This window comes from Schistosoma haematobium, chromosome 2 (assembly GCF_000699445.3).
Source record: "Schistosoma haematobium chromosome 2, whole genome shotgun sequence".
Taxonomy (NCBI): domain Eukaryota; kingdom Metazoa; phylum Platyhelminthes; class Trematoda; order Strigeidida; family Schistosomatidae; genus Schistosoma; species Schistosoma haematobium.
In genome coordinates, this window is record NC_067197.1 from 17668503 (window position 1) to 17786858 (window position 118356).

General features: G+C 33.6%; 2 protein-coding genes across 2 annotated transcripts; one reads left to right on the forward strand and one right to left on the reverse strand.

The window, feature by feature from the left end:
• Positions 1-3693: 3693 nt before the first annotated feature.
• Positions 3694-92500, forward strand: MS3_00006362 (uncharacterized protein). Its single transcript, XM_051214490.1, has 22 exons — positions 3694-5021; positions 7100-7203; positions 8837-8957; positions 17527-17736; positions 31586-31681; positions 33753-34136; positions 36575-36718; positions 41962-42080; positions 48958-49303; positions 51574-59173; positions 65454-65545; positions 66426-66628; positions 67263-67551; positions 68953-69790; positions 70726-70963; positions 72566-72613; positions 74072-74290; positions 77307-77756; positions 78916-84410; positions 85226-85283; positions 87987-88117; positions 89897-92500. The coding sequence occupies exons 12-19, from the start codon at positions 66467-66469 to the stop codon at positions 79165-79167; spliced, it is 2496 nt and encodes an 831-aa protein (XP_051067672.1). The 5' UTR covers positions 3694-5021; positions 7100-7203; positions 8837-8957; positions 17527-17736; positions 31586-31681; positions 33753-34136; positions 36575-36718; positions 41962-42080; positions 48958-49303; positions 51574-59173; positions 65454-65545; positions 66426-66466; the 3' UTR covers positions 79168-84410; positions 85226-85283; positions 87987-88117; positions 89897-92500.
• Positions 92501-93583: 1083 nt separating this feature from the next.
• MS3_00006363 (uncharacterized protein) lies at positions 93584-113316 on the reverse strand. Its single transcript, XM_051214491.1, has 10 exons — positions 113106-113316; positions 113013-113067; positions 112887-112975; positions 112598-112837; positions 110872-111147; positions 104679-104870; positions 104426-104562; positions 99205-99408; positions 98190-98403; positions 93584-96263 (listed from the first exon to the last, which is right to left on the reverse strand). Exons 1-10 carry the CDS (start codon positions 113121-113123, stop codon positions 96195-96197), a joined length of 1494 nt encoding a protein of 497 aa, XP_051067673.1. The 5' UTR covers positions 113124-113316; the 3' UTR covers positions 93584-96194.
• Positions 113317-118356: the final 5040 nt, after the last annotated feature.

Here is a 118356-nt window from a genome sequence, read left to right on the forward strand (position 1 = left end):
TTACCAAGTCCGATAGAGAAGAACCTCGGTTTGCACCTAAACGTGTTGGTTAGGATACATGATGTACTAATGAATGCCCCATTATTGTTATCAGGAACCTACTGCCAAAGGAGTTTATAGATCCTTCCGTTGTCATCTCAGTTCAACCAATATCAGGTTCATTAAAGTCTTCTAATATTAAGCATTTGTTATTTGCACTCCATAGCCAAGTCATCAGCTAAGCAGATTGAGCTACGATAGATGACACCGAGTATAAATGTACCACGTCCGATAGTGAGATCGCAGCTAATGGCTTCACAAGTTCCACCTTCATGGGATTCTCAAATGGAGGAGCGGATCTTTATATTATCGATATGTATAAAAGGACGCCACCTCCTTCCCGATATTTGAGTCTATCACTTCTTAGGTAGTGGCATCTGGATAATTCTGAAGCAATGACAAAGTCATAGACTAACCAAGTTTCTGTCACAGACACGATGAGCGGGCCTAGTTTGTACACTAATACTTTGTAGTGTGGCGTCGAGTCGCGTTTGGCTGTGATCACCACTACAGGAAGACTACGTGCCAGTCACAAGGTCACAATCAACGGAAACTAGAATATCTTTTGTGCAGTCAAACAAACAAGTACAGTAAAACAATCCCTGGTACAACTGGCTATAATAATTATTTTTTAAACCAATCGCGTTCTCTTGATAAAAGTAGGTCACCACAACTTTCAGTTCATAGAATTTATTTCTTAGACTACAAGCATTAGCATATAAATCACCTAGGGAGAACAGTCTACCCGCGCAGGCCTTGATAGCATTCGATTCAAAATCCTGACTATCCGAAAAGCCACTAATCGGTGATTTTCTCACCGTTTTGTCGACGGGTTCCTGGGTCAGCTAGTGCCGTCTTTCTTTTTATTCTGCCTTCAAGGCATATCAGGTTTTACTCGGATGTAGGTATTGTCGTGACTACAAGCGTCACACAACAGAAGATCACGTTGCTCCTCCGACCTCCGGATTTCCTTAAGGTGCCTCTTTATGGTCGGTGATTAACACATTCGTCGGTCCTCTTCTCTATTCTAACATAGTTTTTGTCCTGAACTCGTTTAGAGTTATCTGGCATTAATATATATAAATTTGTTAGTGGCACTGGGCCCTAATACGAGACATTGTGGGAAATAGACATTCAGTATTTAACGCGGAGAAATACCTAACTATGGATAGGGCGGGAAGAATGAATCGAATTATTTCGAGTTGATCGGATGGTATGGCTCGGTCATGCAGGCGTGGTCCCTGCTGAATGTTATCTTATATCTTTTATCTATATTAAATATATTGTTCTATCTCTAGCCTAAGTTTGTTATCCAACATGTATTGGTAATTGTTATAATATAGTGAGTTGATGTAGACGATGATGTGACATCCACGTAAGATTTTGTATATTAGGCAGTTATATCATGGCAAATCTACAATTATAAGATTAGATCTATTATTAGATCAGTACTAATATCGAAGTAGACCGTAATAGTACAGACCGAATAACAGTCCACTATTTATAACTAAACAAGTCAAGAAACTTCTTAAACTCAGGGAAAAGCATTGAAATACGCCTATATCCACTGAGATAGAACAATACAGATCCAGTTATCATAAGATTGGGAGGGCTTGTACAGTTATTACAAGTAAGACTAGACGGTCATATGAAAAACAATTTGTTATGGATTGTAATTATCCTCCGAAACGGTTATTCTCGTTTATAAAACGGCGAACTCGGAGAAGCGATGGAATTCTATCACTTCCGATACAAGAAAATCCGTTAATACCGGCAGGAAATGATACCAAAAAAGCCTCAGGTTGGGTTGCTGCAAAAGATAGAAATATTCCTGTAGATGTGATTTTCATAGATCTAAGTAAAGCCTTAGATAATGCTGGTCTGAAATCCAAACGAGAATGTCTTGGAATCCATTAAACAGTCATAGATTTGATATGTGATTTTCTCCATGACAGGAGGCAAATGGCAAGGGAGAATGGAGCTCCCTCCTCGTGGGAACCTATAAAATGTTGAGTTCATCAAGGCCTAATCCTCGGTCCTCTTCTTTTTTCACTTTATGTAAATAAATTACCAACTGTAGCAAAATCATCCGTTCTACCCTTCGCTGATGATATAAAAATTTGGAGACCCATACACAGTATGTCGGATAGGATAGTATTATAGAATGATCTTAGCTCGATGGTGGTATGGTTGGACAGGTGGTCACTAGAAGTAAATCCTAATAAGAGTGTGGTGATGCAATTAAATAACTATGATGAATCGTATCACTATACAATATGTGGATTCGTGCTACCCAAATTAAGAAACTATAAAGATTTAGGAGTCATATTAAAGTGATCACAAAACCACTTGTCAGCGTAAGGTTGCTGCTGTGAAAGGCTATAGGGTATTATGGTCTATTCGTAGGTCTTTCCAGTGTTTAGATGATGAAATGCTTAGATTATTATACCCGATTTATATGCTACTAAAGTTAGAATATGGGATTCAAGAAGTTAGTCGTTGTTTCACGTATGAGGTGGATATGCTGGAACCAGTCAAACGACAATGGACTAAGATGGTAAAAGGTCTATCAGGCCTATCTCATGAAGACAGACTGACACCTTAACTTATTTCCGTTGTCTTACCGTAGAATACGGGATGATCTAGTATTGACTTATCGTATGCTGAACAAAGAACATACGGAACTCCAAACAACTTTCGATCAATATCAAAGTCGGAATTTTCAATACCAACGTCAAGGCAAATCTACTGTACGGAGCTGAAACTTGGAGAACTACAACAACCACTATCAAGAAGGTACAAGTATTTATAAACAATTGTCTACGCAAGATACTCGACATCCATTGACTGGAAACTATCAGCAACAGCCTTCTCTGAGAGAGAACAAACCAGCTTCCAGCTGAAGAAGAAATTACTAAAAGACGATGGAAATGCATAGGACATACATCACGCAAATCATCAAACTGCACCGCGAGGCAAGCCCTACCTGGAATCCTGAAGGGAAGCGTAAAGGAGGAATGCCAAAGAACACATTATATCGGGAACTAGAAACATTTATGGAAAGGACGAATAACAACTGGAAGGAGCTGGGAAGGATTGCCCGGGACAGGGTTGGATGGAGAATGCTGGTGAGCGACCTATGCTCCTCCACGAGGAGTAACAGGAGTGAGTAAGTAAGTATACTGAACATTGACCTTGGTATTAATACCCCTTATCTTTCAATTTCGTCTAGGACTAATCGTTTGAGAGGACATTCGAAGAAAGTTCAAAAACCGAGATCAAATCATCTAAATCTGGATTTTCGTTTCTCACACTGAGTAATGAATTACTGAAACTCTCGGAACACATAATATCAACACATTCTGCCGATATATTGCAAACGAGATTGAACCTCCACAGTGTTACAAACTGCAAGGAATAATATAGGTTAATAGACCTCCTATTCTAATTACCGAAGACTGATAGATCACGGTTATTTATAGGATCAATCGTGTTTACCAGCAACTCATTCTGATGACTGTCATCTATTAATCTGTTTCTAAGTTGATTATTCTTCTCAAAAAAAGGCTTTGTATGTGTTCTGAATGTAGTTAGATTTTGGTCAGATTGGACACCATGAGAAAAGGTATTGCAGACCTAACCAAATCGCCGCTTGCACTAAACTACCACGTTACTTTTGAGTAGACACTTTACTGTAGGACATTGTTTTTATGGTATAGATTACCATAATCATAATCAACCTCTTATTTTTACGTGCTTCAACATATTAGTTTTCGTTTTTCTGGTATATAGGGATTTAAGTTCCATGTCCTCTCGAAATATCATTTTAGGTTATCAATTGGTGACTTCGTAGTATACTTCTATAGTAGCATATTGTTCAACCGTCGAATTAAATAAGGTCTCTGTGAGAAATTTAGGAGTTTTATTTTTAATGTTTGTACAAGTAGTCAATGGGGCATGTGACAGCGTTCTATTTGCTAGTGCTCGAACATCTTAAGTTCAGTCCTACCTCTCTTTCCAAATTTATTTCACTGGATTGTACTCCTTGAACAACATCTTCAAACCCTAATTTTTCTGATTACAGCTTATAATTTTACTACATCTAGCACCACGGGATTTGAATCGACCACTGCATCTCTGTGCTAATGTGGTGTGGCGACTCGAACTGGTGTACGTACGTACGAAGTTCTACGTTGTTAATGACTGATTGACTGACCTATTTCGATTTGCGATTATGTGCATTATCAGTAGTCTTTATAAAACGATTTCCTCAAATTTAGTTAGCGCTTTTGAATTTTAAGGGATTATATATAGTAATAGAGCGGTTTAACTTTTGCATTTGATCGGCTGGAAGCGGGTCGTTTTTCTCGAGTGATCACCGTATACGTCGCTCATTCTTTCGATTATTTTTGATATTTTAGACTCAAGATCTACAGTAGTATTTTCCTTCGGACTTTTTATGTACAAAAATCAGCGATACTATTTTAACTTCCTGTTGGTAACTAAGTACAACAATAGAGACCATGCATTTCTGTCAAGTTTTTACTATCTATCTTAGCCCTTACCAGTTCTCCATCTGCACCGTACTTTTTAAGACGCCATATGAAATGTACAAAAATCAATCGCAACCAAGGATCTGTCAATTTTTCTTCAAGTATTTATTTTTATAATGGTGTTTTATTTATTCGTTCTCTGCATTGTTTTCTAGACGGATTTTTCGGCCTAATCAGTGTTTTGCTTTGAACTTTAAAAAACTAATAACTCAATGCAACAAGTCTCTTAAAATTCTTGGTCACAAACCACTATTATTTAACTATATTTCTTTAAGTTTTTGTCATCCCTTGATATCTAGACCATGTCATGTTTTTGTTTTCTGATTGCAGAATGCCAAGAGGTTTAGTAGAATGTTTGGTTAAAATAACTGAGATATGTCTAAACGCCCAGTGCGCTCACATACGATTTCTAAATCATGCAAGATACAAGTAAGTTTTTTAAAGGGTAATAGTGAAGTCTGCACATTTATCTAGTTTCTAATTTTCTTGTCTTATCTCGTTCTTAAAGTTAATGTATTTTGATGTGAAGATTCTTCGATTCCGAGTGATTGGTAGCTAGTTTATTGATCTGATTAGTCTTAATTTTTCGAAACTAAAGACAGATTCATTCTTCAATCAAAAGTATTAAAAACTTTACTAATTGTCAGAAAGGAGTAAATATGTAGCTCAGCAGATCAGTAATATTTGTCAGCCAAAGCAGTTTAACTTATTAATATTTTAAATTGAAAACATGTTAAGCCAAGTACTACCAAGTTCAGTGTACTGAAACCCAACAATTGATCAGATAAGTAAACATGTGCATCTCAGTATATTTGATACATTTTTTTATTTTTCTCATAACAAATGTTCATGTGCACTCTTTTTCATCCTTCTCATCAAGCCGTATCAATCCTACTTGGTTGTCACAAGTAGCAAGTAACAGTTTTTCCGCCGTCATGACAAGTATTCATATCAGTGTTTTGTTCAGATGTAACACTATTTCTCCAAAAGTTCTATCTTTTCGTGTTAAGTCTAATCAAAATTGATTTAAAAAACTACCAGTCGCTTCCTACCAGTTGTATGAATTATTACCTACGTATACCGGAGAATAAACTAGGGACTTAGAGACTTGTTTATGCTAGCCTTTGGCGCTCTCAGACCAATCCCGTTCATTCAGATTTTTTATCTCAATCGTCTTATGATCTACATGTGTAATTGGTAGAAATAATACCGCAGAGTATCTGATCTTAACGAGCTAGTGAGTAATAATACCACTAAACTACCCTTCACTATATTGGTCCATCCCATTAAATGACCGCCTCTTATTCCTTTCTATAAACCTCAGTGTTAGCTTGGTATAAATGTCATCCCGCTTAAAATGTACACAAACCAAAAGATTTTTGTAAATAACCTCTATGATCCCTGACCACGTGTTTTTAAATCAGAATTGTTTGTGCAAAATTCTGTCAAATATTTTAAGATCGGTAAGTGTGTCTTAGAAAATATCATGTCGAAACATTCTGCATTCGCTCTCAAATCTGTGGAGCCACTGTTTACGATCGAATACCTAACTCGTGTATCTCGAAATGAAGAACTATAGGATTTGGGGTGGTTCACTGTTGTCACATCGTTTTCAGACATTTATTTGTTAACAACTTCAGGACTCACTTTTTCATATAACGGGGATTTCTCATAAGAATTAGAGGACAAAGAAATCCCTGATATTTACAGATCGTTTTATGCCATGAACTACTTCAGGCTAGTGATTTTCAGTACAGAAAAGTAGACAGATCAGACCAAAAGTAATGTAGTATTATCATTTTATCCAAATTTAGCAAGTATCAACTATTAGTTAAAAAATGAATTCTGGATCGGACATTTACCTCTTAGTTTATTACTTTGAAGGTGGTGTGTTATAAGCTTATAGTGCTTGTTAAGTTTTTTTATCAAATAAATAGATTCAAAAAATATGTGTTCGGGCTTTTCGTGTCCAAGTAATCACTAAAAGTAACATTCCCAAAAAGAGAAAGTTTATTAGGAAATATTGTCTTTTTGTTTTAAAGTTGGTAAACACCCATCATTTCTGAAGTAAATAATTTTTTGTTTCGTGATTACCACTTTGCGTTGAGGTTTTTACTCGATCAATATAATAGGTAAAATCTCAGCTTGTCAAACTATTTCCACCACAAAATAGTATACCTGGTAGAGTAAAGAATTCATGTTGGTTTTACCTATTTTTTATACGCTTTCAGTATACTATGTTTTTTGCTTAAGAATTTAAAGCGCGTATTCTTATGGGAATCAGTTAGTGTACTCTTAGATTTCTGTTTATAGATGTAACCAAGTGTCACCATGTGCTTAGATATGTTATGTGATGGTCGTTAGTATTGCGGATCTTTGTACTTAACTTTTCTCCAATCATATCTGTTGTATTATCGAGATGTTTCGTGTCAGATCGTGACTGTTAACGATATTTTAAAATTCATTTCAACGGAACTCTTATTTCATTACTTCTTCATCTTAATTAGCCTAATACTCAGGTTACACTTGAACGGGTAATAGGTTTTACGTTGAACAATAACTGCGCAGTTGCATTCTCTGATAAAACTGGTCTTATTGCTCATGCTGCTGGGTGAGTTGCATTTTAGTACGTATATCGTTTATATGATATGTTTTCTGTAGATGTTATTCTGTAGCACAAATTTCATAAAGTTTGCAACATATTTTACTTTTTGTAGTTAATAGATTTCATAGTTTGTCTAACTAGGGAGTGCGATATTCAAATCAGCTTTATTTTTATCAGATATAGTAAAAGCCATAATATATCATTCTCTTTTGCTAAAAATTGTTTTTAATCATTTGTTTTAATTTCCATTGCCAATATGCACTCGTGTTTTTTGATGACATTTTCAGGGAAAGTATGTAAAGATAAAGCTTCTATTCTGCTTCAAGTTGTTCGAGTTTTGGGGATCAATTAGAAAACGCTTCAAATTTCAACCATCGATTACTGCTATCCTGTGAAAAGAAGCTTGGATTATCTCATAACTTTCAGATTTAGGATGTTACTTTGTAGACTAATGCTACATCGTATTGATAGTGTTTAGTACAATATCACGTCTAAAACGACCAATTAAATTATTCTTCTTGCATCATTATCCACAAATTTGTCAGTTATCCGTTTGCAACCCTGGCCTTGAACATATTTTGTCTGTGGCTTACTCCATTCATCACATCTTTTTAGCTTATTTTTCTGACCATAAATAGTGAGTCACCTTCCATAAAGTGGAGTTGGTACGCTTTCCTCCCCCACTCCGCTTCGCTTCTCATCTTAATGTCTGAGTAAACAAGTACATGAAATAAATGGATCAAACCTAATTCGTATTTAGATTTTAATCACCGCCGTCGCCTAAAAAGTGTTAGTCTAAGTGGAATATACGGAATTTAATATAAGACTTATGTTCATGGCTCATTTATCGTTCATTCGTTTTGGAGTCAGATTTCGCACCGCTAAAGGTATAACCATGCGTAGTTCTTTTTTCAATTCACTCCCACTTTAACCGATCGTGTTAAGCAGAAATGAAGGACCTTTGAGTACTTTATTTTTTTTAATTCGTATACTTAATTAATCATGATCTGATAAGTAATTCAGGTATAGTATTATAGCCTAACATTTTCCAAACATGTAATTCTGTTGCACATAATCAAATACTCATTAAGTCGATCGATGGCTTTGTTTTGGTAAGTTTATTTGTCCAGGATTCTTGAAACCGTCGTGCAAGTGGAATTTCAGTCCAGTGAACTCAGTCATCTTAATATTTTATCGAATCAACCTATAACCATCTCAGGACACCAATATAACATCAGCTGATCGTGAGTAAGCTCAACTGTCTTGTTCGAGATTGGTTTACAGTCCTATCAACACTAAGAAATTCATCACACAGAAAACTAACACTGTTCTTCCATCACACACTGTCAGGACTTTAAAAATGCTTATAATCAATGACATGCAGCTTAAAACCATCTTCTACTTTTGGTGGTCATGTTTTGTATGTATTATGCAACAATGAGTGAAATGTTTTCTATGTAATCACCCTTTAAACGTCTGTAGTTGGATAATAGCATCAATTAGTATGAAAATTTATGTAGACTAATACTAAGTGACAGAATAAAACATTAAATTATTATGTTGTTCAGATGAATAATTTTTAAAATTATGTTTTTCAAGCTATTGATTTAATAATAATAATGTATACATTTGTAAATAGGTGTGTGACAGTTCTTCATTCATTTGAAAATGAACGACAACAATTTATACAAAGTCAAAGTCGTAAAGCCATTACAGCAGTGGATTTTAGTTCAGATGGAAAATATTTAGCCACAGGAGAAGTTAGTTAATTTATTTTGAATCAAAATAAATTTATAGAATTTCTGCATAATTGTACTTTACATTTTACAGTTCAATCAACCCTGTTTTTTTTGTTTTACTTCATAAATTTGTAATGTGTTTCTCTATCATGTTTACATTTATAAAGTTAGGTGGAGAATTTCATTGATATAATAACTATTGGTTAAAAAATTGTAAGAGTTAAATAGTTTGTAAGTAATTTGCATTACAAACCAACGTCATCTGAAAAATCATTGATTCTTAGAAAACACTATCCTAGTTTGATAAGAAATTGCTTTTAAACTCGACATAATTTTTCAGTTAGTTAGTCAGTCAGTCATACGCAACGTAGAATCTGGCACATGTATACATCTGCTCCACTTGCTACACCCCATTACCGAACCTCAATAAAATTTACGAGGCAAGTAGAGATAGCAACAGTATTGATGGTAATACAAAAACTAAACTTGAAAGATTTTATTCAAGAAGAAAATATAGACCAGTGAAATAGTAGTAAAGCTAATAAGTTAGTTTAAAAACTAAGGTTTTAAAGAAAGATAAACATTAAATGCACTTGTACCAACAGTATATACGATATTTAAATCAATTAATAAATCTGGTTAGCCCTAAACTCAATAATAACTGTACTTTTATTGTTATATATCCTATCATTGTCCTTTTTGACGTCTGTATGAGTTGTTTTAGTCTGTGGTGATTGAACTAGTTATATCAATCATATAATTTGAACTAGTTATAAGTACAGTGCAGTCACTATTATTTTATCCTTTGATTGTTATTATTATGTCACCCAAACTGGTAACAACCAAAGATTCATCGCTAAAAGGGGAACAAAAACTTGTGCTAATGCGATCAAATATAGTGACTGTAATGCTATATATGTAGTTGAAACATCACAGCAGCTGAATGTTAGGGTGGAGGAACACAGACTTTGCTTGAAGCACATTTCTAAGTCATCAGAAAACCTGACAAAAAGCCAGGGAACAGGTCAGCGATAGCACTGTACTCAGAAGAGTTGGGCCGCATAATTGGTTTCAATGGCACAAGAATCCTCCAAAATGTTCTAGTTCAGACAAAGAGAGGCTAACAGCCGAAACGCTACACATATGGACAAATCCAAACAGCAGTAATTGGAGAAATTGAATACAATTAATTGTCCTATGGCGATTAATAATAAGTGAACCTGAACTCCTTATTGCATTTTACTCCATTTAATTATGATTATTATTAATAATTAATGGCTTTACTCAATATTATATTTTGGTACAATATAGAGTTATCAGCACAGGGTATTTCAACAAGTTTCTTACACAAAAAAAACAAAGACAAAAAAGGGTTTAAAATTTTTTTTAAAAAATTTGGAAAACTGTACAACTTTTCAAATTAGAGACATGTTAAGAATGCAAGTTATTGACTAGGTTAACTCTAACAACCTGTTCGTCACAGAGTATATTTGCTAAGTAAGGTATTATAGAACTTTTATACTGTTGCTTGTGTGCATGGATTTTAATGTAATTACGTCTCGTTCTACCAGAAGATATACAAAGAGAAAGATAAGAGTGAAGGGGATGGTTAGTATCTGATAAAATAACACCAGCCAGGAGTTTGCAAGATTTTAGATGTCTATTCACAACCATATTAATAATAACATCAAAAGATTTCCCACACACCCTCTTAACTGCCTTCAGCACTCTCCGCAATACAACAGTGTTTTTATGTACGATGAAAATTACTAAGATAATCCCAAACTTATCAGCAATATCATACATATATACTTAGATACGATGAATGGATATGTGTTGATTGTATATATATTTGAATTGTGAAAAGTACACAGTCATAATCGTTTTACAATCCGGGTTTTTTTCCCTGCTTAGTTGACTCTAGCGGTTGTACATTTCAGTACTGAATGTCTGATAATTGTTTTGTGATTTTTGTTTTATTATCAATGAACTTTATTTCATATTTTTAATGTTCCTTTTGTAGCCTTAAATCTGTACTTTGCATTTCCTCGCACTAGTTTAGATTTTAATGGATAAATGACCTTGAACTAAAATTATTCCTTCAATACTATTGACCATAGTAATGATCTTTCTAATGCTTACAACAGTTATAATAAATAAACGTATATATATCACTTTTCAATAATTTCTAGTCTTCAGAAATCGTTTTGTTCTGTATAATACGTCTCTTAAGATATTTTCTTTAATATTGAATGGAGCTTTTTGCATAATTTCAAGATAATTTTTATCATGAAAAATTTGCACCATTATATCTTGACACATGGTACTGTGTTAACTGTAAGAGTTGATGGTCTTGAGTAAACATTGTTAAGATGTTCCAAAGTTGGATGACACCAATGCATAATGAAAATTACCCGTACATTTGCTATTGTTTATTACTGTTTTCTTGATAATTAGGAGCACCCGTTACTGATGACCATGCTGGTGCATAACTTTCTAGCAATGCCTTCCAAATCTTACGTTTTGATGGGTTGATGTGTTGACCAATGTTTATATCAGACTTTAAGTGTCTTGAAAATAATGTTCAATCAGTTAATAAAGTATTTGTAATCCGTGTTGTATACGTTTGATAACGACTAGTTTTGTTATTCAAGCATGTGACCATCGCCTTCATGAAGTATTATAAGTTTGCTGGATCCAATTTATAAGACCGATGAAGTTATTTCTTGATGAATTTGGTTAACAACGCGAAAACAATACTTTTTGAATATTGCTACTACATAGTATTTTTTAATTTCTGTTTTATATTTGTTTCCATTTTATTAAACATTTATTTTCTAAATATTGTTATATGAGTCGTTTTAAAGATTTTTTTATAGGTTTTAAAATTATTGTTTTATATTCTTGAAGTCACAGATGAACTCGAATGAAGCATTTACTGCACTAAGTCTAGTATTTCTTCATGGTTCGTATATTATTAGGATTTCAGAAGAACACATTATACAAAATGGATTTATACTGAACCTAATTATGTATTCCTTATAACCTTTGGATTATATTTCAGATAGTTTTCCACTGCTCTCTGTACGCTTTATTATATAATCATAAAATAGTGGTTTGTTAGTTCCAAATAGACCCCGTTATGTCAAAGAGTCAAATATTTCTTGTCACGTATAAAAGTAAATAATATTTGAACGTTTACAAAAGTGGTTAACTTTGTTCAAATGAATTTCTTCATTTTATAACTTAATTATTATGTGACATTATTCAAATATTGGTTTACTGTTGTCTGTAAGCAAACTTTATTTGAGTTTTTTTTTCACAGAAGTGATTTATTTCATTTTTAGTTTAGTTCACAAATATGTGTTTTCATTCATATATATCTTTTTTTTACTACTTTTGTCGTTGTATGACAGTTTATCAAAAAGTTATCACTCAGTCAGTATAAAAGTTAACGAACTTTTGCCTTTCGGGATTCAGTTGTTGGATTGAGTGATTAAAAAAGTGAGAAACATGTATAGTCAGAGTGATGTATGATTGGTAGTGAGATCAGATAACCTTAAACTGAATTATCATGATCAGTAGCCTTTTTTCTTCTATATTCTTAACTAATTTAAATGAAAGGAATGAAATCTTGACTAAAAGGTTTATTGGACTCGTGATAAGAAAAATTCAGTTACTAATACGCCTGTGTATAAGTATATATTCTTGAGAATTGAACATAAAAAATAACATAATAAGAGATCAACATAGAGAGATTTAAGAAAAAGAAAATATTTCTAGATGATGATCCGACTATCGCCAACACAGCAAAATCTGGATTTGTAGTGTGTAAAGTTTAATTATTAATCATTAAAACCTTATGATATCAAAATATGACTGTTATAATAACGCCTGTATAGTATTGTGTAGACTATTCTATTTTATAAATTTTCACCATAAATCATTATGTAGATAAGTGAGCTTATGTTTACAGTCGTTCTACCATTTTCATCTTATGCTGGGTACTATAGAAATACGTGTTTGTATTTATTTCATTAATTTCAATGTATCGTCAAATAAGTTTATGTTTAATGATTGGTGGTTTTGATGATGTATAATGCATTGGTTTGAACGTAACCAGTCGTCAAATATAGTCATATGTAGTAATGATAAGTGATACTAATCATCATTCTAACTCACTATTTTAGTGAATCATACTTATTTATTCATTTGTTTGTTTCTATGTTATCGTCAGTCCATTTAATGAAATGATTAACTATGGTTTGATTTTTACTTTTAATGTAAACATGCATTATATTTATCTATCATATTTAAATAATTAATTTTTATTGTTTGAATATAATGACATAAATTAACCCGGTGATTTACAAGTTAAATCTTAGACTATAAATTGCTGTCTGATATAGACTACTGTTTTATTCTTATTCTCCATTGTCTTAATGTTTTGCAAATTTTATGCGGGTAACATATACAAATATTAGTGAGTTAATTTCAGTGAAATTAAACATCAGACCTAACAACTCAACAATCTCCATAACCCCCTATACTGATGAAAAAAAAAGAAAACTAGATCACAGGTTTAAATTCATTGCATAAATAGTCATTAGTAAAATTGCTAATCTTTTTAAAAAAAACATATTGATTATCTAGTTTTTAGGTTGTTGCACAGAGCTCTTACTTTGCTTTGTTTTGTTTATTTTAATGCTTTTCTTCTCCCTTTCATAATCTTGTCTTATTAAATAAGTCCTTTCTCCCTCTCGAAATGCTCTCACATGGCTACGCGTATATAGCCTCTGCCAGGGAAGTCCTACTCACTGTCTTCTCGTGGCGGGGGTGTTGTTTACGAAAATGAGAGGACGAAAAGCGAATGTCCGGTGCTTTAACCGGATTCCAAACCAATGGTGCACATGGGCTCCAGTTTCCTGAGGGAACAAATGGCGTATGAACCAATTGTTGATCACCGGCTACCATAGGACTGCATCTCCATACGATGCTCCACTGCCTTGTGGATCAGACCTTCAGGTCGAAGGCCTGGGGTGTGGCCCTCTAAGAAAACCACCTGCTTCGGTTTGGGCACCCGGGCAGTATCACAGACTTCACACAAATCAAATGAGATTTGTGTGGCGCATATGTATTTGGTGCCTTCTTGTACCAATATCTATGTGTTAAAATAAATAAATAAATAAATAATACTGTCATTAATAGCTTACAGTTACAATCTTACCATAGCTGACTGGAATTTCTGGATTCAATATCACACTTCTTTGTTAATGTACACTACTTAAGAGTTGAAAACTGGAATAGGAAAAGTATCTTATTATAAGCAAAGATGGATAGTAGCTAGCAGTGGAATCCAGGACGCGCGTCCTGTTTGGGACTCGTCAGTTGGATGTACCTGCATCTCAGAGTTGATGTTCACTCTGGGACTCGAACTCAGTACCGTTCGCTTCAAACGCCATCGCGTTATCCACTTAGCTACTGAGTCCTGATAGCCACTTGCTTGTGCAATGGGGTGAGAGACTGATCAATTTCAGTCCTAAAACATCAATGGGAATATTCAAGTAAAACAATATCAAGTGAATTAAAGTATCTTATTGTTCATCGGTTTCCAGTGATTCTTTCTGCTGGTATCAGTCCCTGTTGAAATTCATCGGTGTTTTTTCCTACTGGATTTCAAGATTAATCCTTTTTCTTCATAAAAAGCAGGACATTTCTTAAATATCAATACAATTATTTCATTGATATGCAAACATTAATCTAATTTACCCTAATATATAACAGCAAATGGATAGCTGTTTTTTTCTCTTCCTTGAAAACTATTTGAGATAAGAAAGTCTTCTGGAAAATCCTTTTCCCCTAATTTTTAAATATACAAAGTTAAAACTTATACTGATCCGTTTCAAAATTAACAGTCATGATTATTTGATTAGTGTTATTTCTTTTTAATAGACTGTTTTTCTTTGTCATAACTCTTTTTTCTTTATATTTAAGGCAACATTTCCAGGTCGAAAATTTCTTTACTTGTTTTTTTCAGTGTTGTATTGGCTAAAATGATATTTTTCTTTCACATAGTTATTGTTAGTGTTATCGACTCCCACTGTAATATTATATCATGGATTTTGATTGATTAAAATGTTAATTTTCATGGTTTAATTCTGTAGTAGATAATATGACAGTGTCCTACTGGACTGTAATCAAAATCAGTAAAATTCCATTATGATGTCTTTTACAAAATGATAGTATATTATGAATGTCTTATATGTTTTAGCCACCTAGTAATCCTTTAAATGTTTCCGTTATTGATATTCTAGACAGAGTTCTGATCAGTCTTTGTTGGTAAACGTTCATATTGTGCGAATTTCCTAGATACACCTGTTTTGTTACAAGTTCTTTCCATAGAATAGATGTACTATGAGTTGTAGTGGAATTCAGGTTGGAAATTTCGTCCCATTTGAAACTCGTCAGCTAAATGTGCCTGGATCCTGATGTTGACGTTTACACTGTGAAAATCCTCGTTAGATTTTTATATGCTAACAAAGATAGATCGGAATTCAGTTTTGAGCATATTCAACAAGATAATTTAAACATCCTATCCACTGAACAAGTTTACTGGTTATCTGGTATCGGTAAGTCAGTGGATAACGTTAGCGTTTAAAGAGAAATATACTATTCTGAGAAAGTAACGAACAGTCATATTTTTTCAGTTATAAATTAAAAATCTTCAACGTTTTGAAATATTTTCTATTTGGGTGGCAAACAACCTAAATCTATACAACTTATTTTCTTCATGAATTTGAGTAAGGGGAGAATGGCATTACAAACTCTTATTATATTAGGTGTTTTTTTTCAACTACTTGCAAATCTTATTCGGACTTATGGTTAACGTGACTCGTAGCTCATGTATCACTATGTTAGCGTTTAATCTGCATGAAGTTTGTAACTAACTGGCGAGAATCTTGCACATATAATGTAGCTATATGTTTTTACTGTTAGTTTCTGAACAGATTATTTTTACTTTAGGAATGCGTATTATTTATTTGAAATAATCTTTTACCAAAGTATTGTCTTATAGCTGTGTGACGAGAAATTCCATACTTCCCCTATTTCAAATTGATGAGAAGCTATAACGAGTGGGTAGGCTTATGGGCGAACGGGGTAGGGGGTAGAATAGAAACAAAACAAATTCTGTCGTTTAAAGGTACACATGTTGCCATAGGAACACTTTCCTTTTTGTGTATCGATTTTTTCAGTTTTGTCCATTTAAATTTATAATGATAAAATATTACTACCTACGTTGAAGTTTTTACTTTAGATCATTGAAGTCATACAGGAATATTTTTAATAGTATTTCTTAACTTCAACTTTTGAAAAGATTGTAATCGTCACAACCAAGTCATCTGTTTCACCAATAAATATCCTGTGATTGATAAAATACTACAAAAATAGCTGTTTTCTTCACTAAATAGTTGTTTTGAGAATAATAAAACTGCACAAATAACTTATAAATTAGACTATTTTAAAGTAGTTTTGATTGACAGAGACTGAATTTTTTTTTACAAAGAAAGGTTTATTTTTTGTCAGTAATTTCTAATTCTAATCTTCCCATGACTGAGAATCTTGTTTTTCTTCGGCCATTAATATCTTCACTCACATATAGGAAATCATACACTTTCAAGCATCTTGGTTACTCTACTCAACAAAAGTACCAAGTTATTTATTTTCATATGATTTACTGTTTACGAAAATCAATTATTCAAACCTACTTTCTGAGTCGATTTATAGTTTCTTGTGTCATTCAATTGACATATTCTATTTGAATAGGATTTATTGTCCTATCATTGCATCAATTCTCTTAAACATCATTACCGTATAATATTGAGCAATATAACTCCTTCATCTATTCGACTCGTAGTTAATTTGATTGTATTAGGGATAGTGATACTACTCAAATGCCCAAACCGAAGTAGGTATGCAATTGTTTCAACTGCTTACTTATTGATTGAGAGCTGGGTACGTTAATCACTAAGCTATCCCTCCGTAGAGGGACATAAACTTCCTCAGGATTGCTAATAACATTTTTAACGACAATTACTAATTAGTCCCAAACCTAGATTTGAAGTTCCCCACCGATTACTTACACCTGCGTAACACCAAACATATACCACAGCTATATCAATTAGTCACATTGCGATTCGACTGACTAGATTCGATCAGCGTTACAGTCTAGGCAATATGATATTTCGTCTCTATTAAATAGTTAATTAAGATGCCTCCAAGTTACTTTTAACTTACAGCATAAGGTTCATTATAGTGGACAAGGGATTTTTACTAGAGCGTTTTTTCCATACAGGGTGTTTTCTAAGTTATTTTTTCTGTATTTAAACTTTGTTCAAAGATGAAAGCAAAGTAATTTAACCACTTCTGTAATGAACTAAATATAACACAGTCTACTAGTTCAAATGTTTTTTTTAATCAGAATAGCTGACTAATAAGACGATGTATTCATTGGTTATTCCATTATTTTGATCACTACCCGTTTAATCATAGTTTTAATAGTATTTTTTCCCTAAATTATCATAATTTCTAGTCAGGTCATCAACCAATGGTTCGACTATGGAGTGTGTCAGATCATTGTCAGTTAGCTGAATTCGGTGGTCATCATTTTCGTGTCGTAGCTGTACGTTTCAGCCCGAACGATCAATATTTAGTTAGCGTTGGTAGTCAAGAAGATCATACTCTGTATGTATGGGATAGACAGAGTGGACAACGAGTAGCCAGTGCAAAAGTTACAAGTCGGGTAAATAACGATTTTTGTTTTTGACATATATGTTTTTTTACCATCGATTGTTATTTCATAGCCTTTTGAAACTTTGTGCAAGACAAAGGTGGTGTATAATTTTTTTTAAAAAGTTTTTTTTTTCATATCAGAATCTCAATAGTAGGTGTTCAAATAAGCCAGCGTGTATTTTTAAATGTTTTTGCTAGTTGGACAGTAAATAAATCGGTTGCTGATAAGTCTGCTAAGTGAACACTCGATGCGATTCCGTAGCCTTCTCTAATTACCTGTTAGGACCCGAGTTTATACCCAGTAGATTAATTATTGCTTGATATGATGGGATGAAAAGTCAATTTTCGATTGAATTACTCGTTATGAGTTTTATTCAAGATTAATTCCGTTTTGATTCAATATGAGGATCATTCAATGTAGTATTTGATTGTTTTTCCAGTATGATATTTTCTTCTGTATAATAAACGATATTCTTGTATTCACTTGACATGAACTATGCTCATTAAGTGATTTGTTATAACTGAGTATGTGATTTCGTCCTAATTATTAATCAAAATGGGTGTACAACCAATATATAAACCAGTGTATTTTATACTATATTTGATTCGTCATTGTCATAGTGTTTGGGCTAATAAATCTTTACTTATACCAGTCTTGTGTTCTTACTTTCACATCGTGGGAATTGCCGAGGTCCCTCGTTCCGAGTATAAGTGATCAGCGCTTACCTCAGGCTAAATCTACACGGTAAATTGAACACAAGAGAAAAAACGCAAAGTACAAAAAATACACTTTATTCCAAGGTTAGTTTATATACAGAAAAACGAGAGTATTTATAGAGTTACGCACAACCTTCGGCTTCTGGAGATTTCTGTAACCACACTAAATATAGTAACGGTATGGGCAAATATCCTGTTAGAAACGTGGCACATGGCTCTTCAGTTTCTAGGTGTTTATGAGTAGCTTCTGTTCAACCCTTACTGGGTAAAGTGTTTCCAAGCGTTTTCTGAATCCCCCTGAACTTTCCCAAGAAATACTATGGGACTCCCCAGCAGTTATTAATAGTGAGATTCCTTAAGAATTAATTAAATAGCTTTGTAATTTCTAAAACTTCTGTACTGATTAGGACTGTTGTCATATTTGAATTAATTAATCTCAGATATGTGTTTAAACAGTTTAAGTCTAACCAGTTGTGGTTTGCATACATATAAGTTTTATTAATTTTAATTTGTTAGATAATTTATTTATCTTTCATTTAGTTTGTTTGTCAAGATTTATTAGATTTAAACAGTCCACTAGCTATTCGTAGCAAACCAAGGAGCTCAGAACAACTGTTTCTAGCTAATTTCTAGTTCATTATGAATCCATTTTCAAGACACTGGACAATATTCAAACCTAGGATAATCAGCTTTGGCAGCGACTTGGTTGTAATTTAGTCGACCATTTTGTCAACTTCGGTCATTTTTTAATATGATGTGTTTTTCATCTAGTTTTACTGTATGGATAACTGTTTCAGCCGCGAATGTGGTTAGTGTCACAACATTACACTAGTATTTTGACAATATTCAATTTCTAATTTGATATGTAGCAACTCACAAAAGACAGATTCATAAACGCAGCTTTAAGGTACATTGCGTGTTTGAGGGTTAGTGATGTTACTCGACTGCCCAATCCGAAATAAGTGAATCAAGATTCGAAACCACAATTTAGTGAGTAAAATTTAAACATTCCAACCATTAGGCCATCGCTTCACGCATTTGAAAACCAGTCGTTAGTAAGTCGACCTAGGTGCTTTATTTATAAGCAAGTGATAAGTAACTTAGAAATCCCCTAAAAATGAATTAGTCAGAATTCGAATAATTCATTCAGTTGCTTTGTGTCAGCACGATTACTCCTTTTATTTAACTCGGTGCTCATTGATGAAGTTTTAATAAAATCATAAATGAGTGACTACGGGGTTTCGTAAAGATTATCGAATTTCATAGTTTGAATCAGAAACTGATCTCAGATAGATCACCACTGAAAAAAGACAGAGAACAGTAGGCAGCAGTTTCGTTTTAGCATGTAATTCCTTGTCAGCGTTCATCCTCAACCCTACCACTAGGGATCGGACCCAGGACCTTCGATATTGTAAAGGAGTATATTGTTTCCCTTTGCCAAGACTCGGAGTGTAGGCAAAATAAATTTAGTACACGGTATGTATTAGTAGTTTTCGAAATTTTTTCTCAGCCTTTTTATTACTACACCCCTCCATAATTATTACTGCTTACTGTCTCCTTCCTTTTTATATTTCCCCACCAGAAAAAAAATACTATCATTTTGTTTAATGCAGTTAATTTTTTAACGTTTCAGTTGGCATCAAGTTTTTTCTTGTGCTACGTTGGAATTATACATAAAGAGCTTTTTTTGCCTTTTTCTATGATGTAGGTATTTCTTAAGTTTGAGAAATATTTTCGTTAGGGCAAATAGTAAAAAAAATGGAGTCACATTAGTTTCCTGCACACATCCATTCCTCATATTGTCAACATTGTATATGACCAATTTTATGTAGGTTTCTGTTATTATCTAAAATCGTTGTGTTTCTTACCAATCACATCTTTTAGATCGTAAATCAGTCCTGTTAATTGTTTCAGTTCAAACTGTTTTGGATTAGGTGTTCATCACTAATGCGAAACACTCAAATTGGTGGTTATTGGATGAGAAAATGATACTTCTCGTCATCTAGTTGTCATAATAATGACCTTAGATGGACAAATCAATCAATGTATATGTGTTTGCATAAATAAGGGAACTCCGAATATAAAAATCCATTTAGACTAGTTCTGTTTCGGAATAAATAGAGCCGATGTGTAGAGTTACAAACTATTTGGAGATATTAGTTCAGACATTCTAATTTTAAATGAACAGATCACCAGTTCAGAACCCACGTTCTGTTTACCAATGTTTTGTCAGATAATATGGCTAGCTTCAAAATAAAACTTTTCAGGTAAATTGGATTAAGTAACACGTCCTACGTGATAAATTTCATAATAAAAGGTAGTGGATGTAGGTGTAGTGTGGCGTCGTGTCGCGGTTGACTATGATCACCACTATAGGAGGACTACATGCCAGTTAACCGATAAGATCCCCCGTAAGCCAAATATCAGAAGTCAGTTGATGGCTGTAGTCGAGATGTATTTGTTGGTATCGAAAGAATACTGAGATCGTGCCAAAGAATTACAAGTGTGGTTACTGAGCGTAACCGAATTCGTGCAAGGTCACAATCAAAGGAAGGAAGAATGTCTTTAGTACAGATAAACAAGCAAGTACAGTAAAACAATCACTGGTACAATTGGTTATAATAATAATTGTTTCCGTTAAACCAATCGCGTTCTCTTGATAAAAGTAGGTCACTACATAGGCTCTGGGTAATGTGATCTGCTTCATGAAGAATTCAACTTTAAGTTATTGGGTTAAGTATTGAAATCCCACTCCACGTAATTCGTCCAGTGTATTTCGTTTGTTTGTTTTTGTTTTTTCTTAATTCGGCAGAGCTGTAATTATCTCTTTTTTACCTTGAGAAGTAAATTAAATACTGATTAGGTTTACTTGTTATTTGAAATGGTATTCACTTATTTTATAGTATGTTATTATGCTAATTGTTTGTCATTATTTTACGTGATAGTTTTATTTCGTATATGCGCTAGCCACAGATCTCACTACTGGTTTTATAGTTTTGTCTGTTGTAACGAGGAATTATTCCATTCGAAAATATATGCTCCTGTATTTACCAATAACTTATTTCTGGAGTCAATCCCCGGATTTCTAGCGAGAAGCTGTGACTAGTGCAGTTTCATTGTGCTTAAAGTGAAGCAGTTACCCACGAATAAGATCAGAAAATGGTTGCGCAGTATCATTGGTTGATTCAAGTTGGGGATGTACACTACCGGATGCCAATTCAGTGGTTTAAATGTTAGGCTCTCGCCTCTATATCTAAATGTTCAGGGTTAACTCCCCTGAGGTGGAATCATGGATGGATACCTTTGAGCAATTCTATACTAGGACGAAACGGCTGTCCGGTGCTTTCTGGTTTCGGAAGGTCAATTTGAATTCAGTCCATGATATGAACATTGAAGTCCGAAAATAGCATCAGGTGATTCTCAATTGTCCTGTCACTTGTTATAAATCCACGATAAAATCCTCATGTCGGTGTGAAAACTGAATTATGTGTGATTGGTATTTGACATCAAAAGAAACTTCCATGTTGTCAAACATAGACCAGAGGCTGTTTGCGTTACAGATGCGATAGCATTTTTTATATCTCAAGATGTTACACCCACTTATTCATGAAGTTTACGGTTAATCTAATTCATAAAACAGTACCTATTCGTCATTTTAAGCAAACCTAATAGGTTCTAATCGCTAATAACACTAAAATCGAACAGTTGGACATATAAATATTAATAGCGACATGGAGTGGAAATTGAACGATGAAAATACAAGGTAAACAAATAGGAGTGACGAATCAAAATCATTAATTAGTACATTATGTTCAAAACTTGGCAAAAGGTAACAAATAAATGCGTCTTCAAAACGTCGGCTACTTTTAAGCTACATCACTTGAAGTTACCAACTTTTAATTGTAGGAATATATGACCAACCGTTTTTATGACTTAAAATAACTATACATTCATGGTTTTTTGATAGATTTCTAGTTTTTATCTAATAATAATTTCTCCATTCTTTCCAGCTCTATGATATCCGGCAATTAATTGCTTAGACATTATCTAGATTATTGAGATGATGGGGGAGTAATTGTAGCTGAGGACGAGGATGTTAGCATTGTCTTACCTGAGTTGGATGGTTTATTCGTGAATTTCTCTTTATCCTTCTAAATGACAACACCATAAGACCTATCTCTATACGACAAAATGCATGAATAGAGATGGGTGTTACGTTATATGACCACAGTGTGAAATGTAGAAATATAGGGTTGTGGAGATTGTCGAATTTTGCTTAAATCATGAACCAACCCAAAAGACTTAAAGAGCCGTCTCGTTTTAGTATGTGATATCCCAACCGACGAATCGGACCCACGACTTTCTGTCTCACGTGTGAACCCTTTACCTTTAAACCACCAAATCAGGACCCAACAGTTTTAATCTATAACTTCAATTAATCCACGATATTGTGCAGCCATCTTCCATTATCTTTGGTGGATAAATACTTCATACCCAACAAGATTGAGCCCCATTGGTTACGACTTCTCACTAGAACTTTGAGACGTTTCTTTCTCGTCCGTTTCGTCCTAGTATAAGCCATCATACTACTCAACTCTTTGAAATTGCATCAAAATTATCATTCTTTTCATGAATATATGATATATACGATGTTTTTCTATGAATACCTTTGTGATACAATTTTTAAGAATACATAGTTGATAGGCTTTTTTGTATTTTTTTTCAAAGATCAGTTTGTACATGTATAACACACCAGACATAAAACCTAGAAAAAATGCTATTGCTTTTTTTAAACTAATGGTTTTATATTTCACATTGTGGTTGTACAATACAACATACTTTTCTGTTGGTTTGTATGTTTGTATAGATCTGTCTCTTTTTTATTTCATTAGTTCAACTGAAATATCTCACCACTAATCAATAATATTATTACTGATTGATGATAAAATCATTGGCGTACTGATCCTATTTTCATAAGCCTGAGAATGTGCATCTACAATTAAGTTTGAATTCTCTGTGTTCAACCAAATGTATGTGTCTTTTGAGTTTGTTCCGAAACCAACTTAAACAAATCATGTAACACCTGCCATCTTAGCAACTTCTTAACAGGTATCGATTTATACTGGAACTAGTCTCTACGCTCTCAAGAAATCAATCATTTCAATTAAAATTATTACATACATCTGATTTATTTTGACAACACTCATTGATAAGTGTTTCGTCGTTGTTCTCACTCTTTATTTATGCATTGATGCATACTCATTCGCGGATGTGTTTCTGAGTAGTTTTACTTTCGTATCAAGTTAGCATTGGGGATATATCGTATTTTTTTGCGAAGTAAAAAATCATTTAGATTGGGAGAAAAACTACTTTTAACAAATAGATGTTTTTGTTATTTTAAATCTTGATTTTTCTATTCGCTACAATATATAGTTAGTTTCTTACTGTTATGGTTATGATTGTCTTGTATCTTGGCTGAATTATTTTTTCGAAAAATACAATCCGAATAGATCACATCTCTTGAAATTAATCGTAATTAACTTCCATGAGATTTCTTGAATTGACATAATTACTGTTTCCTTTAATGTATATCATAACAGTAAAGTCCTCATCGTTTTACACTGCTGCAATCATGAGAAAGGATAAACTAGCAAAAGTTCTATGCATGCTAAATGCTTAATTTTTTTCATAAAATTCTAGTCTGTCCAAATGTTAATAATTTCTTTTACAATCTGATAAATGTTTTTCAGACTGAGTATTAAAATGATGAAAAAATAGTGTTATTAGTATATTTTCTAATGATTATCAGTACAAAAGTGTATGATAATACCATGGATGTATAAAAAAACTAGTTCAAATTGACAATTTGTTTTAATTTGATGTATATCGGAAATAGTTTAGAGTAGTGTAAAACTCTCGTAAGAAAAGACCGTTGCACCATTTCGTGATGTATGCTACTTATGTAGACATAATTGGTGTATAACACCAGTCAGAAGTGTAAGGCCTGGCAGCAGAAGGTTGCGAAGGTCGAATCGAAGAGAACGGGAACAGAGAGGATTGCAATAACAAAGAAGGAACGATGAAGCTTGAGATAATTGATGAAGGATTTGCAAACGAAGTATTGATTGTATGATTTTCACAGTTTACCAATGAACTCTAATCTTGTATTAAAAAGTAGATTGATTGTCCCCTACCTGAGTTTTCGTTCACAACATTCCGTGTGTATATACTCCGGGTTCCTGAACAAATATATGTCATATGAACCCACATTCGGTTTTCAACTACTCTATTATAATGAGAAAGTATGGTTTATGGTCCACGTTTTCCAACCTCGGTCACGATTAGTTAGTTAATTATTTACCATGTGTCGTATTTTGTACAATTTGTTAATGATGTATCTTCTAGACTATGAAACGATTGATTATTTTACGTCAAATGATGACTAACATATGTATACTATTTTTCTTATCATATGATGATATCTGTTTACTGCTTTGTGTAATCTTGTATATGTTCAATATTTGCTTTTTCAACATTAAAATGTGAATGTGTGACTTTCTTTTTAAAGAAAACTAGTGATATACATTACTAGCAGCACAGTTTCCCATCTACTATGTTTAATAGCATTGTTCATAAATAAATTGATTGCTGATATGCAAACCTGTAACACCACTTTTCTTTCTGTCTATAAATTGAGCTTCGTGATGTTACATTGTTTTTATTTTTTCATAAATCAAGTATTCTACATTGAAATTATAAATTTGGATCTTGTTCTGTGTGTTTGATCTTGCTTAAATTCACAATGGATCCAATCTGGAAACTGATTATATCAATGAATGTATTTAGTTCGTTGAATTAATGTGATATTTTTTTGGATTCAATCTTTTACTCCTCTTATAATTACACTCTCTTTTGTAATGTTAATTCATTTTTTCTTCGCGAAACATATTTTGCATGGTTGATCTTTTGTACTACCATCAATACTACTTCTACTTCTACTACCCTAAAATGTATCTGAATAATCTTGTCTTATTTTGCTGATAAGATGTAACAAGTTGAACTGATACACACGTTTAACAGGTTTTACGTTATTTATGCCTGACTGATATATTCTTTAAAAAAAAAGGAATCTTACACAAAATTTATGGGGATAGTATTTCCTATCTAGTCAGCTTGGTGTATACGATCATAAAGTAATAAAAGGAAATATTTGTAGACCGAAGATCCTGGGTTCGAGTTCAGCGTGTAGGATCGTGGCTGCGTACTGCTGACAAGTCCCAAACTAGGGAAAGACGGTCGTTCGGTGCTTCCAGGTTTTTAATGGTAGTCTTACATTGATCGGTTCATAATCAATAAAAAAATTCATTTTCTGTTTCTAATCATTGTTTAATAAGAGCTAATGAAATATAATAATTCAGTTGTATTTAACTAGTAAACACTTACATTCTTTTTCTCTACAGATAATAGAAAAACTAGGATAGTCAACTTTAAAAATGTTTGTGAAATTGCATAACAATTAATCAATTTATATAATATTGTCTTTAAATATATGCCTAAATAATTGTAGTGAATATAGCCTCTTTATTAATTGATTGATTTAGAAATTATCATCGTGAGTTTTATGCTTATCATTCTATTTTTCCTCTCTATAAGATTATAGAAACATCTTAGTAATAAGATGTTTTTATTTACAGATTATAGAATAATTTACTGGATAATTGATAAGCTTTATTAATAATACTATTTATACCAGTCATATAGTTACATTTGTACACATAGAGATGTTTATTTGCATAGTATTCGATTTATTCGTTTAATAAATAGAATTCCGATTAGGCTAACATCAGATTGTAATTTTTAGTACTTTAAATAACATCTTCAAACCCTAATCTTTCCGATTACTGCTTATACTCTTACTACCTCTAATACTACGGGATTTGAATCGACAACTGCATCTGTGTGCTAATGTGGAATGGCAACTCGAACTGATGTACGTACGTACGAAGTTCTACGTTGTTACTGACTGACTGAATTTGTAGTATACAATTAGTTGTAGTTATAGTAACCAGTGATATTGAAAAAATGTATAAAGAAAAGACAGTTAGAATATGTTATTTACATGGAGTTGTCAGTTTACTTGATAACAAGGGGCTAGCTTTGTATTTAATTTGATTTGGAATGGATTGAATCATCCCGTCGTTTTTCCGTTGATTGAAATTCAATTAGTTTTAGTTGGTATATGTGAATCCTATGCAGATTGTCTCGATCTAGCCATTGTAACATGAGTTGGTATAGAATAGCAATGGAATCCAGGATACTCATCCTAAATAGGATGAAGCACGCCGACTGGATTTCACTGCTAACCGCATTCCATTTATTCTATACCAACTAGTTATGTATCTATTGAATTCTAATAAGTTGGACTGTTCACACTTATTTTACATAGAGTTCTTATATAAACTATCACTCAAACATCCGGTTATTTATTTGCTCCGAAGAAGTGGCTCGCATTAAGTCACAAAGCGCCAGAGATACAATTTCCTACTTATTGGGAAATAACAAAAAATATATTTATTTTTGTTAACATAATTAGTTTTCCTGTATCCTTGTGTAATAAAACTGAATACGTTTTGTCCGTTTGGTTTAACTTAATTTACGTACACTAAATTGTTTATTTCAGCTGTTAGTTGAAAAAAAGCACTTACAATGCAGATTGACATATCTATTGATAACTATCAATTGTGAAAACTTTTTCAGGTTACGATAATATATTAGATTAACATATTATATTCTTACTAATTTACCTACTCTTAATATCATTGAATCGGATTTACACAAGTTAAATACTATTTGGGAAGTTAAGCTAATTAATTAGAATGGAAATCTTCAGTAATGAAAATAACTAAGATTCGAAGCATCTTCAATTAATGAATCCCTTGTGAAACATATTAAAGATCATGATTTGAATAATTCAAATGTCAATTTCAAATCGACCAAAATAATATGAGTCCAATCTTAAGCATCTTGTTAGTATATTTTATTAGTTTCTATTCATTTATATTTTCCCTATTTATTTGACAATTTTCTGTCTCTTGTCACATGGTATAGATATTTGAGCCGATATTTTATTGTTCAAAATACAGCGTTCTTATGTTTGCCTGTATGTGTGTTAGTTTTAAGAACTTCTGTAACATGATGACAAACTCTACACCTTATTAATAAAGTCATTTTTGTGAATGAATGTTAGAATGACTTATTCTACTTCAACCGAGTATGTCTGAGTTCATTGTCGGTTTATTGCTGTTATTATTATTACTATTAGTAGTAGTGTTAGTATTACTATTATTAAACACATAAGAAGTAACATACTTATTTTTTATTCAAGTTATGTTGAAATTTCAGTATCCCTTTTTTCTTGTTTTCCATTTTAGTTTGTTAATACATATACATATTATGTGAAATACGTTGACAAAATGGTCTTCACATTTTTTTTTTACTTATATACGTATGTATATCTGCGAAAATAGATTGTATTAGGAAAATATTAATTTTCATATCTTTGTTTCATAAAGATTTCATCGCTTTTGTTTCTATTGTATTTATCTATTCAATTCATTTATGAAGTACGAATTCGTGTACTTAACTTCGAGTCACACTCTAAATGTAACAGGGTTACGTAAACCAATGTAGATGGGATAGAGTTCGAATCTGTGACTTATTACCCAGAATTCATACACCTTAATCACCGAGCTATCAATTCGTTTGGTTTTTTTATTTGTTACATGAAAAAAGTAGTCAGTGTTTTTTCAAGATATCAGTTACTTTACCTAAAAATATTATACAAAAATATATGTAGTTAAACTTTATACACATATGCATCCATCAATTAATTATAGGTTTTAATGATTTTAATTAATGTAACGTTCTATAGTTTTGCATCTGACCTAAAGACGTAATGTTGTAGAGTTTAACCAATAACGTTGATGTGGATGAGTAAATCTTGAAGGTAGAGAGGAATAAAGAAAACATGAGTCGACAGCTCAATAGACATAAAATGTACTTATATCTAGTACCGTACTACAATTGACTAAATGCGGTGATTGACAAGCATAAATTCAAGATTATCTGTCTTGTTATAGAAACTTGAAATGGATAGAATAACGTTTCTAATTCATTAAAAATATTAATGTGATATAAACAGTTAGTTCTTTCGTTTCAGAATATTCTCACGAAAAAATTGTATTAAATACAAGTTTAACCTTGAAAATGATGTTTTACGGTCAAATCACGTGAATTTACTCGACTGAATTATAATTGAACTTATATTCTGAAAATTGGTTGGATAATTTTCAAACCCAGTGGTTTTATGTCATCATATTTTCTTTTCGAATAGAGTTTTCTTCAGAAATCAACTTTCTATTCTATCTATGTGTTTGCCTTCATCTATCTTTGTTTGGCATAGAAATGTCCTAAAAATTTGATAAGCAGGAATGGTTAAAAAGAAACAATATGAGTTGCAAACTACTTATATAAATTTTTTTTGTATGCACTTCTTCATGAAATCAATGTCATCAAACTACTTAGACAATAAGTATGTACTCTTTTATTTTTCAGAATAAAGCCAAAATAACAACTGAGGCTGAATAATATGAATTCATTATATTTCGTGATTTCTCATTTTACCTGTTTACAACCATATATATGTATTGAAATGTAACATTTAAGGTGAGATATAATGTGGAGGAACAGATGTGAGACCATTTGGAGATCGAGTTCCAAAAAACATAGAAAGAAGGCAGATGAGGCAGTATTATCAATTGCTTCACATTACATCTTACCTCAATGTTACATTTCATTACATATATGGTTGTAAGCAGCTGATGAGGAACCACGAAATATAATAAATTCATATTATTCAGCCTCAGTTATTGTTTTGGATTTATTCGAACTCATAAAATAAAAGCAATTGCACGAAATTTCTGAAGAGATTAAGGGGGCGAGAAAAGGATAGTATAGTATGGTATAATTTTGGCTCCGATTACAGATACTAATAAAAAAACTCGATTTTCATTCCTTCGCAAAGTGTTATTGTTTTCGAAGCACTACTCAATTTCGGTGTAATCATCAACAAATGAGTAATGTTGTTGTCAGACGTAGTAATTTAATAAATCGATTGTCCTTGTTTTCATTCTGTATCATCCTTTTAAATCTTGGATTATGTTACTGCATATTTCTGACTTATTAATTTTATTCATATCTCTGATCTATATTTCCTATGATTGCTTTTTTCTACTATCCGTCTTATTCTTTCGATTTCTTTGCTCCTATTTGTGGTGAGTGAAGTTTTGCAACTTGAAGTGAAACCTATTTTTATCTGGTCATATGTTTTGTACATAACTTTGATTTTTAACGTAATTTAGGACTTCATAGCTGTTACTGATAAAACTCATACATTTTAGCTCATTAATACTTAGTTTTTCAGTGTTATTTCAGCTATTTATGCACAAACTGTTATGGAGAGGTGTTTGGTGATATGATGCGATGAGATTTTTGTTTGTTAAAATCAATCTATAGAATGTCAACCGACAAATGAACACAGTGATATGATATTCCCGAGTAATGGTTACTCGAAAGACCATATTATTGTCTATGAATGATTAGAACTCAATGGCAAGACCATTAGGCTGGTGGATAGTTCTTCATGTAATAAAATGACATACATCGTGAATACGAACATAATAAACTTGATAAAATACCATAATCTATTAAAGGAATTCAGTTTGTAGGTCAATCAATTAAGAGTTGACTGTCAGACCTCATTTTTGTGCATCGTTTCATAAATTGACAATTAATTTTTCAGCTTTTATTCAAATTACGTCAAACTGTTTAACAATGAATTCCTCTACTGAAATCTAGTTCAATGGAACTCTGTAAATCATTTTTTTCGGTTATGCATTTCCGTACATCAACAAATGTTTGAAACTGGTAAAAAAGCGTTAAACTTTGATTATTTACTTATTCCATTAATATAAATGTAGTAATTTAAACAATTTCTGTAGCTTTTCAAAGTGTTTTTTTCTTGAAAAATAAATGTGAAGTATAAATTTGTAGGATCTCATTTTTTGAGAAAAACGTTTTGTGTGATCTTATTTAAATTAATGCTAGTGTAGTTGGTAAAACTGTATTTTACTGTCTGGGCATTGAGGTTTAAGATGCTGAACCTTGGAATTTTGTTTGAGATTCAGAACACAGTGATAGACAGCGTGTATTTTATTAAAGTCTGAGTGAATACAACCAATATTTAGGCAATAAAATGGTTAAAACGGATATACACGAGAAATATTAAAGATAGCGTTGCATGATCCATACATTTTTAAGATAATCTATACGGTTTCAAATACTTAAAATCAAAGAACTAACTTGATAAATATTCATGCATACTTGGAATTTACTTACTCGATTTTTTATCATTACTCCTATCCTTTAACACTTTCTACTAACTGTAATTTTTAAACCATACTCTAACTCCTAATCCGAACCAAAACTCATAGACTTTCTGTTTTTTGCATTAAGATGTTGATTTATATCACCAGGATTTTTATTGTTTAAAAGTCGGCATTTCTCTCCCAAGGTTACTTTACTAGTCTTTACAGACTACTTCAATGCTGTAATTTAATTGTGTAATGGTAACGTTCAAACTTTCAGCTTAGCTTTGTGAATCGTTAAGTGTACGCTCATCATTAAACTATCCATCCATTGTATTGCACATTTAAGAACACGAATTATATTGTTTTTTCTCTGTGGATTCTTTAGGATTAGTAACTCTTAAATAAAAACTGAAAGATTTTGTGTAGTACCGATTCTTAATTGTTCACAAGGATATATTACAAAAAACTAATCTAAGCAGTAAAAGTGAAAAGTTAGTTCTAAATTTAAATTCATGAAATCTACAACCCTTCATATACATTGAGTATATATATTAGTTAATGCACTATTCACCATTCGTTTGTATACACTGAGTTCAATATTTTGTGAAGTTATCTTTTTTAAACTTGAATGAAAGTTTGTATAGCAATTAATATATTTTTTATTCTACAAATATTTTATTTTATAAATTTTTTCCATTTTTTCCCTATTAATAGATCTATGGAATTGCTTTCAGTCCAATGGGACAATTTTTTGTTACAGTTGGTGTACGTTATGTTCGTTTTTGGTATTTAGAAAATAAACGCAGTAAAGTAAGTGTTTTTGTCATTTTGTCCACTATATATACTTTCATATAAATTGCTTAACAGTGGCAATATTCAAAAAAATAATTGTCAGTTGAACGTAAATAATCAGAAGTAAAATGGCATTTTTCGAAGAACTTTATTTTAAGAATCGTTATTACGATGTTACCTTTTAATGAATCTCAATGGTTTAATTGATTAACTAATGTACCAAGCATAGATTTATGTATTGAGTGTTCAGCTACTTTTTAATTAGAGATTGCCGGTTATCTAAGCCCCGAACTAGGTAGTTGTAGATTCGTACGTGTAACCTACCTGATGGAAAGCTATAAATTTTTGTCATTAAACTACCGTTTCACTTAAACATTTCGGTGATCTTTCATGATGATTCATTTCTTAAAAAAGTTAATATTTTAAATCAACTTAGCTTATTAACTTGTATTTAAGTGGTGAGAAAGCAACAATATTTAATTAATTCATTGTAGTCTACAAATATCGCGGACCTCGTTTTATTTCACATTCGTAAAGGGAACTAATCACACGAAAAATATTGATTTACTAATTACATAATTATGGATTTTTTTCTGAATTATTGAAAACACTCCTCATTCACTGACATTACATGAATACTGATCTCTCTGAAGAGTCCAAATTACTATTAATTGGAAGTAGGAACGTTCTTAGAAATTCATGCTTTTTATGCTTGAATAGATCGATTCCTGAGTGCAGAGCTGTGGACGTGCAGTACTAAGGAGTCCCATAGTAGGACGAGATGGCTGTTCAGTTCTTTCGGAATTTCAACTCATGATCTAGCTAAGAATCAGTTCGTAATTTGAACGGTGAAAATTCTACGTGCGCCACAAATCCCATGCATTGACATAATAATTGTGTCTCTAAGTGTTTTGACGAGTTCTTCAGCTTTCTGTCATTCTGATAATGTCTCATCGACATCATTACGACTAAAATAGTTGATTTTTCCCGGTTTATTTCATTAAAATGAATTTATTACAATTGAAGGTATCATCACCAAGGTTTGATTTGATAATTTCGAATAAATTGAGCATTGGGTTGATTGTTATAAATAAAAATAATATATTTGTAATATCCCAATGAGTAGAAAATTAGATTTTCTGACGTTTTGTGACTTAGTGTAAGTCACTTCTTCAGAGAATAAATAACCAAATTCTTATACATAATATGTTGATGGAAATGGGTTATCCACAAGGTTTCCTGAAGAAATACTTGCATGTAACAAACAAGAAAATGGGGACATCAACAGCTAGTAAGAAACCCCTCTTTCTGAAACTGGAATTCAATGGAGATGTCGCTGGTGATATGCTACATGATAGACTGACTAGAGCAGTTATGAGAACGTTTAATGCAGCTAACATCTGTCTATTGTACTCGACCCAAGTCTTTGCGTTCATAAGAAATTTTTGACACCTTTATTTCCCCTCGACCCTATCAACTGATTTTATTTATTATTATATTCCATACTTTTTCGTTTGTTTTTCTTCACCCTCTTCCACCCTTTTCTTTTCTCAAATATACGCTTCACGGTCCAATAATCTGGACGCTTATTACATAATCTTATGATTTTTTTTGGAATGTGATTTCAGTGTCTATATTTTCTAATCATTGACTTTTTTCCCATTACTAAACATTGATTCAAGTCTTTATTATTCTTATAGCAACTAGTACGCCTGTCATCGCACTACCGATTTGTACCTTTCACTTATTATGTTAATTTATGCAATCTATTCCACTGTTATCATTGACTTCAGATTAGACAAAAACACTAGTCTCCATCACGATGATCATATGGTACTTTAAAATTTTTGGGCTGGAATTCGAACATCTCTATTTGTTATTAATATGCGTATGTCGTAGCAATATATTGTTTAACTAAACATAATGTCTTCATTAAACGGGTATTACACCAAATGAAGTGAAATGTGAGGTGATATGTACGAAGTTAGGGTAAGTCAACACTCATTATAATCGTAGCAACAATACAAACATTAAGTATACGATTGTTCTGCACTTTTCTTTACCTTTATTTTTTCATTCTAACTGATAGATTCGTGAAACTCTACCACTTCATGGGAGAAATGCTATCTTAGGCGATATGTTCAACAGTGTATTTACTGATGTATGCTGTGTTAATTCGTCGTCGTCGTTGTCTTCTTCTTCGCCTACTTTGTCTTCCTCTAATCCCGGTTCTACTCAAATTCATTCTGCTAAATTGAAGTCTACAGCAGGAGGCGAAGGAAAAGATCGTGAAGATGTAACAAATAATAACAGTGGTAAAATTGCATCAGCATCATCATCACCGTCTCCAGGTATCGGCTCTACAACAACATCAACCACAACATCTAATACTTTGACATTAGTCGTAAATACAGCTGGTCGTTTAATACAATTTAATGGTCAAAGAGATCTAGACAAATGGGTTGATTTAAAAGTGAGTTATTGAATTGTTCATCGTTATCTCTCTCTTTCTATGTGTGTTTATCTACCTATCTTTATTTTATACTTGTCTACTGCGTACATTGTTCTTTTTAAATCATTCATCCAATGTATGTTTAGAGATTTAATTAAATTATCAGTTAATACGTATAAAATACACCAATGAATTTATTTTTATGCTTTATTGATGAATATTTGTAGATGACGTCAGTTGATTCCTTTTTTTTTAATAACAAAATTAACACTTCATCCTTTGTTTCTTTTATGTATACTTATAGTTTGTTTTAATTTTATCGACTAGATCTGAATGATAATCATTTTAATCAGTGTAGCATTCATACTATTATTCCCCAGGGTAACCAATGAACACTTTTTCAATTAATTTATAAAACTTTGTCATTCATGTTATATCATTGTTTATCCAATGTACAATTAACAAATGACTGTAACTGTAACTTTTTTTTTATATTTTCACTACATTCAATAGTCAATAATATATGCAACTTATTTCTTTATAACATTCAATGAATGGTACAAACTATTGATTTGTATCTGTTTGTTACTAATGTGTTTTATGTTCTTTTTAAGCTTAATCAATATTAATTGCCAATCATTTAAAATTAATGTATATTTGTTTAGTTTAAGGGTGATTTTTGTTAAGAATTGACGTCAACTAAAAAAAAAACTGTTGATAGTTAGAAACCGTTCAGTAATATCCTATACGTTGTCATGCGAAGTTGAAAATCGATGACCAAATGTCAAACCGCTAGATTAGAATTTAATAGACTAAGTTTTCTAGTTTATTCTCTTTGGAATGTGGTACAATTTGCATCCAATGTATATATATGACTCATTCTATAGCAACCTCCAATTGATTAATACAATACAGACCACTATCCTGTGTGTTGAATGTGTACTACTACTAGGACTGCCGAATTAGGATCAAACATCTTCGTTCATTCTTTAATTGACAACAGGTGGTAATGGAATTTACCTTCAAGGTTTAGTACTAATATTAAAAAGGACGTTCAACCAATAAAAAAATGTATACTTTAAGTAATATGAAGCCGCTACTTCTATTGAATCCCATATCCTATTCAGTTATACAAGGTTTCTTAACTATTTCTGTATATTTCGTCTAATCTTTATTGTATTGAAGTTGGAAGTCAGTCATTTACATCAATGATAAGTGTTACTAATCCCACTGGATTCGTTCTACAAAATAGTCTATTTCCAGAGAAATTTTTTCACATAATAAGCAAAGATGGTTGGTGGCTGGCAGTGAAATCCAGGATGCGCGTTTCGTCCTTTTCAAGACTCGTCAGCTGGATGTACCTGCATCCACCTCGGAGAACGAAACTCCATCAAAATCATTCACCTGAGCTACAAATCTTTACCATTTCAAGACTGGTGAATGTAATTTATATCTTTGTATTATGCAACTTTTAACTTGTATATCTGTTCGTACATGATAAAGACTATCGATTTTTTCCTTTTCAAACTAACACAGATTATGATTATAACATTTAGAAATTGTGTACAATCTCTGATAAATCTGGCTTCTTACTCGACTTTATTTTGTGTGTGTTTCTTAAACTAATCCTTTTATTATAAGCAAATATGGGCGTAAGGTGATATCGAGGCGATCCTCATAGAATGCACATATGCCAATAAAAGGTTGATCGATTGCAGATTCAAACAAACAATACCAAGTGAATCTAACCCTTTTGTTACGTATTCGCATATAAACGTTTAACGTAAAATATTTTGGAGGATGTATAAATTTCACACAAATTGGTTCAGCAGACTACATGTATGAAACAAAGAGATTGTAAGCTGTTTATTATGCGTCGTGGTGTGGATTATTGTAACGACCAATCCTATTGTATGTGCATTTATTTGTCTGTTAATTCAAAATGTGGGTGATGTGGATTAATGGGGACCATCAATCGTTGACTCAGTTTATCTAAAGAGGATACAATTATCATGAAAAATCGATAAACAGACAGACAACTACATTCATACATAAACAAATATGTAAATAGGTAAAAAGATTACCAATTAATTAAATTGAATTATAAGATTAAAACGGGCACATATTTGCTAGTTCAAAAAAGAACAGATTTACGTAAGGCTGTTAAAAAACTGTCATTTTCAATAAAATTAAATCATAACTTCACTGATGTATATCCTAATTAAATTGGATACGGTAATAGAATAGTTATAAACTAGAGAGCCTAAAGAAACAAAAGATTGATGACAATCGTCCTCTCGTATTTCCTGTATTTTTTAAATATTCTATCGGAAGCTTTGAAAAATCTATTGAAACTTAACTTTTTCAGCCATCATTTTGTCACAGGCTGATTTCCATACATTGCAGTCTAGGTTTATGTCATTATTTGATTGTCTTATTTTTTTTATTTTCTTTCTTAGACTTCTAGAGCAAACTGTATTTCAACAAGTGGTTCATGGTTAACTGTTGGTTGTACCACCGGTGTTTGTCTATTATTTGAAGCTGAAAGTTTGCAATTTATAGCTAAACTTCCTTTACCTCATTCGTTGGGTTCCAGTTTACATGTAAGTTGTGCTGTCTTCCTGATGCACAGTAATATTTTCTTTTTTTTTAACAGAAAATATGTATATATTGATTTTGTTGTAAAATGTGATGTCTGTCCGATCGTTTGAGGTTGTGAGAATTATACAATATCAGAAAGGGGGTTGTGGAGATTGTGGTAATTTTGATAGTCGAATTTATGAATCGATGTAATCTAGATCATCGTTGAAAACCTGGAAGCACTGGATGACCGTTCCGCCCTAATATGAGACTTCCTAGCATTGCACATTCACGATCCCGCACATGGGACTCGAACCCAGGACCTTCCGTCTCGCACGCGAATGCTTAACCTCTAGACCACTGAGCGGGCATCCAACGGTGTTAATATCTAACTTGAGTCGACCCATGATCTTGAGCAACCCTTCATCCATTGTTTGAAGTGGATAACTGTCTCCACCTAAGGAGTCCCATACTAAGACGAAACAGCCTTCCAGTGTTTCCGGGTTTTCAATGGTGGTCTAGCTTAGATCAACTCATGAATTCAAATATTAAAATTATATAATGGACTAATAGAAAATAATCGGTATAGCGGTTCTGCATGAACAATACGAAAATATCAATAAAAGCTTCTGGAATTCATCTTCCATGTATTTGTTGCCTTTATTTTAGGTATATGTTCTCACCATTAATTTTGCATTTCATTCTTTACATATTTTCATGATATTCTTCAATATTTACTTACTCGCTTTTGTACATCTTCCTGTTTCCATGCCAATCCTGTATGCGTATTAAACTAAATAATATAATCTGTTTTTATTGGAAAAAAAATGCGATACTATTTTTATTACGGAATGAAATTGGAAAAACTATCAATTTAAACAAATCTTACCTGATTACATGATGGATATATTCTTTTCTTATTATTATAATTTAATTACATAATTTATTCAAAGTTACTAAAATCTTCACAGTTCTTCCTGGTTAGACTGAATGTTTACAAAGTTTCCTGTTTATAAACACTTTGTTGAGGAATTCTTGTGGTATTTTAGCAGTGGAATTAATTTACAAGCAATTTTGATTGTATATTAATCTCACTGTAGTTTGTGAACGCATTTATATTCTTTTCTTACGTTGGCTCTACATGTTCAGTTGAACTTGAATTATTATCGTTATTATTATTATGGTTATTAATGAAGAGAGTTTCCTTCTCTATCTAACTATAGTTCCTTTCTGTCGTTGTCAGTGATCATGCAGCTTCGGCAACCTTTTTCTCAGATCCATCTTTGTAGATATGTGAAATCGCTGTTCCAATTCCATAATTTGACGCATCTACTGCGACCACAATAGGAAGGACTCGATCATAGTGCGTAAGTAGAAGGTTTGACGGTAGGAGCTGTTTTAGTTTTAGAGTCCTTCTTAACATCCTGTTGATCAGATGCATTTGATATTCTTTGTTAGTAAACAATTCAACGGGGCACGCAGACGATGCAGGTCTAGAGGGAAAACATATTAATGGTTAACCATCTCCAAGAAGGAACTTAAGTTTGATATATCTATCGTGGATGCATGATCTTGATAGCCTCGACGTTTTCTGGATCAGGTTTTCTTCCATTTTTGTCGACTATGAATCTCTAATAGCACACTTGCTCCATGTATAAATCACATCATAGGAAAGGTCTCTCAGATTCTTGGGAAGAATGAAGTTGGTGTAGCGTTCATCTTCAACTGTGCATGACCCAGCAAATGAATTGAAATCAAAAGGGGCTTACAGATGATTCATTCAAATCCCACGTCAACTACATTAATTCTATCTACGAATTTGATTTTGGTGGTTTAGTCAGTTTGACATTCGAATCCTGGTTCAACAAATAATAAGCTGTATTCTCGGTCGACTTAGAGAAATTCGATGGTGCTACAAAAGTCAGAGTTCTACTACGCAAACTTGGCACAGATGGAGATGAACGAAATTTTGTTGCAAATCTTTGATGAACAGTGATCTTTGTTTAATATTCATTACCAATATCTCGAGTTAGCAAATGCTGGCGCCGATGACTGAGTGCAATATGCCGGCCTAGTAAATCGCGAGTGTGAGCGTTTTAAATTATCGGCAATGACAGCAGACAAGTTTAAGTGTCTTGTTTTTGTATGTAGCTTGCAGTCGCCTGAAGATGCCAATATCAGAACCAGAATTTTGAGTAAAATTGAACAATGTCCAAAGATAACTCTGTAAGAAGTGACCACTGAATGTCAGAGGTTAGTGAACTTGAAACATAACACTTCTATGGTGCAAAACAGTTGTTGGCCACCATACACGCAAGTAACAAATGTACAAAAAAGATTGTTTTACATGAAAGCAGGACAGCTCAAACAAGTAGTCTCCATCACCGTGCTGGTTATGCAGTGAATGACAAACATCACACGAAGTTTTGTCCATATAAAAACTACTGTTGCACTAAATGTCACCATAAGGGACACAAGGAATTCTGCTATAAAGAGAAGATCTATCGTCGTCCACAGCGATTTTATTCCAGGAGACATAAATTTCACGCATCAACCAGTCAAATAATGGTAGAAAAGCCAAAGCTATATATATATATTTCTATTGAAATAGATGGATTCATCAAATGCTTCATTGCAGTGATTATCTAGTTGAGTTGAGTTTATCATAAATCTACATGTTTGTTTAAATACTCAAGAATTCTTTCTTTACATAAATTGTTTTTTCTTTGTACACATTTTCCTATTACACTAAGTGATTATATTCGTCAGAATATTTAAATTTATGGATTGTTCTAAACAATTGCACTTTCTTCTAGCACCAATCAAAAGTGTTGGTTGACTGTTTAGTCGATTCATTTATTTTCTTAAAAAAGTGAAAACTAATTTTCATGTCTTGTTGTATTTAATAGTATTATTTTAACTCCCCTGAAATGTCTCAAATCGCAGTGATTTCATAAATCTATGTGAACACACACACAAAGCTTTAAAGTTATTTGTCGCATAGATTTAATCATGTATGTGACAAAGTAAACAATTTGGTCGGAAAAATTCCTTACCGTTAACTATTTGTGTCCGTTTATATGTTATGACTGTTGCTATGTGGAAAGGTGGCGGAAACAAAAACTAGAGATATAAAAATTGAATACCTGTTCTTTGTGTGCAAATATTATGTGTAATTTTCTCATGAGTATTTATCTCATGATTTTCTCAGAAAAATGTTTTGCTATATACTTCCAGTTGTAAACTTTTGTTTGGCCTGTGAATTATGTTAGATTTTCTTCTCAAGTCAAAAATGATAATCTTTTAATTATAAGTAGAATTAATTTGTTTCTAATGACGCAAAAATATCTTCGTTTGTTAAACGTACTGTTATTTACAAATTATATGGTACATTGTTGTTTAATATATTACTTGTTATATATAACCAGGAAATTTAATAGTTCTGTCTAATCAAAAATAATAGACAGTTGTAGGAAATCTGCTCTTCTACTGTTTGTAACTGGAAGTTAAGGCATAGTAAGACATAGTTTGCATAGTTCTCGATTGTTTAACTAGTTAATTGTTTTGGAAAGTTTAGTCTCAGAAAATCATTTGAAAAACAAAATATAGGAAGCACTAAACATTTGGTTTCATCTTTTGTCAGTGGGGTTGATTTCCTACCGGGAGGTCCACTTATTGACTTAGAATACGCAGTTGGTGAAGACAATGACAAAAGTCAGAGTCTTTTGGTAGCACTAAGCAACATTTCCAGGATATTTGGGATGCGTTTCTCCCTCTAAATGCAAGTTGTTGCTTCAGGACTGATCTGTGTCAACACTTGAACTAAGAATAGGGAGTGAAGTAGTCAAATGCATCGACAACTTCACTTATGTTGGAAGTCTGATCATCCCTATCGACTTGGTTTCTGACAAGTTTGTGCACAAATTCGAAAAGTCGTTTGGCTTTTGTCAACTTACGTCACCTATGTCGAAGGCAAGATATCCGTATATCAATTAAGAGATGAGTGTACTGCTCAGCAGTTTGTTCTGTTTTACTTTACGGCTGCGAAACGTGGCCATTTAAAGTGGAGGAATCTCGTAAGTTACTAGTATTTGATCACAGATGTATCAGAAATATTTCTCTCATCTGCTAGTGTCCCCGGGTAAGTAATGGTGAGGTTAGATGCAGAGTATTAGGAAATGATGGTAAATCAGTTGATGAGGTTGTAAATCTTGGGCCACGTATCACATGTCTAACTACCGATTACTACGGTGTTTTTGAGACCGATGGGAGGAAGCTAGGGGTGGTCGAATCAAAACGTGGCATCAGTTCTTGAAGTCACTAACTTCTGGTCTGAGCCATGTTGGTAGATTCAGACTACGTGGTTGCGGTCCACGCGACTCTTGTAACCAGTGGTTGGAGACTCTGGGTTCACTATCGATCACAATGGTGTGGGTGTATACACTTTTTGTCTTCTCTTAAGCCTTTAGGTTAAGATTACTTCATATCCTTCTTTCTACGAACTAATTCTATCTCCTTGTATCATATCCTAATATGAAGTGTTTTTTATTACAATTAAGGTAACTACTATGAATTTGGTGTTTATCTTGTTATGCTAATGAGATGTGGCGACTTGGGCCGATGCATATATGTTCCTGGTCTTACGTTGTAGCTGACTGACTGACAGGATAGTTCTTTTTTCAATGCACACACAACTGCTTATTCGAATGATAACGAACTCAGTATTTTTGTTTTAGTTAAGATGGGTTGCAATCATCAGTGGAGTCCAGGATGTGTGTTTCGTCTTCGCTGGGATGTATCAACTAAACATATCTACATCCCAGTTTTGACGTTTACATCGGTATTTGAACATCTTGTACACCTAACTAATATATCTCAACTAGGATTGAACGCGCCTCCTGGATTTCAGTCCTGTTTACTCTCAGTATTAAACAAAACTTATGTCTGGAGATGTTTTTGAAGTACTTCGTTCAGATCGCACTTGTGCCAGAAAAGATTGGGTAAACAGAATCCTTTATCTCAATAATCATATAACTGGGATCATTACATAAATATTGGTATCTGTATGTTTGATAATCAACACTATCATTTTTTAAACAATTAGCTGAATTTCCAGTTTCTAAAGATCTATTTCTAGTGTTTTCTGTATTTCAATCAATTCTTCGACTTATGTTAATTCATATTGAAACTTATCTTCAAGACGTTTTATTACAAGTATCAACATTACTTATAGTATCAATAATGACAATTTGATCTTGTTTTTCAGCTTTTTCCGGATGTTATTTCAAGTGGGCTGAATGTAAATGAACCCATTTACCCTGATATTATTGCAATTAAATTGGATTGCATACGTAATCGTATAATTTGTTTTTATAATGATCATAGGTGAGAACGAATGATGTCTAGGTATTTTATACATGCTTATTTTGTTATTGATAACCGGACAAGACTACAACTCTGCTTGACTGTATTTGTTTTGTCATTTTGATTCATAAGAATTCGCTTTTATTTTTTAAATGTTGAATGTGATATATTAATCGCTAAACAGTATAAATTAGCTCATCCAACTACAATTGACATATTCATGTTGAAATCATCTGATAAACATCATGATTCAGTCATATGAGAATCTTTCAAAGCTAATGACTAACATTTTCAGTTATAACTGATCTAATTACTATTTTGTTCTCTTCTTAATCAATATATATCATCTTGTGCATCGACATGTACGTAGCATGAAAGCGTTTTTCTAACTCAAGGATTAATTCCTCAAGTACTTAAATGATCTACTTACGCCTGTTACCCATCATGGAGGAGCATAGACCACACACCAGCATTCTCTATTCAACTCTGTCCTGGGCAATGCTTTCCAGTTGCTATTGATCCTTCACATGTCTGCTCCCAGTTCCCAACTCAATGTGTCCTTTGGCCTTCTTCTTTTCCGTTTGCCTTCAGGATTCCAGGTCAGGACCCGCCTCGTGGTGAAGTTTGATGGTTTCCACAATGTGTATCGTAACCACCTTTAACCTTTTCTCTTCAACTGGGAGCAGGTTTGTTCTCTCTCTCAGTAGGTTGTTACTGATGGTATGTGACCGACGAAAAATTAGTATATTGTGTAGTCAATTGTTTATAAATACTTGTACTTTGGTGACGATGGTTGTGGTAGTTCTCCACGTTTCATCTCGGTACGGCAGGACTGTTTTTACGTTCGTATTGAAGATTGTGACTTTGATGTTGGTTTATAGACGGTTGTTTTGAGTTCCATGTGTTCTTCAACTTTTGTCATGTGTCCCCTGGTCTGTCGATTCTTGCCTTTATGTCTACATCAGATCCTTTTTGTTCATCGATGATGCTGCCCAGATACGTGAAATTTTCCACCTCTTCCAGAGTTTCTCCATCAATTGTGATTGGGTTGGTTGGTGTTCTGTGTGTTGTATTTGGGGATGTTGGTTTTTCGGTTGTGTATGTTGAGGCCTACTGTTGCATAGGCTGCTGCTACACTAGTTGTGTTGACCTGCATTTTTTGGTGTGTATGGGATGGGATAGAGGAGCTAGTTCATCTGCGAAGTCCAAATCTTCTAATTGATTCTGAGCTGTCCATTGTATTCCATGTTTTCTCTGAGTTATAGAGGTCATCACAATGTAGTCAACCTGTTACTTTCCCACTCTTGATTTGTCTGACTGCAATGCTGATTTCTTCGATCGTTGGTGGAGTGACAACTATAAGACGGTCTGTATGTGCTGCTTCGATGTCCGGTGGGTTCTATGTGACTGGTTTATTCAAAAGTTTTGCGAATTACTCTACCCAACTATTCCTCTGTTCTTGAACCTTAGTGATCAACTTGCCGTATTTATCCTTGACTGGTCTTTCTGGTTCACATTTTTTGGTGTGTATGGGATAGAGGATCTAGTTCATCTGCGAAGTCCGAATTTTCTGATTGATTCTGAGCCGTCCATTGTATTCTGTGATTTCCTTGAGATATGGAGATCTTCATAATCCAGTCGACCTCTATAAGAAAGAGAAAAGTAGAGTAGGCAGCCTTGTTTATCTCCGGTCCTCACTTGGATTGCATCTATTTGCTGTCCTCCATACTCGACTTTGCACTGTATTCCGTCGTATGAATTCTGTATGATATGGACGATTTTCTTGAGTCCTCATTAGTGACGTACATCTTCGAGATAAACAGGCTGGATTCCTTAAGGATCGGTCGTGCATAGACGAAATCTGGACGCTACAGTTCATTGTTGAACAATCAGTTGAGTGGAAGCTCTCTTTCCATATTACACGCTTTTTCTCTCGTGTCCAGGTTGTTGTATATATTTAGCCTGGGGTTATTAGAAGAGCTTAGGAAACCAATTCAAGCGTTTAGTTAAAAGATGTATCACTTTAAACCTTGATAATCGAAAATAGTGTGTTTGGTAACATTTCTGTGCCAAGTGGTCATTAAATATCTATTTTTCTTTATTGTGGCTTAGAATTCTATGGTTTAATGAAAATAGATTTGAATTATTCTCTAAAATCTGATAATGATTTCATAAGGAAGTTTTGTTCATTTACACTGATAATTTTCGTCATGGACTGACATCAAATGAAGCTAGTGTTCTAGTTCTGAACACTTCAGCAGTGCCTATCCATAAAGCAAAAAAAATTCTGGGCGTTCTGTTTGATTATCATTTAAATCATTAAATTAATTCAATCAAACCTAAATGAATTGAACAGTAGTCTTTTTTGACTAAATACTTTTCAAAATTTGTAATTAATTTACATTTGAAGTAGTATAACTACTAGAAAGGGTAGGGAGGAAACAATCTTGACTTCATTTTTATCTCAATTGTGTTATAGGGTGGTACATTTACTACATGTTTTGAAATTAAATGAACAGATGTTTAATTATATATCAAATGGATTTACGTCGTCGAGATCCAAATATGATTTAGTTGTGTATCAACGTTGGACTGTTAACTAATCGCTAATATTTGAATTATGATCAGAATGGGTTTTATGGAGGTTGTAGTAATTTTAATAGTTGAATTCATGAGTTGGACCACTATTGAAAGCTTGGAATCACTGGACGGCCGTTTCGTTCTAGTATGGGACTTTTCAGAAGTGCACCTCCACGATCACGCACGTGGGATTCGAATCCAGAACTTTCTATCTCGCGCGCGAACGCTTAACCTTTAGACCAGTGATCTGGAATCCAACGGTGTTAATGTCTAACTTTCACCGATCCATGAATGGCTGTGCAACTATTCATCCATTGTCTGAGTTAAATACCTGTCTCTACCCGACATGGATTGGACTCCACTGGTCAACTATTAAAATATTTGGATTCACTGTTTTTTATAATCTGTGAATTCAGGAGGCAGCTTCGGGTAGGGGGGGGGGTATTTTACAGAATCCTAATTATTTGATTGATTGTTTGTAAAGGTTTTTGATTGTATCGTTCATATTTTGTTATTATTGTCACAAGTTGATAACAGTTGATGAAGAAGTTTGGAGTCAAATTCCCCTGGCTTATTTTATTTTAGTTGTGTACCGAAGGTTAGGCAAGAGAGTAGAATAAGGATAACCTTGAATGATTCAAAATAACTGTGATGAATTTCAGCCCATAACTAACCAATTAAGGATCAGCTACTTGATGTGAATGGCTTATATGTTATAAAATAATGTTAGAAACATTACTTACTATTAATGAATTTGTTGTAGTTTTCCATTAGTTTTTCTGTCTGCAATAGAAAAAAATTGATCTTTCATTATCATTTCAAATGTTCTGAGGACTATATTCAGTTAATCCTGCTGCTCTCTATTTGATACAATGTAAAGGTCATTTTTTGAAGTTTCGGGTGGAAAGTCAAAAGTCTTTTTCTTTATTCTTATTGATTAATCACTATACATTACTTTTACTGGAATTCACGTTCACTAACGTTGGTCTTTTGTTAATAATAAACACCAAAGTTGTTTTCATTGTTTCCTGAAGGTTGATTCTAATTACCTAATGATCAAGTGCAAGCTCATATTAACGAAGATGTCTTGAACTTGTACTGACACTGTACCCATGTGTAACTGAAATAATAAGTTGATTATACCCATGTAACGTACAAAATTTCCAGAGTTTCGGCTGATTTTTTGTATAGCCTGGATAAATTCGGTGAATTTTATTCATTCCAAGTGATATCGAAGCACAATTGTTGGATGTTGACTACGTTACCAATTAAGCATAAACATAAATATAGAATTATAAGCAAAGATAGATGGTGGCTAGCAGTGGAACCCAGGGCACGCCTTTCGTCCTTTTCGAGGCTCGTCATCTGAATGTGTCTGCATCCCAGAGTTTATATCCACTGCGGGACTCGAACCCTGTATCGTCCGCTTCAAAAGCCATCACGTTATCCACTTAACTAAATATAGATCATACAAAATATCCGAAAAGATTTACTTCTAGACTATGCGGCCAATATTCTTTACTGAAAACTTTGCACAATTAAAACTGTAGTACATCAAGTAGATAAATCTACTAAAAATACAAAAAGTAGTTACTTATTAAAGATAATGCGTTCCTGACAAGTAGGAAATGTAATTCTGTCAACAAGTCAATTAAATCAAACGTGGGCAGCCTTAGTATTGCAAATCATTATGAATACCACCAATATTCAGGGACGAGTATATATGGTACAATCCCTATGTTGAACTTCATTACTTACTGTATGTAGAAGATGATTTGTTTTCCAATTTGTTTCACATCACAAAGTACCCTGCATCATGTCAACTTGCAAGTTTTTCATGTCTCATAATCTGCTCTATGTCTGTTTACAATTAATTCTCTTAAGATTACAGACACGCCTTAATGTTAGGTGTTACCTAGTACAGTACCTAAATCTACAGCTCACCTTTCATTATCTCTAATTGCTTGACATTGTTGCATCTTATTGTAAATATGTTTTAATATCATTGAGATATTTGATAATTGCTTTTTTCTATCAGATAAATGGTTTTCTCTCTCAGATATCTAATGTTAAATTAAGACATTTCAGGGGATAGAATGAATGACAGAATATCCGATATTTGGTTTTGATTCAATATTTCAGTAGTTTTTACATATCTTGTAACATATATTGAGCATGAAATGCAATGTTGACGTGTTATTCACTGTTCTCCTTTCATATCATCTCTATTACATAGTTTGTAGCCATTTTAGTAAGAAAACGTTAACGCCCCTTTTATTAAATTTCATTTAATTACAAATGATTAATATACTTGAGAAAAATTATAAAAGCTTCCTGTTTGGTAATGGTATATCATCAACAAAAGAGGGAAAAACAACTGATTGTGTGGTGTGTTCTACTGATGTCGACAGATATAAATAGTATGCATCACCAGTCGAAAGCGGAATGCATGGCAGCAGAAAATCGAAGAGAAGAGAACGAGACAGAGAGTGATTGATATGGGAACGAAGAAACAACAAGGTTTCAGACAACTGATCGGTATTTTGCAAATGAAGTATTTACTGTATGGTTCTCAGATTTTACTAAGATATTTTTTAATGTTATATTAAAATATATTTGGTTGTCTCCGCTAGTGTTCTCGTTCACTAAAATTGTACCACTGAAATTCGACTTCAAAATTTGTTAAATAAGTCTTCTTTTTATGTCAATAAGTGTACTATGAAAAAAGATTTAATGCAATACTACTGACTTTGTTTCAACCTCTTACATATATCATATTTAAAAACCTACATACACCTGTTACCCATCATGGAGGAGCATAGACCACACACCAGCATTCTCTATTCAACTCTGTCCTGGGCAATGCTTTCCAGTTGCTATTGATCCTTCACATGTCTGCTCCCAGTTCCCAACTCAATGTGTCCTTTGGCCTTCTTCTTTTCCGTTTGCCTTCAGGATTCCAGGTCAGGACCCGCCTCGTGGTGAAGTTTGATGGTTTCCACAATGTGTATCGTAACCACCTTTAACCTTTTCTCTTCAACTGGGAGCAGGTTTGTTCTCTCTCTCAGTAGGTTGTTACTGATGGTATGTGACCGACGAAAAATTAGTATATTGTGTAGTCAATTGTTTATAAATACTTGTACTTTGGTGACGATGGTTGTGGTAGTTCTCCACGTTTCATCTCGGTACGGCAGGACTGTTTTTACGTTCGTATTGAAGATTGTGACTTTGATGTTGGTTTATAGACGGTTGTTTTGAGTTCCATGTGTTCTTCAACTTTTGTCATGTGTCCCCTGGTCTGTCGATTCTTGCCTTTATGTCTACATCAGATCCTTTTTGTTCATCGATGATGCTGCCCAGATACGTGAAATTTTCCACCTCTTCCAGAGTTTCTCCATCAATTGTGATTGGGTTGGTTGGTGTTCTGTGTGTTGTATTTGGGGATGTTGGTTTTTCGGTTGTGTATGTTGAGGCCTACTGTTGCATAGGCTGCTGCTACACTAGTTGTGTTGACCTGCATTTTTTGGTGTGTATGGGATGGGATAGAGGAGCTAGTTCATCTGCGAAGTCCAAATCTTCTAATTGATTCTGAGCCGTCCATCGTATTCTGTGATTTTCTTGATATGGAGATCTTCATAATCCTGTCGACTAAGCTTTGATCAATTGTATGAAGTGTATACCTCTCTCTACCGGACACGGATCGGACTCGACTGGTCACATCTTCTCACTAGAACTCCAGGAAATCCATCTTGAAGCTAGTCTCTAATGAACACAGGATAATTGTCAGTATAATTTTGTGGAAGTTTTTGAGTTAAAGTTGACATCCTAAACAGTTGAGTTCATCCGTGTTGGTTGTTAAATAGTTACTCACTGAAGACAATAGTGGACGGTCGCGCGGTGTCGTGGATTGTTTGATTTGAGATATTAACACTGTTTGATGCCGGTTCAGTGATTTAGAGTTTAGGCTTAAGCGTGCGAGACCGAAGATCCTTGGTTCGATTCCCATGTTGGGGACCATTGGCGAGCAATTCTGCGGAGTTCCGTACTACGGCGGAACGGCCGTCCAGTGATTCCAGGTTTTCTTTTGTGGTCTAACATTGATCCATTCGTGATATCAATCTAAACTCAACAACCTCCACAACACTATACTTATAATAATTTTATCCGTGATAATTTTATTAAAACGAAGGAGAAGATGTTTAGTCACTTGAAAATATTCAACCAAAAATGGCATTTTTGCTTTGTTTCTTCAAGTTTGTTCTAATGAGTACAATTAATATTTCCACTGAAATTTTTGTCATTATTTTGTTCATTAAAGCATTCATGTATGGGATATACATGACTTAACAACGATCAATAAATGTCGATCGTATTATTACCATAGTCGAGGTATTTGGTCAGTGGATTGTTTACCGGAACAATGGCGACAGAATAATAATAACATCGATAACAATAATAATACTATTCCATTAAATCATTTACAATCTTGGTGGTCGAATGATATGTTTGTCACATGTTCTGATGATGGAACTATTCGATTTTGGAATCTTCTTGAAAATTGTCAGTCGACAACAAATAATGTTACTGATAATGGAATTAGATTGTCAACAAGTGTTCCAGCCAATTCAGAATTTATAAGATCTACAACGTTCGAGTGTACAGAAGTAAGTGAATGCATAATTTCTTAAAAGTATGTTTTAATTGAAAAAAAAAACATACAGTGGTGTTGATTATTAGTTATTATTCTTCCTTCCACTTAGCAAAATAGGTTACGTAACTTTAATTCAACCAAACCCTGTGTTTCAATAGATTTGTCATTCATTTAGAGTTTGTTTTTCCTACATAGTTTGTCAACCATCTTTTCTTCCAAATGTTCTATTTTCATTGATTATTAATTGTATATATTTATTTCGTTGAATACAGTTGAGAAAGTTTATAAAAAGACGAAATATTACAAAGTTTATTGATTTCTATTCATTCATAATCATTACTTCTTAATGAAGTTGCATAAAACAAATTGGCTTTATCTATTATTTTCCTCTATAGAATATCTTAAATGAACCATAATAATATCAAGATATATATATACCAACCAATTCTTTCTTCCTGTACTATGTCCTTATATGCAATCCTTTTTTATATATTACCACCACTGAATTAACTACTTCTATGAATCCGGTGTTCATCTTCCTGTACTAATGAGGTATGGCAACTTGGACCGATGCACATATGTGCCTGGTCCTACTTTTTAGCTGACTGACTGACTTTTCCCTTGTATAATCTTAATAAACAACTTTACAATTGAATTTTATCCATAAATTTACTGTGGTTGTTGATTCGTGACAATACTTCTCTTTTTTTGTTAAATTGTAATTTCTCTCCTGACAGAATAAAAAAGTGTTCGTGATTCTTTTCTAAAAAAGTTTTTTATTTATAGTAGTGATAATAACTAATCTGATCAAACGTTTTCCAGTTCAAATTAACAATAGGTCAACACATTTGCTAAAATTATATTTTATCACACTGTATAAACGTTCATATAGGTCATATGAATGGATTTCAATATTCATATGTTATATGGTTGATAGTTGTAAAGCAATCTTTTTTTCATAGTAGAAACTACCATTCGGTCTAAGCTAGAACAACACTGAAAACCTGAAAGCACTGAATAGACGTTTCGTCCTAGTATGTGACTCCTTAACAGTGCGCATCCACGATCCCTCATTCAGGACTCGAACCCAGGACCTTCAGCCTTGCGCGCGGACGGTTAACTTCTAGACCACTACGTTCTCCATAAATCCCCATACTGATAAGGATTTTTTTTCATATAATACGCAGCATTGGTCTATCATATCATTAACCAAGGAGTTCAAAGATTTTGAATAAATGGTTTAAAAGGTTAATGAAAGAAACATTAGAGTTAAAGAAAAATATGCATTTTCGAAAAAATAGTTATATATATAACATTGTTTTATATATTTTTATCGATTATTGTTACAGTCAGAAGGTTTACATGACTTGTATCTATTTATGTCACATTATATAATATTGGTATTAATCCATCAATCAACATAAACTCTCGTGACTATAATTATGAATGTTAAATATTAACTAACTAATAATTTGTATTTCCCCACTTTTTTGATTATTCAGTAATAGACTTATTTAATTTCTGTTACTATAATAAATTTTTTATCAAGATGCTTCGATACGTTTACAAAAGTAATAACTAGTGGTCATGTCCCAGATTGTAAAGCTGGACGATTCAGGTTTGAATTCCACACGGAGCATCAATTCTCTTACGATTTCAGGTACACTTTGTAGACGATTATCAACTAGCACCAAGTCGGTGTCTGGGGGTTCTTATCAACTATTACCACTCATTTCATATTTCGACATGCTATCTATTGCTACAAATTAATGATTTTTTAAGCAGTGCCTATGATGATAAAGAGTTTATAGAGATTTACACAAAGCAAGAATGATATTATTTACAGAATATAACTAATTCATCGCTTTCTCTTCAACTACATAGAAACTATTATGTTTGATCATTTCCGATTGTTAACATAATGTTGGGAAATGAATTGTTAATCGATGCTAAATAAATTGTGTGTAATATGGAGGAAATTAAGAGTTCAAATTTTGATAAGAGGGTGGGGTCCTTTTTGTAAATACTGAAGGTAATAGTTCGTAAATTAAGTAAGGATAAGAAAGTATGTGAATTTAGCTCAAAATAGAAATACAGTGACAAATGAAGCTGACAAAACCTTTAAGTGCAAACATTCATAGAACAGACTGATTAAGCCAGCTCACTTCTGCATGTGACGATACAAACTGCCATAAAATCTACTTGTACAGTTATAAACCTTCCTAAATCAATTCAGTTTACTTTTTATTGAATTAATGATCATTGTTTTACTGTTTATTTTAGCAACTTGCTGGCATTATATACACTGATCCAAGTCACAAATATCTATGTACTATTGATCGTTCTTCAAGTAAGTTCCACATATGAATCTAAATTTGTGTTTTCGTTATTTAAAACTAGGGTTGGCGGTTTTGTTTAAAAAATGTTCAGTGATACAATTTAGTAATTTGTTGAAGATTGAGATATTAAATCTTAGAAAATAAAATATCTATTTCATCATAGTGAATATATATTTGTTTTCTTCCAAATCCATGTTTTTATAGTGTCTCACTTTAGCCATGTAAAAGGTTATTCCCTCCCTTAATAGCTCAGAGATAACATCTCAAATTCTGAAGCTGGGTGATGCGGATTCGAGTTCCACATGGACCATCTGTCGCTCCAAGTTTACGGGTACACTTTACTGATGAGTATCAAATAACACGGTAGCTAAATTCACGGTTTTCTTTCAACGACCTTCAACCGTCTGATACTATGAAAAACTAGGCAACTGTTTCATTATCGTTCAACGTTTCTTGTTGTATCGAACCTACGACAGTCTTACGATTGGCTCTAACTTCAAACTACTGAACTGGGAATTCGCTAATTTACATTTTTAACTTAATCAGATTGCGTTATAGTTCGATCTACATCCCATTTCACTGGTGATTTATTTTTAAACTCCCGGTCAGTTTGACTATAAAAACGTATATCTTCATTTTAGTGAAGCTAGGAAATATAGATCATTGAATATCCCTTACTGTCTATTGTAATTCTATATACATTTGTATTGGTCGTTTTAGTCTTCCCGTTGGTATTTCAGACTAATTGATCAGTCTCTTTTTCACATGTACATCCTGTGCGGTTTGTCTTGATATTGTCATTAAGTCACAAGCATGATGAGTAGAGATGGATGTTTGCTTGCAGTGGAATCCAGAGCACACATTCCATCCTATTTGGTTAATCGTTAACTCTGGGGTACAGGGACATTCAGCTGAAGATTCTAAGGTAGGATTTCATTTCTAACCGACATTCATCTCTGTTTATGGTAAGAATTATAGTTTGAAGTATTTTCAACAAAATACTCGGCAGAGTATAGACTGTTCATATCATTTTTATGCTGTTATGTAAACTATTCGAAAAGAAAATGATCGAAACGCTTTTTTCTAAATGCAGGTTTGGATTACACTTTGTGTAAAGTGAACACTTTCAATTATTATCTCAACTTACTACATACTATTTGACAATCAGATTTCGAAACAATCCTAATATAAAAAAATCCATCTGCAGATTTGAGATGATTGTTTTTCTTTTTTTCCAATAAGGTGATTTTCGTTGAAGTTTTGCTTATGTGGCAGTTTCCTATTTTATGAAGTTCTTCAGTGAATCGGTGAATGTTTTTAGCAATGAGGATAAACTTTTCGCTCAGTCCTTGGTAAATTGTATCGGAGGATATTGATTTACCCATGCATACTATCCTCCTATATCATTGGGTTTTTATGAAAGTTTTGTTTTCTGTTAATCAAAGCACCCAAGAATGGTTTTCTTTAGTAGTTTATTTGTGCCTTTTCCTTTAAAATTTAAATTCCTCGATCGCTAATAAGCTGTAAAATATTAACTAACCATGTGATTAATTTCTTCAAGTTTCCGTTATAATATCAAGGAAATCGGAAATTATGATTACTCATCGATAGCATTAGCTTTGATAGTCGCAGTATATCAATATTTAGTTGAATTTTGTATTATATAAACGGTTAGATACCTACTTACTGATCTCACGGTATTGTCACACGGTAATTGTCTCAAAGTATCTGACACTAATGAAATCCCTTGGTCTTATGGTTTTTATCGATACCAGAGCGCAATCGATCCTAATGAATACTAGAAACACTTATTTTGACTACTCAAGGTAATATGTATTTTTAATAGGTAAGGTGTATCTCTAGTCCTGTAAGCTTGTTTGCTGCAATCCAGTTCAAGATGTAAAATGAATGAATTAAATCTTACTTTGTTATGGTAACTTGCTCATCTATTGCTATTTTCATCTCAGAAACTGATAATTTTGTCTATTTTCCCTTTTGTTTGTGTTTTGTCTCCCTTTCTTTCTCTCTCTCTTCTTCTCAATCAATCACTCACCCACCCACTCACCTGTTCCATTTTTTATAATCCTCCAGTTGAAATTACCTTGTCTAAATTAGAAGGTAAATCATATAGACATTTATGCATATATATGTGTGAAATTTTACTTACATATACATACCTCTGTGTTTATGTCTACATGTGTAAAAATGTATCCATGTGTTTTTCTTTTGCAATCTCATTTCATTTCGCATGATATTAAGCTAATTGATATTTTCATCGCTTTCTTCCAATGCATGTCTGATATATATATCTGGTTGACCCATCACCATGATCATTTGCACATGTGCATCGATTGGAATATCAAGTTGATGAATTATTGACCACTACTGTTTTTGTATTCATTTCATATCATTTTTAAGTTGAGGTACTTACTTGTAGGGAAACTTGTGACCTATTTTCTTGCGATTCATCAGATGAATGTCTGTATAGATACTTTCATTTCAATATCACCTTTTTTCACACGGACATCGAAACCTGAATTTGTGTCTCGTGGAAATCATCAACTTAATAACCATCAATAATCAAAGATCGTTGAACATTTTTATTTCGTCGTAATAATCTTGGGGTATCACAACGATGTGATCCACAGTCCCTTATATTTGAATCATACGACAAAGTGTTTGTCAATGTTAATTGTAAACATTTTAAATTAGAAAACAAAGTTTCTATCGTTTTTGGATAGATTAAATCAATCAGGAAATTGATCGCTCAATATATCAGTCGTCAGAATATAGGGTCAAGTAAAGCAACAAAAAAAAACTGGCACATTCAGCAAAATAATGCAAAATCGAATCAAAGAAACGATCAAGGTTTAAAAATGTAAGACAAAATAAAAGGGATTTCAAGTTGAACCAAAAGATGACCATAATACACATTAATACAGAGAGTTAAAGGAATAACGTTATGTGCAGTGTGAAACAAGAAGTCTCTTTGACCACACACATGGTGTGATTTTCTTACACAAGCAGACACACACATACATACAAAAGGACTCTACACGGGTGTCCGAAATCCCTCTATATGACACGAAAGCACCCTAGTCACTTTCAGTCATGGCTCCCCTAGCTAACTTGTCAATGTCACTGGAGGGTGTAGGATTTACCCAAGTACGCCTGCATACTTTCTTTATGCTAGGGTGTCATAAGATATTCAAACATAAAGAAATCATGTTTCCTATAATAAACAAAGCAAATTAAATAATCTCTCCCAATCTCACCAACTGAATTTTCAAACACATGTCGTTGTACCCCATCACCAACCTAATGAGTATGATTACCGAGTAGGAAAGTTGTGTATCGCTTTATCATAGCGTGCTGCTACAATACATCTATACGTACAATATTCATTGGTAATCTTAACATCAACATTACCAGTAAAATCAACTGAGTTACTGACCATTTTATAAAGTAGTTCATAATATTTAAAAGTTTATACAAATAATATATAAAGTGATGTGAAGTGGCTTTCGATATCACACAATAAATAAGTATACTTGTTTCACCGCAGCCATAAACTCAGCACTGTTTTAATCCTCAAATGATTTTTCCAGTTTTTTCTTCTGTGCTTCCCTGTCAAGATAGATTGGATGAGTGTGCTCAATTTGACAATACAATCTCATCGATCTAAGTGTTGACATTGTCATATTGATTATCATCATCCTCATATACCTTATAAAACAGGCTTTGAGCTTCATCCGTAAAGTAGAATCCAACATGGGTCGGTATGTCTTAAAGTCCAATCACTACTCGCAGTATTTACAAAACATCCAGTTGTTTAATACCACAGTTATATTCAGCTAGTCGGACGATATATCGAATTCCATAGAAAGTTTGGTCGTGAAATACATCTAGCTTGGAATATAGTTAACTCTGTGATGTTTTTCAGTTTAACTTCAATCGGTTCCATATTTCGACAATAAAGATTTTAGCCACACCTCCATTTAGTTTGACTAGATCACATTTATAATCACTCCTAATACAATCAAAGCGTAGCAGTCAATTTTACTACCAAGCCTAATATCTCTATTAGGGGAAAGCCATTCAGTGTAAGCTTATTGAAGGCGTCTTGCTGAGCAAGCGTAAAGTCTTCCTTGAATTCCATCTTTATGTGGTCTGTTTTGGTTGTAATTAACTTTTTTTAGTTATCTCAGTTTCGAAAAAATCCTTAATCATTATTTCTGTACCACCTGTATGTTTTACCCTTTATCATTCTCATTGTCATCAAATATCAGTGTTTGTTTGTTTGCGTACATTTCGATTAACATTTAAACGTCTGCATATATCCATACTTTTATCAGATTTATGGTTGGCCAGTTCCATAAATCTCCACGTTTTGGATTTGCGGGTAACATTAGTGTTCGGTTTCTCTTTGGAAAATTATATGAATCATCAATATATTTATATTCATATGTGTGCATTTTGGTGCTGATTCATTAGTGCCTGTCTCTAACCTTATCCACCGTGTTTTACAGATAAGGTGATACAAACTGTTACTAAAATGTCTTCTGTTATGCGAACAACTATAAAGTAAGAATAATTACATACGATCGGGCGAGGGAAAGAAAGATGAAACTTAACTGACCAAAAGCTAAAATACTGTATTGTAGTTTGAACCATTCAGCTCATTGAAATTCACTGAATAAAAAGAAATAAGCAATTTACTTGTACCTATAGTTCTGTTAGATGATTTGACGTTCTTATGTTTAATCTCATATAGCAGATCGACAATCCAATACTCACTTTTTTTCTTGACTCTTCATCACTAGGTGATCATAAGAAACAGTTATTTTTGACTACTATGGTACACCACTTAGACTGTCATCGATTTTTCATCTTAGTCTCTTTGAGTTATCTGAAAGATTAGTAAGAAATAATAACTTTACTTTTATCAAGGCATTGGCGTTTATCTCGCAAAAACCTACGCCACGGTAGCGTTCGAAAAAAGTCTTCGCATCAGAATACATTTATCTCTTTAAAAACCAACAAGAATACTGATGTATTGAATTACTGATAATTTATATTAGATAAGTAAACATTCTTAACTAAGAATAAGTTTTCTTTGAGACATGGCAGAAATTTTCACTATCCAAGAAAACAGAGGATGTGGGGAAAGAGAATATACATATGATGAATTCGGATTTATCATTCGTTTTGTCTTTCACAATGTAAATCATAAATAGCTTTGTTTAAACTAAATTGAGTTTACTGCTCACCAATAGTTTCGTTTTGTATTTCGAAAATCCGTTTCATGCAGTAAATTTGTTATGATCGCCATCTTTCACACAATAAGATTCGTTGTGTGGTTAATGTGAAAAGTGATGTTTTGAGAAATATAAAGACAATTAGTCATCAACTACTACTATCAGCCCCTTACAGAATCGAAATTAATCATGTTTTGATTGGGCTCCTTGTTATAAATCAAACAGTTTTCGAATGTATTCAAACTTTAGTTATTTCCCGTAAGCCATTACACTCGTTGCTTTATTGTCGAGGTAGTTGAATTTTTATGCCACTAATTCCAATCAATAGTCAAATTTTATGATAGTCATTGAAGTTACATTAGCTATGAATCTAGTTTTGTGTTAAATCTAAAGTAGTCATTTTCAAGAAGTAAAATATAACGAAATTGTTCATAATTCTTTGCTTTCCATTCGTTCCATAGCAGTCATTAGTTAACTAAAATGACCGATGTTTTTTGCATATTACCTACCTGATTTAACTATGTTTTATTTCCCATAGTCATTATCAATTTAAAGTATGATTCTACCTTTCCCTTTCCTCGATACTTTGAATTCCTCTTTTCTTAGCATGATTTAACGCAACATTTCACTTAATAACACGTGGGATGTAGTGTTATCATGCCAATGAATATTTCAAGTTGAAAGTATATAAATGTATATGTGTATATAATATAATTATGAAATCTTTATTCCACTCATTGAATTTATTTGCATGTCCTCTCTTCGATGGCTTTGGTAAAGGTTTGTCTACTTTTGATTTTTCATTTTTTTGTGTTGTGACTACTTATACTGGAAAAAAGTACTAAATTGGAGTTTCTAGAAATTAAATACAGCATTGTTCCAGTTGGAGCTTGATATTCTCAGCTTTAATATTTTCTGAGATCAATCAGTCTATGTTGAAACTGTGAATGATATAGATTTTATTGTGTTTAACAGTAGTTATTTACTGAATCGAAATGCGTAAATTGGAAGCACACACTTTAGTTAAACTCAATGTTCCTAGCGATCATTATATCAAACTCCTCGGCTTCATGTTAATATCCCAATTTACTGATCACAGATAGTTATTAGCGGGACGTAGATTGGATTTAAGTTTGTTCCATGAAGGATTGTGTTGGGGTGCGCTGATTGGCTGTTTTCCAACCAATCAGCGCTAGTGGAGACCTGGAGAAGACTAGAATCGTATGTAAAAATTATAGATAAACTAACGTTTTTCTTATTGCGATCTATACTTCCATCCAAATTTCTTATTTGGAATACAATCACGTTCCTGTTCAGCTGTATTCGGATTTGGAAACTTGTTGAGTGAAGTAGTGCTCAAGAATAATAAACAATGAGAGTAGCTGGGTCGTAATAAGGAAATTTCTAATAATATTCAAAACTCTTACTCTATGGCATAGTTCAGTGAATCAAAAATAATTGAATTATTTTTGTAATAAAGGCATTTGAGTATGTACTTGTACATAAATCACACACAAACACAGTAGTGCTCTAACATGTAAAGATTCATGACCTAAGGGTAGAAACAACTGTTTAATTTTTTGATGTTTTCAATATTCTTGCAAACAAAACCAATTTATTATAAATGTATAATTGGAATTTAATCATTTCTGAACACGTTTTTCGCAAAAATGTTAGTAAGTAAATATTTCTGTATTGATTATTTCAAGAAAGGATAAATCTAAAGTACGTCAGTTACTACCATACATTTTTTTAATGACTGTCTCTGAGTAGTAGTTACCATGTACCAGTTTATTTACTCAACTTTTTTTAGCACAGTGTTTATAAGAAGACTAATAACACACTGTCTAACTGCGTTCAAACTAAAGTAGGCCAAGGGAAGTTTAGACTTGGAACTTATTAATTGAAACATTTCACAATCCATGTATATGAAATAAATTCACTTGATAAAAACAGTAAAAAGAAAATCTCTTATTGCTTTTTTTAAGGTGGGATAGGTCTGTTAGGTGGACCAGGTTTTGTACCTGGTACAAATGACCTGGGACAAATTGATTCTGCACTTCAATCACCTGCATCACCATCACGTCCATCAATCAGTGAACATTGTCAGTTGATTTCTAGTTTAACGTCTTCACTTAATACTGTTGGTGCTAGTAATAATACTAATACTAATAGTAGTAACTGTACTACTGCTACTACCAATATCGGACCAACTTGTGTTCGTACCATTTGTATAAGTCCTGATGGTCGTCATCTAGCAGCTGGTGATCGTGATGGTAGTCTACGGTACGTGTGGTTTAATGACAATATTTTTGATTTTTCTAATTGGTTATTGTGATTAATTTTCTAGTATTTCATAATTTGTATTGGTTATTTTGATCGTACCGTTGATCTAATGAACTTCAAGTGTCAGCCGCTTTCGACATATGTGCATTCTGTGCGAACTGCCTTGATATTGTCATTACGTTACAAGTATTGAAAGTAGCGTGAGACAACCGCTAGCTGTGGGATACAGGACGCACTTTTCGTTCTATTTGACTCGCCAAGTGAATGTACCGTCACACTAGTGTTGATTTTCACACCGAGACTCGGATGCTGTGCTTGTGACTTTGTTGCATTATGGAGGGTTCAATCAGATTTAAGTTTGTGGCTATGGAATTTTCACGCAAAATTCGGATGCGATAGAGGTTGTGTCTGTAAAATAACCTATATCTAGTTCTTAAGAGGCCTTAAATTGCTAAATACATCTGTTGTGCGACCGTACAATAAATGTAACATAGTATGTGCGAGAAGCGCCTTACTCTTTATTCAGATTTTATCTGTAACGCTGATTACTCGTTAGGCGGATCAGATTTAATTCGAAGTGTAGTCAAGGTTATTTGTGTGGTTAAAAAGTATTCTCATATTTCAACCTCAACTCATAAGCATAACTCTAACCCTATTGCTACTTTTAATTCTTAATCTTATACCGTTTTGTGCACTATGGTAAATAATTCAACATATAAAGGATCGTTTATCATGTCAAAATTATTTATTCTATGTAATTCTATTTATTGCAATGATACATTGTTCTATAACTAGACACTGTTCTCCGATTGTCCAATGAGTCGTTGAGGACCATCAGTTTAGTTCTATGATACCGAAGTGTACGAGTTGCGGGATAATTTATTGGAAATATGTAAAGCTTCACCGGGTATAGTTGCTGATAGTATATAAAAAAGATGAATTGTTTTAAGATTCCACTGCTGTCGTCTATTTTTTCTCGCTTGTTTTTTATTCCTCTTTACTTACTACTAATATATGTTTATGTGTGTTCTATGATATAATTTATTTTGTTAAATAGATGAAAACTCCTAGTTTATAATCGTCCGCCTCTTAAACTTTCTACTGTCATTCGTGTAAACTTTGTGGGAATGTTTTTTTAATATTCCTTTTGCATTAATTCATCATTTTGGAGGAGAAAAATTTAGAATTGCTGGTATGCGACAAGCGATCACTTGTATGTGTGTTGAGTCTATTTTCGTTCGTCTGTTTCTTTTGTCTGTATATAAATGAAGACGATTGTCGATAGTTTTATGTTGACATACTTACATAGTGTTAGATGGTCGAAGGTAGTTGACAGGAAACCGTAGACCTATGTTTCTTGCTAGCTGACACTCATCGACAAGGTTTCTTACGAAACTTTAACCCAATATATCGAGCTTTCTAACCGTAGGTGTTACCATTGAGCTATTTGTGTTGTGATTATTTTATTTATTTAAACACATAAAAATTGGTACAAATAGGTGCCAAATATATGTAATCCATAATTCATCATTCGATTTGTATGAGGGCTGTAATACTTCCCGGGAGCACAAACCAATCACTGTGGTTTTCTTAGGGGGCCACCCTCCGAGCCTTTAACCCACAGGTCTAACCTACAAGGTCGTGGAGAGATGTTATGAGATGCAGTCCCATGGTAGCCGTTGACCAACAACGGGTTCATACGCCATTTGTTTCGTCACTTTCGTGTAGCCTATGTGCACCATTGATTTGGAATCAGGGTTCTTCAACTCCCCTAGGTGAATCCTCCATACCCACCAACTCTGTTAAAGCGCCGAAAATCCACTCAATTTCCTCAACAACACTTCTTTCGCAAGAAGGCGCTGGTTGTATACTCATGAACATGTAAAAGCATCTCGAGAAGGAGAGCGGACCTTCCCCACCCTCAACTGTACCAGGGGATTTGGGGTGGGGATTGTGACTTACCTATTGTAGTGTGTTTTTCATGGTATCTATCTGTCTAATCGTTATAAATGTAATTTTATCGTGAACGTCACGAATATTTTCAAATAATTGGCATCCATTATTGGATATTTTTACGGGTAACTGTCTGTTTCAAAATACGCTTTTTATCTGGCCAAATTCGCGGTCTCTTAGCATCAGTAAGGTTAATAGTATATTTAAAAAAGTAAATAAATAAGAAATCACTATCGTTTTGTTCGATATGGATGTTTGATGAAGCAGACTACTTTGCCAGTTATAAAGCTAATGTAAGAACAACATATAGAAATGTGTTTCATTAGGAATTCTTAAAACTAATAATAAGTATTTTTTTAAAAATTTGTTGTTTCCAGAATCATTGTCTTAGGCATAAAATCTTAGCCCATTGTATGATTAACTTGTTGGAATATATTGTGTAATCCTTAGATAATCAGTTAAATAATATTTGCTAACTGAAATTAAGTAACAGACACATAAATTCTATTAATGTAGGCTATAAGAAGAATTGTCATTTAGTTATAAGTATTTACAGAATCGGTCTAAAACATCAATACTCATCATAAATTACATGTTTTCGAAGAAAATTTACAACTTTAATACATTTATGGGTGCTTCGGTCAGATTTAGATTTAACTGTTTGGTAGGATTCACTTCCTTTCACCTCAGTATACTTGCATATTATATATTTTAATTACTGAAATAAAAATTTAGTAATGCAAGTTAATACAGGGTAATTTCATTCAATCAATGATATTATTAACACTCTCTGGACTCAACAATCAATCATATTATATGAGTTTGAAACTTACTTTAAAGTTGGATAAAGTTTTGTTTCAGGACTTCTCTAATATGTATCTTGTTCTGTAGTATATATTTTATGTTCTTCACAAAGAACCAGAGAAAGAAAATAAATGTTACACCGAAAAAACTATTAATCTCATATTTCAGATACCATCAGTAGTCTCAGTTGATTCTTGTTGTTACTCATAATAATCACGTGGCCACAATCCAAACTTGTCCAAATGAGACTCAGGTACAAATGACTCAAGCTTTATCGAAACATTTACACTACGTTAGATAACTTGTACTTGTACGTTATTGGAGTCCACTTTACTCTGGACATAAAAGGGAGTTTGCAGTAACGTTTCAAATGTGGGCGTAGAATGTTCGTTATTTTGTGAAACTGTTTGATGCATAATAACGCAATTTAACTTTTGCGGTTGTCATCCAATATGTGAAACATTACTTTGCAACTGTTTTATTCAGCTACTTGAGTTTTAAAGCTGTGATTTGAAGATGGCTTTTTATTAAGACATAATTACTTATCTACATACTTATGTGCTTACGCCTGTTATACCCCACAGAAGAACAAAGGTCGCCCATCAGCATTCTTCATTAAAATCTGTCCTGAGAACTTTTTCCTGTTCCTATTCATCCTTTTTATGTATGATTCCAATTCCTGACTCGGTGTGTTCTTTGGCCTTCCGCCTCTCATTTTCCCTTCAGAATTCCAAGTTAGTGCTCGCCTCATGATGTAGTTTGGTGATTTCCTCAATCTGTGTCTTATCCATTTCCAGCGTCTTTTCCTAATTTCCTTATCAGCTGGAAGCTGGCTTGTTCTCTCCCACAGTAAGTTGTTACTGATGGTATATGGTTGACGGACAATTAATATCTTGTGTAGTCAATTGTTTATAAATACTTGTACTTTGGTGACGATGGTTGTGGTAGTTCTCCACGTTTCATCTCGGTACGGCAGGACTGTTTTTACGTTCGTATTGAAGATTGTGACTTTGATGTTGGTTTATAGACGGTTGTTTTGAGTTCCATGTGTTCTTCAACTTTTGTCATGTGTCCCCTGGTCTGTCGATTCTTGCCTTTATGTCTACATCAGATCCTTTTTGTTCATCGATGATGCTGCCCAGATACGTGAAATTTTCCACCTCTTCCAGAGTTTCTCCATCAATTGTGATTGGGTTGGTTGGTGTTCTGTGTGTTGTATTTGGGGATGTTGGTTTTTCGGTTGTGTATGTTGAGGCCTACTGTTGCATAGGCTGCTGCTACACTAGTTGTGTTGACCTGCATTTTTTGGTGTGTATGGGATGGGATAGAGGAGCTAGTTCATCTGCGAAGTCCAAATCTTCTAATTGATTCTGAGCTGTCCATTGTATTCCATGTTTTCTCTGAGTTATAGAGGTCATCACAATGTAGTCAACCTGTTACTTTCCCACTCTTGATTTGTCTGACTGCAATGCTGATTTCTTCGATCGTTGGTGGAGTGACAACTATAAGACGGTCTGTATGTGCTGCTTCGATGTCCGGTGGGTTCTATGTGACTGGTTTATTCAAAAGTTTTGCGAATTACTCTACCCAACTATTCCTCTGTTCTTGAACCTTAGTGATCAACTTGCCGTATTTATCCTTGACTCGTCTTGCTGGTTTACAATATTTTTACGCTAGCTTCTATATTGCGTCCTATTTCCTTCTCTTTCAGCGTTTTCCGCTGTCATCGCTAGATTTCCCACTTTTCTCTGCTTGTTAGCTCTGATGCCTCTCTTCACTTTGCTGTTTGCTTTTATAGATGAGTCTGGATTAGATGTCTATTGGTATATCTATGTCACGGGACTTGAGTAGAGGTGAATATTTAGTTACTATGTCTCCTTCAATTCCTTAAAGCTGATTTGTTTTTTTTCAATAAAAATGTCCAAGTTAAACGTTGTGTGGTTATTTATCTGACAATTAGATCCAGCAACTACAAAACCTCAAGTATACCTAAGCTCCTACTTGTGATGCTCAAGGTATGTGAGGAAAGTATTTGAAGCTTTAACGTACCGAACTGGATTTCAGTCAGTTTTCGTTCGTTCTTCTAAATTCATATAATACTTTATAATTCGTATAATCTTTTAATGAATTCATTTCAAAATAATTTGGTTTGAAAGGGTAGTTAGTATAACCAGTGTTTGCACAGTTAAATCGTTGCTTTTTAGTTTACATTTGACACGTTTACGTTTAATTCAAACAGTTTCCTAAATTTTGGTTTTCTGATTAAAGTTATTTATCTGTTAGTTATGGGAATTATGAATAATTTAAAACTTTCTATCCACCTTCTGGATTTTCGATTGATCTGTTAATTTTTGCTGATTAAAACATCTAGGTCAAACAGTCTTTTCACGTAGACCTAAAACAATGTACTTTGACGAGCGATTCTCACTGGTGCAGAAGTAAGTTTAAAGAAAGCCAAGGGCCACCAAAACAGGACATGAGATGAATCTGTGAAGTGATTGAGCGATATTTGTAAATACAAGTCAGTAGGTTGAGGTCTACGAGATAGCTGGGATCAGCGGTTGGTGACGTTGGCGACTAAGAGTCATTCACAATAATTTAGATACATTCACTTCTTATCTTGTTGTCGATTTTGAATTCCGGTATTTATTCAAACATACGTTTTTATAAGCAAAGATGGATAGTGGCTAGCAGTGGAATCCAGGACGCGCGTTTCGTCCTGTTTGGGACTCGTCAGCTGGATGTACCTGCATCTCAGAGTTGATGTTCACTCTGGGACTCGAACTCAGTACCGTTCGCTTCAGGACTCAGTAGCTAAGTGGATAACGCGATGGCGTTTGAGGTGAACGGTACTGAGTTCGAGTCCCAGAGTGAACATCAACTCTGAGATGCAGGTACATCCAGCTGACGAGTCCCAAACAGGACGAAACGCGCGTCCTGGATTCCACTGCTTAGCCACTATCCATCTTTGCTTGTAATGCTTGTAAATTAAGGCAATATCGAGGCATACGCACAGTATGCACATATGCCAATAAGAGACTGATCAATTTCAGTCCAAAAACATCAATGGGAAGATTCAAGTAAAACAATATCAAGTGAATACGTTTTTATTCTGTTTTCAAGTCATATTCTCAATGTTTAATCTTTCTCATTATCATTCTTGATATATTGTTATTTCGGTTATGTCGGTGCTCTTTCATGTAAATTCATCTCATTGTGCTAATGAAATGCGTCAACCTGGGCTTAACGTATATATGCTCCAGGCTCCATATTGATTATGACTGACTGTCTTTGTACACAGATATATGTACATAAATAATAAAATTATGCCTGCATGAACATATGATTGTATATTTATATCTCTTCTATTTATTGACCGTTATTAATTTTACATTATAAATAAATCATATGATATTTAAATTAAAGAGGTTTCTAAGCTTAAGATAAACACTGCTACTATTATTATTAGTTAACCCGTTAATCGATTTATAAACTTGTATATATATACATATATATATTTTAGAGTTTACTCCTTGGAGACATTAAAATTATGTTATCAGATACCTGCTCATGACAATGAAATTCTATCGTTGAATTTCTTTCAATCATATTCAGGTAAGTTGTCATTTAGAATTTTTTCTTTTTCTAAATTGTTTGGTATCTACCTAAATGATACTGTTCCCTTGAATAGGTTCTTCTTTTTGTTTTGTCTTTCTGATATGATTCTAAGTAAAACTTGAAAGTTTTGTAAATATCTATTTATCAGTGAATTGTTTATCTACCACTCATTTGTCCTATTATTTTTCATTTTTATGTATTGTAACTAATAAAAATTATTTGTTATCGTTGCAACTAGTTGTTGGCGATGCTAGATCCACAAAAATCACTTGCTAAACCTCCCATATTTGTAATTTTATTTTGGAAATTTCAGTTTCTCATTTTCGCAACAAAAACGCCCACTTTTACCTTCAGTTTGTATTTTCTATTTGGATAGACCTCAAATATCATTGGTTCGTTTCCTCTTCTAGTACGCTATTTCGGACGTTTTCCTAGGTCATTTTTATACTGTATATATACACATGAGTTGTGTGCTTCTCCGTTCGTGCTTCCGACTACTTGTGGGATAGTTTATCTTCTTCTTTTTCTGACTTTCGTTCCACTCGCGAGTTTAGGTGATAAGTTAATCTCTTCAAACGTAACATTAGTTCACAAAGATAAACAATATTTCACTTTTCATTAGTATAGTGACTTATTTGTTCTGTAGATGAATTTCTGCAGTAACATAGTATTTGAAAAACCAGTAATAAATAATTACTTTCAGCTAAACTTAGCATTTCATTACTATTGACCTATTGAATATGATAAGATAAATGGCAAATGAATTGCCTGTTTTCAGACCATTGCATTGTTTACCCTTTCCTTTCTTAGTATCTACATGCTTCGATATTATTGTGTAGTTTTTTTTCTCGCCAAATGGTTCTTTCTCTTTTTTCAGTTCCTCAACTTTTATTGTTATGCTCTGCATCACGTGATCGTATGATTCATATATTTGATCCGAATAAAGAATATTCTCGTGTACAAACAATATCTGATCATTCGGGTGCTATATTTTCTGCAAAAATCATTGAAACAGATGATGGTGAAATTCGTTTAATCTCTTGTGGTATGGATAAATCATTATTATTTAGAATACTTGAAGTAAGTGTACTTACATATTTATGCATTATAGTGGTGAAATGTAATTACATTAAAATGTCTAAATAAAGTCAATTTAAATTTGTTTTCCCAACCGTTGGTAATGTATTTCTGTTGTATGATGAATTCCATTACAAATTTATAATTGGATTTAAAAAACATTTGAGGTTGATATGACTACAGCTTTACAATTTCATTCAGTAGAAGAAAAACTGGGTTTTTTCCGCGTAAATTAAAACGGGATATTTTATATTTTGTGAAATAATAGTAAATGCTATAATTTACTTTCTAAGTACATATTTATCTAATCTACATTAAGTTATATCTGTTGTATTATATAGGCTTATATTACTTCTCAATTAATTAATTCAATGTGTAGGTGGAGCAAGATTCGAACTTGCTATTTTTGATGTTCACTTGTGTTCACTTCATTCATTCTGTATGTTCTACTAAATTTTAATTAATATACATTTAGTGTACAGTAAAAAAAGAACAACTAAGGGGATCTTTTTAGTGAATAACATAATTCTACCTGAATATGATAAAATGTATAACATAATTGGTTATGGAAGTAGTGTTATTCAGACTATTATTATTTGATCTTTCATTTATTTTGAACTTATTTTCTAAATCAAAGCCTGATGAATCTGGTCAAACAGCACATTTCGCACTTGAACACCATCTAGTTGGACGTCATTCCCAATTAGATGCTGCTATTACACCAATGTTACCTAGTTCAATAGAAAGTCGAATGAATTCCACTAGTCGTAAACGTTATCTAGCTGTTGCATGTCAAGATAGAAGGTTACGAATTTATAATGTTGTCACTGCACGTCCTGTACGATGTTATCGTGGAAGTTATACTGAAGATGGTTTTCTAGTTCGTTGTTCAATTGACCCAACTGGATCGCTGATTGCAACTTCAGGTAAATTTTTTCAAGAGCATGTTCGTTTAAACTAACTTTTTTTCATTCCAGGATTTTTTCGGTACATATATTGTTCCAAATGTTTGCGTTTGGTGAAACGAAAAAGATCATTTTAACTTTCTATGTTAAACAGGTTTTGAAGATTATCATATTTATTTCACAAGAAATGAGGTTTTAAATTGTTAGTCTGAGCCTAACATATTATTCTCTTTCTCATTTAACAATAATGGATCGTCGCAGCAGCTGAAGACTTTTGTACATTCTTAAATTTAAACTTCCATTCTTCAATTTTGTCGTGATAGAGTCTAAAGAATCTTTTTCAAACTGTACTATCCTTGGGTGTTACTTCAACTGTTTTCAATTACCGGCTGACGAATAAATTTTACTAGCTTGGATGAGTGGTGATAAATATTTAACTGGTTTTTATTTTTGGTATTACGACATCAGATTAATCCATAGATTGTTTGTGGTAATACTCAAAGCTGATTATATTTCAAGATGAAGGTAACAGTTTGTTTCTAAATCCGAGGGTTCCTAAGTTTAGCATTAAGAACCTCATTTATTTGTAGTACAAGAAAGACTGTTCATTGATTGTTCGGTTCCTATTATTTTTTTTTTACTTTGGATGTATTCATAGTGAAAATAAAAATAGTATATTTACGCTTACAAATAAATCATCGCTAACTAAAAATTATCTTCAAACTATACGATGCCCACACAAAAAGTACTTAGTATTCATAATATTTGCATACTAAAGGGTGACTAGTTTTTTTTAATGGATTTCTCAAGGTTCAAATAAAAAACGTTGATTATTAATGCCAGACAAATTCAGAATGACACAGTAAATTCACATTAATATCGTTGGACTCTAGTCGTGGTATATCATTAATTGACTGTCTATGCATACACTAGTAAAACTTTGAATACAAATTAAGTTTATCGCACTAACGGAAGACCTTGAGTTCTGTTTCATATGATTCCGATCGAATGTATTGTCAAGAAATCTTGAACTAACTTGATTCATTTGCCAATTACCCGGTATGAGGCACACTTTAAGTTTGAAAGCTAATGGAACCTCCTGGTGTCCCGAACCGAAACAAGTCGACAGGAGTTCGAACCTGGGACTTAGTGACCAAACGTCGAACGCCTTGGATAGTAAGCCATCATCGTTCTTGAGCTATAATGAAATCGATATTCAGTGTTCTGGTAATATTCATTAACCTAACTAATATCGGTTCATGGTTCAAACATGCATGTATGTTCGTTAACTGTGGTCAATTTTCAAAGGTGATGTTATATTTATACTTGTATTGATAATCATTTTCCCTTACGTATATTTAATCAATATAATTAATTATTGCATCTTACTTCCACTTAATTTTATTATTATTTAAATTGTAGGTTCAGATAAACAGTTGAATTTGTTTCATTTACTCACGGGTGAATCAATTGCTACATTATACGGTCATTCAGAATTGTGTTTAGGCTTAAAATTTCTACCTAATCTACGTTATTTAATATCGGTTAGTGCTGATAGTTGTATATTTGTTTGGCGTTTATCAACAAATTTAGCACAATATTTACATGAACGTATCACTACATCAAGTATGTTGAAAAATATATTAGGCAATTCGATTAGTTATCCTCAATTAGACGGAATTCCATTAGAAATAACAAATGCAAGACTAAAAACTAGTAGAGGAGATAATAATGGTTTGTTTAATATTAATCGTTCCGATTATTATCATATTCGTAATGATGATAATGATAATATTGATGTTGATACAAATCGAAATATAACATCTCGAAAATATACTAGTAAACACAGCAACAGTAATAATAATAGTGATGATGTTCTAAATGATTGTAACAGTATGTTATACAACAGTGAAATGAATGAATATGAGAATGATGTTGACGATGATAATGATCTCGATAACTATGATGATGATGATGATGACGATGTAACATCATTTAGTCAAACAATGCCTCCATCTGAATGGAGTGAATCACTTGCAGAATATGATAAAATTGAAAACTTGGATAATGATGATGAGAATGCCGATGATGATATTGGTGGTGGTAATGCTGACGATGATGATAATCGTGGTGAAGATAGTGAATTTGATGCGTTTCCTTTAGATGATGTATTATCAGTTAATGTTACAAATCCTATTACTATCCAAATGAATCATTTGATGAATAAGCATATTGTAACGAAACATAAATCTATTGTCGAGTAAGTAATTTGTCATTAATTTCTTTGACTATTATTTTGAATCGCTTTTATTGTATTCTTTTTCTTCTAGAATAAAGTACTTTTTGATCGGATCAGTACTAAAAAGCCGTCAAATTACTAGTTTTGTGATCGAAAAGTAACTTGACGGACTGATATCGTATCTTGTTTTAGCAGCTTCAGATTTTTACCAGTTGATTCCTCTCCTAATCCCAATATGCGTAACAACTGGTCAACTCACTCGTTCCCTGTGTAACTGACATACTATCTCTATTTAACACTCTAAGCTTAACTTCTACGGTAATCAATTTATAATCGTACTGTTTCCTTCAACGGTGTTTAAAAGATACTTATATTGGTTTACTGGTTAACCACTCAATTTTTAACCATTAGGTTACAATTTTCCAGTCTCATTCCAACTAATTCAGTTTAGGCAACAAAGAGAGAAAGTATCACTAGGACTCACACAAAAAGAATGTAGATCAAAGCCGATTACATATATTAATAGTGACTAATTGATTTAATTTTGAACAAGTCAACAACGTTAATTTATGAGTTTTAAGAATTAAAGAAAATCACTCTTTTATTACCAAGTACATAATAAAAAGTAAACAGACCTGAATCATATTTTTTCTCTTTGCACAATATTTAACCAGAAGTTTTTTCTAAAGCTCATCTTGTGAATCTAACAAGAAAATTTTAACCACTGAAATAAATATGACTTCCTGCCACAATACGCTGAAGGTTCTAAGCCAGTACCTCCCACCTTGTTTACCAGTGATACTTCCCAAGTGTGTAAAACTCTCCACTTCTCTCAGGACTTCTTCACCAAGTTTGGTTTAGTCGGTACTTTTTGCGCTGTATTTTATGATTTTGCTTCTATTTTAGTTCGTTAAAATATTTCATTTTTTCGTTTCTTTTTCTTACATTTTTTGCAGTGAGGACAATTCACCTAATTGGTGTAGCAATAATAAAAAAAATATTTTGTCTGCCAATCACTTGATTAAATCTCAAGTTTCCGCTACCACTGCTACTAATTGTAATAGTAGTAGTAGTACAGTTACAAATTCTGTCAATCAAAATAATAATGGCAGTAGTAGTAGTAATCGTAGTGGAGGAAAGAAGCCGGAATTCTATTTTAGTGTTAGCGCACTTCCGGCTTGGGCGCGCAGAAAGGTAATATAAATAGTGTTTATGATATTTTTTTCGAAGTATTATTAATATTTATCATCTAGGTACTGATGTTGTATGGACATACTTTTAAAGATTATTTGGGTTTTAGCAAAATAATCTAAATGAACATTCTATGTACCATGTTTTGAAAACAATTGATCTCGAGTTAGAGTTTTCCAACCCTCTGTATCCGCTAATCTGATGCAATCGCTGGATATTAGCTTCCGCTCTTTCAGCTTTATGGAAACAGCCTGTAACAAGCTGTGAACTTACAGCTATATAAGAGCACCTGAGGTGGAATGGGGAACTTATTGTAAACTTGGATTCTGATTTTTTTTCTCTCAAAATTTCCCTGAAATATAATGACAGAAGCAGCAAACGATATACCATACATGAATACCTAAAGCTGAAACCCCCATGTGGAGTCGTGATTGATCACACCTGAGAGGTCCAAAACTAGGATAAAACATTCGTCGGATACTGTTTAATTTCTAACCATTTTCTCAGTTGGTATCAATTCATTTTGAAAACTAACTTCTAATTAGTCATTCCAAGTCATTGAAAATTACTATATTATAACCCAGCGAGTTTGAAAATCTCCTTCTAGTTATAGCCACTAATCAATTTTTCTGTTTTTTTTTCAATTTATTCTTGAGACTGATATTGTAATAGATTAAATTTACAAACTATCATTCTGTTGCAACTACTTTAATGTTTTAAGTTCATATAAAATACATCATATGTGTGTGTGTGATTGCAAATATTCACTTTTTAGCGTATATATATGTGTAATCAGTATTATTTTTGCTATTCTAAATGTGAACGGTGGAATTGTCTTCGATTAAAACGTCATCTAAATATGAGATTAGAAACCCTAGTTAGCTTTTAACGAGTAATCCGTTCGCTAATTAAACGACCAGTTTACTGCCTAAGTGTTCTCCGTTCTACTTTATGGCTGTGGAATATGGTCTTTAGAAATAGATATTCGTAGATAATTAATACCCTATCGTAGGTGTTTTCGAGGCACTGCTCGTATACTTTTGGGCCATTGAGTTAGCAATTCTGAGGTTAGACATATAGTATTATGTAACTATAGCAAGCCAATTGACGAGATAGTGAATATTTGTCGAATAAAATGATAAAGAAATATAATACGTATACTCATCCATCGACTGCCTCAGAGTGCGATGATGGTTGGTTTAGAATTAGGTTAGAAGAAAATAGGGGTAACCAAACCAAGGCACTAGTCGATGGAGACATTGACCGTGTTGGTAAGTGGAGACTACCTGTTTGAAGTATGCGTGATTATCGTACTTAATGGTTAGAGACTTTGAATGGCACGGCAGTTTCATCCTATTGTAAGACTATTCGGCAGCTCGCATCCGTGACCCCAAAATTAGGACTCGAACTTAGTGCCTTCAGTTTGGCGCGCGAACGCTTAACCTCTAGACCACTGAGCCGGGATCCGACAGTGCTAATGTTAAACTCTAATCAGTGTATTTAGTTGTTGAACTCATTTAATTAGTGTATCTTTATATATATATATATATTTCGGCCCTTCATATTTTAATCTATTACCGTTTCATTCAATGTATATATCTTTAGCTGAGTCGTCGTGAATCAGTGACCATTGTCCCAACCTCTTTGACACAGGTGATAAACATATCTTTATGTTTCTTTTGCTTTGTGTTGTTCATTTCCATCTTGTGACATTTTAGCATTCTTCTTCTTTTGCATATGCGTGTATGCAACCAAACCCAGATCATTGTTACACATATTTAGATTGTTTATTTTTAATTTTGTAAGTAACTGAATGATATGATCTATGTTACATAGAGGCGTATAGTTTGTTGTTTTTCTGTATGGTCTCTGTTTTCATTTTTTTGTTTCTGGTAATTTAGCTGCATAATAATAATGCACTATATTAATCATGCTTACGATTAAATGCTGCATGTACGTATACAAACCAGCTCCTATTATCATCTTAATATTATTGTTGTTAGAAATCAAATAATTATTTTTTCTTTATAAAGTTCATTATGATTAGCAAATTATAAAAGCTTCACTTGTTACCATGGTTTCCTTCTATCCTTTTTAGTATTCATCTACACATTACATTCAGCATGAAAATCTCTGTTTTGCAAAATGTCTTTTTCATTCTGTATTCGTTATTGATGATTATTGAAATGTTATGATTGTTATCATTGTTTGTTTTAGTTTACAATAAATTCGATTGTGAAAATTAGAACAACACATATAAGCGAACAATTGTTTTCAATTAGATCGTCATCAGGCTTTACTCTAATATACATGAATATTTATACGAAAATTTTAAACCAATCAAGGCAATATGAGTCAATAATCACAATGAAATAGAATAAGTCACTACACATAATAGGTAAAAGTACAAGTTGATAGTACGAAGACAGGTGAACAGATAGTGGTAAGAATAATAAACTACAATAACAAAACTCTTATCAATAGTTAATCGTTGGAAATAGAAGGTCAAATAAACATGGGTAAATAGACTAGGAATAGTAATCACAAAACATTAAAATCATTACGTAATAAGATGTGTGTAAATAATTAGATAGTGAAGAATACAAAGAGGCGGATTAGTGACTTATTCTATTTCATTGTGATTATTGACTCATATTGCCTTGATTGGTTTAAAATTTTCGTATAAATATTCATGTATATTAGAGTAAAGCCTGATGACGATCTAATTGACAACAATTGTTCGCTTATATGTGTTGTTCTAATTTTCACAATGGGAATCTTTAATATTTTAAATTCGATTGTATTTATACTCGTATAATCATTGGTCATCCATTTCACCTCATTTTCAGCACAGATCATAACAAAGTGTAAATATATTGCTTGGTTAAGCAATATATTACTAACCCATAGTTTTGAAAGTTACCAATTAATTACGGGTTAATTTTATAATCATGTTTATCAATTTGTGTATTAACTTGATTACAACTTACACATATGACAAAATATTTTGTAGTTATTATTCGTTTTCCTAGATCTTTGTTGATTTAATTTTAAACTTTTTTCTCTCTCAAATTTGGTCTGTCTGTATAGTAGCTTCCTTTTATTATTTAGGTTTTGAATAGTGAATTTGATGTGAATGGATCGGATTCAGCTAGTCAAACCTCTGTAGTAAGTGGTCCAATATTGCCTGTATCGACTAGTGGTTCCTGTTCCCATGAAACAATACCTAACTATGTTTATCCATTGTCATCATCAGTCACAGCAACAAAGAAAAGATCAAAATATACTCGTGTTCGCGGCAAAACATCAATTGAAGACATTTGTGAAAAAGTTAGTCAGTTTAATAATGTTATTATTTCACTACATAATTATTTTTAGTAAATTTTTTTTATGATGAAAATCAATAAACAGTGCATTTCCATTAAATTTTGTTATTCTTGGTAACAGGGATTGGATAGAGTAAGTAATATATTCTTTTTGATTTTCTATACTGAAGTTTAACTTGTCCGAGGAATTCCTGAACCGTATATAAATTTAGATTGTAGGTTTGTAGCTGGGTGAACATTCAAAGCGCCTAGTACTAGAGCATGAGGCATTATGATACAATCCGGTTGCCCAAACCGAAGTATTTGGAGCGGGGTTTGAACGTGGGACTTAGTGGTTAAAAGTCGTACACCTGAATCATTAGGCCATCCCTTTACGGAGCGTTGTAAGGAGATATTTTGTGCTTGTAAAAATAGTTTGTCACTCGTTAACATCATTTTAACAAATAGTTTTATTGAAAGTATTGGCTAACAAATCTCTTATACGGTGGTACTACCGCTATTTCATTCGACTGAGTACTTCAATAAACAACAATTCACGCTCACACTGCTCTGTATTATTCTCTATTCCAGTTCGCCTAAAAATTAAAATGATGAATTAACACAGGAAAATATGTGTTGTTGTTAAATCTGATGACATAAGAGAAAATTTGTTGATATTTTTTTAGCATGACTTTGACAATCATCTACTAACAATAAAGTAACTAGAAAGCCAAATTAAAGTTTTCGCATGTGATATACAAATTCCAAAATGACTTATTTGACAGTTAATTTTTACCAGGTGATTTTAGAGAGATTGTCAAGAAATAAATCCTTTTTTCAACATAATCTAGTCTATTTATTTGCTAATAAGTTTCAAATTCTTTGTTATTCACTATTAAGAATCATAATTACGATCCAGTATAGTTTGTATTCTTGGAGTACATACAGTCGATTATAATAAACAGAGAAATTTTATTTGATCAACAAATGTCCTGATTTGAAAGTAACTTGTTTCCCTCGTGAAATTGAATACTTTTCAAAGTGGTAATTAACATGATAAATTTTAAATATTTGTATCATTTGATGCTATGAGTTCGAATTAGATGTTTTCAACAGAGTTTAATGGTCGCTAGCATCGGAATCTACGACTTGCGTCTCGTCCTGCTTGGAGCCCGTCAGGTGAATATGTTTGCACCTAGTGACAATATTCACAGCGAAACTTGGACTCAGTACCATTGACTCCAATCGCCTATCTCGTTATCTACTTAGTTACTGAGTCTAGATAGCCAATAGCTTGTGCAACAGACATGAATTTCTAACTCATTTCCCAAAATTTTTTCTTCCTGTTGTTGATATTAAGGATTGTAATTGATCAGTCTTTTTCAACATATGTGCAATCTTAACAGATTGCTTTGATACTATTATTAAGTCTAAGTGATTTTTAAGCAGAGCTCTTTAGTAGCTGGGATTAATATATAGTACACGCATATGCCAATAGAGAATAATATATTCCAATTCATAACACCAACAACTCATACAAGTAAATCAAAAATTGATGCATTTTATTGTGAATTACTTTTACCACCATGTATACTTGTTTGATTAAACTATCAAGAACTATTTGATTATTTGAAAATTTTTATCATACATAAGGATGTAGTGAAAAATCATAATATATTTACAATGACCTAATGAGTAAAAAATTGAATTTCTCACGTTTCGTGACTTAGTGTAGGTCACTTCTTCATAGAACAAATAAATAGTCGAGTTGAATTAACACTAAAAAATACATAGTACAACCAAAATAAGCTTAATCAGGTCGCTTCAACACAGAATTTTGTCTGTATATTAGATTGTGTCGATTGTGACACCTTTATTAGAGAGTTATCTTATGAAACTTTGACTTGAACCAAGGAACATCCACACTACACAAAAAGACCTAATAATCGAATAGAACTTTAGAAGCTCCAAATAAACCGTCAATAGTGGTACATATTTTTCTTTAATAATCAATAAATTGGTATGTAAAATATCAAAAGGTTTTTCCTACTATAAAGAAAGTCGTTGAAGCTTTTCGTTTATTGCTAAACTCTACTGAGCTCAATAGAAAATAGAAAACTTGGACTATTTATCCAAACAGCTCTATTTACTTCTATTCACACCTCATACCGTTACACAAACATAGAATTTTAACCCTACTTCTTGACATTACAAATACCGCATTTTTCACACCCACTAACATACAAGTACACAAGCATGTCTTACATAGGATCACCTTGACCGAGTTACATGGAATTGAGTTGATCAGGTTTATTGTGATTGTACTACTTATTTTGCTTTGTTCTTTTGTACTATTTAAACTTGTGTTAGTCTAATTCGATTAGTTATTTATTCTCTGAAGAAACGACTTACACTGAGCTATAAAGCATTTAAAATTCACTTTACAACTCATTAGAATTTTACAAATATAACACAATATTACATTGATATCCAATTCAGTGATTTGAACTGGTCAAGTCAAACATTGGTATTGATATTCACACAATATTATTTATTCTAATATATATATATATATATATATATATATATATATATTCAACAATCATATCAAACATATTTGGGATTAAAATATCATCTGAATTGTCAATGATGATTAATTTGTATTTCTCAATATTCTAAGTAACTGTTTCAGATGATTAGGAAATTTCATGAAATAATGTTGATGATGACAGTTTGTAGTTTAAATGGATACCTTTAATGATTTTGTGTTACTTTATGCTGAATGATTTAAATTTTTGTTCTAAATAATGTTATTAGTAAGTAGTATATAAAGTAACAGTGAGTTTATGGATTAATTTTTTGAAATTAGGCTTGCCAACGTAGTGATTGTAACACAGAATCATTGTATTGTGGTTAATATCTATTAGACAATAATCAGTGTATTTCCTTTACTCTTATATTATTATCGTAAATGTCATCTTCCAATTTTATTTTCTCAAGAAAATTTTTCTATTTTTATGCACATTTTCTTTTACTAAAAGGATATATTAACACCAGTGTCTAGTACTACCACTACTACTGTTGTATCATTATCTGTTTCCCAATCGACAATCTCAACCAATAACCATAATCATACATTTCATTCACAAATGTCTCGATCAGAATACAACACTAGAGAATATTTTAATTTTAATCAGAATGATGAAATCAATTCTAACGAACAAATAATTCATGAAAGAAAAAACAATTGGTTTACACGTGCTGTTTCTGCTCCGGATACACCTCGTTCTTGGAAAAAAGATGTTTATAGCGTAGATAACAAACGAAATATGATAACAACAACACCAGTGACATCAGGAACAACGACTACTACAACTATAAGAACACGGAAGATAATTGACAGTTCTGTAAAAAAACTTCATCCTACTCAAAAGACTGTGGAAACATCTTTCATCAATCGAGTCGCTGCTCAAAATAGACCTAAGGATTTGGTTAGTTCTTAAACGAATATTTGATTTTACGTGTAGTGATGTAGGATTGTTGTGTATATAATTGATTTTTTCACTACTTATATAAAGTAAATACTAAAAATAACAGTAAAACTACATAAGAACTGGATCCCCGGCAGGCGATCTATAATCAAACATGGCTCATTTACTCAAAATAAAGATCACTGTTTATTAGCGATATTTTTGTTTTCAGAAATTTCGAACTCAATTTGTAAGTGATAATAATGAGAGTCTAAACTTTAAAGTCTCTCTCATTCTTTTTCAATTCAATTAGTGAATTGTAATTCTAAAAAATAAATATAGGAAACATGCATCGATTTTATTTTATCATAGAAATATTCGATTATATTCTTATTTATATAGTATTATGTAACAGTCTAAAGGTCAACGAAGTTAGTGTTCACACATTAATAAATAATTGGTTCCGCCTAGTAAATATTTTTATAAAAATGGAGGCAATATTACAACAAGTATTGGCAACAGCCATTCATATGCATTGTCAACAAAACCGGCTGTTAGTCATCTATGGTTAAATTCTAATAGATTACTTCCTTTTGCTTATGATGTTGTCTAGGAGGATAAACAATGCTGTACAGTTGAACCGCTCAACTCAAATAATACATCTTCATTAAGATCATCCTCCCAAGCTACTAATTTTCCCCACTATCTTAAGGATAACCTTTTTTCACGAAAACATTACTTAACTGTTTCTTACTCTTGTTTAGTCACTTCTGTCGAGCATTGTTTTTTAAGTATGATGAGGTGATCTCACCATATCAATATTTATAATTAATTGAAAAACTGTGAAAACTAAAGTTTTATTGTATTCTGTATAAGGTATGATAAAAACTTTAGGAACAAGTGCTTGATGTTTAATGTTGTCAATTTTCACATATTGTACTTCGACTAACGTTGTCAAAATCACTTGCGCTCATATAGAAAGTGTAGCTTTAAGCTGACGACATAAATCTCTACCTGATCATTGAGTTCTAATTTCCCAGAGGGTTGTTCACTCTATTTCATATTAAAACAGTTTTATCAAACAACTTAAATCATGTTCATATCGATTAGATCAATTGTAAAGTATTCAAAAATAGGCTAACTTTTCTTTTATTGTCTCTCTTTTTTCATCTGTATTCAGGCTTTAGAACAATTCACACCACCAACACATACCTATGAAGTTTGTGCTAATCGACTAATAATGAATGAGTCGATTACTGGTGGAGATTGTCCGAACGCATTGCCATTATTTAACAGACCTAAAAATAAATCATCTCAACAACGATCTTATTCGGCTACGCAACTAATTCCTTCAAGGTATGAGATTATGTTGTTTTTTTATCAAGTAAGAATATTCTCAAAAAAAGTTAACACTCAGATTCACCATTCATAAGTACATTGATTCAGCTTCAATTTGTTCGATTTTATCAAACAGAAAATACAAAATCACAGCCAATAACAAACGGGAATATTTGTCAAAATTGATAGAGAATGAGTAAAACATAGCTGTCAATATAACCATTTACACTCAATCTCATTAGAATGTATTCTACTAACATTGATAGTTAAATCAAATCAGCAGAAAGTATTGGTTATTCTGTGTTTTATTTTCGTTGGCGTTCAGTCTGTTAGATTCTTGTAGAACCTCCGAAAAATCTGTTTCATCTACAGACAAATGCACTTAGCTCAATTGTAGTCAGTGACGTTGTTATCGATATAACTCATTTATGATTGACTCCTTGTATTGTTGAATCGAGTTTACACTTAGGTAATTTACGAATAATCAATGTTTGAACGAAACAGTATACGGCACTTTCCTATGGTTGACTAACTTAACCGATACTATACTAGTTTCAGTTAAAAATGAAGTGTAATCGAACCAGTGGTAAAAAGAATGAGGTACATGCTACAGAATCACTGCGATTTATCCTTGAACAGCACTAGATGTATGAAATTTACACTTTTTTGGAGCTTTATTCACACAGGTTTATATTTGATACAGACGATTGTGAATGTTCTTTCTTAAATTTCTAATTTATTGTTTAAAGTAGTTTTCCATTTGTTCTTTATATTTTATGTAATATTTTTTCAAGAATTGATTACTTTTGTACACTCTGAATTCATCTTGTTCAACAACAAATGGGAATAAATAAGATATCTTGACTGATCTGAATCTTCTTACTGATATAACCGAATGACTTGTTTTGATAATAAAGAATGGATTGATTAGCACAAGTCTGAACTGCATAAATATTAGAAAATTACATCTGGTCTGTGATCGAGATTAGTTATTTAGGTAAAGTTCTATGTATATTTTTAACTAACCTAAATTATAACGATGAATCTCGTCAAATGATTTATGCTGATTGGTCCAATAGCATCATAAATTACCCAGTAGAATTATATGCACCACGTAGTAGCATCAATCAAAGTTTACTTGAATACATCTATTACATGTAGACAACTGACAGCTAAATAAATTACAAACCTTTACTGGCTTATGATACTTTTCACTGTTGTTACTTCTAATTATCCAGAATTTTATCATTTTTATTTTTGAACAAATTATTAAAGTTTCTTTTAACATTTGGACTTAACTACCTCTCATTTGTTTTATTGAGTGAACAACTCAGTTTCCAACTTTTCTGGCTTAGAAACATTACTTTTAGTTCTCTTCTTGTATTCACACAGCTTTGTTCTTTTTCCACAGTACCTCCGTTGATTGTTTCCTTTTCATTACATCTTCTCTCTTATCCATTTTATTTTTCCGCTGCTGTATTTCATAATATTTAACACCACCTTTTACTAAGCGGTAATAACCTTTTTCCAGCCTAATTAGGTTTAATTGCTTTAAATGTCATACAGTGCATGGATATCTTGCTACAATGACCATTGTTTCGTGTCTATATATAGAAAGCAATAGTTTTTTACATTGTCTATAATCCTATGATACTTATCATCTGAACTATATTGCAATCAATTATAATTGAAGGCTTTTCTAATTCACTAATGCATAATCATAACGATGCGTAAATATTGCAAGTTAACGTTATACAACAAAGAGATGTAAAGGATCTGTGGTTTTTATTTTGATCTTTACCTACATTCTTGATTATTCAGTGTTTATTAATATAAATCATCATTGAATATCCCGACGGATCTATTTTAAATATTTGATTTACTCAAATTATGTACCTGATGAATAAAGAATATTGGAAAACTCGAGAATACTGTCCAGCTTATCAGATTACTTGGCAGTCTTTTCGTCTTGTTTTAGAATTCTGCAGCATTGTTTCACGTAGTATCAAGCTTTCAATGACCTGAATAGTCATAGCTGTCAGTCGTACTTTTTATTTAGTAAATAAACATATTAGGATTTCGCTATTTTTACCCAGTTTTCCGGGACATTTATTAGTGAAATTATTGGTTAATTTATATAATTTCATCATTTGCAGTCACGTACTTCGTGTATATATATGGTGGGGGTTAGTGAGTACAATTTTAATTTAATTCAAGTTTATTCGGTCAGTTTATTGTTGACTGATTCATTACTCTTGTTAATTTAATTAATTTGCTTTTCACTTATGAAAATCGGTCTCTTTGAAGTAAAAGATGTTTGATGATGGTTTTCTGCTTTCAGTCATCTTTTTCTTTAGAGGATTATTCAAGTTCGGTGACAACATTGCGTTTTCTAAACAGTAGATATTTATCTGTTCATAATTTATAGTTCCGTTGATTAATCGAAGTTTTCATTCTCTAATCAGTTTAAATGTACGTAATAATATCTTATCTTCACAAACCACATCATTTGTCAGTTTAACTTTTCTAAGTTATTTCAAGTTTACTAGAAAGAAATAAAAAAGGAAAAAGGCTTTCTGTCTACATCTTAAACTTTTTGTGAGTAGATTGTGTAATTCTGGTGTGTGCTACTTATACGGACAGACATAAGTATTATATATCAGGAATCGGAAGTAAGATTCTTATGGACAGAAGAGTAGAATGAAAAGAGGAAGAAAAACAGAAAGCAATCAAAATGTCAACAGGAATGAAAAAACAATGGAGTTTTTTTGACACACTTTAAGGAAGATGAGTAGATGGTGTATTCGCTGTGTTGTTCTCATATTTTAAAAATACAATGTAGGATTTTTCATAATACAGTAAATTGATCTGCTCCAACCACGTCTTCGTTCATTACATAGCCATTGGAAGTTAGGAATACGGATACTTTCAAAGGTGAATTCCTTGACATATTGATGCCAGTCGAATAGTTATCATTGAAACTTACGGAGTATCGAAATACTATGGTTCCTTCATCTATTCACCACTTCCATTTTCACATATTTACGAATGACATAAAAAATTATCAAATTAAAGAAAAATTGATTAAGTTTCAATATCTGAACTGATTCGATTTTTAATTACCAAATGATACAGTCACTTTCCCATTATATTGAATCAAATAATGCCTGTAAATATATCTTAAGATTTCAATTTTTCTTATCCTATATTATCTAAATATCTTGTAGAAATAAAGTCAAACTTCAAGAACGACGTCATGTTCGATCTCGTGCCAGTTGGTTTCCTGTTAGGTATATTCTGATACTGATTGTTGGAATATGTGTTTGTGTGTTCATGCAGTAACCGCACATACATACATTAATATTACCAATTTAACTAACCTTATTTTATTGTTATTATCAATGGATTGGTTCACTATATTTTGGTTTATTTATAATTGATTTTACTACTACTAATAATAATAATGGGGAGTGATTTGTCAGTTGTGTATCCATCAATTTATAATTTATCTTTTTTAACTCGTAACCATCGAAATATTAAAATAACTCTATCTTGTAGTTCCAGAATACCATTAGATGTTTTTATCTTTGTGCTTCTGAATTATTATGTCTTTTTTCCTGAATTATTCAATACACAGTATAAATTTAGAATATGACATGACATCAGTCCATAGAGTCATTGATAGTTAGGCTGATTCGTGTTGGTTCGTTTGCACGATTATCATAACCAATGGTTGAAAATGTTAAGTGACATGGTCCAGGATAGATTGCATTGACGCACACATATTCACTCTGTCTTGCTTTAAATCTTGAGTTTTAAAACTATTCTATTCTTTTTATCCAATGAATTTCTTTCCAAATTAAATTGTCTGTATCTAATCGTTCCTACTACTGGTGATACTCTTCTTGTTTTTACTAATCTAGGACTTATTTCGAAATAATAAAAAACAATTTGTCGCTAAACACATCAATTGGTCATAAGACTTTGCGGTCACTCTATCAAATCGTTTAGATCAAACAACCCAGTTTCCTTATCAGATCCAGGGAAAGTATCCTCACAGAGTGTAGTCAACCGAGAAGTGAACCGCATACACACATACCAAAAAGCATTCAAGTTCATCTTATCCTCCACTCCATCTTTGGATCCTGGTTTCAGACTCTTGTGGGACCATTTGTGCATGTTATTGAGGCGTTCAAAACTAGGGTTAACTAACTACGCAGTATTCCTCAACTTTTTCATAAAGAAATCCACTTTGAAACTTAACATAAATTCCACAAATCAACTCAGCTACCTGAATACACTTTTAGAATGAATAAAAAAATTTTGATAGTTAACAATTTTATCGTATGTGTATTAGCTCCATTCAAACTGTACTATTGCAAACGTAAATATGATTTTGTTACAGAATAGTTGTTTATCTATAACTAATTATTTTATTGAATTATTCACTCATACTTATGTATCAAATAATGACTTAAAAAAGCGAACGATATATTTTTATAGTTTGTCTACTTTTTCCGTAATAATGGTGATAGACGGAAACTGTTGATTTGTTATAACAATAAACGTTTGTTTGATAAATAAGAATCTTTATGATAACTCACATTTTTCTGTTGTTTGACTAAATTAAATCAACTGTGATTTTATCATTTGTCGAAAGTGACACTCAGTTAATAATGAACGATATCCTATTTCTTATTCCTATCATTCTGAGTTACATAACTTAATCATTTCTCTTTTGTGTTCTCTCTCTTCTTATTATTCTTCGTATACTACTATACTTCTAACCAATCTACCTTCATTTTTATTTTCAGTGATGTGTCAATAAATGGAATTCATTAATTAACCATTGTCTCAATGTTTTAATTTATTTTTTTATTGTGATTTTTTCTGTTTTCATCTCTATAAGCTTAGTTTTTTTTTAAATTAGTTGTTTCAGTTATTTATACTGAAAAATTAACAAATAAAGAGAGGTTAATATCTTTCAAACTTTTCTTATTTCATTTCTCTTTCCTTTTTTTCACTTCGAAAACTTTTCTGTTCATTTTTCACTTGTTTGTTTTTTCATTTTTATTATAACGATTGAATCGAATACATCACATAGTTTCCCATATTTTGTCTAAATATAAATATTTTCCACATTTTTCCCTCCTAAATTACAGTTCTCCTAAACAACACAATCCTCCTCCTTCTACAATTGTTGATGATTCTGTCAATCTATATTCAACAAATAGTTTACATCATTTTCTTGATGACACAAATACAATTCATGCTTTGAATTACAATTATGGTGATCGTTGTCAACAGCGTAATCAGTCGAAGGATTTGCGTGCATCTGTAGGTTTTGTGTTACTTTTATTATTATTATTATTATTATTATTATTATTATTATTATTATTATTATTATTATTATTAACAAAGATTAGTGAATTTTGGTTAGTTATGTCCCCTATCTGTTTTGTTAAATGATGAGCTCAATACTGTTAGTGATTATCAAAATGATTTATTTGGATATGATTATGTGATAAATACTGGTCATATGGCCGACATGTCATTGAATATACTACCAGTCTAAACATTTTGAACAGTTCATTGTAGAATAATTAGTGTTTTAATCTATTTGTGATGTATAGAGGTGTAAAACGGAATAAATGCGATTAAATATTACGTATGGCTATACAATACAAATATTAAATCTTCGACAGTTAAATCAATTATTTCGAACCATTTTTCATGTTTTGTTTTGGTTCAAAGAATCATGTATTTCATATGTAGCTGTTTTAGTAAGCATGAGGTTAAACTAAGCACGCGAATACTTGTATTTGGTTATTGTATTTTTTATTTTTAATATTCCACTCTAGTTTTTACCGTTTAATTTCAAACAATGAAATATTGAAAAGTAGCATACATCTTATATGTGTTTTTTTTTATATATTCAACTACTAAATAACGACGATATTTGAGAAAAGGTGTGTATACAATGTCGCTAGACCAAAATAGATGGTTATATAGACGGTTTTTTACTAGGACTTAACAAAATTATGTATTCATATTTGTGATACTTATTTTGTATATAATGGAAAATAAATTTTTTCAACATTTCTAGTTCCTCTGTTTTTTTTTCTTTTTTTCAATATTCTTCACTAACTTAGGTGGATATAACTTCAAAGGCTTTATTGATGTCATCAATATCATCATCAAATTATCATGGCAAGTTTTTTTTATTTTGAGCAGTTAAATAAATAATAAACACTGATTTGATGTGTAGGTGTATGCAAATAAATAGATGTTGCGCACGCCATCTTAAAACCGATTGGTCAAATTCTAAAGTTATATAATATTAAATTCTGCAAAACTTACTATACATTTATAAGTATAGGGTCGTGGAAATTAATGAGTTTCATTGAAGTCATGAAACGACCTAATTTAGACCACCCTTGAAAACCTGGCTGCACGGAACGGTTGTTTCATTTAAGTATGGAATTACTTGGCAATGGGCATCCACGATTCCCCGCACAAGAATCGAATCCAGTACCTCCCGTTTCGTGCGCGAACACCTTACCGCTAGACCATTGAACCAGAATCCGGTGATGTTAATATCTAACTTCAATCAATCCAGGATATTGCGCAAACATTTATAGTTCTGGGAATTATTACTTACGTATGCCTATTACACTCGTGGAGGAGCAGAAGCCACCCACCAGCATTCTCCATCCAACGACAGTGTCACTTCTCTTTTAGACCTGACGTCTACTGTGTTTTAATTAACCGTTTTCCAACAGACCTGCCTAACTTGATAGACACATGTATTTCAGCCAACATGGCTCGATTGAGTTATCACGATATGCAATCCTGACAACCACATCAAGAAAGCAACTGCAATTGGTTATATGTATAATGTTGTATATTATTACAATATACAGTATACTGATATTTATTGTTTAGCTATGCTACACACATACACATGTTATAGATAACTTCCTTAAAAAGATAGTTCAGTTGTCCCTGATCTCAATTAGGTTTTTGTTATGCGTATTGATTTTTGTTTGTAAAAAATCTCTTTTCAATAACTCGAATCGGCACACATTTTAATCTGGTAAATGGACACATTTGAATGTATACTTCATTCATCGTTTTATTATCATGATAATTCTATTTTGTCCCTTCGTTCTTGATAAATAGCATTGATCATTTGATGTTTCGATTTTGGTTCTCAATTGTTATTGTAGATACTAGGTCACTTCATTAATGAATGTGATATTACGGTTAAATAAACTATTTTTGTGCATTTTTCGAGTTTTTGACAGACGAATTTATGCAATAAAAATTTAACTAGAACTGTACTTTGTGCTCTTGTTTATATAATAACAAAATATTTTTCAGTCATATTGCACAAATGTATGTAGTCTGATGGTATTAATCTGGATTGAACGTGACACTCTCACTCTCTTACTGTTGGCTAGTATCATCAGGGTTCACACATGTTCGTAACTCAAACCAGAGTATCTCATTAATAAATATAATTGTCTTCTTTCTGTGATAGTATGCCCCATTACTTCATTCCGTTTGTTTTTCTTCGTGTATTGATTCATATTACTTATCACAGACAATAAGTAGTTAGATTTATGTTCAATCATTTCTGCACTTGTAGAGCATCCTCTTTTTCAAAGTCTTTCTCATTGTCCCACTATTGCACTGTGTTTGTCCATTTTCCTATATACTACTTCTTTGTATCTCGATTCTCGTTCAGCTTTTTTTTATACAGAAACCTCTTAGTTAATCTCAAATATTTTCGTAAATTTCTATTACGGTCTGATTTGGTCAACTACCATATCATTCAAGAAAGGAGCACTGAGTGGTCTGTTTTGAAATCTTAATTATTTCTTCAATTACTGATGATTACATGTGATTTAGCTATGTATTTTCTCCTAATTCACTGGATGTTTCCTACTTTTGCTTTTTGTTCACTTAAATCAAGTTCACATTTTCATTTTAGTGATGAAACGTTTTTTTAGCACTTTAACGGACAACTTAAAATATGTAGACTCGTTATATTCGTTTCAGTTTCTGTGACGGCATTATTTATTTGAGTAATTTTCAATTTTTCACTTTTGGATCATTCATTCGTAACCTAGTCGTTGCATAATGACAACGTAGTTCAATAGAGTAAGGAATTTTCTTCACCGATTGTCCAATATTGCAACAAATTTCATACATTGATATTGTAATTATTCGAAAATATTTTTCATAGAATTTTTTAAATATTCAATATCTACTAACTGCTTACGATCAACAGGATTTTCTATCAGTTTGGTTGCTACAACTATTTTTCCGTCTTTCATATATGAGATGTATGAATCCCGTAGTTTTGTCTTTCGTTTTTTCTAAAGATAGGCAGTTTTAGTGTTTATGTTTGAGTTTTCTGGTTTTTACCATCACAGACCTTTTACGATAAAACATGTCTACATCCAGTTAACATCTATAACTATTGAGTTCAAATAAATTTAAAACATGGATTAATTTTAATATTTGTACCATTAAAAAAGAGAAGCATTTACCCACAGAAGACAATGGAAGGTGGCTACACAAAGATCGATTTAATTTGGAAATCAACACCATTGTATCCCGACTCACTGGTCTACAGCTTAAGTGTTCGCATGCTAGACCGCGTTCCAGATCGTGGATACCCTCTTCTGGAAAGTCCCATACTAGAACGAAACGGTCGTCCAGTGCTTCCAGGCTTTCACTGATCGTTTAACATTGATCGGTTCACAATTTCAATAAAAAATTAGATGGCCCAAATATTTTAATCAGATCAACTTTGCACTATTTGTGTTTATATATATACCGTTTGTAAGTTGAAAGTCAAATAAATGTTAAACTAGTCATTATTACTGCATTTTTGCCGTTCAGATTCAAAGAATCGTTTGCCTGCTGTCAAAAAATATTCTTCACAATACCTTACCACTATGCAAGAGACAAACTGTCGAATGAACAGTGAATCTGTGCCCAAGAGCTCAACACATACTCCAAACTCAACTTCGGTAAATCACAATGGGTTTTTTTCACATTGATAGGAATATAAGCAATAATAATCATGCTCATACCAACTAATTTTTTGTAGTCAGTGGTTATAAAAATTTTAATAACTTCATCTATTTTTATTTATAATTAACAGTATAAGTTTAGGTAAACTCAAGACTGCAAATGCTTCATGTCAACTATCTCTTACTATTCTTTGCTCTATTTGACTTTTCGCTTTATACCATGTTGACTTCCCATACCTCATAATGACTTAGACTAATATATTTCTTCCGGTTTTTACATTATTTGCAACTATTTGGACCATATGATGTAAGCTGACAAACATGAAAATCATCGTAATTAGCATTTGCGTGTTGATCAGTATGAAAAACTAATTGCTGATCTGTCATCTCACAGTCGAATGTAGATGTCCATTCATCCCGCGTTTTATGTATCAACCTGAAAGTGATCAATATGATTTGATAATATTCTAAGCTACAGTTTTGTCATGTTTACTTATATATGTTCACTGTTCGAATCCCCTCTGTTTGAAACTAGTAAAAGCGATTAAAAGGTAACTTCCCTCATTCCATCACTGAGAAATTATATAAAATCACAGAGCACTGGACAGCTGTTTTGTTTTATACTACATTTCAATGGTGTATCTTTTCAAATACATAAATAGTCGAATATCAGGTCTTTTGGTCTCTTCACTAGTGCAAATTAGGTAGTATGTTGTAATTTTCGTTATTCGGTTTTCTGAATTCAATTTACTTAGTTTTTAGTTTGCTAACTCATCCTCTATATGAAATTCGTTAACCTTTTTACTTGAAATAGATTAATTATGTTGATCCATGATTTTAAGTAAGGAAAATGTATATGCCACGTCAATTGGATTTCAAGTAATTATGTTCTTCTTCGTTTTTCGTTTCTTGCTCAGTTCCTAAAAGTAATCTGTAGAGGATAAATTTCAGCATTCAATTAGTCTAAGTAAGTATAGTCTTTATCATAGTTGAAGGTGAACTAATGCCGATTAAATAGTCAATCTATCATAATCTACATGGAACCCGGCATATATATGCGTCGGCCTAAATTAACATACCTTATTAGCACGACAATATGAATAGGAAACAAATAGAAATAGTAATATATAAAAAATGATAATGGGAAAGGCTAAACATATGATTCGAAAAAGACAGAATGAAAAGGTACTTATATAGAAATACTGAAACTGGAGATCTAGAGAAATATAAACAGTCAATGCATCTGAGACATTGTGACTGATTCTAATTTGTGTCATTTGCCTTCACTAACCACTGATTGGGGTTATCGCGTAAACCAGATTTACTTTGTTAGATCAGGTGAAGTATTTATCCTCCATCAATAAACTCCAGACAGCTTCATTCATATAGGTTGATCTTGTTCAAACCATTTTGTTATCAAAGTCGTTGTTGATTAGATTTGACTAGAATTTGTGTATGAAACATGTCCGTGCACATGAGTACACAGTCAAATATTACCTAGTATTATATCTTATGTATTTTATGTAGGTATTCAGTCGGTTCTAATCCCATATACTAGAAAAGGTTTCTCACAGTTCTAGTGCAAAAGAACTTTGACACATCGATTGTTGGAAATTCATCCAGATAACTGGTCCCAAATAAAATGACATGCACACCATGGATTTGACTGCGAGCTACCTATCACATCTACCAAAATTTAATGTTTTCTTTGTTACTTTTAAGAAAATTTTGATAGCACTATTGATTTTTTATCTTGTGACTTTTTTAAAATTTTAGTCTCAATTTCAATCAGACGATTTAAATTCATGTAGATCAGCTGTCGAATCACTTCATGCTCTTCGTGTAGCCTTAGATTTGGCTATTAGTCGATTAACTAAATTATCTTGTTACAACCATAAAAGTGAAGAACATACAAATCTATGTCAAATTGTTACTGAACAACTTGAATGGAGATTTTCACGTTTACGTGCTATGCTTGGTCTATCACCAGTTTGTGTTGAAGCACCAGTGGCTCGTGTATTAATTGCAGATATTGTAGAACGCTTGATTCCAGAGTTAAAGTCAGCTTCTTCAATGCTAGACAATACAGATGCTTTAAACAACAGTACTAACGATGACAATGTAGATATTGATAATCCAGATAGTCAAGTAAACAGTGAAAATAAATCACAATTCCAAAAAGCAATGAATTTGTCTGATACTTCTGTATATAAGATGACCGAAATGAATGACAATTCAACTATCATCAATCATAAAACTGTGAATATTGTTAATCGCGATGGTTATATTGACAATAATAATAATAATAATAATAAAACGAGAGATGGGAAAATGAGAAACGTAACTCATTATAAAGAACATGATGATGACAATGGTGATATTCATGAAACATTTATGCAAGAAAATAAGACTCTCGAAACTAGCTGAAGAAAAGTTACCATACTTTCGGTCTTTCTATACTTGTTTTTTTCGTTAATTTTGTATTCATTGTTTTTATTCGAGGTTTTTTTAACGAAATATAACAGCTCTATTTATGGTATGTACATACTACTTATTTTTCATTTTAGTATTGAATTCAATAAACTTTTGACCATTTGAATTTTTCCTAATTATCAAATATTGAACAGATGGAAACAAACACTTTTGGAAATATAATATATTGGATACTACATATATGCATTTAGCGCCTTTTTTCAAAATCTTACTCAGCGTAATTTGTGACGAGTGAACATAATCTGTTTTGGTGTGTAAGTATAGTCTTACCTATAATATCGCCTTTCACTGGATAACTGTTGATTGACCATACTTTTAATAATAATAATAATAATAATAATAATAATAATAATAATAATAATAATAATAATAATAATAAAGTACACAATCGTTTTACGTCACTATATATGCGCACAATGTTACGCTTACTATATTCTCAAATTGTCGTCAAAAAAGAAGCTTTTATTTTTCTTCCTGTAATACTCAGTATGTTTCTTCTTAGTTGTTTTTGGATGCATTTTATTGTGAATTAAAAATGCAAATTATGTACACAATTAACAAATAATCTTTATCATTGCATGTTTATTAAATTATATACACCAATATTTTGCCAAATTACATCCGTTGTTTTAATCAACTAGACAAAATATTGGATAAACCTCGCCATTATCTCTGTTATATATATATATATCTTATAGTTATATTTTGTTTAGTTCTGAATCATTATTTTTATTTATTATCTCTTTTTTTAAGAGTCTTCGTTACCTAAACTTTCAACTAAACTCAATACTGTTGTTGTGTATGTATATATCTAGTGATTTTTTTTTCCTGCTGAACACTATATCGTTCTTTTTTTTATTACTTTGGTTTTCTATTTATGTCTGTGTATATGTGTAAGTTTACAACTTGGATTCGCATATACATATTGAAACCTTCCATTGCTTACTCTATCCATTCTTCTTTGCTTTTTAATTGAATTGATTAATATTAATAATACTTAAACAATTATGTTAGCTATCTATTCATTGGAATTATTGGGAATTTGTTTCTCAATTATGATTGATTTGTTTATCATTTATCTAAAAACATTTGTAGAGGAAAATAATTATATTTTAAAAAAAGTAAACATATTATAATAGGCGATATATGTTTAATGTAATGAAAATCATAGTGATAATAATAAATATATACAGAAGCAGTTTCTTCTCTTCGAATATTACTGACTGTATAATCTTCGCTAACGTTTTGGATTTCGTCTAATACATTACTATTATTATTTAGATGAACATTTTTTTGGAAAAAATAAAGATTGTCAGACAAATACATTTAGTTATTTATTTACCTGACTCATTTTATGACCACAATTGAAATCATGAGTTGATCTGACCTTGAAGTACTGGATGGCAGTACGATTCCGTACTCAAGACTCGAACATAAAATTTGGTACACCGGAGATAGTATTCGAAGCGATATACATTATTGAGTTCAATTAAATGTTAAAATAACTCAGTAACCGAGTACATGCTTCATTTACTGAATTTTAGTTGTATATGTATTAATTCAAATAGTTAGAATCAGAGATTCAGTTATTCAAAGTTTAACATTTAGGCTATTAAAAGATTACCAATTTCTCTTATGAAATTATGATTTTATAGTGTGGCGTCGAGTGGCGGTTGATTATGATCACCATTATAGGAAGACTACGTGCCAGTTACCAGACCAAATATCAGAAGGCAATTGAAGGTTATAGTAAGATGTATTTGTTGGCGATCTCGTGGTATCGAAAGAATATCGAGATCGTGTCAAAGTTTACAAGCGGGACTAGTGAGCGTACACAAGTTCGCGCAAGGTCACAGACAACGGAAGAATGTATGTTTTCAGTACACTTAAACGAACGGGCACAGTAAAACCATCACTGGGACGATTGGTTATAATAATAATAATAATTGTTTCCAATATACCAATTGCGTTCTCTTCATAAAAGTAGGTCACTACAATTTCAACACTAGTTATTTAGTTGAAGATTAGATGGTCTAGTTACAAAAGTTCTTGAATTTCAAACACCGGTTCTGATTTGATCTTGGTCAATTTTATTTTAAAGCAAAGTGAATGAATGAGTTACCCTAACTTTAAATCATTTGGCTAGTCAACCTCTTCAAATCATCTTTATTGACTTGAAATGTCTTGAATTTATTGTGTTTTTGTTCTAAGGAATTAAGTAGTACGGTTTATGTTATGGCTTGTGGCCTGTTAATATATCACGAGAAAATATCGCCATTTAGAGACACCGACTTATACAACCAGACCATTAAGCTTTATACTTGTATGAGCAGCCTAAAGTTATTTGAGATAGTAGGTTTTCGCCTAAGCCAGCCGGTTCAGTCCAGAACGCAAATATCAATCTCCGTTATATGAATCATATGTATCAGACACACTGGGTTTACATGCAAACAAACCAGGCCTCATCGTACCATAAAATAAGAAATAACAATTTTACAAGATTAAGCCAAAAAGTGGATGTGAGAGACTATTACTAATAAATTGGAAATGTCTTAAGAATAATAAATCGCATAGTAATAATCAATAGGTCAAATAAAAGCTTATAATGAAGGAAATGTGAATATACATATAATATAGTTACCTAGTGGTTATACAATAAGAATATATATAATAATAGTCTACAAATAGATCCTAGCGGTTACTGTTATCCACTTATTCTTTGCTCGGATATAACAGTTTAGTTTTCACAATGTTCACTACATGAATTTAAGTAAGATGTGTAAACTTGTATTATCGAAATGTTTGCAAATACATAAGTAAGTGTAGCTTATCAATAAAAAGACAAATTTAGGTAAGATAAATAATTTTCGAAAAATATAAAGTTATGCTAATCCAACTACATATAAATTGAATGACTAGTAAAAGAGTAAACTCAACAGATTTACATAAGTTAAAAAATCAATTGATTGCATCATCACTTGTTTACTTGAACTTGTTGAAATATAAATTAGTGCTACATTTAAGACAGAACAGTATTAAGTTCATGGAGCTTGTTTTCCTCTACTCTTCGTCTGATCACATATATGTTGTAGGGTCCAAAAAAGCAGATTTTATTACTTCTTTTTTATTGACCTGGTTCAAAGCGATAGTCAACTCTACTATAAGATCACCCTATCTAACTTACATATTCCCCTTCTGTGTTTCTTTAACTCCGGTTTATCTGAGATAATTGCTTTTGTTTGTATATATGTTAGATAACTCTTATTTGTACTCACCCCGTTTTACCTGTTTCCTACTTAATACATTCCATATATTACATACTCCCTGATCGAACACTTGATATAATTATTTTTCTGATGTTTGCTTGATGAAAGTTCGAAATGGTAATCAACAGTGATTGGTCTTATTGAATAGATGGAAGTAGCTCATCCTGATATATGGACACAAAATGACTAATTTTTTTTCAAATCCATGATTCATGTTACCCAAGTGATCTTCACCATATCCGGTATTATACTTAAAGAATATAAGCATTTATTTGTCGGAATTTTTGCTTCTTAAATGAATTTTAATTAAACCAGTGTAAACGTTTGATTTATGTTTATTCAACTGATTATGATTTGCTTTATTAATATCCCATAGAAAATACAATGGTCCAAAGTATTGTTCAATATTCAGTTTTTCCAACTATTAATTATACTACTATCATCTCGACTATTTTGCTATTCCTTTAATTAATTACATCTGATTGTGCTGATGAAATATGGCAAGTTGGTCTAACTCATGTTTATACTAGACTATGTTGATTATGACTGATTTGGTATTAGTTTGATTTACAATTTCGTCATATAAATGCAGGCAATATCGATGCATCAGTTCAGCAGACTTACCTTCTAATAGAAACTGATCAACTTAGAACTGAATATGATAAGACTAATGAGTAGTTGACTTTAAATTATAACCATAAAAGGTAAAAACTATAAGAAATCGGAACACATCCATTCTACACTTTTAACCACTATGATCAAAATAACAGTGTTCTCATTGAGTGTGTTCACATATTTATCAAACAAAAAATAAGAAAACATATATTACCACCACTATGATACGTAAGACAATATATTTCAAGGGACCTAATCATACACACGCACATTTGTCATAGTTGTATATGAAAGAGGCACAACACAAGATTAGAGTGATAATGAAAATCAATTGTCCATACTCGTACTACAATCTAATTATATCAAGATATGACAAATTCTAGAACATACATCAGTTATATATTAACTACATACGATGGCAATCTAACTATCTAAGTATTTGAGGATGTCATTTTGAAGGTAGTTTGTGTGACAAATCGATATCAACCATAAAAATATTAAAAAACCAGTGAGCATGAGTTGTTTCAAACTGGTTTGGGATTCCTCAGTAATGAGCATCTAGAGTCGAACAGGAGCATTCGGAGGCGAGTCACTCATACATCGAAAGGCTCGAACCTGCCACAGTTGAATAAGAGACTTCGTGCTTCACCACAAACCGTAATTTCATATAAACCATGGAATCATATACTACTGTTAATAACGGTAGACGTGTGTAAATGGCTGTAAAAACAAATAAATGCCTACGGTCCAATGACAGCGATGATAAATATTGACCCCCCACTATTGTGTGGCAGTAGATAATCGGAAAGCATAACGTTTTTCATATTGAGACAACCTATAGACTGAGCACTGAAGTCGAAAAACATACCAAGTGCCATCGACAAGTAACTGCAGTCTAATGAATATCATAAGTTAAGATTATCTATCTGGAGATGATGCAACTCAGTGAGTTGATTAGTTATCAGAAATGGTTCAGTTTAGAAACCCGGAACAATCCTGTTGTAGTTTTCTTTGACATTCTTTATATAAAAAGAAACTTCTTTAGTTGAAAGAAGTCCTTGATTGTATGTTTAACTAAATTGTATCTCTGGTTGTATACTATTTTTCTCACTGTACTCCTTCATTGTTCTTCACTTCTTCACAATGTTATTTCCATTTGTGTGGCTCATGCTCTATTTGTTGACCAGTTGTACTAAAAATTATGTTTATTAAATTAAAAATTTTAAAAATATGTGAGATTTCAGATTGTTGTTTCGACCAATCTGTTTCGTAAAATACTGCATATACATTAGTGTTTTAATTTTTTAATAAATAATTTTATAGTTATATTAAGAATTTAAAGACGAATAATATTTGATACTTAAGTATATTCATTATAATAACTACTTTATTGTTCTTTAAAAGAAGAAACTTCTGCTTTACAAACATGCTAAATAAAATGAATCTAATCAAATAAACTATCAGTTAAAACACAGAGGGATAAACAAACAAAAATAGAAGAAAAGAATTAGGTGTTTTGAGAAAGTCACCTCAGAACAGTAGTTGCCAACCTGACTTTAAGATATAAAAGCCATTTGGAATTAAATGAAATTTATCAGTAGAAAGAGTATTATGTAGTAAAAAAAACAACCATCTTCTTCCACATTGTATTAACCTATATAAATATATATACGTTAGGTTGATTAATTGCCTATTGGATACTATGAGAAATTGATAGCTTTGCCACAGAATGCAGAGAGACAAGATTCACGCAGAGCTTCAGACACCGTCTAATTGAAAAATAAAAACAGTGAAAGCATTAATTGACGGTATATTATAACTTCAGAAGTCAAATTGAGAATAATAATTAAAATATTATTGTTACTACTTCTTATGATTCTAGAACATTTGGATCAAAGAAGTATGCATAAATTAAAAAACAGTTTGAGCGAAATAAGCAAAGATGGATATTGGCTAGCAGTGGAGTCCAGGACGCACGTTTCGACCTATTTGGGACTCGTAAGTTGCATGTACCCGCATCTCGGAGTTGATGTTCACTACGGGACTCGAAGCCAATACCGTTCGCTTCAAATGCTATCGCGTTATCGACAACAACATCAAGTGAATTTAGTTTGAGCAAACATTCATTTTTAATAATTTGTGTGTTCTTGTTTATCAAACGTATAAAATGAAACAGCGATTAGAACTTTATGATCAAATTTATGCACCATTAAAACCATTTATTCAATCTCATTTTCTAAAGTGGGGTCATAATAATAGTTATTCTTTGTTCCACTCAGGTTGAATAGGAGTGGATGCTAATGTCATGATTACATCTCTATTATTTTTTTTATTTTTACTAGTGCTAATATTAGCTCTGATTTTAATTTGACATTTTTTGTGTATTCAAGGTAGTTACCAACTATTCAATCATTTTCTCATATATACGACAAAACACATTCTTCACCATTATATATACACAAACAAGTCTTAATAAATTAATGATTATACTAAAAGCAGGTGGACGATTCTTATCAAAACTATCATCGCCATTATCATTTGTTAATTATTAAACCTGTATTTTAATTTTAATAACTATAACTGAAATAAATAATTTCGTCAAAAAGAAAATTTTCTTCGGTGAATTCTCTTTTTCTTAATCAATGACACTAGGAGTTATTTTAATTATCTGAAATGAATATTCCTACTTCTAAGTTTCTGACAATAGTGTTGGATGGTACCAACTTGATTTGGGGATGTGAGATTTCCTTAGAGATGTTAAGATGCCACATATAATTTCCTAAAAACTGATCCCAGTCAAGTAGGAAAATTTAGATTTTGTAGCCGGGCTTCTTGAAATGTCAAAAATTAGTGTTAGGAGAACCTTGGTGACAAAGCACTAGATAAACAGTATGTATAAACTCATTGACTCAACGTATTGCCAGAAACGTTACGATATCTGCTGTATACTCACAAGACTACTGACTATTTTCTTACAGGTTCCTAAAATATCCTTTAAATGACCTTTTGTTGACCTCGCTTTACATTTTACTGTCAAGGTGGAATGAGTCCAAAAGCCGTATTGTAAAATTAAAGTAAGCATGAGAAACCGCAAGTTATTTTAAGGTACTAAGTAAAAACCAATCCACTACTCATTAATGCATAGAATACTGTTACTTTTTGGTTGTTAAACTAAAGCGGCCATGCAACAAAAAGATTGAGGAAAAGTGGTACAACAGTAGAAAGACACAGTCAAGTATTCTAATATAAAACTAAAAGTCGAACGAACGGGAATCAACATACTGAGACCTAAACCCTGCCAAACTAGTGAGAATATTAAGGTAGAAGACAGCTCACATACTAATTATGCTAGTGCTAGTGAATGGATATGAATGTAAACGTTAAAGAGTAATCACCGATTCTCTTGATTTTTGTAATGTAGTTTTTCTCAGTTCTGAGTTGCTGACTAGGTTTAACTCCGATTTCTCAGCATGAAAATAGTAAAGTTACTAAGTTTCATTTCGGGTGATTGTAACAAAATTCCATGAATAGGAAAATATCAATACATATCATCTAAAAAGACCACATATACCTAAAAAATATTTGTTTCGAACGAAGACATACTACTACTTGTAAACCTCTATGGATAACTAATAGTGAGAAGTAAAACTAATTTAAATATGAAAAGGGGCTATACACTTTGAAACATAACGAACCGGATGGGCATGACAGACACGTGCAACGTCTTCAGCTGAAGCGCCATACTCCATAGCTAATACTGCTTCGTTGATCAGTTCACCAGCAGATGGACCAAGTAAGTGTACTCCAAGAAGTCTGTCTGTATCTTTGTGGGCTAAAGCCTTGAAAAGTCCATCAGTTTCATCATTAGTTTTAGCTCGTGAATTTGCAGACATTGGAAATTTGCCTACTCTATATGACAGGAAAAAAAACATAAAAATTAAAGAGCACCGCGTAAATATATATATATAGCGATCTGATTGGTCGCAACCACTTATTGTCCCAATATATAAGAAGGGGTCAAAGTCATCCTGTGATAACCATGAAGAGATTAGTTTGAATAACATGGCATCCAAAATACTAGCATCAATAATTATCAGACGCACAGCTAAGACTCGTGAACTGCAAACAAGAGAAAATCAGGCTGGGTTCACACCTGGTCGTGGCTGCATCGACTACATATTCACCATTCGTCAGGTTCTAGAACACAGGCATACTTATCAAAGTCCGACAAGGGTGGTCTTTCTTGACTTAAAAGCAGCATTTGACTCCGTAGACCGAGAGGTTTTGTGGCAGTGTCTGTCATTGAGTGGTGTACTTCAGAAGTACACACACCTTGTGAAGGCTCTTTACTCGAACACTACTAGTCGAGTCAGAGCTTATGGCGAACTGTCATCTGCTTTTGCAAACTCAAGTGGTGTCAGTCAGGGCTGTCCACTATCTCGATTTTCGTTTAACTTCATCATACACATACTGATGGAAATAACATTCTCGTCAACTGAATTCTCGAGTATTGATCTCCTCCCAGGAGATCCACTTATCGACTTAGAATACGCAGATAACATAGTCCTGTTTGGTGAAGACGCTGACAAAATGCAGAGTCTTCTGGTAGCATATATATATATATATATATATATATATATATATATATATATATATATATGGAAACTACACAACAGTAAATGATATGCTATCAATAAAATAACTACTAACTTGTATGGAATGTTTTCTGCTTTGCATTGTTCTTCAGTTTTACCAACCCAAGCACATTCAGGATGAGTATAGATAACACTAGGAACACAGTTATAATCAATGTGTACAGCACCACCAAGCATCCCCTCAACACAAATTATTCCTTCATCTTCAGCTTTGTGTGCTAACATTGGACCAGGTATACAGTCGCCGACAGCATAAATACTAATATTTGAAATAAGATATTTATAAATGTTTTCAGTAAATAAAATAATTAGAAGTACTAGAGTATCACACAAAAACATGGTTTATATCAAATTATAAGACGGTAAGCAATGCACAACTAATTTCTTCCGAGTTTTATTACGATAAACCATGTAACAATTATGTGACAAAATCATACGAACGACCATGACTGTACGATTGTTAATATTTGTTAGCCTTTTAAATCATTTATATGAATGTTTTGAACTGTAATATGTTGCGAACAGATATACAATGACGTAAAACGGTATCCATAAACAGTACAATTTATTATAATCACCTCTACTAGGATGTGAAAATGTCATCACAGATAAAATGAAAATATGTTAATAGTCAGTCAGTCAGACAGCTACAACGTAGGACCAGACACATATACGCATTGGTCCAAGTTGCCATACTTCATTAACATAACAAGATGGACACCGGATTCATAAAAGCAGTTAATTCAGAGGTGGTAATATATAAAAGAAAGATTTCATATAAGGATATAGTACAGGAAGAAAGAATTAGTTAGTAGAAAGAAAGATATGAAGCGATTTTAATCTCTTAGTTTAAGGAAAGACAGAGAGTGCATACACCGACGCCATTGTGATCGATTCTGAGCCATGTCACCAAGTCTCCAACCATTGGTTACGATAGTCACGCGGACCCCAACCAAGTAGTCTGCATCTCCCAACATTGTTCAGACCAACAGTTAGCGTCTTCAAGCACTGATGCCATGTTTTAGTTTGGCCGCCCCGAACTTGCTTCCAACCATCCCCAACACCTGTTAGCATTGCACGCCGTGGTAATCGGTGTTCAGGCATACGCAACACGTGGCCCAATCATCTCAGTCGATGGAGATTCACAACCTCATCAACTGTGATTTACCATCATTCCCTAATACCCTACGTCTAACCTCACTATTACTTACCCGGTGATCCCAACAGATGCGAGCAATATTTCTAAGGCATCTGTGGTCAAATACTAATAGCTTAAGAGTATCTTCGACTCTTAATGGCCATGTTTCGCTGCCGTAAAGTAAAACAGAACGGACTGCCGCGCAGTATACTCGTCCTTTTATTGATAGACGGATATTTCGCCTTCGCCATAGGTGACGTAAGTTGGCAAAAGCCAAGCGAGCTTTTCGAATCCGTGCTGAGATTTCGTCAGACACCAACCCATTAGGGCTGATCAGACTTCCAACATAAGTGAAGTTGTCAACGCGTTCGACTACTTCACTCCCTATCCTTAGTTCAGGTGTTGACGCAGACCAGTCCTGAAGCAACAACTTGCATTTAGAGGGAGAGAAGCGCATTCCAAACATTCTGGCATTGTTGCTCAGTGCTACCAGAAGACTCTGCATTTTGTCAGCGTCTTCACCAAACAGGACTATGTTATCTGCGTATTCTAAGTCGATAAGTGGATCTCCTGGGAGGAGATCAATACTCGAGAATTCAGTTGACGAGAATGTTATTTCCATCAGTATGTGTATGATGAAGTTAAACGAAAATCGAGATAGTGGACAGCCCTGACTGACACCACTTGAGTTTGCAAAAGCAGATGACAGTTCGCCATAAGCTCTGACTCGACTAGTAGTGTTCGAGTAAAGAGCCTTCACAAGGTGTGTGTACTTCTGAAGTACACCACTCAATGACAGACACTGCCACAAAACCTCTCGGTCTACGGAGTCAAATGCTGCTTTTAAGTCAAGCAAGACCACCATAGTGATGCAATAACAAAGAGTGATATTTTTTTAATAAAAAGACCCATTGTGTCATAGTGATGTATCTTAATCACAATAACACCAGTTGATTCAAACATTTTAACTACAGCCATTGCCTAAAATAGTAGCTTTTAAGAGATATTACAAATATATTACTTCATTTATAACAATCTACCCAATGCTGAATTTATTCGAAATTATAAATTCAAACCTTGGCAATAATACCAAATTTAGGAGAATAGTTGTAATATTTGACTGATGCTAACCTGAGGAAACTAGTGAATAACAAAGATCATTAGTTAATCACTATTCAGTTATAAGTAGCTTACAGTCTGCTACAAATAAGTGACAACTTAAGTTGATACATCAGTAAAGAGAAAAAGACAGAGAGGAGATATGCTAAAAGGATAAAACTAAGTAGTGAAAAACCAGTACGAAGCAATATTAAAAATCATGATTTAAGAAAAGGCAGTAAATGAATACATCTCTGTAGCATAGCTACCGGTCCAGAGACAGGCTGTTTAGACATATGTTAATATTTTTTTAAAAAGAAACTATGAATTATTTTTAAAACAGAACAAAGAGGTTATTACTTATGAACTACGTTTCTGGAATTTAGTAGTTAAAAATTATTCAGTCAGTTTTAAGTAGTTAACTGGTATTAATTTATCTAATGCATAGTTTTCTACACTCCGAAGTTTGTTTGAAATTAATGCATATTTCATATCTTTAAGGTCTCTTGGAATTTTCCTCACATTGGCTAATAAGCTTAACACAGATTAGAAAAAAGAATTGTATACTCATTAAATATCTGACTGAGTTAATTTTATACAATCAGATGTTCTATGAGTAACATTGATTTAGGAGGATTGTATCAATCCAAAGTAACTTGTAACTATTGGATTTTCTTTTCCTCCACTAAAATAACATTATCAGGCATTAAAAAATAACGGCTGTCATGTGTAGTATGAATAAAGCTACTATATCTCAATTTGAAATTCATATAGATGTATCAAATAACTCAAGAAAACCAAAAAACTGCATATATAACATTAAGTGGTGTAGATTATTTTTTATGGTTAGCGTTATTTTGGTATGGTTCTTTGTTCAGAGTTGGGTTGCTAACCTTATCCTCGATCTCCTTCCTTTACCCGGGTTTGGGAGTGGAAGTGACCCTATAAGGACCTCAGCCCTACCTTGGAATTATCAAGGCAAAGGGAGAGGACGCAGGTACATCACGCTGGGAATTGTGTGCAGAAATCAAAAGGACGAATAGCATTTGACAGCAATTAGAAAAGAGAGTTCATGAAAGAGGGGGTTAGAGATTCGTGGTTAGAAGCCTGTGCCCCAATAGGTAACAGGCTCAAGTTAGTAATACTTTCGGAAAATCCCGAAACCCCATATACCTGTTATTTCTTGATTTGACTCAATAAACATAACAATCATTAATAATTTCATGTTTTTCTGACGATTTCTAGAACCATAAGATGGCTGGTGACCATATCTACATCCTTAAGTTTATGTAACTCAACTGACCTTGAGGTAGTCGTACTCCTATAATTACTTTTGCTCATCTTATGTTTCCGTTTCATAGCTCAATGAGTCTATTTACATACACTTTAATAGAAGTATCATCTGCAATGGTTTGTCTCTTTGGTAAGTTTTAATAATTCAATGGCAAGATGAAGTTTATCAGAACTATGAAATAGAACAGGGAAATACATTCCGACATTTGTTTGAAGTCTAAAGACATTTCAACAGTATATATGTAAAAGAAAAAACTCAAGATATGTGACGGATGATGACATCGCTCAAATTAGTGTAAATTTGAGATTTAACGAATTGATTTGTTTCTTTTTACCAATGTCAGTATTTCGAAACCTGAATCCGGATCAACTGTTTTGAATGGTCTAATGGTGAAACACCTGCGATTGTTTCATGTTATTTACCCTCCATCGCGATCCATCCGATGTGAAAAATCACAGTGTGTTGTTGTATGATATTCCCCATTTTGATGGATCAGTCAGTCAGTCAGTAACAATGTAGAACTTCGTACGTACGTACATCAGTTCGAGTTGCCACACCACATTAGCACAGAGATGCAGTTGTCGATTCAAATCCCGTAGTGGTAGAGGTAGTAAGATTATAAGCAGTAATCGGGAAGATTAGGGTTTGGAGATGTTATTTAAAGAGTATAATACAGTGAAATAAATTTGGAAAGAGGAAAAAAGGGACATTGAGAATTCAGATTAGAATCTGGGAGAACACAAAGAGTGGATGCACCTGCGCCATTGCAAACGATTTTGAGCCATGTCATTCAGGGTCTCTAACCATCGGTTGCTATCATCTCGTGGTCCCCAACCAGGTAGTCTACATCTACCAACATGACTCAGTCCACTTGTCAGTGACTTCATGGACTTGTGCCATGTTTTGGTTTGGCCACCTCTAGCTTTCTTCCAACCTACTCCTATACCACTGAACATAGCACGTCGAGGTAGTCGGTGGTTGGGCATACGTAACACGTGTCCCAGCCATCTCAACTGATGAAGTTTCACTACTTCATCAATTGATTTGCCATCCTTACCTAGTACCCGTTTCCTAACAACTGTGTTACTTACTCGATGGTCCCATGATATACGAGCAATGTTTCGAAGACACCTATGATCGAATACTAGTAACCTACGAATATCCTCTACTCTTACCGGCCATGTTTCACTGCCATAAAGTAGGACGGGACGAACTGCTGCGCAGTAAACGCGTCCTTTGGTTGATAGACGGATATCTGGCCTACGCCATAAATGACGCAAGTTGGCAAAAGCTAGTCGAGCCTTCTGTATCCGTGCTGAGATTTCGTCACACACCAGACCACAAGGGCTGATGAGACTTCCAAGATAAGTGAAGCGGTCGACACACTCAACTACTTCACTCCCTATCACTAGTTCGGGTGTCGATGTAACCCAATCCTGAAGCAACATTTTGCATTTCGAGGGAGAGAATCGCATCCCGAACATGCTATTTTGATGGATCATTTTGATGGATATGATGAACTAAACACTCTGCTTGATCAAAGTCGCTTACTACTAATAAGATATAAACATTGAAAACTAAACGATGTTACTTGGATCAAGGTCATTGGTTTTTTCTTATTCATAAGTAGTCCATATGACTCTGAAAATTACTTCCATTCTTAATGAAAATTTAGTACATCAAAAAAAGATAACAGACATAAAGTCAAATATGGACACTATGGTTTGCAATGATTAAGAAACATACTTCGGAACAGATGTCTGAAAGTTTTTATTAACGGGAATTCGACCTTTCTCGTCCAATCTGATTCCAACATTTTCTAAACCAAGGCCATTGGTGTAAGGACGCCTTCCTATACACACTAAAAGGGTGTCACAGCTAATCTAGAATAAGAAAGAAGTTTGATTTGAAAATAAACGACAATGAAATAAAAAATTAGTTTTTACACGTATTAGAATATTTTAGAAATTCTGTCTCAACGACACACAGAATCACTCACACTTTGAGATTTACCATCTTTTACACCTTCTAACTGTACTGTAATGATGTCACCAGATTTTGACGCTGACAAAACTTTAGTATTCAAAAGGAATTTGAGACCCTGTTTAGTCAAGACTTTCTGAAAGTTCTTGCTTATTTCCATATCGATGCCCATACCCCCAACATGACCAAGGAATTCCACACAAGTGACCTGAAATAAAAAGAAAAATAGATCAAATGAACGAGGTAAAACGCAAATGGACAAACTGTTTACATGGCACAGAGTATTTTGAAATGGAATAAGTTTCCATTATGGATGTTTTCCAGCAACCAGAAAACGATAGATCCACGTACTGAAGGTTAGAATTAACATAAGTAGTTGTTCGTAAAATGAACTAGAATATAATTTATTTGTACATAATAAAGTGGATCGAATATTAGACATGAACAGTTCCTTACGGCACAGTATCGGTGATTATTTATTTATTTTAACACATAGATATTGGTACAAGGAAGCACCAAATACATATGCGCCACACAAATCTCATTCGATATGTGTGAGGGCTGTGATACTGCCCGGGTGCCCAAACCGAAGCAGGTGGTTTTCTTAGGGGGCCACTCTCTGAGCCTTCGACCTGAAGGTCTAATCCACAAGGCAGTGGAGCATCGTGAGGAGATGCAGTCCCATGATAACCAGTGACCAACGATTGGTTCATACGCCATTTGTTCCCTCAGGATACTGGAGCACATGTGCACCATTGGTTTGTGATCCGGTTAAAGCGCCGGACATTCGCTTTTCGTCCTCTCATTTTCGTAAACAACACCCCCGCCACGAGAAGGCAGTGAGTAGGACTTCCCTGGTAGAGGCTATATACGCGTGACCATGTGGGAGCATTTCGAGAGGGAGAGCGGACTCTCCCCACTCTCGGCCATACCAGGGCATTTGGGGGCATGGTGATGGTTAGACAGATTTCATGATAGGACTGGTTTGTAAACACTAACAGCACCCAAATGCCCTGGTACAGCTGAGGGTAGGGAGAGTCAGCTCTCCCTCTCGAAACGATCTCACATGTCCACCCGTACACAACCACTTTCAGAGAAATCCTACTCACTGCCTCCTCGTGACATTACTGTTGTTTAGTACTTTGACAGGACGGAAAGCGAATGTCCGGCCCTTTAACCGGGTTGGTGGACACGGAGAGTCCACCTAGGGGAGTTTGAAAACCCTGATTCCAAACCCATGGTGCACATGGGCTCCAGTATCCCGAAGGGACAAGTAGAGTATGAACCTATTGTTGATCACCGGCCACCATGAGACTGCATCTCTTATCGTCGTTCCACTGCCTTGTGGATTAGACCTTTAGATCGAAGGTTCCGGGTGTGGTCCCCTAAGAAAATCACCTGCTTCGGTTTGGGCATCCGGGCAGTATCATGGATCATACACAAATCAATATTTATGTGTTCGAATAAATAAAATATTAACATATCTCTTTAGCGGAATCATACACAAGAAGTAGTATGTACTGCCCAAGCCATTTTTTCAGTAATTAATGAACACCCTTCTATTTGGTATTCCAGAAGTTGCTGCATGCTGGATGATGTCCTAATTGACTCAGACTCACCAATAGACTTGCAAAATTGCATAAAAACCATACAGCAACATATCAAAGAAACTAGCTTCCGTTACTATCCAGAAAATTACTGGAACACTTTATTTATATCTGCTGCCAACGGTAATCGACCGGATCCAAATAATATCCGGGCTACTTAGTAATTGGAAACACCGACAGATATAACATCATTCAGATGCTTTCTAGGACTTATGAACTACTATTCAGATTTCATGTCACTGTCACATCAAATGTGTCGTGAACTGAACCACCTACTTAGAAAAGAAGCACTGTAGAACTGGACAAAGGAATGTGAATCAGCATTTTGTGAATTGAAGTCTGCAGTGCGTTCCGAAATGCTGCTGAGACATTACGATTCTACGTCGCCCATCATTGTAGTGTCTGGTGTTGCGAGTCATGGTGTAGGCGCAGTCATGACACATTTATTCACGGACGGAAAAGAAAAAGCCATTTTATAAGCTGCTCGAACACTTATCCGGAGGGTGAGAAGACACTGCTAAGCAAAAAAGGGGAGCTTTAAACTTGATGTTTGTCATCCATCGCTTGCACAAGCTGGCGTAGGGGAAAATATTTACTCTTATAACAGATCACAGGTCACTAGTGGGCTTACAGCTTTACATCTGGAATGCTCATAAACGTAGCAAATCGCTTACAGAGATGGGCGCTGATTCTATATGGATATGATTTTTAAATACAATACCGTCAAGTGAATGCACAGTCTCGTTTGATAAGTGAGGATCCAACAGGAGTTGGAGTATTAGTAATCGCAATATTAGCTAAACGAGAATATACGAGAGCCACTTGAGCTTTGCTAATGTTAATTACAGACGTCCTGTAATTCAGCAATCATTTGGATTCGTCATGAATGGATAGAAAAGACTAATTCAGAAGAAAAAATAAAACAGCTTTTTCCCATCGTGAGTTATTATGCATTGTAGATGACTGGTTAGTGTTTGGCGAATGGGTGGTGGTGCTTAAATACCTCCGTCCTTAGGTACTTCGGCAATCTCACAGCAGCCATCCGGGTATATAATATTGAGTAAAGCCATTAATAATAATAAGCATAAACCGTATGAAGTCTGTTGCCAAGAGTTTTACCTATAGACAGATAATGGATCATCAGATTACGGATTTTGTAAACGGCTGCGCTAAATATTAACAAGAAACAACGATCAACAATCCACACAAACTTTGCAGGACCAGTCAATGCACCAAATATTTTGGTTCTCGTTGGTGCATCCCCAAAATTATTTATTTATTTATTTATTTTAACACATAGATATTGTTACAAGGAAGCACCAAATACATATGCGCCACACAAATCTCGTTCGATATGTGTGAGGGCTGTGATACTGCCCGGGTGCCCAAACCGAAGCAGGTATCCCCAAAATAGTCAAAGGTTCTTCAGTTGGTCTCACCATCAACAACGAGAACCCTTCAAACACTGACGGGGATCTTTCTTTGCAACGGGGTACCAGATACTATAGTGTCAGATAATGGATCTTAACTTATTTCAGGACATTTTCAAGAGTTCTTTCGCTGACAATCCATCACACATATAAGCTTATCATCATCAGTCAAATGAACAAGCAGAGCAGTTTGTGGATTTTAAAAAGAGTATTACTAAATTCAGGGGGAGAAAGAACACTCATCGATAAATTGCACGATTTTTTGTTGGTGTATACCAAACGACACTAATAAATTACGGGTCACAGATTAGGAATAACCCACAAACTGATGTTACCAAAAAAGACTACCCATAAGAAATGTGGTATCAATGAGAGCCTCAGCATTTGTCCGAGATTAAAGACCAAGGTATGACACATGGACAAAGAGACGAGTGACACGAAGGCTATGTCAAGTAATGTATGAGGTAACGGCAGAAAGAGATAATCGAACATGACATCTCAACCGATTATGAAGACGTACATTATCCGCCTGAGATACTACTAAATAATTTCAGATTATCACGGCTCCCAATCAAAATATTAAAAAGAAAACATTGCACCGCAAGAACTGGTAAATCTACGACCTAGAAGATAGTCGGCCCGAAGACGGTGGCAGACGGTCCAATTTTAAGTGAACACAAGAGAACCACGCTATTAAAAGGATAGGATATGCAACCTTAAATTACAAATCATGAGAATGAAATCGATGTCAATTAGGTTGAAATCCTGTTACATTAAATAATTCAGTGTGAACAGTAATTGCGGAATTTCAATACAATTTTACGGTATTTTGTGTCAATGACATATTATGATAATTTTTATTGGTCTTTTAATTGAACACTGGGTCAGCATTAGATAACTTCGCCTTTAAATCTGGTGTTTCTACTCTAGTTAGCGGAGCAGGGAAAAGAGGAGAATAGAATAGTTTCGCTCAGTGTCAAAATTATTAGTACAGTGCATGAACATATCATGCACTTATAAACGAAATTCTACTAAGATGTCTGTCTATCCAACTTTCACAGGTGGCAACTTAATAAATACCAGTCTAATTTTATGGAATCACTGTAAGGTTTTTTAACATCCTAAAAGCCCTATATACAAACACCTCAAGCAGAGTGTCGGGGAATACAACCACCTCTCTCCATTGTTCCATTCGAGCAGTGGGGTTAGGCAGGGTTGCCCAATCTCACCATTCCTCTTCAACTTTGCCATCGATGACATTCTGGAAACAGCTCTGATGGATGTAAGTAATGGTGGTGTGGATCCGTCACCTGGAGAAAGACTTCTCGACCTTAAGTATGCGGATGATATTGTCTTACTGTGCGACAATGCCCAAGGCATGCAATCCGCACTTAATCAGTTGGCAATCAGTGTCCGTAGGTATGGTATGTGCTTTGCACCTTCGAAGTGCAAAGTACTTCTACAAGACTGGCAGGATTCTAATCATGTACTCACCCTGAATGGTGAGCAGATGGAAGTAGTCGAGAAGTTCGTGTATCTGGGTAGCCGCATAAGTGCTGGTGGGGGTGTGAGTGGTGAGATCAATGCACGAATAGTGAAAGCCAGAGCGGCTTATGCCAATCTGGGCCACCTTTGGCGCCTTCGTGATGTTAGTCTGGCTGTGAACGATCGGATCTACAACGCGTCGGTGAGAGCAGTTTTGCTCTATGCTTGTGAAACCTGGCCTCTCCGAGTTGAGGACGTGAGACGACTCTCTGTGTTCGATCATCGCTGTCTCCGAAGGATTGCTGACATCCAGTGGCAACACCATGTCAGTAATGCAGAGGTTCGGCATCGTGTGTTCGGGCACAGAGATGATAATGCAATCGGTGTCACCATCTTGGAACATCGACTTCGGTGGCTTGGACATGTTCTACGAATGTCGTCCCAGAGAATTCCACGTCGTGCATTATTTGCCGACTCTGGGACTGGTTGGAAAAGGCGGAGAGGTGGCCGGTATATGACATGGTGTCATGGCATGAAAGAAAGCTGCAAAGGACTGGCTTCTGTTGGCCCTTCACGACTCCCTGGCTGGGGTCCTAGGGGTGGTGCTACACAGTGGCTAGAGACGTTATCAGATATGGCTGAGAATAGAAGCCAGTGGCGATCCTGCTGTAACCTTCTTCGTAAAAAGTGGTTGTATCTTCCTTAACTGAAAGATTTCTTCCGATTGTACCTTTCCGTTCCCCCATTATTATTATTACTACACTATCTTACACCAATCTCTTCGTTATTGTTCTCTTTTTAACGCTCCTTACCTTTTTTCTTTTTCCTTCTCTTTAAATTCTCATCGCTTTGTGTGGCGCATATATATTGGCGCTATCTTGTACCAATATTTATGTGTTCAAATAAATAATAATAAATAAACTGTAAGGTTTGTTCAGTCATTTAGAATAATTCAACATCACAAATACTCAAAGTGATTATTATTCTCAATCATATGTTGAACTAGATGTCAATACAGATGACTTCTGGAAGATAATGTTTGAAAAGCATAATTACGTTCAGTTTAACATTGTTTTTATGTTTCTTTCGACTGAGTGTATCATAATTTTTTATACAGAAGTTTGTGACTGTCATTTTGAACTTAGTCTACTTGTAATAACAGGTTGGTAAAAGCTGGATATTGAGTGGACTGAACTTTATGTATTCACGTTCTTTTATATGTAACACACATAGGGTTATCCTCAGAGAATATTATTTGAATGGTTTACAGATACTAACTTTGTGTGATTAGGATAAATAATGGTGAATCAAAAGGATAAGCTTATGGTCTGTGTTTGGTACACCGAAGATAATGTAGAAAAACTACGTAATCAACACAAGAGAACTGAACACAAACGTCGTGTAAATAATCATATGATTAGAATTTAAAAACGCAGAAGTGTCAGTTTTTAACTCACTAAACGGTAAAATCGATTTGCACTATTTACTCCGGTTGGACAAGTAAACATATGGTCTGAAGTATGAGGATAAGAAAGGACTAGTACAACAGAAGTGATCTAACCAACAATGATGTATATTTGGACCGAGAAGCTATGCTTTCTCAGCAATCGAGAATCAGTCGTAAATTAAATTTTAAGAAAGGACTAAACCAATATATAACAGTTAATACTGATCCCTAAAAGCTTACTTCAGCACCTAATCGCTTCCATACAGAACCTAATTCGACGCCGATAACTCCAGCCCCGATAACTATAAGATGTTGAGGGACCTTGGTTAACGACAACGCACCAGTGCTTGATACGATAGACTGTTCATCGATATCAATCCCAGGGAATGGAGTGACTTCGCTGCCTGTTGCAATAAGAATACGTTCAGTTGCAATCCGTTCTTCACTTCCGTCAGCTTTTTTGACTAAAACTTCGTTGGGGTTAACTATCGAACCAAAACCATTTACATGATCAACCTGATTTCAAATGAGTATTAAAAGTGAGAGTGCTGATGTGTAAAAAATTGTTTGGCAGTAGATAAAACAATACATATACTAGTCAAGAAGAATAGAGATAAAATATTCGACTACTTAATACACTAACTTCTGACAGATCTTATTAAATAACACTGGAAATCACGAATGGTTATTCGTTAAGAAAGAATCTACAGACTTAACGAGGAACAAATAAGGGCTAATGTTATCACTAATATTCACAACAAGATATGAATACTCCTAGTTGGTGATATTGACGAATCGTGTCTAAAGCTAGCTAATATTATATACGGAAGCAACCATTTTTATACCTCTAAATTGTGAATTAAGGTTGCAATGATGACTGACAAGGCCAAACAGTATTCAACAGTAAAAGTCGTACGGAAAACGTGTTAGTATCATTTAAAATCAGATACCTGAATCTCTACCACTTTTTGACAGATAAAAAGTAACTCTTTACTAATTAATTCGTTGACCTGATAGAATGCAATGTAGAGAACTTTTTAAAGCCCATTGTGGGAAAAGTAAAATTTCACTAGTTCTACTGAAACGTCAAATTGTTTTAGTTGTAGCAGTCAGAGGAAACTTATATAAATTATTCTTTAGCTTTATGTTTTGGCAGAAATATTCCAGTTGCGTACAGACTGGGCAAAGCCATGCAATCATACGAATCGAGTCGAGATCGAACAAGCTTCTCAGTTAAATATTTTAAGTGACCCAAAACTGAACTGTATTGCCCTATAATCAGAAATAATAATTGTGATACTGATCTTGAAACCCTTGAACGTTGATTTAAAGCACGGAAAATGGACATAACTACTTGGAGTTATTATGAAAACCAGATCACTCTTTTCTGTGAAAGGGAAAACATTTGTGTGATACTCACAAAAAAAGCATGTCTGACGTTTGTAGCTCATTGTCATGCATATTTTATAATACAGGTGTAGGGCCGAGACTATTATTTATGACGAATCAGTCAGGTATAAGATAACAGGTCTCGGATCTTGGCGCAAAATTCACTCATCCGCTTGGCTAAATAAATTTTTGGTATTATAGCTGATATCAGCTCGTGATGAAAACTCTAAATATAATAATTTCTATTCTCCACATTGGTTTATAATCCTCATTTGATCCTAGTTATTAGGTGGACATTCTCAAGGTCATCTTGGCGTCACTCAAAGGTCGTCCATAGATAATGGTCTCACTGATGTAGGTTGTGACACCGAACTCAAGAAAGCCAAGCAGACTTCAACTGTGACTAACGCAGTTTGAAATAGACTTTTATCTTTCGTTTGTTTCTAGAACACATGGAAACCTAACGTCAACTAACTCGAACTATCTCCGGGATTTGAAACAGGGTCTGAAACCGGGCATGCTGTAAAAGCCCTATGTTAGAATGAGCATTTTGTCTAAATTGTGTGTGAAAACATACCTTGTTTTGCTTAAATAGGTATGCTATCCCACCAGTTAGACTTGAAACAGCTTTTTCTTTAGCTTTCAACATAGCAGGTAGGTTAAGCTTGAAACTTCCAATATCAATTCCACGGTGTTGCATCTCTGAGGAATTGACGAGCTGATATAAATGAGAATTATTTAACAACGATTTGCTGGGAATACAACCAACATTTAAGCAAGTACCGCCCAAAGTGTCGTTCTTTTCTACACACACTGTCTGCGGAAAATATAATTCAGGTCATGTTACTCTCGTTTAACAGACAAACCTTCAGGCCCAATTGTGCAGCTTTAATGGAGGCAACATATCCACCCGGACCCGATCCAATGACAACAACATCTGCCTTAAGACGACGAGCTACAACAAACATTTAATGATTATCCGTATGTTCTACCAGAAACTGACATTCCTCTGGAAACGGACCTCATAGTTAATCCCATTTGACGGATCTAAAGGAGCATTTGATTTTCTACACATAAAAACATACACTAAGGAGTCTGACCATTTTTGCAGCGAAACCTCCAACCCACTCGTAACGGATCTACTAAATTTGGCGCTCAAACCCATGCATGCTCATATCAGTCTTCAGTCCTCAGTAATAAGGATAGGTCTATCGACCTATAATAATCTTTGCAATTTGTAATACGGTGGAGGTTCAATCTCGTTTTCAATATATCAACAAAGGATGCTGATATTACGTGTTCCGGTAGAGAATTCCAGTAATTCACTACTCGGTGCGAGAAACGAAACTGCAAACGTAAAGGATTTGATCTCGGTTTTTGAACTTTTTTCGAATGTCCTCTCAAACGATCAGTCCTAGACGAAAGTGAAAGATAAGGAGTATTAATACCAAGGTCATTGTCCAGTATACTTACTTACTCACCAGCATTCTCCATCCAACCCTGTCCTGGGCAATCCTTTCCAACTCTTTCCAGTTGTTATTCATCCTTTTCATATCTGTTTCTATTTTCCAACGTCATGTGTCCTTTGGCCTTCCTCTCTTCCGCTTCCCTTCAGGATTCCAAGTCAGGGCTTGCCCCGTGATGCAGTTTGATGATTTGTGTAATGTCTGTCCTATCCATTTCCATCGTCTTTTCTTAATTTCCTCTTCAGCTGGAAGCTGGTTTGTTCTCTCCCAGAGAAGGCTGTTGACGATGGTATCCGGCCAATGGATGTTGAGTACCTTGCGTAGACTACCATTTATAAATACTTGTACCTTCTTGATGGTGGTTGTTGTAGTTCTCCAAGTTTCAGCTTCGTACAGTAGAACTGTCTTGACGTTCGTATTGAAGATTCTAACGTTGATATTGATTGAAAGTTGTTTTGAGTTCCATGTGTTCTTTGATCAGTATACGATGAGCCAATATTAGATCACCCCGTATTCTACGGTAAGATAACGGAAATAAGTTAAGATGTCTCAGTCTGCCTTCATGAGATAGGCCTGATAGACCTTTTACCATCTTAGTCCATCGTCATTTGACTGGTTCCAGCATATCCACCTCATACGTGAAACAAGGACTCACTGCTTGAATCCCATATTCTAAATGTGGTCGCACATAAATCGGGTATAATAATCTAAGCATTTCATCATCTAAATACTGAAAAGACCTACGAATAGACCATAATACCCTATAGCCTTTCGCAACAGCAGCCTTACAGTGACTAATTGTTTTGAGATCACTGCTTAATATGACTCCTAAACCTTTATAGTTTCTTAATTTGGGTAGCACAAATCCACATGTTCTATAGTGATACGATTCATCATAGTTATTTAATTGCATCACCACACTCTTATTAGGATTTACTTCTAGTGACCACCTGTCCAACCATACCACTATTGAGCTAAGATCATTCTGTAATACTATCCTATCCGACATACTGTGTATGGGTCTCCAAATATTTATGTCATCAGCGAAGGGTAGAACGGATGATTTTGCTACAGTTGGTAATTTATTTAAATAAAGTAAAAAGAGAAGAGGACCGAGGATTGTGCCTTGGGGAACTCAACATTTTGTAGGTTCTCACGAGGAGGGAGCTCCATTTTCCCTTGCCCTCTGCCCCCTGTCATGGAGAAGATCAATTATTCAATCTATGACTGTTTAATGGATTCCAAGACATTTCCGTTCGAATTTAAGACCAGAGTGAGAGACATTATCGAAGGCTTTACTTAAGTCTATGAAAATCACATCTACAGAAATATTTCGATCTTTTGCAACAGCCCAATCTTCTCTTGCGATGAAGAGGTTTGTCAACCATGATAGGACTCTCCGAAAACCGTGTCGTTCTCTGAATAAAAGATTGTGCCTTTCAACATAGTTTATAGCAGCTATCCTAGTAATTTTTTCCTTCGGTTTTACAACTGAACTAGTTAAGCTAACGGGCCTACAATTACTAACTAAATTCCTACTCCCAGCCTTATATATCGGACTTATTATAGCTTCTTTCCAGTCACTAGGCAGTTTGGACTGCCTTAGAGACATATCACACGGTATCGCTAAGGGTTCAGCAATTACATCTGATATGATTTTCATAATCCTAGGATCAATATCATCAGGACCACTGGACTTATCAGGTTTGAGATGCTAAAGTAGTCTTAGAACATTTCCTTTCTCAATGACTACGAGGTCCATCAACAAGCCGCCAGAATTATAATGAGTGGTTGGTCGTTCTTCATGACTGATAGAAAACACTTTACTGAACTAGCCCGATAAAACTGCAGCTTTTTTGGTATTATTTCTTGCCAGTATTAACTAATTTTCTCGTATCAAAAGTGATAGAGTTCCATCGCTTCTCTGAGTTCATCTTTTCATACACGAGAATAACCGTTTCGGACTATATCTAGAATCCCTAACAAATTGTTTTTCATATGATTGTCTAGTCTTATTTATTAACGCTTTACAAGCATTCCTAACCTTAAAATGACTGGATCTGTATTTTTCTAAGCCAGTAGAGATGAACATATTTCAGTGCTTATTTCTTTTAATAAGAAGTTAACTGACCATTTTATCTATCCATGGTGGAATGTTATTCGGTCTTCGCGGTACCAGGTACGGCATGAACGGGTACGTAACTAAGCTAAACTTACCTTTAAATACAGACCATGCTTCTTCAACTGATAATCTAGTATCTACAAACTAATCTGTCTTAGCAGCGCATTTTTGAATGGCTGATATGTTAGCTTTCCATACATTTGGGGGGGGAGTAACCTGATCGTATAACATGTCCCTAGTTCTAAACATGAATGACAAAACATCGTGATCGCTGTTCACTAACGGTGGAGGAATATTTAGGTCGACAATACCCTCAGTATCTTGAGTGGTTACCATGTCCGACAGAGAAGAACCTTGGTTTGCACCAAAACGTGTGGGTTTGTATACATGCTGCACTAGTGCATGCTCCATTATTGTTATCAGGAACCTGCTACCAAAGGAGTTTATAGATTCTTCCGTGGTCATCTCAGTCCAACTAATATCAGGTGCATTAAGGTCTCCTATTATCGAGCATCTGGTATTTGCACTCCAAATATGAATATGCTCTAAAATAAAGTCATCAGCTAAGCAGATTGGGTTGTGATAGATGACACCGAGTATAAATATACTGAGTCTGATACCCAATTTACAGCTAATGACTTCACAATTAACGCAGTCATGGGATTCACCAGCAGAGGAGCGGATATTTATATTATTGGTTATATATAACAGGACGCCACCTCCTCTTCTACATCTATGTTTATCACTCCTTAATTAATGGTATCCGGATAATTCTAGAGTAATGTATAAGTCATGGACTAACCAAGTTTCTGTCACAGATACAATGAGTGGCTTTAATCTGTCCACTAATGCTTCTTAGACTACGAGCGTTGGCATATAAAACTCCTAGGTAGAACGGCCTATCAACACAGGCCTTGGTTTCATTCGGTTCCAAGACCTGACTATCCGAAGACCCACTAACCGGAGATTTTCCTCACTGTTTTGTCGACGGGTTCCTAGTTCACTTAGTGCTTTCTTCCTTTTTATTCTATCTTCGAGAGACATATCAGGTCTAACTCGGATGTTGGAATTGTCGTGACAACGAGCGCTACTTAACAGGTGATCCCGTTGCTTCTCCGATCCTAGGATTACTTTAAAGAGTCTCCATGGTCGAGGTTCAACATTGTCCTCGGTTCTCTTGCCTATTCTAACCAGTTTTTTACCTGAACTCTTTTAGAGTTTTCTAATAAGACACTACGAATATATTCTCCCAGCTTCTCTAAATCATGCGTGTGTCTAATTTGGGGATCGGGGTCGTTTGACTCCAACAATTTGCTCACAATAATATCCGATGATATTGGATTCTTCTCAGTCACACAAGGGTGGGTTTCTCTCTTACTACCAGATTTTGGTAGTGCATTTTGTGACTCACAATGGGAGTCCACCAATGACTTGCTAATCACCTGCGTACTGCCTACGCTTTTTTCGTTTAGTTTTCTCCGTACTGTAGTCCATTCTTCACCCCTCAAGACAGCCACACTGGGACTATTTAGAACGATGACGGTTTTATCTGGGCTTTCAGTTTCCACTAGTGATGCTTGATTACCAATGCCAATATCAAGTGGCACTTCACTCCTCGTTAGTTTTGACAGAGATTTCACTTTCTTGTCAATCACAGTCGGGTGTTTGACTCATTCCGTAACAGCACGTACTACACTGACACATTCTTCATTGTCAGTACTCGCGTTACTACAGCAACCACCATCGTTCTTCTTACGGGTCAAAGCTGGTAAGCTCATAGCCTCCTGAATTAGTAACCTCTTATTTGTACAGCAACACATGCAAAGCCAATTCGAGTTAGGCTCTGAGCATCTTTTGTATGAGGTGGGAGTTAAACGGGTGTATATCTTATGGTACCGCTTTTTGCATCCATCACATTGCATTCCTTCCTCCACAGTGAACAAACAGTTTGGTTGTTTACATTTGTGAGTACTACCAACCATTTAAGTCAGATTAAGGTGTAAAACACTGTATGATCACAGTATGAACACAAGTGTCAGTCAGTGAGTAAAAGGGTACCACACGACAAACTTAAGCAAGATTTCAAACCTTAACTAAAGTACTTTGATATAGACTAAGAATGTTTTTGATGTAACAATCACACAAAAGCAGGGTAATCACAACAAACACAAAATCTGTGTGACTGGCTTATATAAAACGGTTGATTTCTGTGAAATTACCTCTTGCCGGTTATGCGGAAATTCAAACTTTTTGAATGTTTCGAGTGCGGTAAACCAGTCACTCGACTGCTTTAATTCTTGTCGGTTTTGGTTGCTTATCTTGTAAACGAGGTGAGTTCACTTGTCTCAGGTCAATACGGTTTCTGAGTACCAGCATCTATCACATTACCAGGTAGAAGCCTAGTTTGCAGCGATGTGAAAATTAATAAATAGAAAATTCGAATGCTAATAGACGGCAATTGTGTTTTAGTGTGGGGTTGAGTCGCGGTTGACTATGAACACCGCTGCAAGAAGAACGCGTACCAGCAAACCAGAAGGTGAATGAAGGTTGTAACAAGACTTATTCTTTGGCTATCTTGCGGTATCGAAAGTATACCGAGATCGTGCCAAAGGAAATACAAGCGGGGTCAATGGGCGAAATTGCGAGCGTACGAGGCCATGGTCAACGGAAGAATAATTGACGTCTTTAGTACAGTTAAACAAACAAGCGCAATAAAACAGTCACTGGTACAATTGGTTATAATAATAA

Coding starts and splice junctions, on each gene's coding strand:
- MS3_00006362 (XM_051214490.1), top strand. CDS start 66,467: ATGATTCATATATTTGATCCGAATAAAGAATATTCTCGTGTACAAACA. Junction 69,791..70,725: donor AAACATAAATCTATTGTCGA/GTAAGTAATTTG, acceptor CATTTTTTGCAG/TGAGGACAATTCACCTAATT. Junction 77,757..78,915: donor AAAATAGACCTAAGGATTTG/GTTAGTTCTTAA, acceptor ATCTGTATTCAG/GCTTTAGAACAATTCACACC.
- MS3_00006363 (XM_051214491.1), bottom strand. Junction 112,838..112,886: donor CTGCACAATTGGGCCTGAAG/GTTTGTCTGTTA, acceptor TATTTTCCGCAG/ACAGTGTGTGTAGAAAAGAA. Junction 104,563..104,678: donor AAGATGGTAAATCTCAAAGT/GTGAGTGATTCT, acceptor TTCTTATTCTAG/ATTAGCTGTGACACCCTTTT.